Below are 138,590 nucleotides of genomic sequence, written 5' to 3'. Positions count from 1 at the left end.
TGGGTGCTAGTACTAGTGTAAGACAAAGATAGTATGATTCTCTCTGTCTATGTTTGAAATGAGAGAGTCCTTTGACAAACTATATAATTATATTATGTTTTGTAGTCACTGGATTGACAAACTTCTACTTTTTACAGTTACCACATAATTTATGGGTCGGCGGTGTGGCGCCATCTACATCGAATCTGTCTTGGCAGCGGGGCATGCGTGGTCGTACGACGACGTCGCTGCTTCATACTTTTTAGGGTTCCGCGCCAAAAGGGTAAAAACGGGAGCCGATTACTAAGACTCCACTGTCCGTCTGTCACCAGGCTGTATCTCATGAACCGTGATAGCAGAAAGTTGAAATTTTCACAGATGATGTATTTCTGTTGCCGCTATAATAACAAATACTAAAAACAGAATAAAATAAATATTTAAGTGGGGCTCCCATACAGGCCATACAGCATACGTGTTTTTTTGCGTAATGGTACGGAACCCTTCGTGCGCAAGTTCGACTCGCACTTGGCCGGTTTTTTTAATAACAAGCAACTACTATCGAACCGACTCGCACTTGGCCGGTTTTTTTAATAACAAGCAACTACTATCGAACCATTCTCACAAACCCAAACTAATTGAGTTTACGATGTTTGATCAGTTCTGTGAAGTTGGGTTTCCATCATATCAGCTTGATGTCATCATAAAGTCGCATTGTCAATAGTCTTTCATAGGCATAACTTATATCATATTTGACTCTCCATACTAACAAAAAAAAAAAAAAAACTTTGTTGCAACTTTAAATTATTACTTAACATTGGTTCCTGGCTCTCGAAGTAGGTTTCCCTGTGTCTCAAGAGCCAGTTCCTTCCTGATTACAAGCGTGTGGTTACAATGTTAGACATTTTATAATATAATTTAATAACTAACCAAGCATATAATCTTGTAAAAATGGAGCACTACAGGACTAAACGACCACTTTTTGTATTAAATAACAAAATATTAATATATTACCTGTTGCGTGGCCGCGATAGCCTGGCTAGCCGCTGCAGCTATAGCGTTTGTGGCTTGACCCAAGGAATACGAATCGCGACCCAATGCATTCTGTAAACAAAATTGTTATTGAACACAAAAAAAAAATATTAAAAAAAAACACATTATAAGTCATACAATTTTTATTAGATTATGCTTATAAATAACAATAAAACATTAGAAACAGCAGAGCCAGAGCCGTGAGTTCAAGTCTAACCCAAGGCAGTAATTTTTCCACTTTTAAATTTATTCTAAGCTTAATAGCATCGTTCGCAGACTTGTTAAAATTTAAATTAGGTACAGCAGCTTCTAATTTTTTTCTTCTAAGATGATGATTACACCTAAATCACATGATTTATTTTAGAACCAACTAACTATTTACTTGTAAACCTGTTGTAATCGCTAGAAGTAAATATTTACCCAATAGGCCAGGGGTAAGCAATTAGTTTCTTCACGGGTGCGGTTTTTAAAATAAAATGACCATCGCGGTCCGTTTCTACTCAAGTTTATTAAATATATGTATATATTTTTTATGATGAATAGGCAGGCGTTTGACCACGATCCCACCTGATCTACCTATGAGATAAATAATAAAAATAAAAAAATTGGTCGGTAGTCCGGCACCGCAGTGCTGACCGACATTTGGTGACCCCTGGAATATGCATTGGCAAAGATAGATATAACTCCGTAATAGATGGATACAGTCTAACGAAAAAACGTGCCTCGAAAATCACGAAAATTTGATTCTCGATCAGAGGGCGCCACTAGTTTTGGCCTACACTCGTATAGAGGGCGTTGACGGTTTCGTTTGTTATTTATAATTTTAACGCATATCAGTGAAAGAACATGGGTCAAAATCATAAAAATAATTAATGCAAATAAAAAAAATCATTTATCCATATTTAAATACATTTTATCGTATTTTTATAAATCTTCATTTTTAGTTTTAAAGTGTGTCGACAGATGGCAGTGAATTTACTGGGGTTACAAAAATTTACTATGACAGTACCGCTCTAGTATAAGTTACTCTATGGCATTAGTTAAAAGTATAATATAGGTATATACGTACTTGTATAGCGGTGTCGGTCCGGGACAGGCTGTTGCCGGCCGCCACGGCGCGCGACTCGCGCGAGCCCCAGCTTTCGCGGCGCTTCTCGCGGAACCGGTACCTGCCGGATACATTTGTGTCATTAACTCAAATAAATATCATACATATATGAAAGAAAAACTGACCAAGGCCCAGAAGGCCTACCGCGAACACTGCGAATAGGGTGGGCAACTGTCCAAGGTTTGCATAGATGGCGCCATAGCATAGACGCCATATATGGCATAGGTTTGGATAGCTTGCCCCTTTCTCTAGTTGAATTCTATGAGATTTGGCTTAAAGGGCGGGCATCCAAGGCATAAAATTTATATTAAAATAAAAACCGGCCAAGTGCGAGCCGGACTCGCGCACCGAGGGTTCCGTACTTTTTAGTATTTGTTGTTATAGCGGCAACAGAAATACATCTTCTGTGAAAATTTCAACTGTCTAGCTATCACGGTTCATGAGATACAGCCTGGTGACAGACAGACAGACGGACAGCGGAGTCTTAGTAATAGGGTCACGTTTTTACCCCTTGGGTACGGAACCCTAAAAACAAGAATTTGACACAATTCTATAGGGATTGACAGGGCAAGCTATGCTGGCGCCATCTGCTAAATACTTCGACCGGCCAATCCCATTGCGAGCATCTTTCTCTGTCACTCTAATCTAATTACGCCTTTATTGGAGTAAAAGAGAAAGACGCCCGCAATTTGCGAACATTGGTGTTCGCAGTAGCGCTGGAACAAACCAGTGTCTGTATTTAATTTGCGGCAGGCACCGCAACACTTAGGCTCAGATTTGTTCTCTTCTATCAGTTTTGTATTACTATATATGTTTTCTCTTTACAGTATTCCATCTTTATATCCATTATATTATTGACAACAGAAAGCACAGTCTTGGCGATTCCTTGCCAACCCTTAAATTAATGAACAAAGACACTTATCCTCCTAAGGCCCAGCCATACAAATGAAAAATCCACAATTAGTCACTGAAATTTGAATTTGAGATTAAAGTGTAGGAAATAGAGTTGATTTTGCGTTGTTGGAAAATAGAAACGAAACAAAGCAAAAGCGACTCTGTTCCTATTGAATAGGATTTAAATTTCATCGAACTGAAGAAGTACTATAGGTAGGACCTTGGGCCTTAGGAAACCTAAAATGTAACATACACTACCAAAAAAAACTTAAATACTTATTATTATATAAATCTGTATGCCTTTTGTAGGCAAAGGCCTCCCCTAACTCTTTCCATTTATCCCTATCTTTTGTTATTGTAGTCCAGCAAACTCTTTCCATTTATCCCTATCTTTTGTTATTGTAGTCCAGCAACCTCCTGTTGCGCTCTTAATCTCATCATCCCATCTTCTTCTTGGCCTGCCATGCTTCCTCTTTTTGTCTCTAGTAAACCAGTACATTATTGCCTTAGACCACTTTTCTCTACCTCTAATTGTGTGACCTGCCCATTTCCATTTTAACTTCTTAATTGTTGTAGTAATATCTTTTGTTTTAGTACATTTCTTTATATCTATATTTCTAACTTTATCAGATAGATAGATAGATAGATCAGATAGATATATATATACATATATGTTAACAAATTGTACTTACAAAACACTTGTCTGAAATAAAGGCTATTATTATTATATTATATAAATACTTAAATTATTACTTTAAATAAAAAAATAAAAATAAAAATCATTTATTTCGGACCACAGAAATCCATAACAGGTTAGTCGAACATGCAGGAACTTAAAACTATGTTAGATACAATTAATTATTACTTAATTACAATTTACAATTAATTACTTTGACAACAGGGATAGTGTGGTTTATGATAAACCAGAGACTGAAAACAGTAATTTTTTGGAAAAAAAGTCCCTTCTGAAAAATATGTGGAAGTCCCTACTTTAGACTCCTTAACATTTCAATGACCTACCAGCATGAGCACATTTTTAGGGTTCCGTACCCAAAGGGTAAAAACGGGACCCTATTACTAAGATTCTGTTGTCCGTTCGTCTGTCACCAGGCTGTATCTCATGAACCATGATAGCTAGACAGCTGAAATTTTCACAGATGATGTGATGTGTGTGTGTGTGTTTGTTGTTCTGTTGGCGCTATAACAACAAATACTAAAAACAGAATAAAATAAATATTTAAGTGGGGCTCCCATACAACAAACGTGATTTTTTTGCCATTTTTTTTTCGACTTTACTGCAATGCAAGTGCTTTTAACCAATTTACTCTTTATTAATTATCTTTAGTCACCTGCTATCCTTGTAATGGTTGTTGTTGGATGTGCTGGTGTGGTTGGTGTTGACGTCAAGCTCCAGTGACCTCTTCTCCAACAGTTCTGTGATCCCTTTGTTGTCCGCCTCCAGCTCGCACTTGAATTTATGCAGTTCTGTGTCTGTTGATCAAAATTACAGCGTATTAAACAAACAGCAAGTAATAAAACTATGAAAACGGATTATATCGCGTATATTGAATTTATAATACATCCCGATGTTTCGAACCCTTTACAGCGTTCGTGGTCAACGGGTGACTGAGGAAAAACTACAAACACATGAGTAACATGAGTAACTATCGTGGTAACCGAAGACAATATTATAAACAGCAAGTAACTCTAACCTTTCGCTGATGTTCCGGGCACATATTACCGATTTTAGTATGCAAAATTACAAGCGTGTAATTCAATGTGTTAAAACATGCTAAAATTTACAAATGAAATAGGGTAGGATTTATATTATACACACCTAGTCGTCTTAAATAGCGGTCCACTAGTTCTGACATCTGGTTAGCTAATGTAACTTTTTCATCAGCTTCTTCAAGAGTCTTGTTGTAACCTCGCTTTATATCAGAGAACTCTGTGTTGGCCTGTTCGGTGTCTACCTCTCCTCTGCGACAACCACCAAATAAAGTCCGAACCCGTTTTTCCAGAGTATCCATATTGTCTATAATAAAAATGTACCGTGTAAAAATCATAGTCTACATTGTGGTAAAATTTGACTCGAAAAATATTTTTGTCAACTCGCTCGCTCAGAAAACCTCAGCTTATAGCGCGAAATCTGCATGCAAAAGTCTATTTTATCCGCTAGCGTGCAAAAGTCATTTGAATTTCGAACACGATGAATATGTGTGCTTTTCTCTTCTTTATTTTTATTGGATTTGAGTGTTATGTCTTAAATTTGATATGTTAAATAGAGGGCAAAATTAAATATTCAATTCAATACAATATAAATATGTTTGTTTTTATCTTTAGTTTTTTTTTCTTGCATCTCGCATTTTCCTGGCTGTAGTGAGGTGAAAAGTTGTGTGTTCCACACGGCTGCAAAATTATTTGAAAGCCTCGCTACGCTCAGGAATCTATTTTTGAACCATTCGCTTCGCTCGTGGTTCATCTTAGATTCCTTCGCTCGCTCAGCTTTCAATTTCAACACTCACGCCAAATAACCACTTTGCAGCCTTGCATAACAAATAACTATTATCTTCATAAAGTATTTATGTACTTACTTTGCACGGATAAATCCATTTCACGCATTTCTGTAAATCGATCTCTCAATTCTTGAGGAAGATGTTCGATCACTGTAAAATTTTAAAATAACTATAATGCAAAATCATGTATTATAAAGTATTACCAAAGTATTCTATATTGCAAAGCTTTTCTATTTGTGTAGACCATCGTTAAGTATTTAATTAACGTCGTGTATCAACTAAGCATACGTTACTTATACTTATGTTATAAGGTAAGTTAAATAAAAATAATAAAACAATAACGTAAAAAAACTTTGTCTTGCGCGCCAGAGCCATATTTTTTTCCTAACAGTGCTGCCAACCAATGGAAAAGCTTCTGTCATTTTAGGGCGTAAAGAACAAAGGCAACTTACTTTCCAAATAATCTTCTAAATACAGCATTTTGGTGGGATTTGTAAAGATTTAATTAATTAAACAACACACTAGGTAAGTTTTCTTATATTTTAAACTTGTTATAACCGTGGTTAAAAGAAATATGTGCACGATTGACGTGTAACTACAACGACGTCACCGAGTTCGTCATTCAAGATGGCGACCTATTACGCATTTGAAAAGAATAGTGTGGGGAAGTGAAGTGTCGACGTGCCAAATGACTAAAGATTACGTTTAGTATTATATTCTTTAATTACGTTTATTAATTACAATGTGTTTTGTTACTGCATCCATTTTATCTATTTTATATTTGTGTCGCCATATTTTTTTTGATAGCTTCCAATAATTAATAATAATTTCCGCCTTAAATAAGTCTACCTCCGTCATACTTTATTCCCGTAATAAAAAATAATGTCGTACTATAAGAACAGTAAAATATGGACCTGCAACCTACAAGCGTAATGATTCTGAGGTTGATTGGACAATATGTACTTATGTACGGATATGAGGGTTGTACTTTTATTGTTTAAATCTCTAGTCTAGAGGATAACTGCGATTATTTTAGGCCGGCTAGACATATTACTCTCTAACGGGCCTTAAATAAATGATTACAGTGTAATAATTAATATATTGATATCGACATACTAGACTTTTAACATGTATGTACTTCACTAGCGTTTGTGAACCATAGACTATAGACGGCATTAAACAATGCTACCAACACAATGAAACTATTAGTATTGCCATACATAAATATATTTTTAACTTAAGCTGTGCTTGCACTACCGGACCGTTTTATTTTTATCAATCAAACCGGTAGACTCGCGTTTTATAACGCAACAAGTCCTCTCTTTCTAACAACCACATTTGTTAGAAATATAAACATATCTTAATGGTAGTTTAATAAAACGCGATCCTGATAGTTTTATGGGAATAGGTTTAATGGAAATAATTTTATTACACTAAAAGTTAAACCAAGATAAGTGCAACGATTTTGATAGCACAGGCAGTGCTATGGATGGTATAGAAAGGATGCCAATCTCTTATGGCAGAATTGTTGCAAAAGTGACCGCTTTCAGCTTTAAATAATAGTTCCTAATCTCTCCGTTGGCGCTAGTTAGGCTCTGGGACATGAGTATAACATGAACCATATAAAGCAACAAATAACCCGACCAAATTACGTAGGTTGTTTTTGGTAGTATTTCGGTGTATGGTGGCGACGCCTAATTACTGTTTTTTGATGGACACTTTTCATACATAGAGATTTGGCTCCTTTATATTATAGTCTCCATGGCCAGTGCGTTATTTTAAACGTCAAACTTCTATGAAATTATGACGTATATATAGGTATAACACTTGTACTGCGAATGCTGTTGCAGACTCGAGGTCTAACTCTTGGGATATTACTGCAATGTTCTGCCACCAGAGTGCAGCACTAACCTTTATAGTAAACCATAGAGTAACTTATACATACCGGGAAACACAAATCGTTAATTTAGCTATCAGCCTTTTTATCGTTCAAATATGCAAGAGTGACAGAGATGTTAGATAACGAAATTTCGATTTTCTTGTTTCGCGATAGACCCTCATATTGTGGTACTGGCGCCACCTACGCAGAGTTTCGCGTAATATTCTCTATTTCTCGTATGTATAAAATTTCCTTTAGCCCCTATGCACACTCGTGTGTGGAGCGGACTTTTGACGGTTGTGGCATGGAATATCTATCATTGCCATGTAGGTTTCAAACTTGGCTTAGGGACATAATTCACTTCATTCACTAAATTGTGCTAAAAATTATGTCAGATGCCAAATGGAAAATTTTGATGCCAAAGGGTGTGAATTTATGCCAGATCTGGCACCATTTATGCCAAGTTGGCAACACTGGTCAGTTTATTTATTTATTTCAGTTCAACATGATTCGACGACCGTTGACAGAAATTACTTTAAAACTTGACGATTTACAAGAATATGAAACGATGCGACGAGATCAGGGCAGCAGTAACTCTTCAACAGCAGAAATGCAGGAAGACACGACAAAACCTCTTTGTCCGGGAACCAAGACTCAGGAGGAAATCCATAATAGAATCGGCTACGCGCCAAAGAAGAAATCTCGGGGTGTCAGCACGGTTTAGAATAAATAAAAGAATGTGTAATTAATAAAGAATATGTTTAATTTATTTAATACCTATGCTACAAAAAATACGAATAAGTAGATATACTTATGGAACATTAAAGTAATATGTAGATGCCTGCTTTGTTTCGATTTTGAAGATATCTCTTTCTCGCTCTTACTTATGGGTGCGTCACACACGCAACGCTTTTTAAGCTCTCGTGCGAATGGGGCCTAAGTAGTTCACTTTTCCTTCCTAGATAAGGATGATTGGATAATGAGGTTTGCTGTTCCACTGCGGATTATTTACGAGAAGCAATCGAGTTTTTTCTTTGTAAATTAGTCTTTCTTTTAGAAATTCTTGCCGGCAGTATTAACAGTCAACGATTAATATATGCATCTCATTATTCATATTATGGTTACGAGCGTAAAAATATAAACGAACGCAACCCGCCCCGGCTGCGAGCTGCTTCGAAGGTATGACAGAGAACGAAAGAACAATCATATCATAACATTCAACTTGAATTCAGTGTAGCAGTGCACACGCTTTTAAGGTTCAAAATAGTGATAGTGAGTCTCCAATTTCTAATCAATGTAAGGATGTTCCAGTTTGGTCTTGGGTTTATCAGCCACGCGTTTATGAGCTCGCCTTTTCCAAAACAGGCAGATTATCCTGAAAAAGAAAATATTATTGTAGAATGATGCAATCATTAAAAAAAACGGACAAGTGCGAGTCGGACTTGCCCACCGAGGGTTCCGTACTTTTTAGTATTTGTTGTTATAGCGGCAACAGAAATATAAACATCATCTGTGAAAATTTCAACTGTCTATAATAGCTATTATGGCTCATGAGATACAGCCTGGTGACAGACAGACAGGCAGACAGGCGGTGGAGTCTTAGTAATAGGGTCCCGTTTTTACCCTTTGGAATGATCATTTAGACTATACTTAGAACTTTGTCACTGAAATTTAGACATGATATTTTTATTGTTTAAACGTGTCGTTTTCAAGCAAAAGGTATAATTATAGCACATTGTTGCTAACCATAATAAGGACTCTCTACTCTAACAGCCTAACAGGTTACCACGCTAGAGGCAGCACCCGCCAGGGTGTAAGTACTATTGAGAGTTGATGGAATCTAAAATGAAGTAGGTTATTGGGTGAAAGCGATGGACTAAGTAGTAGTAGTAGTAGTAGTAGTAGTAGTAGTAGTAGTAGTAGTAGTAGTAGTAGTAGTAGTAGTAGTAGTAGTAGTAGTAGTAGTACCAGACGCCTGCCTAATAAAACAGTATGCAATTTTATTTCCGGCAAACGGTGACTCGCCCTCACAAGATGGGCCCCTACAAAAAGCGTCATCTAGGATGGCTCAAGGGTAACACCGGTGTGAGCGGCTCAGGGGTGTCGAGAGGTGTGCGCCGCTTTCTACCCAGTGGCTGTTAACAGCCAATGTGACAACTCGCGTGAAGTTGTAGGTAGGTAGCCACTAGCCAAGTAGGTAATTACTAATTATTATAACGACTTTAGCCTACCGTAAACTGAGAAAGTACAGTATCTCAACAACGCTGAGAATGGAGAAACCCATGAACAGCCCGAGCAAGCCGCCGCAGTTGGCGAGGAAGTCCGTGGGGCCGTACAGCTCGGAGCGGCGGGAAGTGATGAACTGCGCCTCTTTGAAGAAGATGAATATGCGTGTCATGTATGTGCTGTAAGAATATAACAATACTGATTATTTTTGGAATTGCTTGTTTATGTAGAGAGTAATGTTGTTGCTAAGAAACTGTTGCTCGCTATGTTGAATATCGGTTTTAATAATGCAATATAGCATTGTATATACGTGCTCTGGTGTATGTGCTAGTCGTCTCTAAAATGAGTAAAATGTGACAAAGAAAATTTTCAACCAACAAAAATTTTTGTACGGACCCCCATAACTTACTAGACTAGCATTGGAGTATTTAGGTAATTAGGTAGTGTTGTTTTCGCGATGTGTTTTCGTGATCATGTTAAATAAGTTAGTTAAGGCTTCCGGGGTGACCTGTGTTGACGGTAGAAGACCTATATATTTATACCTTCCACTGTAAACATAACGAATCATCCACCTCTGACTCATAGACGTAGATTTAGATTAAAGGCGGGTTCTACGATTATCTTTACAAAAAACGTACTCATCTAGTTCCGGCGGTATGTCGGATTTGAAGCTGGTGAATATAGCCCTCCAGTCAAAGTCGGCCTGCGAGGTTTCAGCCTCGTACTCGATGGAGGTGCACGCCGGCATGCACATGCAGCGCATGGCTATATTGCGCGCGTTTTCGTCTATCACGCTGCTGTTGTCTGCCGAATCTCTCTCCAGGCTACTCATGGCGGCTACTGTTACCAGCTCCTCTGTAACCAAGACGTGAATTTTGAAGTATTTCTAGAATTAGTAATGTGGCGTAAGATTAAGTCCTTAAGCCACATTACTGATTCTAGAAATACTAAACTTCAGATGTTCTTTGCAGCCCATGCAGGTGTCTTCATGATTTTTTTTTCACTGGAAACCAACTGGTAAATATCTAACGACCGGAAACTCGAGAAACTTATTGGTACGGTACGGTCGTGTTTGAAGCCAGCCTTCCCGCTCAGCTACCGACGCTTCATACGTAAATTTCATCATCATTCATAGGTATATACTTTGTTGGAACACCATTGGTTTAACTTACTTTGAGCATTTTGCACACATTGGATGCTTCCAGCACTGCATACTGTCATGTTCTCACCGTCTAGAAATAAAGTTTACTTACTATAATTTTATAAGGTTTCTGTAGCAAACAACGAAAAATTAACAAAAGTATAGTTTTAGGTATCTACACATAGGCTCTTGTGAACAGTGCTTACAAAATTATGTAGAATACAACTAGGTACAGGTAGAGTAGACGGACTAGTCTAGTATTTTACCAGAAAATGAGCGCCTGTATGTGGTAACCGCAAGCAAGTCTTATGCTTTTGAGTTGTGTCCATTTGAAATAATCTAATTCATAAAATGACTGTACTCACAAACCATGCCGAAGTGCACGCAGCCGCAGCGCGCGTAGGTGAAGTTGCTGAGACACTCCATCTCGCAGTTGGCCTGCGTGTACACACGGAAGTACCGCAGATAACGCTCGCTCGGGAAATAGCATTTTCGGCTGGAAAATAAACATACTTATCCATATACGTAGACGATGGAGTTAAGTTGATATGGTTGACTAGTTGTGGTTGAAGGTTTGGCTGAGTTTAATAAAATCAAACTATTCTCACCTGTCCAGGGTGTGCAATGGGAAGAAAGGTGTCATTCCTATTTGTACAAACTCAGTCACGTGGGGTGCAGACGGGTGGGAATTCGTACACCGCCATCACAATAGACAATAATAGTATATATAGGTACTGAGTTATACTAGTATAAAGGCCCCAGTAAGTACACAGTGGCTAACGATGGGTCATGTCATGCCAAGCCACTGCCATGGGCAACTGTGTGAATACCTACGCCAAGATTCCTTTAGTGTCATAAAAACCGACAACTTCCCGATTGCGCACCACTATAGACCAGTCGCTAGTCGTCCGCCATTGTATACCTACCATTGCCCCTGTACACAATGGCGATGGCTTTGTCATGGACCATCCTTGACCACTGTGTTTATGTCTTAAATACTTGCATGTTAGGACTGTAGGGCAATAAGCCATCGGACGTCGTCATCATTTTAGGTTTGACCGATACCACGACCTCCTGAGATAACGGGGCCCTGAAGTACTGCACTGACAACCTCGGCAGCTCCGCAGGATTATGCAGAAGAATCTAAAACAAAGCAATCCTTCATCATCATCATTCTCATTAGGCACACTATAGCATTGCCGCTTGCAAAGACGTGCCCCAAGCATGCACGTTGCGAATTCTATTTAGACATATTATACATACAACTAGCGACACGCCCCGGCTTCGCACGGGTGCAATGCTGATGTATTATACATATAAACCTTCCTCATGAATCACTATCTATTTAAAAAAAACGCATTAAAATCAGTTGCATTAGTTGCGTAGTTCTAAGCATACATAGGGACAGACATCCATCCAGACAGCAGGAAGCGACTTTGTTTTATACTATGTAGTGAAGATTCACCGAATTGACAGGTTAATTTTAAGGTACACCTACACCTATCTATAAATGAAAGATGGACCCTCACTGCCTGACATACAACACTACTACATTTGTGTATGTGTTAAGTACCAAGTAAATAGTAACAAGCTACCTATATGTAGGTATACCGTCCCCTTGTCGAACTGGCCGAACTGTGTATTGCAATTTGCAACAGGGATCAAATGATAAAACATAGGTACAGTCGAAGGCAAAAATATCGATCTAGACAAATGGCTCAAAAATATGTGAACACGACTTTATTGTCTAAGGTGTACACATATTTTTGAAACTTTGGGAATGTATATATATTTATGCCCTTGACTGTACGTGGGGCAAACTGAAAGTAAGAGATACCTATTAGCTGTTTATTATTTATTATTGGTTCTTTCTGAAAAACTACTATATATCATTACTATATTAAAATACCTTATTAAGTTCCTATGACTTCGCATAATAAAGAATCGGGTTGGAATCTTGCCGAGCATTTGTATTGCTCATAGGGAATGCAATCAAAAACCACTGAACTATGAGAAGGCACTTGATATGGAATTATTGCCCTACATATTTAATTGTTTTAAAAATTGACATGATGTATATTTATATATTGATTTTTAACATTTTCACGTACCTACACTTATAGGCAAATTCGAGTTTTAGTTATTTGATTTATTTCCGATATGATACTGATCTGCTGTCAGTGTCAAAAGCATGTCAAAAGTGACGTTGTTGGTTGAATAAATGTCACTTTTGACACTGACAGATCAGTATCATATCGGAAACAGATCAAATCTAAAACTCGAATTGGCCTGTTTTATTTATTGAGTATGGTTAATGTGGGTATGAGTGTTGCGTGTCAGTTGAGTGGCAACTCTACGTAAAAGCGAATATAATAAATCCAAAAGTGCGGGTAGTTAGATATACCGGCTCAGCAAGAAGACGAACCATGTTAATAATAGGTACCCGTATTTGCTATCCGGATTGTTACGACCAAAAGGTTAGATAAACTTCTATAAAAACTAAACTCAATTTAGCGCCACTTGCACCATCCCACTAACCTTTTTTTTTTTTTGACGCAGGGGTTGCATTTACTACGCATCTCGCCCCCCGGGCAATGGGGAAGCCCATTGGGGGGTGGTATGTGGGACTCGCTCCTCCCAAGGCTCCCTCTGATAGTCAGAGAGAGAGGAGGAGAATACCCACTAAAATCCCCAGCGGCGTTTCCGTCACCTGCCGTTGACGGGAGGCGCCATGTGATCGCTAGCATTCTAACCACGACGCCTCCCCAACCGTCCCACTAACCTGGGGTTAACCGGTTAAACCTGGAGTTACCATGGTTACCAGTACAAATTGACACTGGATTAACGGTTTAACGGGTCAACCCCGGGTTAGTGGGATGGTGCAAGTGGCCCTAAAAGAGCATTACACATCGTCTTATATACTGTAAGTTATAATATGTACATGATAAAAACCTTAAATCCTTGTACTGGCCCTCTGCAAAGGTAGTCGAGGTCTACTTCTGAAGCCTTTATTATAAAAGTCAGTCCGGCTTTGGCTCCATATCCCTAAAATTTCAAAATAGGGAACATTTATGATCAATACATGAACCTGTACCACACATTCTGTGTTCATTTTATGTTTATGCGTTGGATTCGGTGATTGGTATGGATCTACTTTTGAAATAGTGACGATGGCATAGTGCCATTAAGCGCCACTTGCACCATTCCACAACCCGAGGTAACCCGTTAGTTACCATGGTTACCAGTACAATTTGACAATGGGTTAACGGGTTAGTGGGATGGTGCAAGTGGCCCTAAGTCAATTAGATGAAATGTATCACTTAATATGTGTATGGCAGTTACTCGTAGGTACTTACAGAGCCTCTATGAGGATAAGTGACTATCGGCGTGTCATCAGGGTATCCGTTATCCAAACTCCAAGTTGTTGTATGGTTTGGGTTTCCCTCTTGTAGGTATTCGTAGTCATGATGTAAACTTGAAAATACATAGGTGTGTAGAATTATATATAACACAGAAATTATTAGGGGAGAATTAAATTTGTTGACAGTATACAGTTTTTTTTCAATACCCTTTGCCATATTTTGCGAGGTGAATAAGTATACAGGTTCAAGTCCCGGGCGAGGCAAGTGAGTTTTAGAAAATCTTTGAATACAGTTTTGTTTCTTTTTAAAAATAAAGGAATGTCTCCTTTAAGTAAAATGAGCCAGCTTAAGGATTTAAGGTAGTTTCCCTCCAGGGCCCGACTTACCTTTCCACACTGTATATATATCTGCTTAGGTCACATTGAGCCAGGGGTCGGAAACCGGTATTTGCTCCATACAAAAATACCGGTATTATTACGTTCTTTTTCGTTCTTTTGTTTATAATTTCATTTTTAATGGGACGTTTTAATAATGCAAAATTGTTTTCTAAATACATGATTCAGTCCTACGTAATGAGCATAAAAAAATTCAAAATATTGGGCTATTTCGGGGTTTTTTAAAAATACCGGTTCCGAGCCCTGCATTGAGCAACTTTTACTATGGGATCAACCGCATTTTGGAAGATTATCTAGATCAGATGTCGATGTTTTTTATGGGAGAGCCTAATGTTTACGCGTTTTCGAACTTACTCACCTCCCAAAATATGCCTAAGGGTTGGAAAAACAACCCGAAATGTTACTTACTTATCCAATCGTAACATTTCCTCGGCTCCCAGTGTGTTAAATGTGTAACATATTCCTTCTTCAGTCAAAATAGGCGAGAACAGATCTGAACAATAATCTCTGTTTATATTTTCCCATTTGCATCCAAAAAAGGATTCGGTAATGTTGGGGCACACCTTGACAAAAAGTGGACTCATTTTAGTAAGTAGGTAAGGTAAACAGCTGTATTTTAGAATGCTATTTAGAAATCGGAATGTTATTTGTGAATATCGAAGTGAAACTTAGAGCGACGCTGAGTGCGTGTGTAAACTATAAAACTCGAAAATATATATATATAATAAAATTATGAGATCTGTATTATTATACTATATATACCTAGGTATATCCCTTACTTTACTTAACAAACCGGTATTAAAAACCAAGTTTTGAAGACCGCTTTAGGATCGCCAGTGCCGCTGGCAGTCCACCCGAATTTCATTAATTTAACGATTTTATAAATCGTATACCATATATACCTACCTACTACAGACGCAGCGTGCTAGGTAGGTAGACGAACAACACGCGAACGCGAAGCGAAGGTAGCTAGTGTAAGTTAAACCGCATTACGAATGTTTGAAATCGTAAAAACCTGCAGTAAAAAGTAGAATGACCCATTTACCTCTTTAAGTTTGTCGACTGCGTCTGCACCACTGCCATATTTTCTTCCAGTTGCGGGTGATAGATGTGAATCGCAGACCATGGAGACGTATTCAAAGACAAATTTTCTAAAAATTATGTGCAATTGATAATTGATTATTTATTTGACATTAGTTTCGTATAGATAAAAAACCGGACAAGTGAGATTCGGACTCGCCCTTTGGGTATGGAACCCTAAGAAAGAAGTATACAGGTGGACAGCTAGGCTAACTGAAGACATTCTTACAAGGAGCAATACATTATTGCAGCTAGGTATTACCGGACACTTTCTGCTGTTTTGCTGTTAAGAGGGTCAGTGAAACAAATATATCTACTTTTCTCTGTCTCTGTCTGCAGAAACTGTCCTAAATAAAAAGGAAGAAAGGTAATCTCTTATTGGGTGTTTTCTAAAATAAATATTGAAACCTGATTCGTTCAAATCTGGACATGCTTGGGCTCATTCTACTCAGAATCGACAGCATTCTCCATCCCGCCATTAAAAAAAGACGTCCCAAAATGTCCATTACATTACGTCACGTTTTAGTGTGAAAAAATTGTTCATTTGTATGTGCGTGACGTAGTGGAAATAGTGGAATGTACAATTGTCGTATAGGACAGGAAATAAATGCCCAAAAAAAGGTATAGAGGGAAATGCAAGGAACACAATTTTTAACTTCGTAGCTTTGTTTGGACTAGTTAGGAGATGAACATATCAAAAGTCCCCGGTCATAACCCTGGAGCTGGGGGGGGGGGAAAGGGGTTTTGAAGGTTCCATTTTTCGGTTTTTCGATTATATCTCGGAAACTATGCGTCTGAGCGACTTGGCCACTTATACAAAATGAAAAGAGATTTAATTTGTTACAAGTTTTATTCAGTCAAGTTTTTCGATATCTTGTATAGTTTTTGAGATATCCGCTCTTGAAGGTTTATTTACTAGGTTAGGCTAGGTTTTTACTTCGGAAAGGTGTATTGTTAAAAATGAATTCATCACCCCCGATTTATACGAAAACCTTACCAAACCCGGCCTAGCAGCTTTACTGATGTAGATAATCAAGATAAAAATGAGAGCCCTAAATAAACCTTCAAGAGCGGATATCTCAAAAACTATACAAGATATCGAAAAACTTGACTGAATAAAACTTGTAACAAAATAAATCTCTTTTCATTTTTTATAAGTGGCCAAGTCGCTCAGACGCATAGTTTCCGAGATATAATCGAAAAGCCGAAAAATGGAACCTTCAAAACCCCCTTCCCCCCCAGCACCAGGGTTATGACAGGGACTTTTGATATGTTCATCTCCTAACTAGTCCAAACAAAGCTACGAAGTAAAAAATTGTGTTCCTTGCATTTCCCTCTATACCTTCTTATTGCTTGGCCTAGTACTAATTTGTGGGACATTTTTTTTAACATCAGGATTGAACATGCTAGTAATTCTGAGTTGAAAGAACCCAAAAACACCAGGATCTGTGAAAATCAGGTTTTCAATATTTATTATTATTATAGAAAACGCCCTATTTATTTGCACCAAATCCGTGTGAAACGGGGGTAAAAAATAAGTGGCTTTCAAGTGTCGTTCGAGTCGAAAATTAACTTTAAATAGCAAACCACACGTTTTTATAAATTAATTAGGTCATCCGGGATAAATGCGTCTTTGGAAGATATCTTCGAAACGCAACATATTATAACTACCACTACCTACTATAGCCGTCTGCATTAAAAGTTCAGTTACCACACTTCGAACAGAGAGGGTTGCAATAATTCTAAAATGTTCCGTTTAGAAGAAATCTTTTAAAGACGCATTTATCTCAAGTGACGTATTTACCCCGGTTGACCTTAATAGGATTTACTTACTCTTCATCGGTGAGTTCTGTGGTATTCCCCATCGTATCATTGCCTGTATTGTTGAGGTAAATATGATATATTTCTGTAAAGTTATATTTTGACTGCTGGGCTTTTGTTTCGAAGCACACCGTCACAGCCGGGAAGGGTATCTATTAATACAAGAGTTATTTAGTTTTTAATCTCGGTAATAGGTCATCTAGTGTAGTGTCTTTCCTTCTTCGTGGCGGACTAAAAAAAACCGGCCAAGTGCAATTCGGACTCTACCACCGAGGGTTCCGTACAAATTTAACTTCTATTTATAATTTTTTTAACAAATTTATAGTTTTATAGATTTTTCCCTGTACATATAGGTACATATACTTGTAGTGTATTCTTGCCGAATTTCATAGTTCTAGGTCAACGAGAAGTTCCCTAAACATTTAGATTCCCTTAAGTTGAGTGTCGAAATATACGTTTTTTGCGGCATAAATGGCCGTATATTTTTTTACGTTAACTTCTTTGATTTTTTCACAGCTTCAAGGGGCTGTAGACTCATGTCTATACTCAGGTATATGGTTTCAATTTCAAATTTCAACTCGATACCTCTACGCGTTCCCGAGATAAAGGGTCTTGACGGACAGACGGACGGACGGACGGACGGACAGACGGACGGACGGACAGACAACAAAGTGATCCTATAAGGGTTCCATTTTTCCTTTTGAGGTACGGAACCCTAAAAATGGTTGGAGTAGGTTTCGTTCAATTTCAACCATGTTACTTGCCGTTTAGTCTTACCTACTTCACCTTTTCTAAGAAAGCATAGGAGTGGAAAGGTATACGGATTAGATTACAGTAAGTCTTTCCCGTTTATTAATGTGGATTTTGGGTGATCACCCTATAAGTTCTGACAACAAAATATGTGAGAAATACCTTCTGGTGAAAGTGATCTACTACTGACTAACGTAGTGTACCTATCCCATGATTGCTTTACCTTCCAAACAGGCATCGGATTCTCTGCAAAGCTCACAATGACAGGGCTCTCATTCCACTTGATGTACACCTTCTGTATGAGGCCCGCGCACAGCACCACGCAGCACGTGAACATGAATATCCAGAATACCCTAAAACGGTAATAGGCACTTTAAATTCAAGTCTTTGTGTTAAGAGCACTACAGCAATACATTCGTTGCGGCAATTAGTGTAATATTTTGTATCAGATCTTTCGGCCCGGTGCCGCAGTGATCGTGTTGACTATCGGTATCGGTGCATGGTGTTCAAGAGGATAGGGGACGATCGATTCTCCATACAAACGTAGTCCTCATTTTCCTCCCTGGATATTGACATTTTGTTAAATATTTTAACACAATTTGATGTATTTTAAATTTTAATCATTGCTATGCCCGACCGTTTATTTTTTTTTCTATTTTTACTTTCGTGGTGTGCACTGTACGTTACACACACATAATCTGTCGATATATTCCGTAGGTTAAGGATCATATTTTATAAGGATCTTTATTATAAGTTAGGTTTTAAAATTTTGTATAAAACCTGTTTTTCGCTCCTAACTCTTATAATAATTAAAAAATCAAATGGTTGGGCATAAGTAATGATTAAAATACATCAAATTGAGTAAAAATATCTTCAATAATGTTAATATACAGGGAAAACAGGTTTCGAGGCGGTCCTCCCCTTTCGTCTTAAGACTTTGCATTTGCAATATGGTTATGGATTGTCAGTTATAATGTGGACAATGATGTTTCAAATTGTTTGTTGTTATAATTTGCATGATGCTTGGACTAGGTACTTCCTAAATCTATTTAAAATGGGTAGGCACTTGTAAACGGATTGTTCTAAGCTCAAGGGGTAGTGAAAGTGGAACACATCAGAAATATTCAGCTATATCTATCAGATACATGCTGTCCTTAAGACTACATTTAATGTTAAAGGCCCATTTAGACAGTTCAAGAACTTGCATGCAATATTCGAGTCAATGAATTCAGACGATTCACCAAATACAGCAATGTAACAAAAATCGCATGCAAGCAGTTGAACAGTCTAAATGGGGCTTTAAGGTTCATTGAATATTTTAAAACAGTCACTTACTTTTCCACAAATGTTCTCTCTTTTTCACCGATGTACTTGAGGCCATGTAGATTTGAGTTTGATGTGTAGTCTATAAGGTAGTCTTTTATTATATTATTTTTCCCTCGTTTTGGTTCTTTCTTCGGAGATTCAAGTTTTTTATTGCTCTCTAAATCAGGAGGCAGAGCTTCTCCAACGCTTTCAGCTCTAAGAAAAAAAATATAAATATTAAATTAAACATTTATATTCGATAACGATAACACTTCCATAATTATATGCCCAACCCCCTCTTTTTTAAATTGTTGGGAATAATGGATTTTAATTAAATAAGGTGCAATGAGGAAAAGGAAAAAACGAGGAAATATGAAGATACGAAATAAGAATATTATTCGGCTTTAAAAAAAATTGACTGTCCATACATTTTAACCGGTTGCAATATCTTGCTTAGTCGACCCGTTTAACAATGGACTTTAAATCCTGAATTATTTCCTTCATTTAGAAACACCCTAACATATTGCTAATTTATGCCACTGTTAATTAATATACAAAACATACCTCGTGTGTCTCTTCATGTTGTCGAAATGCAACTACCCAATGGCTGTGGCGCGATGGGCGTAGGCGGCGTAGTTGGCGTTGAATTTCATCATTACAGGTCCCGAAGGAATTGCTAACAATTAGAAAATTGAAATGTTTTCATGGAATTATTTAATCATGCCATTGCGAAAATGTTTGTGTCACCCAACGACTCATACCTAGCCGCAATTTTTTTACTGCGTCTTCAATCTTCATAATTCATATGAAGTAAAAGACGCGAACGCGAAGCGAAGGTTCGCGTTCGCAACGAGATCGCCCACGTAGGACGCTTCTATATTAGGCATAGTTGGTCAAACACAAACTGTCAGTAAATAAAAACAAAAAACCGGCCAAGTGCGAGTCGGACTCGCGCACCGAGGGTTCCGTACTTTTTAGTATTTGTTGTTATAGCGGTAACAGAAATACATCATCTGTGAAAATTTCAATTGTCTAGCTATCACGGTTGATGAGATACAGCCTGGTGACAGACAGACAGACGGACAGAGAGACAGCGGAGTCTTAGTAATAGGGTCCCGTTTTTACCCTTTGAGTACGGAAACCTAAAAAACTATACTCATCCTTTTCTTTTGGGTGCTAGTACTAGTGCTAAGACAAAAGATAGTATGATTTTCTCTGTCTATGTTTGAAATAAGACAGTCCTTTGACAAACTATATCAAAGGATTGATTCACCCCGCGCCGCATCGCTTTGCTTTGCGTTAGCGTGTGTTGTTCGCCTACGTAGTACGCTACGTTAAAAGGGTCAGAAAAGGCAGCTACAGGATCTAATGCCTCTTTTTCACGTGAAAAACCCGGCCGCGAGCATGTCGAGACATGCTATGTACAACTGCAAAAGTGCAGACACATTATGGATGGAATTCATTCATAAATTGGCCATACAAATTTGCAGCTGGTTTTACTTATCGGTACTCGCTTTTACCGCACTCAAAAACGGCTCACCCAATCTATATAAATTTAGGTACTTTCGTGAGTTTTCCATATTTTTACTCACGGTTCAGAAGATAATTTGTATTGTAGTTAATTTTCGGAAGAAGACCCCATATATTATTTTTGAAAAATATGCAATGAATGCAATGATATTCTGTTCACCGTAGGGTTGAAGCGAAAAAAAGTTGTCAGCTCACTTTATTGCATTTGCGATTTATCTTAACCGTGAACCGTCTATACAGCTCATTAGATATAAGTAGAGATATTTTTGTTAGAACTGACAGTTTCAAGCCAGTATGTCTACCATGATACGGTACTGCACATCGAGAGGCTAGCTCAAGCTCAATAATTATATTGTTCAAATTAAGCTATGTGGGTAGGAACAAAGTTGTATCCCACTTATTGAAATTGAAATTGAAATCATTTATTGCATATCACATAGCAGGTACAGGTATTCTTAAATATAAGCTGTTCATGTGACGCCCTGTTAGGGCACGGCAACATAGTTCCACATAGGGAAACATACTTATTTAATCTAAAATTATACATATTATTATTTACATATGTGCCAAATAATTAATTAATTATTTTACATTTAAATAAAATCTGCTACTTATATGTACTCTATCATAAATAATATCATTTTTGTTCATTTTGTTTAATCTTCCAATTTATTACTTAATTAATTATTCGCCCTCGATAATGTAGGTAGGTACACATTTTTTTAAAGATCCCATGGGAATGTCGCGTGGCGTCAGTCAGTTTAGTAATTATATGTAAGTAGTTATTTTAAACATTATCGCATTAGTTTTTTACTTTAATAAATGAAAAAAAAGATTCCTACGAATTGAGAACCTCCGCCGTTTTTTTAAGTCGGTTAAAAATGATGATGATAATGATCCTTCCGGCCGATTTCGGCCATGGCGACCACTTCGATCGTTTTATATCGAGAACAATTCTTATAAAGACATAATAAAAAGAATAGGATAATGACACATGTTGAATAATATATGGAAATAATAAGTACAAAAATACAGGACTTGCAACTTTCAAAATTGAAGTAATTTTTCAACTTCGAAAAAGGAAAAAAAATAAGGGTACCATTCGATTCCTTGCATTTTATCCAAAAAACTATTGTACAGCAACTATATACATAAACGCAATAATTCACCGACAAAAACGTAATTTTCTTATTTTGTCCATACATTCAAAATGGGCTCTCAGTGAACTTGACGTCACGTTCAATGATCGTTTTGTTAGAAGCGTTTTGCGAGTGAAGTACGACTGTCGGGCTTTGACTATCATTTCTGACTTTTTCACCTCAGCAGGTCGAACAAGCCTACTTTCGTCACTCCCTGGACGCACTTCAGCACGCAGTGCGACTTTCCTCACTCCAGGGAGTGAAGCAATGTAGCTTTTTAATTTAGTTAAGGCCATGAACTTCATAGTACGAGAGCAAAGTTATTTTACATCTCGTGTTTTTGAGTCCCTCGCTACGCTCAAGATTCTACCTTAGAATCTTTCGCTTTCTCGGGACTCAAAATAAACACTCGCAAGAAAAACCAACTTTCCTCTCTTGTTGCACAAATTACTATTGTATTGCTTAAATGCAATGGGTCCTATATAGACATGTGATCCTAAAAATAAACCTGATCGACCGTGAAAATTTGTCATCTAGCCTATACAAGAAAAGTGTTACTGGAATACTAGAAAAGCAATTTCAGTGTTTTTCAAAGTTCGTCCCCTAAGGGGTTCAATTGTATCGGGAGCGACATTTTTGAAGTAAGGAATATGAAACTTCGTAATTAGGAGGGGGCGTAAAGTCAGGAAATTAGAAAAAAAGATACGGCGGGCGCCCCGCACAAAACATGCCATAAAAAATTTGGCGATTGCGTGGCTTAACGTTTTAACTCAATAAATCTGAAAGTATACTTCTGATTACAATTTTGCTGGTCATTTTATATACTAGATATTTTCTTCTTATTCTACGTAGCGTTTCGGCCTTTGCCAGGGGCCGCTTTCCTATTAGCCAAGATAATTATGTAGCTTTTTTATACTACAATAATTATACTGCTGCTATAGTATGCAGAGTAACGATATACCTACAATTGAAAATAAATGAAAATTAGAAATGTTGTCATAATTTTTAGGCTTCCGTACCCAAAGGGTAAAATAAGATACTATTACTAAGACTCCGCTGTCCGTTCGTCCGTCTGTCCGTCTGTCACCAGTCTGTATCTCTTGAACCTTGAAGCTGAAATTTTCACAGATGATGTATTTCTGTTGCCGCTATAACAACAAATACTAAAAACAGAATAAAATAAATATTTAAGTGGGGCTCCCATACAACAAACGTGATTTTTTTGTCGTTTTTTGCGTAATGGTACGGAACCCTTCGTGCGCGAGTCCGACTCGCACCTGGCCGGTTTTTTTCTATTGAGCCAACTTACACAGTTTTGCTCGGAGTCTCCCCTCGCAAATATAGTCTAGTTTCCGAGTGATTTCTTTCATGGCATTTTCCCCCTTGATTAATACATGTAAAAATTCAATATAAAAACTGGAACTTTGCGTTAGCCCCCTCTTAAACAAAGAATTAGAAAACAAGATAAATGGTTTCTGCATTTTTGAACCTCATCCCTCAAAGGGGTTATATAGGGATTGAAAGTTTGTATCGGCTACGAATATTTTTTGAGCTTAGGCCAAGCAGTTAAATTTGCATAGAAAGCCTACATCAACAGCGTAACTAATGGCACATGTTTTAATCACATAACATAATATCAAAGCGAGACATCGAGCAATTATAAGTAGTGCGTGCGGCAGCCGATGCCGTCAACTATCGACTATCGAACATCGACATATCGACATGCCGACATGTCGACACGGGTGGATTTATAGCGGGTTGGTCGAGTGTTCTTAGAGGGTGCGCGAGCGCAAGTAAGTTATGTTTAGGGGTGAACTAATATAATGTGATCTACCTTCAAGCCCAAAGTATAGAAAAAATGTAAGTGTGTGTGATTCCTTCCCCACACAAAAATTCGGTTTTTCACTTATATCTTGCAAACTTTGCGTCTTAGCGACATGACTACTTAAACAAAACGAAAGCTGATTAAATTTGCTACAAATTTAATTCAGTCAAATTTTTCGATATCTTGAATAGTTTCAGACAGTGTTGGCCGTAATTGTTAATTTTAATTAACCATTGATCAATTTTATTAACCATTAGTTCCGCCATTAACCAATTGCATTAAAGTTAATTCGGATTAAAGTTAATTCGGATTAAATTTTTGAGACGTTAATGGCCATTGAAGTTAATTCGGATTAACTTTAATTCGGATTAACTTCAATGGGCATGAAAGTCAAATAATTAATCCGAATTACTCTCAATTTGGATTAACGTCTAATAAAATTACATTCGTGATATTTTAAAATGAGAGAGCAAAATGACCCTGACTGAACCCTGGCAGTAGTAGCAGTACCTACCTACTACCTAGTAGAATTCTGGTTTGGTGCAACACAGACATACGCGGTTTTGGTCATTTAAATCGTCTTGATGAGCACTTCGGAGAGCCGTACCCATGATAGAGCTGATGCTGAACCCTGGCAGTACCTAATGGATCTAAGGTTTGGTGCAACATAGGCACAGGCTGTTTTAGTCATCCGACTCGTCTTGATGAGCACTTCGGAGAGCCATACCCATGATAGAGCTGATGCTGAACCCTGGCAGTACCTAATGGATCTAAGGTTTGGTGCAACATAGGCACACGCTGTTTTAGTCATCCGACTCGTCTTGATGAGCACTTATGAGAGCAGTACCCATAATGGAGCTGATGCTGAACCCTGGCAGTACCTAGCGGAACTAAGGTTTGGTGCAACGTAGGCACACGCTGTTTTAGTCATCCGACTCGTCTTGATGAGCACTTAGGAGAGCAGTACCCATGATAGAGCTGATGCTGAACCCTGGCAGTACCTAGTGGATCTAAGGTTTGGTGCATCATAGGGACACGCTGTTTTAGTCACCCGACTCGTCTTGATAAGCACTTAGGAGAGCGGTACCCATGATAGAGCTGATGCTGAACCCTGGCAGTACCTAGTGGATCTAAGGTTTGGTGCAACATAGGCACACGCTGTTTTAGTCACCCGACTCGTCTTGATGAGCACTTAGGAGAGCGGTACCCATAATGGAGCTGATGCTGAACCCTGGCAGTACCTCGCGGAACTAAGGTTTGGTGCAACATAGGCACACGCTGTTTTAGTCATCCGATTCGTCTTGATGAGCACTTAGGAGAGCAGTACCCATGATAGAGCTGATGCTGAACCCTGGAACTACCTAGTGGATCTAAGGTTTGGTGCAACATAGGCACACGCTGTTTTAGTCACCTGACTCGTCTTGATGAGCACTTAGGAGAGCAGTACCCATAATGGAGCTGATGCTGAACCCTGGCAGTACCTAGCGGAACTAAGGTTTGGTGCAACATAGGCACACGCTGTTTTAGTCATCCGACTCGTCTTGATGAGCACTTAGGAGTGCAGTACCCATGATAGAGCTGATGCTGAACCCTGGCAGTACCTAATGGATCTAAGGTTTGGTGCAACATAGGCACACGCTGTTTTAGTCATCCGACTCGTCTTGATGAGCACTTAGGAGAGCAGTACCCATGATAGAGCTGATGCTGAACCCTGGCAGTACCTAATGGATCTAAGGTTTGGTGCAACATAGGCACACGCTGTTTTAGTCATCCGACTCGTCTTGATGAGCACTTATGAGAGCAGTACCCATAATGGAGCTGATGCTGAACCCTGGCAGTACCTAGCGGAACTAAGGTTTGGTGCAACGTAGGCACACGCTGTTTTAGTCATCCGACTCGTCTTGATGAGCACTTAGGAGAGCAGTACCCATGATAGAGCTGATGCTGAACCCTGGCAGTACCTAGTGGATCTAAGGTTTGGTGCAATATAGGCACACGCTGTTTTAGTCACCCGACTCGTCTTGATGAGCACTTAGGAGAGCAGTACTCATAATGTAGCTGATGCTGAACCCTGGCAGTACCTAGCGGAACTAAGGTTTGGTGGAACATAGGCACACGCTGTTTTAGTCATCCGACTCGTCTTGATGAGCACTTGGAAGAGCAGTACCCAAGATAGAGCTGATGCTGGACCCTGGCAGTACCTAATGGATCTAAGGTTTGGTGCAACATAGGCACAGGCTGTTTTAGTCATCCGACTCGTCTTGATGAGCACTTCGGAGAGCCATACCCATGATAGAGCTGATGCTGAACCCTGGCAGTACCTAATGGATCTAAGGTTTGGTGCAACATAGGCACACGCTGTTTTAGTCATCCGACTCGTCTTGATGAGCACTTAGGAGAGCAGTACCCATGATAGAGCTGATGCTGAACCCTGGCAGTACCTAATGGATCTAAGGTTTGGTGCGACATAGGCACACGCTGTTTTAGTCATCCGACTCGTCTTGATGAGCACTTATGAGAGCAGTACCCATAATGGAGCTGATGCTGAACCCTGGCAGTACCTAGCGGAACTAAGGTTTGGTGCAACGTAGGCACACGCTGTTTTAGTCATCCGACTCGTCTTGATGAGCACTTAGGAGAGCAGTACCCATGATAGAGCTGATGCTGAACCCTGGCAGTACCTAGTGGATCTAAGGTTTGGTGCATCATAGGGACACGCTGTTTTAGTCACCCGACTCGTCTTGATAAGCACTTAGGAGAGCGGTACCCATGATAGAGCTGATGCTGAACCCTGGCAGTACCTAGTGGATCTAGGGTTTGGTGCAACATAGGCACACGCTGTTTTAGTCACCCGACTCGTCTTGATGAGCACTTAGGAGAGCAGTACCCATAATGGAGCTGATGCTGAACCCTGGCAGTACATAGTGGATCTAAGGTTTGGTGCAACATAGGCACGCGCTGTTTAGGTCATCCGACTCGTCTTGATGAGCACTTAGAAGAGCAGTACCCATGATAGAGCTGATGCTGAACCCTGGCAGTACCTAGTGGGTCTAAGGTTTGGTGCAACATAGGCACACGCTGTTTTAGTCATCCGACTCGTCTTGATGAGCACTTAGGAGAGCAGTACCCATGATAGAGCTGATGCTGAACCCTGGCAGTACCTAATGGATCTAAGGTTTGGTGCAACATAGGCACACGCTGTTTTAGTCATCCGACTCGTCTTGATGAGCACTTAGGAGAGCAGTACCCATGATAGAGCTGATGCTGAACCCTGGCAGTACCTAATGGATCTAAGGTTTGGTGCGACATAGGCACACGCTGTTTTAGTCATCCGACTCGTCTTGATGAGCACTTATGAGAGCAGTACCCATAATGGAGCTGATGCTGAACCCTGGCAGTACCTAGCGGAACTAAGGTTTGGTGCAACGTAGGCACACGCTGTTTTAGTCATCCGACTCGTCTTGATGAGCACTTAGGAGAGCAGTACCCATGATAGAGCTGATGCTGAACCCTGGCAGTACCTAGTGGATCTAAGGTTTGGTGCATCATAGGGACACGCTGTTTTAGTCACCCGACTCGTCTTGATAAGCACTTAGGAGAGCGGTACCCATGATAGAGCTGATGCTGAACCCTGGCAGTACCTAGTGGATCTAGGGTTTGGTGCAACATAGGCACACGCTGTTTTAGTCACCCGACTCGTCTTGATGAGCACTTAGGAGAGCAGTACCCATAATGGAGCTGATGCTGAACCCTGGCAGTACATAGTGGAACTAAGGTTTGGTGCAACATAGGCACGCGCTGTTTTGGTCATCCGACTCGTCTTGATGAGCACTTAGGAGAGCAGTACCCATGATAGAGCTGATGCTGAACCCTGGCAATACCTAGTGGATCTAAGGTAGGTGGTAAGGCTCTATCATGGGTACCGCTCTCCTAAGTGCTCATCAAGACGAGTCGGGTGACTAAAACAGCGTGTGCCTATGTTGCACCAAACCTTAGATCCACTAGGTACTGCCAGGGTTCAGCATCAGCTCTATCATGGGTACTGCTCTTCTAAGTGCTCATCAAGACGAGTCGGATGACCTAAACAGCGCGTGCCTATGTTGCACCAAACCTTAGATCCACTATGTACTGCCAGGGTTCAGCATCAGCTCCATTATGGGTACTGCTCTCCTAAGTGCTCATCAAGACGAGTCGGGTGACTAAAACAGCGTGTGCCTATGTTGCACCAAACCCTAGATCCACTAGGTACTGCCAGGGTTCAGCATCAGCTCTATCATGGGTACTGCTCTTCTAAGTGCTCATCAAGACGAGTCGGATGACTAAAACAGCGTGTGCCTATGTTGCACTAATCCTTAGTTCCGCTAGGTACTGCCAGGGTTCAGCATCAGCTCTATTATGGGTACTGCTCTCCTAAGTGCTCATCAAGACGAGTCGGGTGACTAAAACAGCGTGTGCCTATGTTGCACCAAACCTTAGATCCACTAGGTAGTGCCAGGGTTCAGCATCAGCTCTATCATGGGTACTGCTCTCCTAAGTGCTCATCAAGACGAGTCGGATGACTAAAACAGCGTGTGCCTATGTTGCACCAAACCTTAGTTCCACTAGGTACTGCCAGGGTTCAGCATCAGCTCCATTATGGGTACTGCTCTCCTAAGTGCTCATCAAGACGAGTCGGGTGACTAAAACAGCGTGTGCCTATGTTGTACCAAACCTTAGATCCACTAGGTACTGCCAGGGTTCAGCATCAGCTCTATCATGGGTACTGCTCTCCTAAGTGCTCATCAAGACGAGTCGGATGACTAAAACAGCGTGTGCCTATGTTGCACCAAACCCTGGATCCACTAGGTACTGCCAGGGTTCAGCATCAGCTCTATCATGGGTACTGCACTCCTAAGTGCTCATCAAGACGAGTCGGATGACTAAAACAGCGTGTGCCTATGTTGCACCAAACCCTAGATCCACTAGGTACTGCCAGGGTTCAGCATCAGCTCTATCATGGTTACTGCTCTTCTAAGTGCTCCTCAAGACGAGTCGGATGACCAAAACAGCGCGTGCCTATGTTGCACCAAACCTTACTTCCACTATGTACTGCCAGGGTTCAGCATCAGCTCTATCATGGGTACCGCTCTACTAAGTGCTCATCAAGACGAGTCAGATGACCAAAACAGCGCGTGCCTATGTTGCACCAAACCTTAGATCCACTAGGTACTGCCAGGGTTCAGCATCAGCTCTATCGTGGGTACCGCTCTCCTAAGTGCTCATCAAGACGAGTCAGATGACCAAAACAGCGCGTGCCTATGTTGCACCAAACCTTAGATCCACTAGGTACTGCCAGGGTGCAGCATCAGCTCTATCATGGGTACTGCTCTCCTAAGTGCTCATCAAGACGAGTCGGACGACCTAAACAGCGTGTGCCTATGTTGCACCAAACCTTAGACCCACTAGGTACTGCCAGGGTTCAGCATCAGCTCTATCATGGGTACTGCTCTTCTAAGTGCTCATCAAGACGAGTCGGATGACCTAAACAGCGCGTGCCTATGTTGCACCAAACCTTAGATCCACTAGGTACTGCCAGGGTGCAGCATCAGCTCTATCATGGGTACCGCTCTCCTAAGTGCTCATCAAGACGAGTCAGATGACGGAAACAGCGCGTGCCTATGTTGCACCAAACCTTAGATCCACTAGGTACTGCCAGGGTTCAGCATCAGCTCTATCATGGGTACCGCTCTCCTAAGTGCTCATCAAGACGAGTCGGGTGACTAAAACAGCGTGTGCCTATGTTGCACCAAACCTTAGATCCACTAGGTACTGCCAGGGTTCAGCATCAGCTCTATCATGGGTACTGCTCTCCTAAGTGCTCATCAAGACGAGTCGGATGACTAAAACAGCGTGTGCCTATGTTGCACCAAACCTTAGATCCACTAGGTAGTGCCAGGGTTCAGCATCAGCTCTATCATGGGTACTGCTCTCCTAAGTGCTCATCAAGACGAGTGGGTGACTAAAACAGCGTGTGCCTATGTTGCACCAAACCTTAGATCCACTAGGTACTGCCAGGGTTCAGCATCAGCTCTATCATGGGTACCGCTCTCCTAAGTGCTCATCAAGACGAGTCGGGTGACTAAAACAGCGTGTGCCTATGTTGCACCAAACCTTAGATCCACTAGGTACTGCCAGGGTTCAGCATCAGCTCTATCATGGGTACTGCTCTCCTAAGTGCTCATCAAGACGAGTCGGGTGACTAAAACAGCGTGTGCCTATGTTGCACCAAACCTTAGATCCACTAGGTACTGCCAGGGTTCAGCATCAGCTCCATTATGGGTACTGCTCTCCTAAGTGCTCATCAAGACGAGTCGGGTGACTAAAACAGCGTGTGCCTATGTTGCACCAAACCTTAGATCCACTAGGTACTGCTAGGGTTCAGCATCAGCTCTATCATGGGTACCGCTCTCCTAAGTGCTCATCAAGACGAGTCGGGTGACTAAAACAGCGTGTGCCTATGTTGCACCAAACCTTAGATCCACTAGGTAGTGCCAGGGTTCAGCATCAGCTCTATCATGGGTACTGCTCTCCTAAGTGCTCATCAAGACGAGTCGGATGACTAAAACAGCGTGTGCCTATGTTGCACCAAACCTTAGTTCCGCTAGGTACTGCCAGGGTTCAGCATCACCTCCATTATGGGTACTGCTCTCCTAAGTGCTCATCAAGACGAGTCGGGTGACTAAAACAGCGTGTGCCTATGTTGCACCAAACCTTAGATCCATTAGGTACTGCCAGGGTTCAGCATCAGCTCTATCATGGGTATGGCTCTCCGAAGTGCTCATCAAGACGAGTCGGATGACTAAAACAGCGTGTGCCTATGTTGCACCAAACCTTAGATCCATTAGGTACTGCCAGGGTTCAGCATCAGCTCTATCGTGGGTACGGCTCTCCGAAGTGCTCATCAAGACGATTTAAATGACCAAAACCGCGTATGTCTGTGTTGCACCAAACCAGAATTCTACTAGGTAGTAGGTAGGTACTGCTACTACTGCCAGGGTTCAGTCAGGGTCATTTTGCTGTCTCATTTTAAAATATCACGAATGTAATTTTATTAGACGTTGATGCAATTGAGAGTAATTCTAATAAATTTTTTGAAACTTTAATGGCCATTGAAGTTAATCCGAATTAAAGTTAATCCGAATTAACTTCAATGGCCATTAATGTCTCAAAAATTTAATCCGAATTAACTTTAATCCGAATTAACTTTAATCCGAATTAAATGGCTAATGGTTAATGGCCATTAACCTTTTTAATTGTTAATTTTTAATGGTTAATGGCATTAGCGTTCGGCCAACACTGGTTTCAGAGATATTCTCTATTGAAAGTTTATTTGGGGCTCTAAATTTTATCTTGATATCTACATTAATGAAGCTACTAGGCCATGTGTGGTATCGTTTCCGTATCAATCGGGAGTGCCAAATTCATTTATAGTATCACATTGACACCATTCCGAAGTAAAAACATAGGTATAAGCTTTAAACAAATACCTTTTTTTTAACTCCTCTTTACACTTAAATCGCTGAACCGATTTAGTTGAAATTTGGTATAGAGATGTTTTCAGTCCCGAGACAGGACATAAGATAGTTTTTATCTCAAAAATCATACTTTGAAGGTGTGAAATTTGGTGTGAGGGGAATTCGCTTCTTCGCCCAAGTTGAATTCCTGAGGTTAATACTGTTTAAGTTTAGGTTTTGCAAACCTTAAGTGGCAGTGGGCGGGGCACATTGCTCGCAGAACTGATGGCCGGTGGGGCCGGAAGGTTCTGGAGTGGCGTCCGCGCCGCGTACCGGAGGACGAACTGCCGGTAGGCCTCCAACGAGATGGAGCGACGACCTGGTGAAGGTCGCGGGAATTCGGTGGTTGCGAGCGGCACAGGATCGGTCGGAGTGGCGAGCCTTGGGGGAGGCCTATGTCCAGCAGTGGACGTCTATCGGCTGAGATGATGATGATGATGAAGTTTAGGTTTGAAGTCATGTTTGGTATTAATTTCAACTAAATCGAACATGTAGACCATCCCAAATATTATTTAAATCGGTTCAGAGCTTATTGATTTCCCATACAAAGTTCCACCCCACTTTTCACACCCTCAAAAGTTGACTGGTTATAAAAACTATCCTATGTACTGTCCCGGGACTCAAACTATCTCTATACCAAATTTCAACGAAATCCGTTCAGCGGTTTAAGCGTGAAGAGTTAGAAAAAATTTTTTTTTAATTTTGTTATTACTTAGGAATGGTGTCAATGTTGATACCATAAATGAATTCAGCACCCCCGATTTATACGAAAACGATACCAATCTCGGGCTAGCAGCTTCACTGATGTAAATAATTAAGATAAAAATGAGAGCTCTAAATAAACCTTGAAGAGCGGATATCTCAAAAACTATACAAGATATCGAAAAACTTGACTGAATAAACCTTGTAACAAATTAAATCGCTTTTCATTTTGTATAAGTGGCCATGTCCCTAAAACGCATAGTTTCCGAGATATAATTGAAAAACCGAAAAATGGAACCTTCAAACCCCCCTCTCCGCCCCGGCACCAGGGTTACGGGCGGGGATTTGATATGTTCACCTTCTAACCTGTCCAAACAAAGCTACGAAGTCAAAAATTGTGTTATATATCCTCTATAACCTTTTTTTAGCTTTCATTTCCTGGCCTATACATTGACAAACAAAATGTAACGTGTTGCACGTCAAATAAAAAAAAAAACTAACTGCTATCTTTTGCTGCACAATGTTCATGCAGATTATATTTATACCAACTAACATAAAAATCTGGCAACTACTTGTACATACATAAAATAAATTATTTTTTAAATAAAAAAAAGCACAAAAAATACCCCCTCCCCCACCTGATCTCCGAAGAAAAAATATTTTTTATACATACTTAACTGAATTGTTTTTTCTGTAGGTAGGTAGCATGGTTAAAGTTTCCACTCTTACCAGTCAACTCTTTACTCCTGACTTTATTTTCAGAGAGAACCCGATTTTTCCCATATGCTAGCATACGTTACATTAAAAAATATACATTATTTCCCTAACCTAAAAACGAATTGCGATATAATAACATCCAGTAAAAGATATTTCAAGAAAGAGCATTAATTTATGAAGTTCAATTTTGAGCCCACCGTACGACGTACTTACATAGTTGCTAAAATCTAGGGCTCGGATGGCGCGAAGCGTCCCCCGCGGCCGCGGAGGGCAGTCGCGACGCGAGCACAGATACGCCGCAGCCGGCCCCGGGCCAGTGCTAGCACGGCCTCCCAAGAGAGCGCAGCCTCACGACCCCGCGACAAACACGCACGCAATACCACGCGATGGCGGCAACCGACGAACTCAGCGGCATACTCTCCCGGAGACAAGAAATAAACGAAAAACTCGAGGAGGGACTCGATATCAAACCCAAATACAGATTTGTCAATGTCTACACGGAATTTCACGAGTTCTCCAGGAAAGAAATAAAACAATACGAGTTGACCTTCAACAAGTAAGTGTTTTGTTGTCCTGACCGGCTCGATTTGCATTTTTCTTAGTTCACATGTATACAATACAGTTTTACTTTTTATTATAAAAGTATTGTAGCTACTAAGGTATTTTAATTAGCTACAGACCTTCCAAAATGGAAGAGATTCTAATTTCAGTGCGTCGTTTTTTTTAATTAAGTACGTAAGTACTTTAGACGTTAACATGAATTAATAAACATTTTTTTTAATACAGTTGCACAAAAAGTGCTACTGTACGTAGCTGTTTAGCGTGCGGAAAGTTGGTTTTCGCGAACTAGTGCTTTTTACTTTTCCAATTTTTTAAAATTTATACTTGTTCCAATTTATGACTACTTATTGATGAGTGTTAATATTAGTTTCCTTTAAACGTCGTAATCAACATAAAAACCTACTGTTAATGTAAGAATACGAAAAATATACATATTTTATTACTTACCTCTTCATCATTATAACAAGTTTATTTTTTAATATTGAATATTGAAAAACCGTTCTTAATAAGTTGTCTGAATGGAACGGAATAGCTATGGAAGGTAGAGGTAGGAATAGCTGCCGAAACGCCTGTCAAAGAAGTGTTTTTTCTTACTTTTACTACCTACTAAGAGGCGTTTTAAGTTTCCAAAGTTTTTATTCCTTACTTGTTGTTTTTATTATTTTTCGCAACTGTATTAAAAAACGTCGTTCGATACACGTGCGGAAATGTCATTCTTCACTCGTCCCGATATCTCGGTACTCGTGAAGTAATGACATACTTTCCGCACTAGCACAGAAATGTACTATTTTGTTTTAATTATTAAATAGAGCTTATTTAAATGATGATTTTTTGTAATACAAAAAATACCTAATCATTTTCGCTACTCCACAATTTAGTGTTGTTTTTTATTTCTATACAATTTAATGTCACTTCTCGATAAAGCATCTCTCGTTTAGCCAGTTACTTTATAGTATATTCTGAGATACAAAGCAGTAGGTACCTATCTTTAGCTTGTTTACCACGATGCTATTGCATGCTTATGAACGATAAGAATTAAGAAGGTACTTAACGAGAAAGATACGATCGTTGGTTAAACGTAGGTAGGCCTATGGAAGAACCGTAAAACCCACATAAGAATTCAAAATAATAGCGAACTCGTCATTGCATTTTAATGTATTTATTTGTGCGCAGGGCATATATATACCCTTGCTCGAAGAATTTTTTTATTCAGGTTAATAATTCTATATAGATTTGTAAGGTTAATAAAAATAAATATATCTCATGAAATAAATATAAGACTCACAATACAGGATGTCCGGTTAGCCATTGGACAAACCCTGAAATCCCACCAGGGTTACTTCTCAGGAATGCTCTAATGTTAATATTTTTTTTAATTAGAACAAAAGATAAAAAATTAAGTTACCTATTTCCAATAATTGACAACAAACAGAAACATGGTGTATTAATCATCTGCAGTGCTTTTGAAAATATTCGAAAATGTGCAGCAATGATGACATTTATTTTGTCAAAAATTAGAATCTTATTAGTGTCATAAATAAAAAAAGATATTCAAAAAGGTCGAAGAAGGTGTCATACTAATTATTACGTCAGGGGCTATACTAACAAATCTAACAATACAGGCTGTTCCAAAGTAAAAAAATCGTAATTTCTTCGTAACCGCTACGCCAGTTGTTATAAATAAAAAATAAAAATAAAAAATAAAAATTATTTATTTTCAGATAGGTGAGATCCATAAATTGTTAGTTACAAGACACTTATAAAACTACATTAGTAAACTACCTATTACATAAAAAACATATAACATATAAATACTTATTTCCTAGGTCGTACGACATGAAGGTCGGTATATCGGCGGAGGATATCCGAGTCCCACCTTTCGGCAATCATTCTCAGGATGCTATTTGATTGATGGATGGATGAAATAAAAATAAAATAAAAATAAAAATAAATGTTATGTATACTGGTTCTAAATAACCTAATGCATATGTATATACATTTCGGCTTTGTCCAATGGCTAGGGACATCCTGTATATCCTCGACTTATACCTACAACCAACTGTTTTTAGTGTTTAGATTTGGGTAATTTAAACTAATAAGTAAGGTGCGTTGGGGTAAGATTGAAAGTGTGTTTAGGGTTCCGTACCCAAACGTAGGCCAATCTCAGGGATGCAATTATTATACGATTAAATCCAATCAAGCTATGTGTACTACATTTCTAGCCAGTCATTTTATTTTAGTACCAGCGTAAGTCAAACTGTCGCTCATCGTGGGAGACAAAAATGAATGAATAGCATTGCTCACTCACGCCGCATGTTTTGTTTACGAGCTGAGCTGAGAATAAATAATTGACTGGCTTTCATTAGCCAACTTATTGCCATCCAGGATTCTCACGGTTATTATTGCAAACTTCACGGCAAATTCTTTCATCCTTCGCTAGACAAGTCAAGATCGCTTACCTTCTTTCTAATGATAAAACAACGAATTATAGGACACTTCCATATGCAACAACGGTTTGTTTCTTCCGCGCCGCGCCGCCCTACGTTCGCGTGTAAACCGCGCCGCATCGCCCCGCGCCGCGTTCGCAACGAGTTCGCCCACATAGGACACTTCTATCTTCTATAGGTATCAAAGGTAGATTTCGCGTGTTGTTCGCCTAGTCGCCTACTTAAGACGCTGCGTATAGACTACAAGTACGGGGAAAAATCTGAAAAATTAATTTGTAAAATAAAGTAAGTTAAATTTGTACGGAATCCTCGGAGGACGGGAGGGTCCGATTTTTTTATCATTAATATTACACTGTTTTTCAAAAAAATACCTGAACAGGACCACTTCAGTCGTTCGCCCCCTCTTCGTTTCTAGCGGAAAATACAGACGGACAAGTTTATTGCTTCCGATTCTTCCGAAGACGGAGTACTATTAAATAATGTTATGCCTACTTCCTGACGTCATTAACTCGGTGATGTATCACCGCTTTAATGACATTTACAACAACTCGGAAATTAGTCATTCAACTTAATCATAACATTCATAACAAATGTCGTATAGTATAGACGCTCTGTTTGCGGTAAAAATGCGTCGAGGGAGACTCAACAATGATTCACTGCTATCGGTCAACTTGTACATTTCGTTATCACTGGACGTAGGTCTACCCATTATTTTTCCTTTTCGTACTAAGTATATATGTAACTACTTTTTAGGGTTCCGTACCTCAAAAGGAAAAAACGGAACCCTTATAGGATCACTCGCGCGTCTGTCTGTCTGTCTGTCCGTCTGTCAAAGCCTGTTTTCTCCGAAACTACTGGATCAATTAAGTTGAAATTTAGTACGCATATGTAAGTTTGTGACTCAAAGATGGCAATGTAACGTAAACAAATGAATTTTAAACATGAGGGCCACTTTTGGGGAAAATGAGAAAATTAAAAAATTTAGTTTTTCAAACTATATTGTGTTACATATCAAATGAAAGAGCTCGTTCTTTACCTATAGATTACAGGAAAACCTATTAGAAATGTGTAGTCAAGCGTGTATCGGACTTAATTACTTAGTTATTGATCCGACCCCTACGGGTTTTTTAAAGACATTCCACTCACATTTTATATAAAATAATACATTGATAAAAATTGTGTAATGGACGGAACCCTTGGAACGTGACTCCGACTCGCACCCTGTCCAATTTCTTGGTCAAATGTCATTGCGTCTCTCTCTCTCAATAAGCAAAATTTGAGAAGCAAATACACATTGGATTGGACCAAGAAACTAAATATTAATATTTATTTCTGAAAATCATAAATAATCATCATCTTAGCGGCACTTGCACCATCTCACTAACCCGGGGTTAACCGGTTAAACCTAAAGTTAACATGGTTACTTACAAGTACATTACTATGTAGGGCACAAATACGAGTAAAGGCCACCGCATTCTGTTGACCTTACTTTCGCACTTCGCTTATAGCCACAATCATTCAATCATCCATACGCTGTCGGCGTTCAATTGATCGAAACGCTCCATTTGTTTGTGGGTAAATTATCAATTCCGCTCAAATTGTGAACTTATACAGTAACGGCAATCGGACTTTACAAATTGATCTTATTTTGACATGACTCAGCGCATTATACCTATACTTGCAATGCATCAACATATTGAGTACGAGCGAGATGCACTGCGACTGCGAGCGAAGTCAAAATAAGAACAATTTGTAAACTTCGAATTCCACTACTGAGCGGAAGCGACCCAATAATAGTTGACATCTCCATGATTCAGTGTGTATTTTAATTTTTATAATATCACTTTATTTTGTAATATCCTGCGTCCGATTACAATAATATTACCATTAATATGTCATTTTAAATTGAAAATATATGTCATATTTACAAGTATATCTATAAGCGACAGGTACGCAGAATTCGTCGACACAATAGCCTTAAGCTACGTAACTAATAATGGCTTCCTATCCGATAAGATTAGCTACCTCGTACTCGTATCGCGCGTTGGGTATCGGGTAAACAAGAAATGTCATTCATGAAATCACGTCATCAACAGTAGGTAACCCATAAATCCCTTTTGTTTTACAAGACTAACGACTCAACGAATCTCTAACAAATAATACCTGCCTCTAGCTAAAATTTTCTATCTGGACCCTTGAACAAAAAGTTGACAGTTCCGAACAACTGACAGGCCGATATCGTCCGGCGGACTGATAATCAGTGGGCCCCTTTAGACAAGTTTTATTTTATTTAGCTATTCAAGGATCCAGACAGAAAATTTTAGCTAGAGGCAGGTATTATTTGTTAGAGATTCGTTGATGGTTGTAACATTGAAATAAAAAAATAGAAAACCACGCATGCGTATGACCATAATAACTACAAATTATTGTAAAGTTGCGATTGTTGAAAAGATCCTTCCGAAGCTAACCCAAACGCATATTTATTTTATGTGAATCTCACTACCTTAAATACGTTATGTGAAAGCCGAATGCCCTTACTTTCACGATTTGTGACTTCCAGTTTACGGGTATTGGCTTGGGGATTCGTAATGTTTTCCGCTTTCCTCTAGTCCCGAGTGTCCGGCAGTCGTGTATCATGATCAGTGTTGGCCGTAATTGTTAATTTTAATTAACCATTGATCAATTTTATTAACCATTAGTTCCGCCATTAACCAATTGCATTAAAGTTAATTCGGATTAAAGTTAATTCGGATTAAATTTTTGAGACGTTAATGGCCATTGAAGTTAATTCGGATTAACTTTAATTCGGATTAACTTCAATGGGCATGAAAGTCAAATAATTAATCCGAATTACTCTCAATTTGGATTAACGTCTAATAAAATTACATTCGTGATATTTTAAAATGAGAGAGCAAAATGACCCTGACTGAACCCTGGCAGTAGTAGCAGTACCTACCTACTGCCTAGTAGAATTCTGGTTTGGTGCAACACAGACATACGCGGTTTTGGTCATTTAAATCGTCTTGATGAGCACTTCGGAGAGCCGTACCCATGATAGAGCTGATGCTGAACCCTGGCAGTACCTAATGGATCTAAGGTTTGGTGCAACATAGGCACAGGCTGTTTTAGTCATCCGACTCGTCTTGATGAGCACTTAGGAGAGCAGTACCCATGATAGAGCTGATGCTGAACCCTGGCAGTACCTAGTGGATCTAAGGTTTGGTGCAACATAGGCACACGCTGTTTTAGTCACCCGACTCGTCTTGATGAGCACTTAGGAGAGCAGTACCCATAATGGAGCTGATGCTGAACCCTGGCAGTACCTCGCGGAACTAAGGTTTGGTGCAACATAGGCACACGCTGTTTTAGTCATCCGATTCGTCTTGATGAGCACTTAGGAGAGCAGTACCCATGATAGAGCTGATGCTGAACCCTGGAACTACCTAGTGGATCTAAGGTTTGGTGCAACATAGGCACACGCTGTTTTAGTCACCTGACTCGTCTTGATGAGCACTTAGGAGAGCAGTACCCATAATGGAGCTGATGCTGAACCCTGGCAGTACCTAGCGGAACTAAGGTTTGGTGCAACATAGGCACACGCTGTTTTAGTCATCCGACTCGTCTTGATGAGCACTTAGGAGTGCAGTACCCATGATAGAGCTGATGCTGAACCCTGGCAGTACCTAATGGATCTAAGGTTTGGTGCAACATAGGCACACGCTGTTTTAGTCATCCGACTCGTCTTGATGAGCACTTATGAGAGCAGTACCCATAATGGAGCTGATGCTGAACCCTGGCAGTACCTAGCGGAACTAAGGTTTGGTGCAACGTAGGCACACGCTGTTTTAGTCATCCGACTCGTCTTGATGAGCACTTAGGAGAGCAGTACCCATGATAGAGCTGATGCTGAACCCTGGCAGTACCTAGTGGATCTAAGGTTTGGTGCAATATAGGCACACGCTGTTTTAGTCACCCGACTCGTCTTGATGAGCACTTAGGAGAGCAGTACTCATAATGTAGCTGATGCTGAACCCTGGCAGTACCTAATGGATCTAAGGTTTGGTGCAACATAGGCACAGGCTGTTTTAGTCATCCGACTCGTCTTGATGAGCACTTCGGAGAGCCATACCCATGATAGAGCTGATGCTGAACCCTGGCAGTACCTAATGGATCTAAGGTTTGGTGCAACATAGGCACACGCTGTTTTAGTCATCCGACTCGTCTTGATGAGCACTTAGGAGAGCAGTACCCATGATAGAGCTGATGCTGAACCCTGGCAGTACCTAATGGATCTAAGGTTTGGTGCGACATAGGCACACGCTGTTTTAGTCATCCGACTCGTCTTGATGAGCACTTATGAGAGCAGTACCCATAATGGAGCTGATGCTGAACCCTGGCAGTACATAGTGGATCTAAGGTTTGGTGCAACATAGGCACGCGCTGTTTAGGTCATCCGACTCGTCTTGATGAGCACTTAGGAGAGCAGTACCCATAATGGAGCTGATGCTGAACCCTGGCAGTACATAGTGGATCTAAGGTTTGGTGCAACATAGGCACGCGCTGTTTAGGTCATCCGACTCGTCTTGATGAGCACTTAGAAGAGCAGTACCCATGATAGAGCTGATGCTGAACCCTGGCAGTACCTAGTGGGTCTAAGGTTTGGTGCAACATAGGCACACGCTGTTTTAGTCATCCGACTCGTCTTGATGAGCACTTAGGAGAGCAGTACCCATGATAGAGCTGATGCTGAACCCTGGCAGTACCTAATGGATCTAAGGTTTGGTGCAACATAGGCACACGCTGTTTTAGTCATCCGACTCGTCTTGATGAGCACTTAGGAGAGCAGTACCCATGATAGAGCTGATGCTGAACCCTGGCAGTACCTAGTGGATCTAAGGTTTGGTGCAACATAGGCACACGCTGTTTTAGTCACCCGACTCGTCTTGATGAGCACTTAGGAGAGCAGTACCCATAATGGAGCTGATGCTGAACCCTGGCAGTACCTCGCGGAACTAAGGTTTGGTGCAACATAGGCACACGCTGTTTTAGTCATCCGATTCGTCTTGATGAGCACTTAGGAGAGCAGTACCCATGATAGAGCTGATGCTGAACCCTGGAACTACCTAGTGGATCTAAGGTTTGGTGCAACATAGGCACACGCTGTTTTAGTCACCTGACTCGTCTTGATGAGCACTTAGGAGAGCAGTACCCATAATGGAGCTGATGCTGAACCCTGGCAGTACCTAGCGGAACTAAGGTTTGGTGCAACATAGGCACACGCTGTTTTAGTCATCCGACTCGTCTTGATGAGCACTTAGGAGTGCAGTACCCATGATAGAGCTGATGCTGAACCCTGGCAGTACCTAATGGATCTAAGGTTTGGTGCAACATAGGCACACGCTGTTTTAGTCATCCGACTCGTCTTGATGAGCACTTATGAGAGCAGTACCCATAATGGAGCTGATGCTGAACCCTGGCAGTACCTAGCGGAACTAAGGTTTGGTGCAACGTAGGCACACGCTGTTTTAGTCATCCGACTCGTCTTGATGAGCACTTAGGAGAGCAGTACCCATGATAGAGCTGATGCTGAACCCTGGCAGTACCTAGTGGATCTAAGGTTTGGTGCAATATAGGCACACGCTGTTTTAGTCACCCGACTCGTCTTGATGAGCACTTAGGAGAGCAGTACTCATAATGTAGCTGATGCTGAACCCTGGCAGTACCTAATGGATCTAAGGTTTGGTGCAACATAGGCACAGGCTGTTTTAGTCATCCGACTCGTCTTGATGAGCACTTCGGAGAGCCATACCCATGATAGAGCTGATGCTGAACCCTGGCAGTACCTAATGGATCTAAGGTTTGGTGCAACATAGGCACACGCTGTTTTAGTCATCCGACTCGTCTTGATGAGCACTTAGGAGAGCAGTACCCATGATAGAGCTGATGCTGAACCCTGGCAGTACCTAATGGATCTAAGGTTTGGTGCGACATAGGCACACGCTGTTTTAGTCATCCGACTCGTCTTGATGAGCACTTATGAGAGCAGTACCCATAATGGAGCTGATGCTGAACCCTGGCAGTACATAGTGGATCTAAGGTTTGGTGCAACATAGGCACGCGCTGTTTAGGTCATCCGACTCGTCTTGATGAGCACTTAGGAGAGCAGTACCCATAATGGAGCTGATGCTGAACCCTGGCAGTACATAGTGGATCTAAGGTTTGGTGCAACATAGGCACGCGCTGTTTAGGTCATCCGACTCGTCTTGATGAGCACTTAGAAGAGCAGTACCCATGATAGAGCTGATGCTGAACCCTGGCAGTACCTAGTGGGTCTAAGGTTTGGTGCAACATAGGCACACGCTGTTTTAGTCATCCGACTCGTCTTGATGAGCACTTAGGAGAGCAGTACCCATGATAGAGCTGATGCTGAACCCTGGCAGTACCTAATGGATCTAAGGTTTGGTGCAACATAGGCACACGCTGTTTTAGTCATCCGACTCGTCTTGATGAGCACTTAGGAGAGCAGTACCCATGATAGAGCTGATGCTGAACCCTGGCAGTACCTAATGGATCTAAGGTTTGGTGCGACATAGGCACACGCTGTTTTAGTCATCCGACTCGTCTTGATGAGCACTTATGAGAGCAGTACCCATAATGGAGCTGATGCTGAACCCTGGCAGTACCTAGCGGAACTAAGGTTTGGTGCAACGTAGGCACACGCTGTTTTAGTCATCCGACTCGTCTTGATGAGCACTTAGGAGAGCAGTACCCATGATAGAGCTGATGCTGAACCCTGGCAGTACCTAGTGGATCTAAGGTTTGGTGCATCATAGGGACACGCTGTTTTAGTCACCCGACTCGTCTTGATAAGCACTTAGGAGAGCGGTACCCATGATAGAGCTGATGCTGAACCCTGGCAGTACCTAGTGGATCTAGGGTTTGGTGCAACATAGGCACACGCTGTTTTAGTCACCCGACTCGTCTTGATGAGCACTTAGGAGAGCAGTACCCATAATGGAGCTGATGCTGAACCCTGGCAGTACATAGTGTGTAGGTACTGCCAGGGTTCAGCATCAGCTCTATCATGGGTACTGCTCTTCTAAGTGCTCATCAAGACGAGTCGGATGACCTAAACAGCGCGTGCCTATGTTGCACCAAACCTTAGATCCACTATGTACTGCCAGGGTTCAGCATCAGCTCCATTATGGGTACTGCTCTCCTAAGTGCTCATCAAGACGAGTCGGGTGACTAAAACAGCGTGTGCCTATGTTGCACCAAACCCTAGATCCACTAGGTACTGCCAGGGTTCAGCATCAGCTCTATCATGGGTACCGCTCTCCTAAGTGCTTATCAAGACGAGTCGGGTGACTAAAACAGCGTGTCCCTATGATGCACCAAACCTTAGATCCACTAGGTACTGCCAGGGTTCAGCATCAGCTCTATCATGGGTACTGCTCTCCTAAGTGCTCATCAAGACGAGTCGGATGACTAAAACAGCGTGTGCCTACGTTGCACCAAACCTTAGTTCCGCTAGGTACTGCCAGGGTTCAGCATCAGCTCCATTATGGGTACTGCTCTCATAAGTGCTCATCAAGACGAGTCGGATGACTAAAACAGCGTGTGCCTATGTCGCACCAAACCTTAGATCCATTAGGTACTGCCAGGGTTCAGCATCAGCTCTATCATGGGTACTGCTCTCCTAAGTGCTCATCAAGACGAGTCGGATGACTAAAACAGCGTGTGCCTATGTTGCACCAAACCTTAGATCCACTAGGTAGTGCCAGGGTTCAGCATCAGCTCTATCATGGGTACTGCTCTCCTAAGTGCTCATCAAGACGAGTCGGATGACTAAAACAGCGTGTGCCTATGTTGCACCAAACCTTAGTTCCGCTAGGTACTGCCAGGGTTCAGCATCAGCTCCATTATGGGTACTGCTCTCCTAAATGCTCATCAAGACGAGTCGGGTGACTAAAACAGCGTGTGCCTATGTTGTACCAAACCTTAGATCCACTAGGTACTGCCAGAGTTCAGCATCAGCTCTATCATGGGTACTGCTCTCCTAAGTGCTCATCAAGACGAGTCGGATGACTAAAACAGCGTGTGCCTATGTTGCACCAAACCCTGGATCCACTAGGTACTGCCAGGGTTCAGCATCAGCTCTATCATGGGTACTGCACTCCTAAGTGGTCATCAAGACGAGTCGGATGACTAAAACAGCGTGTGCCTATGTTGTACCAAACCTTAGAGATCCACTAGGTACTGCCAGGGTTCAGCATCAGCTCTATCATGGGTACTGCTCTCCTAAGTGCTCATCAAGACGAGTCGGATGACTAAAACAGCGTGTGCCTATGTTGCACCAAACCCTGGATCCACTAGGTACTGCCAGGGTTCAGCATCAGCTCTATCATGGGTACTGCTCTCCTAAGTGCTCATCAAGACGAGTCGGATGACTAAAACAGCGTGTGCCTATGTTGCACCAAACCCTAGATCCACTAGGTACTGCCAGGGTTCAGCATCAGCTCTATCATGGTTACTGCTCTTCTAAGTGCTCCTCAAGACGAGTCGGATGACCAAAACAGCGCGTGCCTATGTTGCACCAAACCTTACTTCCACTATGTACTGCCAGGGTTCAGCATCAGCTCTATCATGGGTACCGCTCTACTAAGTGCTCATCAAGACGAGTCAGATGACCAAAACAGCGCGTGCCTATGTTGCACCAAACCTTAGATCCACTAGGTACTGCCAGGGTTCAGCATCAGCTCTATCATGGGTACCGCTCTCCTAAGTGCTCATCAAGACGAGTCGGGTGACTAAAACAGCGTGTGCCTATGTTGCACCAAACCTTAGATCCACTAGGTACTGCCAGGGTGCAGCATCAGCTCTATCATGGGTACTGCTCTCCTAAGTGCTCATCAAGACGAGTCGGACGACCTAAACAGCGCGTGCCTATGTTGCACCAAACCTTAGATCCACTAGGTACTGCCAGGGTTCAGCATCAGCTCTATCATGGGTACTGCTCTCCTAAGTGCTCATCAAGACGAGTCGGATGACTAAAACAGCGTGTGCCTATGTTGCACCAAACCTTAGACCCACTAGGTACTGCCAGGGTTCAGCATCAGCTCTATCATGGGTACTGCTCTTCTAAGTGCTCATCAAGACGAGTCGGATGACCTAAACAGCGCGTGCCTATGTTGCACCAAACCTTAGATCCACTAGGTACTGCCAGGGTGCAGCATCAGCTCTATCATGGGTACCGCTCTCCTAAGTGCTCATCAAGACGAGTCAGATGACGGAAACAGCGCGTGCCTATGTTGCACCAAACCTTAGATCCACTAGGTACTGCCAGGGTTCAGCATCAGCTCTATCATGGGTACCGCTCTCCTAAGTGCTCATCAAGACGAGTCGGGTGACTAAAACAGCGTGTGCCTATGTTGCACCAAACCTTAGATCCACTAGGTACTGCCAGGGTTCAGCATCAGCTCTATCATGGGTACTGCTCTCCTAAGTGCTCATCAAGACGAGTCGGATGACTAAAACAGCGTGTGCCTATGTTGCACCAAACCTTAGATCCACTAGGTAGTGCCAGGGTTCAGCATCAGCTCTATCATGGGTACTGCTCTCCTAAGTGCTCATCAAGACGAGTCGGGTGACTAAAACAGCGTGTGCCTATGTTGCACCAAACCTTAGATCCACTAGGTACTGCCAGGGTTCAGCATCAGCTCTATCATGGGTACCGCTCTCCTAAGTGCTCATCAAGACGAGTCGGGTGACTAAAACAGCGTGTGCCTATGTTGCACCAAACCTTAGATCCACTAGGTACTGCCAGGGTTCAGCATCAGCTCTATCATGGATACTGCTCTCCTAAGTGCTCATTAAGACGAGTCGGGTGACTAAAACAGCGTGTGCCTATGTTGCACCAAACCTTAGATCCACTAGGTACTGCCAGGGTTCAGCATCAGCTCCATTATGGGTACTGCTCTCCTAAGTGCTCATCAAGACGAGTCGGGTGACTAAAACAGCGTGTGCCTATGTTGCACCAAACCTTAGATCCACTAGGTACTGCTAGGGTTCAGCATCAGCTCTATCATGGGTACCGCTCTCCTAAGTGCTCATCAAGACGAGTCGGGTGACTAAAACAGCGTGTGCCTATGTTGCACCAAACCTTAGATCCACTAGGTAGTGCCAGGGTTCAGCATCAGCTCTATCATGGGTACTGCTCTCCTAAGTGCTCATCAAGACGAGTCGGATGACTAAAACAGCGTGTGCCTATGTTGCACCAAACCTTAGTTCCGCTAGGTACTGCCAGGGTTCAGCATCACCTCCATTATGGGTACTGCTCTCCTAAGTGCTCATCAAGACGAGTCGGGTGACTAAAACAGCGTGTGCCTATGTTGCACCAAACCTTAGATCCATTAGGTACTGCCAGGGTTCAGCATCAGCTTTATCATGGGTATGGCTCTCCGAAGTGCTCATCAAGACGAGTCGGATGACTAAAACAGCGTGTGCCTATGTTGCACCAAACCTTAGATCCATTAGGTACTGCCAGGGTTCAGCATCAGCTCTATCGTGGGTACGGCTCTCCGAAGTGCTCATCAAGACGATTTAAATGACCAAAACCGCGTATGTCTGTGTTGCACCAAACCAGAATTCTACTAGGTAGTAGGTAGGTACTGCTACTACTGCCAGGGTTCAGTCAGGGTCATTTTGCTGTCTCATTTTAAAATATCACGAATGTAATTTTATTAGACGTTGATGCAATTGAGAGTAATTCTAATAAATTTTTTGAAACTTTAATGGCCATTGAAGTTAATCCGAATTAAAGTTAATCCGAATTAACTTCAATGGCCATTAATGTCTCAAAAATTTAATCCGAATTAACTTTAATCCGAATTAACTTTAATCCGAATTAAATGGCTAATGGTTAATGGCCATTAACCTTTTTAATTGTTAATTTTTAATGGTTAATGGCATTAGCGTTCGGCCAACACTGATCATGATATCATCATCGATAAACATTCAATGTTTTGCGCACTGCCTCTATAACATAAAATTAACATCTATTAAACACCAAAATCAGGACTTTACGCCACAATGATCCATTGTTTCCTGTTATACTTAACTATTTAATTTATTCTGAACTTCCTCAAAATTGAGTAATACAGTTGCGGTCATTGTTAGTGTACAGTGGCCGGAATCGAAAAACAATTTAAAGGCTTAATTAAATCTAGCCGTCATTGCAGTTTCCAAGTTTGTAAAAAAACCCAGCCAAGGTTCTTAAATAGGAAACAATAAGCATGTTGGTTGGGAAAGCGCTCCGTTTCGCAGGCATTCGCAGACCTATTGTGTCAGTGTTGCAAAATGCAGCGGCAATACTGCACCGGATTGTTATTCCCACCGACTCTGAGCACTTGAACAGTCGCTTAAGTCGCCTTAACTAGTAGAGGTACTTTGATATCCGTAACATTAGAATTTACAACTAAATGTGTGATCGGGGATCACTGGATCACACTTGTACTGGTTCATAGACGCAATGAAAATAAACAGCTGCACGCGTTAATACTTTCCAGGGGCGTTTTCCAACGCTCACAAAGCACAGGCGAATTGAACTTTTAAACGAACCATTCTCTTAGATTTCGCTTAGTCGTAACGGATATTGGGGTCAAATATACACTAGTTTGTTACAAAGATCGATTAGCTTGCGCTCAGTAACCAATGGGTTTATGCAATCACGTAACGTAACACTTAGGAACCCGCGGAATCCAATATGCGACAGACAATATAATACATGACACTATATGTATTTAATCGCCATACAGTGACAAGTAAGCATGCAATACAATTCCATACAACTGTGCTTGATAGCTCAACAAGTATTTCTGCATTAAAGGTTAACGGGTATAAATGACCCCCATCACCCATATGATATTAACTTCGGTACTTTCATTCTAGGTATAGAGTGATAACGAAATTGCCAAGCTTCATAAGATGTGAAGCTATTTTTTGATAATAATTTAGGGAAACATACTCGTAACAGGTATTCAAAAATTCAAAGAATTTATTTGTATAAAACTCAGTTTCAGTTTTATATTTGAAAGACGTATCCTTTGAATTATAAATATATTAAGGAACGACAGGAACTGAAGACCTAGACAATTGGTAGGTTCTTTATCTTTGATAATGCATCGTAAATGTATAATATCTTATTCATACGAGTAAGAATCATAAGATCATAACGTTCACATCTGTAACTGGTATTAACGCAAACAATAATGACTTTTATAAGGATAGGTATATGTATATTTCTGTCATAAAACTTCTATGTGCCACACATATAGTCAATCATCTGGATTAACATATAGGAATGTGTTTCATAAGGGGGTGTAAAAACGTAGATGTTTGTACGGGATTGCAATTAGATACTGCGTCCTCATACGATGAGTCATGAGTCACTTTCAAGCTTTCAGAGCATGAAAAATGAAAATAAATTGAATACCTTATTGCAGCCACTATAACTAACAGTTACAGTAGTTATAGTATACACACACATTTAGTATCGGCAAAGATAGATATAACTCCGTAATAGATGGATACAGTCTAAGGAAAAAACGTGCCTAGAAAATCAAGAAAATTTGATTCTCGATCAGATGGCGCCACTACCTTCGTTCCTTTGGCCTACTCTCGAATAGATGGCGTTGACGGTTTCGGTTATTTAACAATTTTAATATCCTCTTTGGTATCGGTATCTACGTGCTGCCGGGGAGGATGTAGACGCCGTATCGTATCTGCCGCCGCCGCCGCGCCGGTCGGTCGATCCCTGATGAAATTGGACTAAAACTATAACAAAATGCAAAAGGTTTTCCTGCGAGCACAGGGTATAAAAAAATAAACTTGAATAACGAACGAGTGTGCGTTTGAGTTTCTAATTTGTCGCTATACGTGTGACCTTTTCGTATAGCGCTTCGCAAATTCATGCGACATACTTAAAAACCTAAATTATAATAAAATTGTTTATTATGACATTGAATTTGAATATTCATAAATGTATTAGATAACATTATCTAATTTCACTTATATACCTCATTTTATGAATATTTGAGTAAAATGCTGAATTAGTTCGCTAAGTGCTGTCAAGAAACTTGTTGAAGCTGATGGTGTTTATGTAATGATGTAAACTTGAATAAATTATCGCATCTCATTAATTTAACTAGGCAGTAAAAAAAACATTGGTAATAAATTAGTCTCTTTAATATTGCATTTCCGGTTTTTATTTCAATCAGTAATGTAAGGTGCAAATATGCTTCATATGCTTGTGATGTTGCGATAGGTTCGGATTTGGACAAAATACCACTACTGCCGGAGATAACATTATGTGTCCAAACCAGAAACCGATACCTATTCAGTACCTAAAACGTTTAGTTAATCTTCGGCGTTAAGCTCTGCGAGATGCGACTTGATCAGGATGAGTTTTATGAATGATTCCGGTCTAATCTCTAACACTTAACAGGTGGACAAGGTTGCCGAGAATGCTACTATATTTAGCCTGAATGTCTAACGTCTGGTAAATCAGGATAGCAAAATTAGCAAATATGATACGATAGTAGAGAATAGATGAAAAAGCATTCACAAGACGGAACTTTATACAAAACGGACGGAACTACAAAATTATTTAAACTGTTATGTTCTAAGTGGACAGACCACCATAATTTTAGTTTAATTAATATAGCGTTCTGTCATAGAAGCCTGAAGCGTAAATCGAAAATGTAGAGCTTTATTTGATTAGTTTTGACTGTCATAAATTCGAAACTAAACTCGCGTGGAAGGGACAATTTAGTGTGAATTCGGCATCACAAACAGCAAAGACAATGCTGGTGGTTCCTGCCGTTTCTTCAAACATGACCTGATTTGCCACCAGCGGGCGAATTGGATTAACGACGACGGGGCGATGGTGAGGCGTGTCGATGCCGGTTACTGCCACTGACCCGATTCGTCAACAGATGACTACAAATATTATAACGCGTATTCGTGTTCGTCTGTCGATGCCATCGATGGTTTGAAATGAAGTTGAAATTGGAGTCTTGCTCGAAATGTGAGATCGCTTGCTTATGAGACACGCTCCGAAGCTTCTTTCCTACAGCAAGACGTAACTTGACGTAAGTCGATTATATAAAGTTATTTGTAATTACATTAATTATGACTATGATGAAACTTTCACCATACAAAGATTAGAAGGTATTCAGGGAAAAGTTAAAAATCGATTGTATCGGAATGTAAGCTTGGAAAATTGGGATGGTAAATAGTACATTTCGATGCTAGTGCGGAAAGTATGACATTACTTCACGAGCACAGAGATACTCGCCTATGGCTCGTGGCAAGACTCGGGACGAGTGAAGAATGACATTTCCGCACGTGTATCGAACGACGTTTTTTTAATACAGTTGCGAAAAAATAAGAAAAACAAATGTTGCCTTTGGAAACTTAAAACATGCTTGCAGTAAGAAAGAACGCCTCTTCTTTGACAGGCGTTTTGGCAGCTATTCCTACCTCTACCTTCCATAGCTATTCCGTTCCATTCAGACAACTTATTAAGAACGGTTTTTGCAATATTCAATATAAAAAAAATAAACGTGTTATAATGATGAAGAGGTAAGTAATAAAATATGAAATATGTATATTTTTCGTATTCTTACATTAACAGTAGGTTTTTATGTTGATTACGACGTTTAAAGGAAACTAATATTAATACTCATCAATAAGTACCTAGTCATGAATTGGAATTTGGACCAAGTATAAATTTAAAAAAATTGGAAAAGTAAAAAGCACTAGTTCGCGAAAACCACCTTTCCGCATGCTAAACAGCTACGTAAAGTAGCAATTTTTGAGCAACTGTATTAAAAAGGTTTATTGTGAAGAATGATTAATCTTTCGATTATAGTTATATTCGAAAATCAATGCATAGGTATGATTTTTCCAACCAGCATACATTATCAATAGGTACAAACTATCAATGAGCTGAATTGAAGAACGATTGGTTTCAATTTGTCATTGAAAAACTTTTACTATGATACATAGTATTAGCGATTTACGGTTTAGCGATATTCGCCGTTAGTCAAGAAGAATGACGCGAATATTAGTGACTAAGGTGTCACATGTGTCTTTCAAGCAGGAACTGATTCACCGGTTAACACCTTAGCAAGTTTTATAAAATCATAAAATTACCATTTAAAATTACTCGGATGAATCATCTAACTGAGAATGTTAAGAAATGAATGAAACTCTGTTAGAATTTCATTTTCATATTTGTATCGTTAACCCAATAGTTTCAAAGCAATAATTTGAAAATTTGCATGCACGTATACGATCTAGGTTATTTTTAGGGTTCCGTAACCAAAGGGTAAAAACGGTATTACTAAGACTCCACTGTCCGTCTGTCTGCCTGTCACCAGGCTGTATGTATCTCATGAACCGTGATAGCTACTATAGCTAGACAGTTGAAATTTTCACAGATGATGTATTTCTGTTGCCGCTATAACAACAAATAGGTACAAAAAAAAAATTGTATGGAAACGGAACCCTCGGTGGACGAGTCCGACTCGCACTTTGTCCGGTTTTTGATTTGATGATTTTTAGGGTTCCGTACCCAAAGGGTAAAAACGGGACCCTATTACTAAGACTCCGCTGTCCGTCCGTCTGTCTGTCTGTCACCAGGCTGTATCTCATGAACCGTTATAGCTAGAAAGTTGAAATTTTCACAGATGATGTATTTCTGTTGCCGCTATAACAACAAATACTAAAAACAGAATAATATAAATATTTAAATGGGGCTCCGCTCCCATACAATAAACGTGATTTTTTTGCTGTTTTTTTTTCGTAATGGTACGGAACCCTTCGTGCGCGAGTCCGACTCGCAGTTGGCCGGTTTTTTTTCCTTCTGTTGTCATAAATTCCCAAGTTACAAAACGGCAATATGTTTGCCATTGTCTGTCAATGAATGTCATAAACTTCATAAAGTATCCGTTTTCATAGTGCGAATGAAATTTAAATATTTTTTTAAATAAACTTATTAGTTATAAACTTACTTATTTTTAGTTATTTACGATACAAGTGCGAAAAAGAGGAAATTCGAAACGAGTGGCGATAAATTAAAACGCGACCGAAGGGAGTGTTTTAAATCGACACGAGTTGCGAATTACCTATTCGCACGTGTATCGTACAACGTTTTACAGTACATATGGCAGTTTCTATTTTTGACATAGTTACGAAATGTGCTAATTTACGCATTAGTGCAGAAAAGTAGCACCATATGTACAGTAATAGTTATTTACGATACAAGTGCGGAAAAGAGGAAATTCGAAACGAGTGGCGATAAATTAAAACACGACCGCAGGGAGTGTTTTAAATCGACACGAGTTGCGAATTACCTATTCGCACGTTTTACAGTACATATGGCCCTTTAAACTTTCGACATATGCACGAAAAGTGCTCTTTTACGCACTAGTGCGAGAAAGTAGCACCATATGTACTGTAAAATGTTTAAAAGCATTAATGCGACGTTTGAAATAAAATAATTATGATTATCAACAAAATCAAGCGTAAACAATTTTTTTCATAGATATTTTTTTTGTTAAAATGCAATATCAAATTCTAACGTATAAGTTGTCTGACGGCAAATATCTTGCCGTTACCCACTATTAAAGGGTTAATAATAATTATTAAATTTAAGAGGTCCAAGTTACAGTCTTCTGTCATCCTATATTTTAAGGGGCCCAGTGGCCCACTGATTACCAGTCTGCCGGACGGCCTGACGGCTAACACGAAACCGATAGTGTGTGGCCGCTTGACAATTAAGGGGCCCACTGATAATCAGTCCGCCGGATGATATCAGCCTGTCAGAACAAAAATTTGACAGTTCCGAACAACCGACAGGTCGATATCGTCCGGCGGCCTGATAATCAGTATATGGTTAGCGCCCTTTATATGGTTAGCGCCGACAGATATCGGCCGGACAGTCCGCGGTCTGAAATAGAACTGTTAATGTGTGGCCTGTTGCGATTAACAGGCTGATATCGTCCGGCGAACTGTCAATTTGTAGGGCTCTGTCAAACTGATATCAGACTGTGGGAAACTGACGACTCTCAACTCATCGGCTAGTCGCAGAGGTGGTAGCAGGCCATTGCCGGCAAGCAATAATCGCTTATGTGTGTGGACGTTATTGGCCTAAGGCCTAAATAGGACGGCAGGCCGCCCGATAAGGCCAGAGACTGCAGGCGGACTGGTAATCAGTGGGCCCCTTTAAGATGACACGAGCTCCTACAACATATACTATAAGGGTTCCTACCCCTGAAAACCTATACCTTGCAGCAGCTATCTGTTCTTAATATCAGTCAGTATAAAACAAGCTTTCAAATCATAGCAAACTTTTTTCATTAAAAGCTTAGTATTACATTTTAGCAGTCAAAACCTTTGTGACAGAACTTATGACCTGTAATGTTAATTAGTTCGGCGGTGGCAGTGGCATATATGTAGTCTGCTAGTCGCCAATGCATGTACCGGCGCTAACATAAGTCGAATTTGCTTGCTGTCTGATGCAGATATAGCGCAATGCGACAAAATTCATAGCTATTCGCTACTGCAACAGTGCTAGTGCTGTTAACATTGACAATGCAAATTTGTAGTGTCATTTTTCATCCTGAAATTAATAAATCTAAATCTAAATCAATAAATAAGTACTCAATCCCAACTTCCAAGAATCACGTTACAATTTACAATGCAGGTTTACCGGGAACTTGAATCTGAAATAGCGCTCGAACAGAACTGTTAAAAATAACCTTATTTGGTGAGAGATCGGATTTCTGATAAAAGGCAAGAACCCGCCTGAACTTAGGTTTCACTCGATTGGGGTTAAACCGGTGGTTTTAACTACTACCATTGGTGAATATATTGTATAAATATTACAGCGAAGAGAAAAGTCTGCTACTTACTTGAGCATAGTATAATTTTTGATACTCGTACTATGTATAGTGCGATATAAAATAGTAGAAATTAAATAAAATAGAACAAAAAATCCATACTAAATTGTTGCCATGTTTGCTTAATTTTACGTCAAAAATGTGACAGTTACGTAGGAAGTGGCGCCCTCAATAATTGTCTACAATTTCTTGTCGGACTATATTAGGTTAGGGGTATGTAGTATGTAGGTAAGTGCGTATTGAATGATACCTATGCCTGCCCACTACTTCAACTACAGGTACTCAGTTACATTAATAGAAAGCTTGTACAATTTTAACTAGCTTTCTGTCGAGTTGGCAGGGCATGATCGAACAATAAATGGCCAATACCTCGCAACATACGAGTTTAGATGAAAGCTAAGGCGCAATATACACACAACTATCTACACCATAAAACATAACACGATCATCTAAAACTATTAACACATCAAATAGGTATTTCGTGAAGCATTAAGACGATCAGCTCTCGTACATTTAGTTACGCAAAGTTTAAAAAAGATTATAGGTACGTGAAATATATTGAATCGTTTATATTGACAAATTGAATGTCTAAATAATACTAACCGCATACAAACCGAAGTAGTAACACGCGCTAATGCGTAAACAAAAATATCTCCCGCAGCGAATGCCTTCGCTATATTTATAAACATTTTATTCTCTTTGAGGAACTGCGCTAGAGGTATCTATATAAATAAACTGTTTTATTTAAACCACAGCTACTGCTTTCCACACAGTCAACGCAGATTAATTTAAAAAATAAACTTTACAGTACATATGGTGCTACTTTTTCGCACTAGTGCGGGAATGAGCACTTTTCGTGCATATGTCGAAAGTTTAAAGGGCCATATGTACTGTAAAACGTTGTACGATACACGTGCGAAAAAAGGTAATTCGCAACTCGTGTCGATTTAAAACACTCCCTGCGGTCGTGTTTTAATTTATCGCCACTCGTTTCGAATTTCCTCTTTTTCGCACTTGTATCGTAAATAACTATTATAATGCTGATGATAATTATACATTCCATTAAGATTTAAGTAGCGGTGCCTATCTCGTCGCATAATAATTGATTGTCCTAATGAAATGCTCAAAGTTCAAAGTGCTACGTATAAAACTCATTTCGCATAATTGTTGAGCTGAAACAGAAAGTATTTTCGTATCTAAATATTTTGCATAGGTTGTGTAGAATAGAGTATAGGGTAGGTAAGCTTAGGTTTGTTTTATAATTTTTCAGAAATATTAATAGTTTGAGTTTGAGCACAATAACAATTATGCGAAATGAGTTTTATGCGTAACATTGCATTAGGTCATTAGGACAATCAATTATTATACGACCCGATATAGACTCGTTAAGTAGGTATTAAATAATTAAGTATAGGAAGATTAAATAGAGTTTCTAGTAGTTAAACTTAAAGTGCCGTTAGCGTTAAATGAAAATGTTAGATTTGACGTATGATCGATGCAATGCACTTTCCATAGTAATTTACACGTTGGTTGTGTTGATTCTGATAGTAATTTACACGAAGTTAGAAACGTGTCATTTTGAGCTCGATTAAGCTATGCTTCACTACACCTTATAAAACAAAGTCCCCCGCCGCGTTTGTCCGTTTGTATGTAGGTATATATGTTCGCGATAAACTCAAAAACTACTGAATGGATTTTCATGCGGTTTTCACCCATCAATAGAGTGATTCTTGAGGAGAGGTGTGTAATTTGTTAAGGTTTTGTGTAACCCGTGCGAAGCCGGGGCGGGTTCGCTAGTTAAAATATGTAAGCGTCGTTTGTTTGTAGTCTAGGTTGCCGATTTGTAACCATCTATTTTGGTACTCATTTTAACATGTTCGTAATCGTAATTAAGTAGGTATATTATTGTAGATTCTCATACTGTTGATCTTATTATTTACTTAACAGTAAGAAATCCAAGATAATAATTCGCCAAAGAAGATAATAAATACCATACTCCGTTTGTGACAGAGGTGAAGTTGAAAACCAGGAAGATGGAATGTCTTGCAACACATTGCGTAAGTAAGTGGCTGTTTATTTAAAAGTAAAATAAAACCTGCCTAAAACAAATACGCTTTGTCTGGAAACAACGTACAGAATAAACAAACGCGGTAGTATTTTAAACAATCCGCTCGCAATGAATGTTAAGTAATTGTGTTGATTAGCTATTTCGATAATGGTACATCAAAGATATATGAAAACATATGATTTCATGCTATTTGCCGTTAAGACGTTTGGTTAGTTTTAATATACAAGTAAAGTTGATTTTTAAAGTAGGTTAATAATGGTTTGCACATGCACTAATTGCTCTTTCTTAACTAGATGATACGGTACTAATTATTTTCGGGGATTAATTAGGCAGGTACTTTTGAGTCATACAAAACCGAAGAGACATTTTCTCTTTTAATCCTGAAAATAATAGGAAGTATTACTGCGATGTTCTGCCGCCAGAATGCAGCACTCGTGCACATGCTAAACCATAGAGTAACATATACCTACATACTATGCCTTAAACAGTTTTATGACAAGTTTTCACTATGACATTGATGCATCAAGGCGGTTTGTTTACAGGTGACCTACCGCAAAACTCAAAAACCGAAATTTCTTTAAGTATCTGCCTCTCTATCGATCGAATAAGCAAGAGTGATAGAGAGCCAGAAACCTAACTTTACATTAGTTATTCGTGATTCGCGTTCGCGGAAGGCCCTGTGATTGACCTAGTGATGCCCTCTACGCAGAGTTTTGCGTAATATTCCCAATTGAAAATTTAATTTAAATTTTGTTTCTAATAAGTTAAATAGCGTACGTATGTAGGTAGGTACATATTTATATTAGTATTCCTCTGTAAATAGTAGTTATCTAATGATTCTCAATTTTCCTTGATTATCGTCAACAGGAAAGCTCATATACTTAACAGCTAAATAATAATATCCTAGGTAATTTTTACTTTATTTTATTAGGAATTAATAGTTTAAAAAAGGTGCCAATTGGTACTAATTAATTACTGCACTGCACGTATGTTTATTTTATTTTTAGCTTTAAGTTTACTGCTTCCGGATTTGAGTTGAAGTTTTCGTAAAATGTAGTTGTGAAAAAAATATTTTAATTTTGAGTATCTACTTTTTTTTTCAATTTATTCGCTCTGAACTAGGGAATGCCAAACCGGTTTTTATTTATATGAAATTTCGGTTAATAACCGGTTATTAAAAACCGGTTTGCATTCCTTACTCTGAACCTTTAAACTATGCTATTCCGAGCCAATAATGGTATATCTTTTTAGCTAAAGTTTGAATAAAGAGACAATAAATATAGATATACAACTATTATATAATCTGTGGATATACTCCGCAAACCATACAAAATGTAACAATATTTATATGAAAACTTTGAAATGGATCCGGAGGCAAAAAATTAATTCGATGGCAAAATAATTTAAAATACTGTTTATTGGCATTATTACGTCACTTTTTATTATAACTTATAACCATTAATTACCGAAGGATAACTAATACTTTTTTACTCCATACTTAGTATAGTGACCCACCGCGACTGGCTGTTACCTCGTTTCGTTCGACTTTTAATAAAACTGTGTTGTAATACTTATAAGATCGATCGATTTATTAAAGTAGGTTACACGGTTGAACTTCGTGCTCCAAGCATTCCTAAAATTGTAGTTACCCCGCATTTCCTATGACTAGACCTACTTATTTAACCTATTGTGTGTAGTTTGACCTAGGTTATGTAGAACAAAGGCAATTATATAATAATGGTGAAGACTATAACTCATCGTTCGGCAGTCAAATCCATTGATTTCGTGTTTCCATGCACTTATCGGTTAATGCCGATATTGGTATCGGATTAATCCGATAACTTATGCGATAAATAATTGCCTGCCCCTTTTCTCAGAATTATTTATATATTTTTTGAAAAATATTTATGGTTATTAGGAACCATAAACAAAAAGTAATTACCTAATGAAAAGCTTGCAAAAATAACTGGGAGGAGAAAATATTTATATGGTATAGATAGGGTGTAGGTACCTTTTTTTTTCGTTGGAAAAATGCTTACCATACCATACCCCATAGGGTATATGTACCTAACCTAACTAAGGATTTATGTTAGGTTAGTTAAAGTTAATAATTAGTGTAACAAATTAAGATTTAACCGTTAAAATTAAAGATAATTATAATTCATTAGTGAAGACTGTAACGTTTGTAAGGTTCGATTAATTTCAACCTAACTTTTATTACAATTTTTATAATTATTTAACATTTTTACAATTGGTAATACTGACAATATTTTTATTAGTAGTTTGGGGGTTTGAAATAAAAAAAGAATATAGAAAACGGGTAGAGATCGGGCAGTTAGTTCGGGGGTCGTGAAGTGTGTGGTAATGGTAAGAGGACGGAGAAGAAAGAAAATAAATGTTAATTATTGATTATAATTTATACCAGTGCAACTGTCTTTTATTGAGTAAGCTTCTAACACGTTAACGTTAGTTTAGAGCCGTTCCCACACTTGTCGATATCGAGCTCGGATTTTAATCGGATCGGATGTCCTAGTTGTAGACAAATCGGTTTCGTTCAAGTGTGAATAGCTTTTTAGAATGCTCTAGCGCTGGAAGATCCGATTAAAATCCGTATCCCGACATCCGACAAGTAGGATTAATCATGGTAAACAATAGATATATCTCAATAAATGTTAGTGGTTTAAAAAAGTTCCAACTAAAATATATGCAAAATTAAACAGTAGAATTTAAACTGTTGTGAGACATACTAACATATACGTGAAATTATTTAAAATTAAACAGGTTGAAAAAATGACACATTTAGACATTAAAATACCTTTGTTATAGAACGTATAGATTTTATAAAAATAAGCATAGAAGAATTTTGAGACCTGTTTTGCTGGACGTACATCTACAGTGGGGCCAACTGGTGAGCACATAAACGGTAGCCCTCATTGGTTTAACAAACTGCAAGTAGTGCCACTCGGCTTCGCCCTGTTTCAATTGTTTCAAATCGCGAGTTCCAGGAATATCAGGATAACTGTATGATACATAACCAAAGGCAATTACTTCTAACTTCTAATGTAAGCTGCAACACCGGCAAAACTGGTTCGCCTTGGTCTCACCTTGGGTCGTGAGACAAACTGCAACTTTGACCCGACACGACATACCTGCTAATGTTACCTACATTAACATGTGTCGAGTTGCATTGTAGTTATGGTAATTAACACCTATGTGACTACTATAATAGTCAAGTACACTTTGTACTTTCAAAAATGTTTGTAACAATGTCTATGTTATCTATATTTTTATTAGGTTTCCATTATATTGGAACACGCTAATACCTACCTAGAAACGTGCTTGCATTTTTATTAGTAAAGCCACCTGTAGTTTTGTTACATAATTAGCTATGTTAGGTACCTACTAAATTAAAATTTTATTTAATGTAGCTGTGTTGGGACACAGACTAAAAACATGACAACATCTTCAAATCGAATACATCGTTAATTCTGATAGAACCTAAGTATACTAGTTGAACTACTAATTAGTACGAGTAGACACTCAAGCTGTGTTAACTTTGCTTTCACATTATTCTGAAGACTACCCGCCATCAAAATGTCGCGCATCGCATCATTATAGACATAGAGTAAAGCTGGAGGTAACTGTTTTCCTTATGGTTCTAAAGCCAACCTACAACCCTGCGAGAAAGCTTAAAGGTCGAGGGACGAGGTCAAGGGCGGAAAATTGCGATGTTACAGCCAAAGCCGGAAGTTAAAGAAACTTATGTGTTCTCTTGTGTATATTATCTATTCCAGAACCCAGAACGCTAGGCTCCGATCTAACAAGAAAGCGCGTATGTGTAAATATATTCCAAATTCATCCTCATTCAGGTTATTATGTAACAGTGAGCCACATAGTTAGTGATTATCTTTTACGAGTTCAGATGAGGTGAGAGGTGTCTTCTTTTGACTAGCGCAATGTTACATCAATCATTTAGGCTCGGGGATACTATGACAAGTTTTTAAAATGGATTATTCACAGGAGATACGACGTTCGTTGTTTATTGCTAAGGAAATAGGGGACCTGCGCAGTGACCTTTCTGATACGTACTTACTCTCGGGTCATACCGCACACTAAATTATTCAATTTAACTATCTACATTTTATTTATATTTCTTAAATAAGTATAAATACACTAATATATAGCTATAGATTAGAATGCGGGGTACGCCAGGGTGGACTTACTTCTCCGGACCTCTTTAACCTTTACGTCAATGACTTGATGGGGAGGCTGAGGGGCACTGGAGTCGGTTGTCACGTGGGTGACGTCTGTATGAACAGTCTCAGCTACGCTGACGACATAGTACTGCTCAGCCCCTCCATCAAGGGTCTTAGAAAGCTGGTTTCAGTCTGTGAAAATTATGCTCACGGGCTGATTTACAATGTAGCTAAAACAGAACTTATGGTTTTTAAGGCTGGAAGGGGTCCGGATAACATACCAGAAGTCAAACTAAATGGAGAGAAGTTGCGTGTTGTGCAGCGGTTCAAGTATCTTGGCCATATACTGACGGACGACATGAGGGACGACAGTGACATGGAACGAGAGAGAAGAGCGCTGGCTGTTCGTGGCAACATGATGGCCCGTAGGTTTGCCAGGTGTAGCAGGGGAGTCAAATGTACATTATTTAATGCATATTGTCTTTCTTTCTACACCTGTCAACTGTGGGTCAGGTACAGCAGGAAAACGTACAGCGCCATCCGTGTGCAGTATAATAATATATTCCGGACACTGATGGGGCTGCCGCGTTCCTGCAGTGCCTCCACCATGTTCGCGGAAGCCAGAATTCCTGACTTCTTCGCAGTGATACGCACGCGCATTGCTACCTTCTGGGAGGGTATGCGCCGCTCGCAAAACACCATTCTCATGTCGGTGTATCGCAACATTAGTTGCAATATGTTTAGGCACTGGCTTTCCGTGCACCAAAACGGGAACAAAAAATAGTGTCATTTATGCTATTTAAATTGTTCAACTTATTTTATTTTATTTTATTATTAAGTACTACTTCTTTTGGCGCTTTAACTTTTAAATTGTATCTTGATATGGGTGTACGAATGTACTTTTTGCCTGAAATAAAACTTTATTTATTTTTATTTATTTTATTTATTTTAATATGTACAATTTGGTTATTATAAACATACTTAAACCGAAAGTTGTAGCGTATTGCTTTACTAACGATCTCATTTTGCAAGAATTCGGAACCAATTTTGCTTCGGGCGGAAAAACTCAGCATTCATATTACCGGGCGAATGGATACAAAACGGGCCAAAACTCCGTGTTTCGCATATTTATGAGCAAGAGCCAGCCAACTATACCCAATTGTTACGGTACTTGAAACACAAAACTTAAATATGGGTTGGCCGAAAATTCTAGTTTGTCGCGACAGTGCAACCAAGACATTTTGTTAATTGGACCCAACCCTAATTATTGAAATGACAGGGTGTTGTTATCGTCTACAGGGACTTTATGACAAAACACGTAAACATGGCACAAGGTTAATAAAATATTGATGATCATGTTATAGTACAATAAATATAAATATTGCAAGATATAATATTATAGTAAAACCCATGAACAAGGAAAATCCCTTGAATGGAATTTATTTTATGTTCATATCACGTTCAGATATAAATCCGGCTCGTAAGTTAGGGATAGGCAGCTGTTCAAATTATCAATCTAAATTTAACATAAATAAATAAAATACATCCTTATAGGACATAACACCTACCAATCAATCTTAATGATTAAATGAAACAGGGTTGATAGTTAATGAGATTGTGGCAATGGGGGACATAATGCTTGTGTTAAGTAGCTATTAGAAGTTACAGTTACAGTATTTGCAAAGAGAATAGATAGTCGGTATAGAGGGTTATTGTCATAGTAAATTTTGTAGTCACAGTAAATATACTGCCATCTATCGACACATGAATAAAACTAAAAATGAAAATTTATAAAAATATCAAAAAAATTATATTCTTTCTGAGGCCAAAAGAAGGAAAAAATGTAATAAGAGTTTAGGTCAAATTAGCAAGTTTTTTTTTTGGGTTTTTTTTTTAGATTTTTTAAATGTATTTGTACAGTACAGTGTTACGACTTTTTGACATCTATCAGTAAGGATACTTAGACTACGTCCGATAGTGGCAACATTGCCATCAAAAATGCGTTTTGCACTATGTAACAATAAAAACTTGTTTTTTTTTAATTGGTATTAACTGAAACTAGGAAATCTACAGAAAAGTTTTTAGGACATTTTAGTGTCTAAATATGATCAGGGATATGCTGTTAAAATTATTCGGTTTCCTCGTGTTACACCGTGTGAATATGTGAATAAATGTTTTTTTTATATTATCATATTTTTTAGAACGCCATATGACTTTAACCGTGTTCTTTCACGGATATTTGTTAAAACTGTTAAATATCAAACGGTGTTGCCAACGCCATCCACCCAAGTATAGGCCAAAGGTGTGGCGCCATCTATTCGAGTATAACTTTTTCTTGATAAATTCCGAGGCACGTTTTTTCTTTAGACTACTTATCTTAATACGGAGTAACTTATATCTTTGGTATTTCCAATTTTAAAGTAGTGATCTTTTATGATTTTGTATATTAACATGAACAGTTCAAAGACACGTCTAGAAAATGTCAGGTTCACGTGGATCGTGAATTCGTGATGAACCGTGGGAAGTGGGCGAAAGTGTGACGTTATTAGAATAGCCACGTACACAAGCTGCAATATAGAAAATTAGTATTCACGGGACAAAGGCGCTTTCTACAATGACGCTCTTATTAGATAATTACGTAACGGTTTTTCGTTACATTATTAACGGCACTATTGTCGGCTTCGTGATGTTAATGGCTATTATCTTAATGATACAAAATATGGCACCACGACGCCGACGCGAGGGTATTTTAAGGCGTAATTTTGTATTATATAGGAATAGGTAATCATTATTTTCGCTGACATTTATATGTTATTCTAGCTGCAATACTATTGTAGATAATAGTACTAATAGTAGTCTGTTATTTATTGTTTTATTTGTGAAAATCTCTTGCGGGCTTACAGCATTATTAGTTTAGAGTATTTTCTCATGTATGTTTATCTCAGTGGCTAAATAACCGAGTCACGTGCTTTTGTTTGTTTACATTTTCTTAAATACCGAAAAGGACAGAAGTACCTAATCACGTCAAGTATAGGAACAAAGGTAAACTTTCTGTTTTAGTTAAAACTCTGATATAATATTGTCTTCGGTTACCGCGATAGTTGAAAGTATGAAAACGGAACGGAGTCACCCGTTGACCACGTTGAAAAGTCGGGATGTATGATAAATTAATTATACGCGATATAATCCGTTTTCATAGTTTTACTTCATATAAACGTGTAAAATCGGCAGCTGTCAGACCGGCAAGAACGCTACAAACTACTAACTTTCAGCGCTTTAAAGTGCTTCCTTTCTAGTCATTTGATTTCGAACCGTAATTCTTATTAGTTATTGTAGAGATGCGTTTTTGTTTTAAGTATGCTGATGGCAAGATGTTGCCGCTATGGACCTTAAAGGTTAAATATCAGATAGGTATGCCGTCATAAACTAAACATTTCTAAGCAGCTATCTTTTGTTTTACAGGTTCGATGAAGGCCACGACGGTTTCCTGGACCTGACCGAGGTGAAGCGCATGATGGAGCGGCTTGGCGCGCCGCAGACGCACCTCGGGCTCAAGGCCATGATCGCCGAGGTCGACGAGGACCAGGACAGCAGGATCAGCTTCAGGGAGTTCATGCTTATCTACAGGTAATACCTACCTCTACCTACCTTCAACTTCGTTAGACATTCAAGCAACTTTTAATACAGCGATGCCGAGGCCGTACTGGCAGTAGGAAAGGACCTTATTTTTAACCGACTTCAAGATTTCAAAGGAGGAGGTTCTCAATTCGGTTGTTTTTTTTTTTTTTTTTTTTAATGTTTGTTACTCCATAACTCCGTCATTTCTGGACCGATTTTGAAAATTCTTTTTTTGATTGTAAGTATATACATACAGATTGGTCCCGTTTTTGTCAAAAAGCAGTTCTGATGATGGGATCCACGAGGAATCGAGGGAACTCCTCAAATGTTAAAGGCATACATATAGTGATTTTAGTATTTTCATCAACAAATCAAGCACTTACATTTAAAAAAGTGACATCTGATGAAGTGGAACTGCTGATGATGATCAGAACGGAACTCTTCAATGACGCATAGTTCACATTTGGCGATTTGTCCTCTTCGTTATGTTTGTTAAGCAAGTTAGGTTTTCAAGAAACATTTTTGTCAAGCTTGAGTTCTGATGATGGGATCCATGAGGAATCGAGGGAACTCCTCAAATATGAAAGGCATACATATAGTGATTTTTGTATTTTTATAAACAAATCCAGCACTTCCATTTTAAAAAGTGACATTTGATGAAGTGGAACTGCTGATGATGATCAGAACGGAACTCTTCAATGATGCATAGTTCACGTTTGGCGATGTGTCCTCTTCGTTATGTTTGTTAAGCAAGTTAGGTTTTCAAGAAACATTTTTGTCAAGCTCGAGTTCTGATGATGGGATCCATGAGGAATCGAGGGAACTCCTCAAATGTGAAAGGCATACATATAGCGATTTTTGTATTTTTATCAACAAATCCAGCATTTTCATTTTAAAAAGTGACATTTGATGAAGTGGAACTGCTGATGATGATCAGAATGGAACTCTTTAATGACGCATAGTTTACGTTTGGCGATTTGTCCACTTCTTTATGTTTGTTAAGCAACTTAAGTTTTTAAGACATATTTTTGTCAAGCTCGAGTTCTGATGATGAGACCCACGAGGAACCGAGGGAACTCCTCAAATGTGAAAGGCATACATATAGTGATTTTTGTATTTTCATCAACAGATCCAGCACTTACATTTAAAAAGTGACATTTGATGAAGTGGAACTGCTGATGATGATCAGAATGGAACTATTCAATGACACATAGTTCACGTTTGGCGATTTGTTCTCTTCCTTATGGACCCAAACCCAAACTTGGACCCGGACTCGGACCCGGACCCGGGTCTGAACATGGACCCCAACTCGGACCCGGACCCGGACCGAACTCTGACCCAAACCTGGACCCGGACAGCCGGACACGGACCCGGACTCGGATCCGGACCCGGAAATGCTACTAGAAAAGTGGGTTAGGTGGGTCGGTGGGTTTTGAACTGCGATTCTCACAGAACAGAACTGCTATCAGAAAAGTAGGTTAGGTTAGGTTAGAGCTGTGACCCTTACAGAAACGAAATGCTACCAGAAAAGTAGGTTAGGTTAGGTTAGAACTGCGACCCTTACAAAAACGAAATGCTACTAGAAAAGTGGGTCGGTTTACCTCCTTTTCTACATAATTAGGCAAAAGATGCTCTTTTTCATTTCATTGTCTGGAATCTAAGAATGCTTTCAGCGGCATCCCCCATTGAAGTCGGTTTTTTTTTCTTAAAAATTATTCTTAGAGCGTTTCCTGAGTAAACAAATGCACCTACCTAGGCTACTTATCCCTTTTGTCTTACGCGAAGTTCCAACTAGCTAGTTTTTTGGCAATCCAGCGCGCGGTTGTTTTATGCGATGAACGCAGCGTTGAACGGTTGAACGCATGCGATCAACGGAATGTAGGAAAAATGACAATGCACTTACCGCGTAAAACATTATATTATCTGATGTAAAATAGTTGTGCGACAAACGCATCGCGTTTATCGCATAAATAAAACAACCGCGCGCTTCAACCCTCCGATCAATTTAAAAATGTATGTACCTATGTACAACTGGGCTATTTGCTATATATATTAGAACACAGTTTGTCATAGTTCAGAATCTGAACTATGACATACTGTGTTCTAATATATACTATGGAACTGAATCTGAACTTCAGATTCAGTTCCTCAGTAAACTTGACCTGAATAAGACCCAAGATGTTACGTTAAGCAGGTCACAGATAACAGCGCATATCGCTCACGTAACGGTGACATTTAGTTGTATTTTAGTATGCGTGCTACAAGCTGGCTGTCATTCAAACGCACTATCACTTACCTATATACTTGACAGGGAAACTTGTAACGAATAAATAACAGGTATCGGTATCGCCTATTTAAAGTACCCATTTACGTCATGGTGGCTGACCAAACTTATGTACCTATAGTCTTCATCTTCTCAAACGACTTTTTCGTCTAAGACGGTAATCTGTTAAACAAAAGCCATTGTCTCTTTTGTGCGAGCGGTTGGCCATTGTGTGCAATTGTGTGTGAGCGCCGCACGCGCCAACACACAATGGCACACAAAGGCCGACTGGCCGACAGCTCGCACAAAAGAAACAATGGCTTTTGTCTAACAGTTTACCGTCTTAGACGAAAAAGTCATTTGAGATGATGCAGACTATAGTTACTTGGCCAATCTAGTACTGCAACTTGTTGGTATTACTAGGGGTGCGAACTGCGAACTCTTCCTTTCGGGCATTCTCGGCTCCGTTCGGCTCAGCATTGCTCCGAGCAATTATTAGGGTTGGCACAACTTGACGTCCCTTTGCGTGTTCGACCACAGATAATGACCTGAATTTTGACAACAAAATAGCCGAAAGGGATAGTACCATACATAAGAAATGGACAGCATTGGTTTTGTAGGAAGTTTCTTTTCTGTACGGTAGTACTATTACTTATTCTGTGGTATTACGTTTGTTTCATACCTTATTGCTATAGGTGGTATGATTAAGTTCTGAATCTGAATAAGGATTTCAGGACTTAATCATATTACTTATATTTAGGTACATACCTACGTATAAAAACTTGGGCATTTGATTAAAAGTTCTTTTAGCCATCTCATCTCCTGCCCAATTTTTGATGCGACTTTGCGAGATCGTATGTAAAGTCAGCATCAAAAGTAGCGGATCGAATCAGACTACGCGTTAAAAGTAACTACCACACAAAGCAACTATGTACAACTATTAGTGTGTAATTATTGATGCTGACTGTACAGTCAGCAGCAGAAATTGCTAAGCGGGCGAGGTGTTCAAAATTATCTTGACGCGACTTTATTGTTATGAGAATAAGAGCGTGTCAAGGTAATTTTGAACATCTCGTCCGCTTAGCAACTTCTGCTGCTGACTGTACCATTGTCAATTGGCCTTTTAAGTAAATAGTATGTAAATTAGATAAAGCAATGCGATACTTCGTAGATGACATACCTACTAAAACCTAAGTTTAGCACCTACCTACCTTATAGGCATTAAAAGATTTAAAATTAATATGGTGTTTCAGGAAAGCGCGAGCGGGTGAGCTTGAGAACAACTCCGGGCTGGAGGCGCTCGCGCGGCTCACAGAGATCGACGTCGACCAGGTCGGCGTTAACGGCGCCAAGAACTTCTTCGAGGCCAAGATCGAGGAGCTCGCCAAGACCAACAAGTTCCACGACGAAATCATCCAAGAGCAGGAAGAAAAACGAAGAGAGGCAGAAGAAAAAGCCGCCCGGAGACTCAAATTCAAGGAAAAAGCGGCCTTATTTCAACACTAACAAAACACCAAATTACTGAGCAATGTCTAGTCCGTAAGCTGTTACCATGGCTTATAACTTTGAAGATCTACAAACTATTTACTAAGTCTTGTTTAGATGAATTTTAGATTATATTGTATCTACACTTCTGTTGCTTTTTCAAGGTTTATGTAACTTTACTATTTACATACAAATTGATGGTAATTAATGATCAATTAATAGTTAGTCTTAAATTATTTATGTATTAAGAGCTGCAGAAAAATCAATGCCTATGCCTAATGCCTAATTAAGTTAATGTTCTGTAGTAAAAATATATATAAAATGTTTTGATGAAAAGTATATTTATAATGTGGTACGTGTCTGCATGTTGCCTTGGATGTTTACATTAGCATAGAGGATTTTTTATACTTAACTTACTTATTGATGGTTGAAAGTGATGTATATGAATTATGTGTTAAGGTTGTTTGAATAAAACTTATTAAGTATTATTGGCTCATTTATTTGTATTGCTCATCCTACAATGCATGCTTAATCATTTTTTTTAATTGCTTTTATTTATCGTCTTCCATAGTGGAGTTATTCCTAAACGTGTCATGTTCCTCATAAGATTGGTTTTGATTTGATGGGTGGTTCAGGTCTATTTGCAATCGTGCAACAGGTGGTAGTTTGTCTAAATCAATATGAAGCATATTGGCCAGTTGTTTTGTTAGGGCGGTGTTCTGAAAGGCAAGTACAAGATAATAAATGTTACAGAGTAATTTATATTTCGTGTTACATATTCTGTTATAATAGGTACTTATAATATAATTACTGCTGTCCTCAAACTAAAAATTAGTTTAAGACTATTCTGGAAGACTATAGCTTTTAGTTTGAGGATGGCAAATTATCCTCCACCCTCAAATTCATATAAGAATAATAGTGAACATTTCCATTTAGGGGCTAAATCCCTTTTCAATGAAGCTTTACTACATTGTTTTACATCAACATTAAGCAACGTAACTGTTTTATATATCAATGGATATTTTGGCCAAAAGGCACAAAACACAATTAACCTCTTGTGTGCCAGGATTTTTTTAAATAGTTTCGTTGTACGTGAATCCTAGTTCCGGCATACAAGGGCTTAAAACTTAAAAAGTTTGTATCTATTCATACATTATTTTGAAAAAATATTAGGCCTACATCCTAAAAGTAGGTAATAAATACTATGTCATATACCTGTAACAGGTTTGTCTGTCTATAATTAACCAAAAAGGCTGTGTTAGTCCATAATGTTTAGTGTTTATTTTATACAAAATAGTCACCTTAATCAACAGACACTCGACTGTTAAGGTTTGTTAAAAAACCAAAATAACACTAGTGCCTACAAATAAGAAATTAGCTATTCTATGATTATGATTCTCTTACTTGTGAAGTATTTCATCCACAGAACAATTTTTACCCGAAAAAGTTGTAATTGAATTAAATTAAGCATTAAGCACATATGTAAGTGCTGCATGACATAATAAGCCTTAAATAAAGCAAATTATTTACAACTATCACTTACCTTAGCAACATTTGATTCCAATTCTCCACCAGGTCTTGTTAATTGTTTGAATTCTTGTAATTCTTCAGAGCTAGAAAAGATATCATAATAATCATGATATGGCTTTTACCGACTTATGCCTTAGCGCTTAGTTACTTAAATGGGGCATTTTCTATGAAAAGGGACCTTATTGTCGATGGCGCTTACGCCGCACAGCGTCGCGCGGCATTGTATTTAAATTGGAGCATCGTTAATAATGGCGTAAGCGCCATCGACATTGGGTCCCTTTTTATAGAAAATACCACAAATGCAAAATAAATGGTTTCACTGAAAGTACTAGAGTAGAGAGGACGTCAGCATTGTCAGTAGAATTCAAACAGAGAAAATAATATTTTCGTTACACGATGAAGAAATAAGCTAAACAAACAATATGCAGACAGCGACTTACATTAATTGCAGAAGATGATTTGTTGTTACCAACTCATTCAGCAGATCTTGCTGCAACTTATTTGTTAGTGCATCAGCAGACTTTAATGACATTGTAAGGATCGATTTGTTTTAATTTTATTCAATCAATAACCTGATAATCGATTGCTTATATAAATAAAATAACAATAAACGAACCAAACAACAATACAAAAACGCTAATCTAATGGATGGATGGAAATATTGTGATATCGTTTGTTTTGAATTTGATTATTTGACATTTGATCTTTTGACTTTGACATTATGCGTTCTACCCATAGAGCAAGTTACTTACTGTTATTGCGAGGTCAATTTTCATAAACCCTCTAAATAATAGCGTTATAAAAAATGTGGACGACATCAAATAATTCTTGTTCGTGATTCGTGATAACATACTATGGCTAGATTAATTGTTCAAATATGTGTACATACAAGCCATTTTTCAAAACAAGGGATAGGGATTACTTCTTTCAGGGTTGAGAAAACACGAAATAATTTTATTCAAACTAAACGATTTGTATTTGTGCTAATCGACATATATAATTATAGTATTCATAATTAAGAATTTGCCTTTATAGGAAATATACAAGTACTGTTATAAAATAATACCTAATTTAACGCATATGTTGTACGCATTTGTTAAAACGTAGTGGTTATATACTCTTTGTGTTGTACTGTAGCAACATTATCATAGACAAGAAAATATTTATTTTTATCGCAGTTCCAGCCAGTGAATTTTATAGACGGACGTATCGGACCGTGACCTGCCTTGGTACGGTCCGAGGCCGGTTCGATCGGTGATAGGTGTTTCACCGTATGTCAGTTCAGGACGCAGCTATGAGTGAGAGCGAATCATAGATATGTGGAGCGGGCCAACATTGTGGTTCGGTACGTCCGTCTATAAATTATAAATACTTTTACATAGTATAAACAAAGAATTTTAGAAATATGTCTCAAACACGCCAAGAAAAGATACCTCAGAATAATAACTAAACTTTGCTGGCAATATGGCCTATGGTCTTAGCCTATCCAGAAGGACGAATAAAAAAAAACTAAACTGCTGTCAGCTCATGTCAGCTGTCAGCTGCAGCCTCTGCAGCTGTCAATCAATTCACGTCATTGTCAATTTGTCATTTATTATTAACAACACAAAAATGGATGAAGCTGTTTATCTAAAATACGATGGGAAAAATATTGATATCAAACAAGAAAAGCAGGACACTGCCGACAGTTACAAATACGAATTTGATTCCGGAAGCCAAGACAGTAGCAAGAGCGATAGCGGAGGATACCAGAGATGGGCACCTAATTTGAATGGAATTAGAAAAAGTGCATTTACGCCGTACAAATCCGTTCAGTGCACTGCCTTGACTAATTTGCAACGAGGTACCTTTATTTCCTTTATATCTGTAAGTTTACATAGTTTTTCTGGACGTTTCTAATGTTTACGTGGTGCGAGCAGGCAATACGCAGGCGCGGGTGACTGAGCTGCCCCAGCCGGACAGCAGCTTCCACGCGAAGGCCGGGCGCGGCGAGATCACCCGGGAGGACGTGAAGCTGGAGCCGTACGTGGACATCACGGACGAGCACGGGCTCACGGCGCTGCACTGGGCCGCGAGCTATGGCCAGCTCAACAGCTGTCAAGACCTAGTTTGGTAAGTCTTTGTCTACATGTCCTTTGTTTGTTTCATTTGACTTAATTAAATTTTTAGGTAATATCAATTTGTTGTTTGGCAAATGTAGAAATTGTGTAAATAATAAGTATACATTGATGCAATAACATATTATTAGATATACAAGCATAGTTTTTAGAAACAAAGAAATTTTTTGGCAGGTTATTGAAAAGTACATAATTAATTTTTTATTTGATTTTTCTGTATTTAGTATATATGAAATAAAATCACCATACTAAATATACGCCTAGCTATTTGGGTTTCCGTCTGCCTGTGGTTGAAAACTAAACACTTTATAAAATTGGTATGTTAGTTCTCGTCCACTAAATCGTCCACAAAAATCTGATTTTCATAATAACACCTTACATGATCAGTGCAAATAATTTAAAATCATTACAAGGGAATGGATAACACACACACATACTCAGTGAGAATTACCAACTCAAACTATTATTTAACTAAAATGTATTGCAGGAGCGGGGCCAATGTCAACATGCGCGGGCCCGAAGGGGAGACAGCACTACATTTGGCCGCCGCCGGGGGACACCATGAAATTGCTAAATTTCTGTTGAATGAGGGAGCAGATGCTGATGTCCAAGATGACGTAAGTAGTTAACAATGTACTTACTCAAACAGATATTTCAAAAGAGTTATTTACAATTTATTTACTTATCTTTTACTGATATGTTATTAATGATCTATCTGTATTTCTTTATACATAGACCAATCTTGAAATGCTTTAATTTTGATTTGCAAATTGAGTCCTGTACAGTCAAGTCAACACCTTAGACAATAAAGTCGTGTTCACATATTTTTGAGCCATTTGTCTGGATCGATATTTTTGCCTTCGACTGTACAGCTTAATGAGTAAAATATATTTTGGGCCCAGTGTATTAAATGAGAGTTAAAAAATATGAAGTAGTAAGTAGTGAATAACGTTTTTTTCGACGGTTAAAAATAGTAAGTAGTGAAGTTAAAAAGTATGAAAACTTTGTATTGACTTTGGTAAGCGACACAATCTTTTAATCTGAATTTAGTTGTTAAATGAGTTACCTATAATATTTTGTATTCCATAGTCTACACAGCTATCTTGTAAACGTTATTGCAAAGACCCAAGGCCACATATTGGAATCTGGGCTATAACCGCGAAAATCGAAGTGCGCAAATTGCGGGCATTTTTCTCTGTCACGCTAATTACGCCTTCATTGGAGTAAAAGAGAAAGATCCCCGCAATTTGCGAATTTCGGTTTTCGCGGTAGGCCCCCTGGACGCACGTATCGACAGCGAAGTCCAGTCCAGTCCGCGAAGAGATTGTTATTTTATTCTGAAAGATATTTTATTTTTTATTTTTTTATTTTATTAATTCAAAAAATTTACACAGCATTACAGCGAACTAATACACTGAGAAATTTATATTATTTGTTTACGTTCAGATTAAAAATCGTTACAATAGGGACCGTGCGCGTTGGAGGGTCTGCCATCTTGTGGCCTGAATCGGAACCATAAACATGTACATCATATGTACATTGACACTTCACGCCAAAGCAAGTGCTGCCATCTAGTGGGCTACTTTTGAAGCATAAACTACACATTTACGCCTCGCGCCAAAAATCTGACGTCTCCTGTGCTGCCCCCTACAGTTTATGCACGCTCCCTATAGGGATGATGACACATAGCTTTTCAAGTGGCATACGTCATTTTTGAGTTGCTGAAATTTGGATTTTATTTTAATTAAGGTGGTTCGATTTTCATACAAAATTCAATCTGCTTTAATTAAGGCACTACACACTATTACTACACAAATATTTGCTCATTTATCTACTTTCGAATATTCGTTTGCGCTAAATTAATAGAAAAACTTTGTTTCATACAGAAATCATACATAAATCAACGTAATTTTTTCATCAATTTTACGTATGTGTGTGTCACAAATGTCGTGTACAAATACGTTGCGTGCGGCGTTGCCACTCTATGACGTTGGCGACGTTGCCTGGCCGACCTGGCAGGATTTGCAGTGCCGTCATGTTTATAGACCTGTACCAATAACTTCTGAGGTTATAAGAATATTAATGTTGCTTATTTTTTATATATAGTTTCCAGACCATATACTAAACCTAAAAATAATATTTTGTGTCATCCTAGGTATTTGCTTAGGTAGAAATTTAGGTATTTCTTTTTTCAATCAGCATTCTGTAAAAAAAATATTCGAGACGAAATTCTTTGTTTCCCTGTAAAGGCAAAGTGGCTTCGGACGTACACACGCATTTTGTGTCATTTTCATCCACGGGTATAATGGCATTTAATAAATACCTAATATTGATCCTAAAACGCCTAAAAAAATATTAGAGTCGGTAAGTGAAGTGTTGTACTTTACAGAACATTGTTATATGTTATTCAAACAAATCTGTGTCAAATTCATCCACCGCTTTTATTTAAAAAAAAAATTTTTCTAATTAACACCCTGTATCTGCCACAAAAAAAAATTCATATTATTAAGTTTACGTCTACAATATTATAATACCACATTGAGACATCATTCATAATTTGGGTCATTTTGATCCACGGTTTTTTTACTATCTGGCAAAATAAAACTCGATTGAGCAAGAAGGGCGTGCGCGGGGAAGGGTACCTACGCGGGTGGGGTGCTTATTATACTTGCCGCAATATCAGCTGGCGACTGAGATCTTAATACTATCTCCTTTACCCTTGTTAAGACCAACCAAGAGATGGCATTATGAGCTGTCTCGCCACTTAGTTTTGCGATACAGTGTATTTATTTCATTCGGAGGCATAATTACATTGTCTTATCAATCTTACCGTAGTAGGTATATAAATATAATTAAAAATAAACTGTAGGCTGCACTCCTCATACTGACCAACATTTGTGACGTTCCTAATCAAAAGGTACCACTTTCTCTGACAGGTTATTTGTATAAAGATATAATCAAATTTCGTCTTGATGGTAAACGACAAAGTGGTACCTACCTTTTGATTGAGAATGTCACAACAGCGACTTAAAAATTACTTTTGTTTCGATTTTTAGTAGACTTTTTAAGTTTATTTTAAGACGCAATTTATTGTGATTTTTGTTATGTTTAAGCGTGGCAAGCAACATTAATTACATTGATGATGATGTTCATTAAATACAATATTTTTTCATACTATACTGAACTGTCACCCTATACATGAGAATGAACAGCGCCCTCTTGACAATGATCATATATTACTGGTCAGGCTTTAATATGTGTCATAATTTAGTAGTCCCCTTTGTGGATTCTAAGTTTCCGAGTTACAGCAGTTTAGTGAAAGCGTTTTTTTTTAAATATAAATTAAGGGTTGAATAAAGAGGAAAGAAAATTTGATTATTTTTGCGCTACGACGCACGGTTTAGGAGATACAGCCCTATAAAGTTTTTTTATTGTTTTTTTCTTTTTTTCTTTTTTACATTGTGTTTTTTGTATATTACTTTGGGGTTTCATAAAGGGGAACGAAAATTTAATTATTTTTGCGCTACGACGCATGGTTTAGGAGATCAAGCCCTATAAAAAAAAACTTTTTTTTGCGTTTTTTTTGTGTATAAATTAATGGTTACATAAAGGGGACCGAAAAGTTGATTATTTTTGCGCTACGACGCACGGTTTAGGAGATACAGCCCTATATAGATTTTTTTCTTTTTCTTTTTTACGTTTCTAAATCTTAATTAAGGGCTTCTTAAGGGAAACGAAAATTTGATTATTTTTCGCTACCATGCACGGTTTAGGAGATACATCCCTAAAGTTTTTTTTGTTGTTTTTTTTTTTTGTCATTGCGTTTTTTGTTATTACTTTGGGGTTTCATAAAAGGGAACGAAAATCTTATTATTTTTGCGCTACGACGCACGGTTTAGGAGATACAGCCCTAAAATGATTTTTTACTCTTTTTCTTTTTTGCGTTTTTAAATCTTAATTAGGGGCTTCTTAAAGGGGAACGGATATTGATTATTTTTGCGCTACGATGCACGGTTTAGGAGATACAGCCCTATAAAGTTTTTTTGTTATTATTTTTTTCTTGTGTTTTTGTATATTATTTTGGGGCTTCATAAAGGGGAACGAAAATTTTATTATTTTTGCGCTACGACGCATGGTTTAGGAGATACAGCCCTATAAAGTTTTTTTTTTAATTTTGCGTTTTTTTTTTATATAAATTATGGGTTGCATAAAGGGGAACGAAAATTTTATTGTTTTTGCGGTACCACGCACGGTTTAGGACATACCGCTCTATAAAGTTTTTTTTCCTGTTTTTTTTTTTTGTTTTTTTTAAAGTATTAATTACGGGTTTCTTAAAGGGGTTTTTTAAATTATTTTTGCGATACGACGCATGGTTTAAGAGATACAGCCCTATAAAGATTTTTTTATTGTTTTTTTTTCTTTTTTTCTTTTTTACATTGTGTTTTTTGTATATTACTTTGGGGTTTCATAAAGGGGAACGAAAATTTTATTATTTTTGCGGTACCACGCACGGTTTAGGAGATACAGCTCTATAAAGTTTTATTTCCTGGTTTTTTTTTTAGTTTTTTTTTTTAAGTATTAATTACGGGTTTCTTAAAGGGGTTTTTTTAAATTATTTTTGCGCTACGACGCATGGTTTAAGAGATACAGCCCTATAATGTTTTTTTTTAATTTTGCGTTTTTTTTTTAATATAAATTATGGGTTGCATAAAGGGGAAAGAAAATTTTATTATTTTTGCGCTACGACGCATGGTTTAGGAGATACAGCCCTATAAAGATTTTTTTTTAAATTTTGCGGTTTTTTTTAATATAAATTATGGGTTGCATAAAGGGGAACGAAAATTTTATTGTTTTTCGGTACCACGCACGGTTTAGGAGATACAGCTCTATAAAGTTTTTTTCCTGTTTTTTTTTGTTTTTTTTTTTTTAAGTATTAATTACGGGTTTCTTAAAGGGGTTTTTTTAAATTATTTTTGCGCTACGACGCATGGTTTAAGAGATACAGCCCTATAATGTTTTTTTTTTTAAATTTTGCGTTTTTTTTTTAAATATAAATTATGGGTTGCATAAAGGGGAACGAAAATTTTATTATTTTTGCGCCACCACGCACGGTTTAGGAGATATTATATCTATATATATAGCTATAATAGCTCTATAAAGTTTTTTTTCCTGGTTTTTTTAAAGTTTTAATTAAGGGTTTCTTAAAGGGGAACGAAAATTTGATTATTTTTGTGCTACGATGCACGGTTTAGGAGATGCAGCCCTATAAAGAGTTTTTTTGTTTTTTTTTCATTGTGTTTTTTGTATATTATTTTGGGGTTCCGTAAAGGGGAACGAAAATTTTGTTCTTTTTGCGCTACCACGCACGGTTTAGGAGATATAGCTCTATAAAGATTTTTTCCTGTTTTTTTTTGTTTTTTTTTTTAAGTATTAATTAAGGGATCCTTAAAGGGGAACGAAAATTTGATTATTTTTGCGCTACGATGCACGATTTAGGATATGCAGCCCTATAAAGATTTTTTTTTGTTTTTTTTTTTCATTGTGTTTTTTGTATATTAGTTTGAGGTTCCACAAAGGGGTACGAAATTTTGATTATTTTTGCGCTACGACGGTTTAGGAGATACAGCCCTATAAAGTTTTTTTTGTTTTTTTTTTTTCATTGTGTTTTTTGTATATTACTTTGGGGTTCCGTAAAGGGGAACGAAAATTTTATTATTTTTGCGCTACGACGCACGGTTTAGGAGATACAGCCCTAAAATGATTTTTTTTCCACTTTTTCTTTTTTGCGTTTTTCAATCTTAATTAGGGGTTTCTTAAAGGGATTTTTTAAATTATTTTTGCGCTACGATGCACGGTGTAGGAGATACAGCCCTATAATTTTTTTTGTTATTTTTTTCTTTTTTTTTCATTGTGTTTTTAGTATATTACTTTGGGGCTTCATAAAGGGGAACGAAATTTTTATTATTTTTGCGCCACCACGCACGGTTTAGGAGATATTATATCTATATATATATAGCTATAATAGCTCTATAAAGTTTTTTTCCTGGTTTTTTTTTAAAGTTTTAATTAAGGGTTTCTTAAGGGGAACGAAAATTTGATTATTTTTGTGCTACGATGCACGGTTTAGGAGATGCAGCCCTATAAAGATTTTTTCCTCTTTTTTTTCTTTTTTGCGTTTTTAAATCTTAATTAGGGGCTTCTTAAAGGGGAGCGAAAATTTGATTATTTTTGCGCTACGATGCACGATATAGGAGATACAGCTAATACAGCCCTATAAAGATTCTGTTTCTTTTTTTTTCATTGTATTTTTCATGTATTACTTTTGGGTTACATAAAGGGGAACGAAAATTTTATTATTTTTGCGCTACGACGCATGGTTTAGGAGATACAGTCCTATATATTTTTTTACAATGCATGTGCTCGAAAAGTGCGTTTCCTACGGAGCCATATCGTGCGGAAAGTACTGCTTTTCCGCACTAGTGCTTTTTGTTTTCAATTTTTTTTTACAGTACATATGGTGCTACTTTCTCGCACTAGTGCGGAAAAGAGCACTTACCGTGCATATGTCGAAAGTTTAAAGGTCCATATGTACTGTAAAACGTACGATACACGTGCGAATAGGTAATTCGCAACTCGTGTCGATTTAAAACACTCCTTTTAATAATTAAACTTATTTGCCATGACATGTTTTTTTATTTACTCGCACAATGCATAGTAAAACATTGTATGATACACGTGCGTAAAGATGATTTCCGCACTTGTTGCATAAATAGCAATTTTTTTTATCAAAGAATGAAAGAAAGTCACGGTATTATTAACCAAATTTTACTTTAGTGGTACCAAAGATAGATATAACTCCGTAATAGATGGATACAGTCTAAGGAAAAAACGTGCCTCGAAAATCACGAAAATTTGATTCTCGATCAGATGGCGCCACAAGTTTTGGCCTACACTCGTATAGAGGGCGTTGACTGTTTCGTTTGTTATTTATAATTTTAACGCATACCAGTGAAAGAACATGGGTCAAAATCATATAAAAATAATTATTGCAAATAAAAAAATCATTTATCCATATTTAAATACATTTTATCGTATTTTTATAAATATTTATTTTTAGTTTTAAAGTGTGTCGACAGATGGCAGTGAATTTACTGGGGTTACAAAATTTACTATGACAGTACCGCTCTATCATAAGTTACTCTATGGTGGTACCTTTTCCCTATCACTGTCACAAATGTATGTGGCGTTCACGTAAACGCGATATTTTTAAGATTTCCCTGCGCAATGTTGCCAGCTCGCTCGCAAATCAAACATGTACTTACAGTTCTTTTGCATAATGGTGACATTGTACAATATCTATGAGTTTTAAATAGGTAAAAGATAATTCGACGCATTCTTTGCTTGCTTGTTGCTTGTTGTTGTGTTGTTTGCGTAACTTCTTTGAATAAGTTGCGTTAATTTGGCGCACAGGCGAAGTAAACATGCGTTGCGTACGGCAAGGTCACGCCGCGGCCCCACCCTGCACGGCCTCCGTTGCCCATTCAGACCGCCCGCTAGCTTCGTTTGAACGCAAATAATATTTTTGTAATATTTGTTTATGCAGTGGATGCAAGTGACACAAATTCATACATCTTATTTATCCCGCATTTCAAATTAATAAGATGTAAACTCTAATATCTTTAATATTCTTTTGTAACGGTGACAGCCTGTAACAACAAAATCATCAAATATCTTATGAAGCTATGCCTTAATAAGACACAAAATCATGTAATGGACCTATTTAAACGATTAAATTCGACCTAAGTAATTTTTTTTAACTCTAATTTTTTTTTGTGTCATTTAGAATATTATGACATAGTATCAGATTGCAGTGGACGTAATTGACACAAACTATGTTTTTACACTAAAAACACTATCCTAAATGCAACACAGTTACATGTTTTCTCTCGAATATTTTTTTCTCCAAGATAATTCAAAATAAAAAATAATTACCACAAAATAACAAATTACTAGAAAAGCAAATTATATATATGACACAAAACAAAATGTAAGATTTACATCTTAACAAAGTATTCATAAGCGAAAACAGAATTGACTTTAATATTTTTATAACCTAGGGGTCAAAATATAGCCAGCGGTACAGGTCTATTAGTCATTGTTTAGTGCATTTTTATTTGACAGTGTTGACACTGACACATAGGGTCATGTTCATTGTGACATCGATTTGTTTGTATAAATTGAAAATGATAGCATCGCAAAGAGTATAATAATATATGTAGCAACGTCTAAATCAAGTTACAAAAATCATCGGTGTTCTGGTCCGCGAAAATCCAGAAAAATTCAGACTCAATTGAAGCGGAATTCATGATGGTGAAGTTTCGTAAGGTAGGTACAGTTTCATTCCTTCATTGTACATTGTAATTTTCTCGTGCCGATCTTTTCAGAAAATAATTCTCACTTCTTCCGTAATGGTAGATATAAGCAGTGAACAATACCTATATAATGTAATTATTACTGTTTTGGTTGCCGAATAGTCAATGTGTCACTAACTCTAGGTTTTTTTTAGGTATTGTGCAAAACGAAGAGGCATTCTTGAAAATAAAATGTTTTCCTTCATTAGCCAGAAAAAATCAGGACATCCTCACTGCAATAAAGTAAAATAAAACATTTCCTGGGGATGAAAATTATGGAATTTTGTCTATGAATGAAAAACACAATTATTACTAGGTAAGTAAATGATAACTTTATTAGAATCCATATTGTTGCTTCATCTTTCTTCCATTAACACACACACACACATTTCTCACATTAGAGATTTTGTGCTATCATTATATTATTTTTCTTTCAGGTACAGGGACAACTACGGATAACAAATATGAAAAAATGTTATTTCATTTGTTGTGTGAATCCATCTACACCAACAAGACATCCACTGCTGGACATAGGCCTCCCCAGGGATCTCCACAACGACTGGTCTTGCAAGACCGGCCAAAATATCGAGAAATAAATAATATAAATAAACATGATAAATATCCCGTTTTCTATAATAGTTATAATTAGAAGGCCATGCAATGTTGTTACTCACTGTACCTACTTGAATAAAAAAAAAATATATAAAAAAAGTTTTAATTTTATTTTACAATCACTACTTTATTATTAGTACATTACGATACAAGTGCGAAAAGTAGTAAATTGGCAACGAGTGGCGATAAATTGAAACACGACCGAAGGAAGTGTTTTAATCGACACGAGTTGCGAATTACCTTTTCGCACGTGTATTGTACAACGTTTTACAGTACATAATTATGGCCCTTTACATTTTCGACATATGCACGTATTGTACTAATTACCGCACTAGGGCGGTAACGTATATGTAGCACCATATGTACTAAAAAGTATTTTACAGTACATATGGTGCAACTTTCTCGCCCTAGTGCGTACAGAGCACTTTTCATGCATATGTCGAAAGTTTAAAGGGCCATATGTACTGTAAAACGTTGTACGATACACGTGCGAATAGGTAATTCGCAACTCGTGTCGATTTAAAACACTCTCTGCGGTCGTGTTTTAATCTGTCGCCACTCGTTTCGAATTTTCTCTTTTCCGCACTTGTATCGTAAATAACTATTTCAAACTGCAAGGGTACGATGATAGATCTCAATTCAATATAATTTTGCAACATTTGGCATTATTAGGTTATACATTGTATGGAGATGAAATCTATCATCGTACCCTTCCAGTTTGAAAAATACTATAGAGGCTGGGCAGTAAGGGATTGCTTTACTTGTAGAACTATATTTAGCGCTTTAAAAAAAAACTGATACCTGATACTTACAAACCTGGACTTCCTTGGGCTAGTGCTACTAAGAATCGTCAGTATTCTCCACCCTTTCTGAGTTGGAAGAACCCAAAGAGGTGAGATTTGTGAAAGTCAGGTTTTCAATATATGTGGCGTTTTCAACCAAACTATTTCCATAAAGCTTCAAAATGAAATCAACCTAATCGACAACCGACAATGTGGTACCTTTTAGTTCAAAACGTCACATATTTTTATAAAATGTTATAAACTAATTTATTAATAATAATGAATATCTGGGAGAAAAAGAAAACATAAGTAAAAACTCAAAAATGCTCGTTTTCCCAGAGATAAGACCTAGCTAGATCGAACCCCTTACAGCAAATTTCATCGAAATCGTTAGAGCCGTTTCCGATATCACTGAAATATATTTCGGTTATATCGGAATCGGACAAGAATTCAAAGAATAAAAGGTATAAGAAACATAAGATAACACAAAAAGGACAAAAAAAAGTACCCCTGACGTACCAGTCTCGAACCCGAATCCTTTCGGACGTATTTCCACGAACATACCGCAACGCCATTGCAGCATACTTACACTGCATGAAATTGTCTACTACAAGCAATCACGGAAACACTGTTTGCATGTGTGAGTAATAGTAGGAAATAGCATGACAGAAACACTCTGTCGACTTTAAAAGTGTTTTTTACACTAATGAAGTATTCAATGTTTATTATAATAGTTCAATATTTATGTAAAGAGTGCGCTAAACATACTTTTAAGTATACAGATACCAACACTATTCCACAAAAAAATAAAACCTGGAAATTTGCGAAAGTGACGCCATCTAGCGGAGTTTAAACTTTGGGTAACCTAGTCGAACCACCTTAATCAAATTTAAATGACGTAAATTGTCCGGGAGCCGGTTCCTGCCACTTGAAAGTAAAATAGATAGCAAATGAGCAATTTATCACAATAATGTGGATATTAAAATAATTATATCTGGAAGACCGAGCTTTGCTCGGAGAAGATTTAAAACGCGTTTTCCCAGGGATAAGACCTAGCTAAATCGATTTTTCGCCCCCGAAAACCCCCATATAGCAAATTTCATCGAATTCGTTAGAGCCGTTTCCGAGATCCCCGAAATATATAAATGAATAAATATATGTATATACAAGAATTGCTCGTTTTAAGGATAAAAAAATACAGAACTTGAAAGTAAAATATATTTTTTTGGTTTTTTTTGTAAAGGTAAAAGTAATGGTACGAGTACCATTCGACTTTCTTGTTTTCCATACTAAGATGGGTTCTCAGTTGGACCGTGACGTCATGTTCACTTATCGTTTTGTTAGGAGCGTTTCGCGAGTGATGTACGACTGTCGGACTTCGACTATCATTTGACATTTCTGACTTTTTTCTTGCTTTAATGCAATGGGTCCCATATAGACATTTGATCCTAAAAACAAACCTGATCGACTAATACTATTAACATATTCGACGCCGTGTCAAACACAAAAGCTGTCACTCGGACGCCACGTCATCGAAGAGTCAAAACTGAAATTGAACTTTATGCACATGCACGTAGGTCTATGTTGCTCTATGGTCTATGACGGATTAGTCGGTCCTTGGCGTTGGACCTGCGGTGCCGATTTATCAGTCATTGGCGTCCAAAAGGTTAATAAAAATTTGCCATCAAGCCCATTGTTCTGTATTCTGTAATCAAACTCGTGTATTTTCAGTCTGGCAGCACTGCTCTGATGTATGCCGCAGCGGCAGACTTCCCCTACACCTGCAACGAGCTCCTGATCCACGGGGCCGACCTTTCTCTCACTAACGATTACGACCAAGATGCATATACCCTCAGCACCACTAACAATAGTAAACTGGGTAACTCACTTTCATCTTTGAAATTGCATTTTTTCTACTGCCCAATGATGATAACAACTACTATTTATTTAATCGTATGACGTAAAGCCTGACCAGGAATATATGACCACGCGCCATGTTGCGGAATTTCACTAAAACAATTTTTTTATACTATACTGAATTGTCACCCTATACACGAGAATAACAGCGCCCTCTTGACAATGATCATATATTAAGCAGTTATATTATATATCTCAAAACGATGTATTGTATTGAATTGTTATACTCATGCAAATCTAACAATATTTTCTTTTGTTTCAGCACAAACTGTGATAGAAAACTTTTTAATTGGTTGTCTCAGCAAAATGTGAAGATACCAACCAGACCAAATTATGTTGGAATATCCACACAATTCATTTGCTTTAACAGTTGAATGAAGAAATACAGGGTTTTAGTTTGTAACATAAATAATGTATCTATTTACTTCATTATATATATACAGATCACGTTTTATGAAATAAAAGATTTTAAATTACATTTGAAATATGATTTATTACGTCATGAATATTATACAATTACAGATAGAAAGTACCTGGGAGACCGAGCTTTGCTCGTAAAACATATAAAAACTCAAAAATGCGCGTTTTCCCTGTAACTTTACCTTACCTTCGCTAGATCGATTTTTCGCCCCCGAAAACCCCATTATTATTTCAACGATTCATCGAAATCGTTAGAGCCGTTTCCGAGATCCCCGAAATATATTTTCATCACACTCGCTCAGTAAATGTGGAATTGCACGCCGGCTTAACGGGAACTATAGAAAAAGCGTTTTCCCTAGGGAGTAATGAAGTTTCTAGTATTTATAATTGTCAGTTTTTTGTCTTTATACTTCATTTTTGTATCGCAAGTGTGATGAAAAACATTGTGTGTATCTAGTGGCGTAATAATATCGCAGACTCGAGTCTATAAATCGCTCCGACAAGCCGTCGCGATTTAACTATACTCTCGTTTGCAATATTTAACTTACGCCCCATGTTGCACCATGTAGTACATTTAGATACAGATGTAGTGTATTTGACTTGTAAAATTGTATTTTATGAATAAAGTATTGAATTGAATTGTATAATTGTTTGCCATCGGTGTTTTTTATATTTTATTTTATTTTCACGGAAACGCACGAACGTGTTATGCTATTTCAGTAAGTCTCAGAATAAGTACTGAGGTTGACAGAAGTAGCATAACAAACGCACTACATCCGTATATATAAGAATTGCTCGTAAAGGTATAAGATATAATAGAAGCCAAATTTTGTCAGTCTCCACTTGTTTTTGTTAGATGCTGCAAATTAATGAAACTGTTTCTATAGGAGCGTAGAAATTACGGCTTTTGACTAAACAAATAAACGCAGCTACGGGTGTTCTTAACATAATTAAATATACATTGCACCATTGTTCTTATCCTTAAACAAAAATAATATACATAATTTACAACCACCTTTTTAACAGTGTTAAGCAACTCTAATTGTGACTTACATTGCACTGTACAGTATAAAATTGTATCAAAATGCCTTATCTCAGTATGTGATTCTAAAGTACAATATTAAAATAATTTTCTGATTTCAATATTTAATTCTAATATCCAACCCAGATATTACATAAATCGTACATTCAATTGGATAAGTATAAATAATGTTTTCACCATGCTTGCGAATAAATAGCTATCAAAGATTCATTGATCGTACTAGATGTCTTAAGAAAAATTTGCGAAACTCGGCGGGCAACTGGGCAAGATTTTTTCAGAGACGTTACGTTATATTACACAATTAATGCGTCTTTGTATCTATTTTAGCTGGTAGGTTAGATATCAGTCTTCCAAATTGATAACCCTGTGAACGTCAAGGACTAAAGGCGTAAGAAGTCGTGCCCGTGGAGCCAAGAACGCTTATAATAAGAGACTATGGCGTACGTTGTGTAAGTAACCTTCAACGTTTCCAGTACGGTTTATTTTATAATTTGTTAGCTTATGCCAGAGATTATGGCGTGTATGACGTTCTTGGGTTTGACAGATGGAGTTCAAAGGGTAGATCAAGGGTAAACGTTTACAGTTTAGACTCAGTGAGCCAGTTGAAGGCCTGCGGTTTCCTGCTGCTGGCTGGGTTGATAAGTATGTTGATGATGCTGGGCCGGTCGGTGACGGCCACGGCGGCCTTGATGGCTTGCTGGATCTCCGGCACGGTCCGGCACAGGTGGCCCGTCTCGCCGAACATCTCCATCATCTTCTCGTAGCGGACTTGCACGCTGAGCGCGGTCGGCGGTGTGCTGGAATAACAAGTAGATAACATGTTTCATGATCTATATCCAGATTGTGGATATTTTTCGTATAAACAATCCTCTTTTGAAGATGGTTAAAAATGTAATGACACGCGGACCATGACCATTTTTTATCATGTCGCGCATACATACTCGAGTAAAGCCATAAAATATTACTTATAAGGAGTTTGACTCACGAAAAAAAACACCAATTGCAAAATTCCGCTGTCAATATATATGTTACCTATATGACATGTTGTGTGCGTGACCTTAACTCTGGTGCCGATATTTAGATACCTATTACATAAGGGATTTCATTTTTGATTGGCTAAAATAAATTTCTACAAACCTCTTGCGTGGCATTACAATACTTAGCGTGGTCAAACTGCGTGCGTACTGTACAGCTCGTGGCACATTACACGTGGGGAGATTTTTGAGCTCTATTCAGGCTTCTATAGTTGTCTAGTTCGTTGGTAGGAACTTACGTCTGCGCGGGGTCGCCGCCGGACTGTATGTCGGCCATGACCTCTTTGTCGAAGCCGCTGTAGATGCCGTTGTTGTTCACGATGATGATGATCACGGGCAGCTTGTAGCGGAACATCGTCTCGATTTCCATTCCTGCACAATATTAAATAAATCTGTAAGACCCAGTGTAATATCTCAATAAGGTATTTGCAGGGGCGTAGCTAGAGGATATGGCGCCCGGGGCAGTCACCAAATTTGCGCCCCCTGACGACTGACTAGTTTCCCTAATGTTGCCTGTTGCCCATTTTGCCCCCCCCCCCCCCCCCTTGGATGGCGCCCGGGGCACTTGCCCCCCTCTGCCCCCCCCCCTCTAGTTACGCCACTGGGTTTGACTACTAGTTTTTTTCGAACTGTCAAAACGATTTTGCTACTATGGAATTTATATGAAACACTAGCATGTGACGTCACAATCAAATTACCTACTCTTTATAGTTTTATACGGGTTTCCAAAAAATTCAATTGTGTCTAACAATAACTGCTGTCTACGTTTCACTATTAATCTTCTGGTGCTTTATTTCTTGCATGGTGTAAAATATAAATTTATTTTAAATACAGTCAAATACTCTTTTACCTAACTCCTTCGACCTGTATGTTAGCTACAAAAAGATTGGCGTGGGTGGGTGCCGTACCCAAAGGGTAAAAACGGGACCCTATTACTAAGACTGCGCTGTCCGTCTGTCCATCTGTCACCAGGCTGTATCTCATGAACCGTCATAGCTAGACAGTTGAAATTTTTACAGATGATGTATTTCTGTTGCCGCTATAACAACAAATACTAAAAAGTACGGAACCTTCGGTGCGCGAGTCCGACTCGCTCTTGGCCGGTTTTTTTTTGTATGTAGGAAAGTCGCCACTGCTGCCTTAAAATAAGGCTGAAGGGGCCAAGGGCGCGAGTTCGAATCGTACTGCAAAATAATTTTAGGAATTTTCAAAAATCTGTTGCTGGTTGACAATGACATATACATATATAGTTTACCCATAGGTATAACACAATTTCAACAAACAATAAACGTACGTGTTTAGGCGCCATTAATTTATTACGTAAGACGACTTGCCAGATTTAGACCCGAGTGGGGGGGGGGGGGGGGCTTCCCTGTAAAAAAAAGGATAGGCCCACCCCACCCCCCTTTTAATATTTATTACGTAAGAATCTGAAGGAAAAATTATTACACATCGGGTTTGTTTTTATTTCGATTTTCAAAGAAACAATTTTAGGAACTTGTTTTGTACCTGCAAGTACAAAAAAATATTTTTTTTGGCAATAATTAACTTTGGCTTTATTTTATAGTTTTTCTTTGTCGGCACTGACACGGATGCGCGCGCTTTTTCGAAGAATCTTTGCTTGCGCATTTTTGCGATCTTACGTAAGAACTACCTATCAAGTCCCTCCCACTCCCCCATAAGAAAAAAAATAGGACACGGTCGACCCCCCCCCTCCCCCTCCCTAAATTGCCTTACATAATAAATGAATGGCGCCTGACGACTTATTCGTATGTGATGTTGGTTAGTATCTATTCTAGGTGCACTAGTATACGGAAAGCGTCTGACCCGAGAAGCCGAAGGCGGAGTCCCCCTCGACGCAGACGACGCGCTTGCCGGGCGCGCGCTCGCGGCACCACTGCGCCGCCGCCACCGCGAACCCGGGGCCCACCTGACATACACATATCATTCCATTATTGAAGGCATCTCTATCACTATTACCATAGAGTAACTTATACTAGAGCGGTACTGTCATAGTAAATTTTGTAACCCCAGTAAATTCACTACCATCTGTCGACACACTTTAAAACTAAAAATGAAGATTTATAAAAATACGATAAATTGTATTTAAATATGGATAAATGATTTTTTATTTGCTTTCACTGGTATGCGTTAAAATTATAAATAACAAACGAAACAGTCGACGCCCTCTATACGAGTGTAGGCCAAAACTAGTGGCGCCATCTGATCGAGAATCAAATTTTCGTGATTTTCGAGGCACGTTTTTTCCTTAGACTGTATCCGTCCGTACCTATTACGTATCTATTACGGAATTATATCTATCTTTGGTATTACCAGGGATCAAGAAATAAGAAAAGCAGATCAAAATAAAAGAAGATGATGAAAGAATTTTGGTTGATGTACCCCCATGGTGCCGAAGGTGCCGGCATCGAGACGATGCCGCGGTAAGTCGTTGAGCAGCAGGCCTCGCCCGATGTCCATCGTATTGGCGCCCTCGCTGACGATGATGGAGTCCTTGGGAATGGCTTCTTGTACCGCCTTGAATACCGCGAAGTAGTTTAGTGGAGTTGACACGTCGTTGGCTTGAGCCTGAGAAAAATATTAATGTTTAAGCCGCTTTACTGGGATACTACAAGTGTAGAAAGTTGCGTTGCGTGAATAAAGTTATAGAATGACCTATTTCTGGTTTATGAAAGGGTTGTTTAATTTTTTTATCAAACCTATGTTGCAAATTTGTATGATGTATTGCGAATTTACCTAATAATACTAATAGTAACACGTTACAAATGGAACCATGCTGATAATGCGATGTTAATGGTCGTGCACATACCATCAAGGTGAGCGATGGTCGAGACTGTAGAAGATCGTAGGAATTTTGTTATAGGTACATAGATATTATTCAAGTAAGAATTTTCTTGTAATAAAGTTATATTAGTTCCTGTAAAAAAATAACTAATCTTTGTAATGTCGTAAAGAACTGAATAAAATAACTAAAGATTTTAAAAATAATAGCTTCCGTAGTTGTTTTACAAAATTTTCACATTATTTTGCAAGCATTATCCTCCTGCATACATGGCGAGTTCACACACCTTATCACTATCAGGCGTACTTGACTGCCCGGGTGATCCCACTCGCGGGAATGACGCATAGCACGATGACCTCATTTGCAATATTTTCTAGCTAAAAGGCCATATCTCAATACCAATTCCATGTGACTCTAAACCTTAACACTATAAGCTATTAGGTCTCAATTTCGAACAAATACATGTTTTCTGATATAGAAGATTGTTAGTTTATTTTTAGCGCTTTATATGCTGGTCTATCAATGTATTGCAAGTCTGGGCGCAGCGAAAATTGTAAACAGTCTCAGTTTAAACAATGACATCAAACGCTACGTACGTATTCATGGACTTAGGGACAGTCAACGATCCCAAAAATAAAAATATAAAATATATAACGGAATTAAGCATGGCAGCGGTCAGAAGAGACAACCTCATAGATTCTGGAGAATTTTACGAGTTTTTGGACGAAGATGACGAATTTAATGGACATCAAAACACGCCTCCTGTTCCAAGAGTCCAACTCAAACTTACGCTCTGCTTCAACCCAGGCCTAGAAGAGCTACTCAATGGAGGTTTCTCAATAACTGAATTGAAACCAGAAAAATCTTTTGACGAATGTTTCGAGTTAATAGACAACTTTCTTGGCATTTTAACGGAGCCTGTGTATTTAGTCGCTCATAATGGGTTCGACTTTGATTTTCCGATATTAAAAAGACATCTAAAGGGCAAGAAATTTTCAAAAGATGTTATGTGTGCTGATACTTTTTATGGCTTCTATGACATATTAGAAAAACAATCAGGAGGTATTGATGCGGGCATAGAAAATACCACAGTCCAACTTGCTAATTCAAATTTAGATGATTCGCCAGAAGGAAGTAAAAAACGCTTGGAAAACCTAAGACAGGCGAATGCTGATAGAGTAAAGAAAAATAACGGATTTCCATGGGGTAAAAAGAAAAATAGACCTGCAAAAAGCTACAAATTGACCGACATATACGAAAGAGTGCTGAAATGTAAGCCTGAAGACGCACACAAAGGGGATATCGACTGTCAACTGATGATACGCATTGCTGTGAAATTGTCTAAGGAGTTTGTGGAGTGGGTGGGGAAGAATCATTCGTCATTTGGGGATCATGTGGAACCTGTTTCGGAGGAAAAATAAATTTTGGAAAAGGTTAAGGCGACTGCAAACGTTGGAACTTGAGTAAGCCACAAGGCATATCTAGTTATCTTTTTGTCTGAGACTAAGAGACTACCTAAAGCTCTAATCAAAGGGTTCAACGGCAAAACTGCTAAGGAGCTTCTAAGGCTCAAAAGATATAAAACCTGCGCAGTGACTAGAATATTGACTGGACACTGTAAGTTGAACAAACACATGTTCCGAATTGGGAAGAAACAGGATGCGACATGCAGGTTCTGCCAGGAATCAGAGGAGACTGCAATGCACATTCTCTGTTCCTGTGGACCACTAATGTCAAAAAGAACCACTTAGGGCGGCACATACTGCAACCCTATGAGGTACAGAACATTACGGCCCAAAGAATCTGGAATTTTCTGGACTCAACGGGCATTAGTAACGAACTTTAAAGGGCCGTCACAATAGATCACTGCTTGGTCGACGTGACACTCACAGGCCCACAACACCCCAACAATAAATAATAATAAAAGAGACTACCTAATTATAAATAGCTTAATCATATTTATACAATAGACATAAATATATTTTTATGACGATTATTTGTTTTATTTTAATACCCTAATGGGGCAATAACATTGAGCACACATCGCTCAGTGTTCATACAGTAACCGTAAGCGGCTACCGCAAATATCGAAATTTCGGTACCTATCTGCTAAGCAATATATTATATTATCTCGAATAAGCAAGAGTGAGAGGGGGCGTTCAAATAAGGTACAAGAATACGATACGGCGCGTTACGGGGGGGGGGGGGGGGCAAAAATAGGAACAGACGGGTCAATGTCCGAAATTATTCGTGGTTAGCGTCCTTTCTTAATACCACCCGACTACTTCTGATTTCACACTATTACGGAATTCTACTGCCCACTTCAATCCTTACCGCTACGAACTCCGTGTTAGCCTTTTGCTTCTGCGCAAGAGCCTGCCACCAGGCGTGCGAGGGAGACAGCGAGAACTTCTTCTCTTTCAGTTTTGTCGACAGCGCTTCAACGAACGGCTGGATGTCCGAGTGTACTGCCACTTCTGATTTCACGCTGTTGTGGAACTCTTCAGGGCTGATGTCCACCTAAAAGTATATGGGTGAATTAGTTGAGAATCATTGCAGATGTCATGAATTTTAATGTGAAAAATTAAGAAAAATAGACCAATGCCACTGAGTAACATCAACATCGTATTCTTATTTTTACACTTGCTCGTAAAAGGTGTTATTTTGTTACTCGTAGCTCGTAGGCGATGCGAACAGTAAATTCAAAATTTCGAGTTAGGGGCTGTAATTTATTTTTTCATTACACTTGCTAGGCGATGCAGTCCGTAAATCCTAAATTTCTACTAGGGATGTAATGTATGTCCGAATTTAGACAGGTTTTTTTTCGTCACAAGTGTGATGAAATAGTAGATTGTGTCACAAGGGAGCAAAATGACATATTTACGGCGAGATCCTAAACGAAGTGAAGGATTCTATAATAGAATCCTGAGCGTAGCGAGGGATTCTAACATAGAATCCTGAGCGTAGTGAGGGATTCAAGTGTTAACGCCCAAGGTGAAAATTATTTTGCTACCATGTGACACATACTGCTTTTCACATCACCTATGAGGAAATTACATACATATATTAGGTTTCAAAAAATTATTATTTTAAGCAAAGATCGCTACGGACAAAGTGCCAAAAATATGTATACACGACCTTAATATAAATTAAATTAAATAATCATTTATTTTCAGGCATGGCCCATAGAAGTGTATAGGTACATACTTCTGGCACTTTGTCCGTATCGATATTTTCAGACGTGACTGTACTGACAAATTAAAAGTACCTACAGCTCATAATTATATACCTAATATATTTTCAAAGACAAAGCAGCAAACACCTAAAATGATACAATGAAAATCAGGTACATTATTTTTGTAGATTTTTCTGGTAACAAATTAGCTCTTACCCCTTTGAACCAAATCTTCGGAAGAACACTATGAAGACTGATATAACTTATATTTATTATTATAAAGTTATTGATTTAAACTAAGTATTAACAAATTTATACACAATACAAAACCGCATAATTATGCTTTGTGAAATATTTGTACAAAACTTTTTAAATTGCATAGACAAGTATGGCTGCGTTTAAGGAGACCTAAAATGTCAAAATAAAAATTAAATTAATGTTTTTTACGTTTCTTTGTAAATATTACGCTAATTAATTAATTTACTTAATTAAAATATGCTATTAATTAATTTAAAATACGCTAATTACATTTATTGTTTACAATTACAACAAAATATTATTTAAGTTAGAAAAATTGTATGCACGTAATCGATTATAAAGAAATTGTAATCGATTATATGCATATATATACTAATTTCATGTCTTTGTGTCAATATTTCATACTGGCAACAAAATGTTCTTGAACAGAAAAGTGCCACTTTGATCCCACCTAGCAGGGAAGAAAAGTTCCCTTTTCGAATAGGTGATGTTAAAAACATTGAGTGTGCCACGGACGGTACAGGAATTACGAACTCGTGTTAATTAAGTTCTCGTCTTCGGGCTTCAATTCACACTCGTTCGTGAATTCAATTACTTATCGTATGTTCGCAAAATAAATTCCAAATTTAAATTGATTTTCTAATGTCTGTTGCAGCTCTCGTGGCGGGACCGTGTTGCTGTTAGTACCTGAATGATTTTGACTTTGGGATCGAAGCGTGGAGTCTGACCAAAGTGTAGCATCCAGTTGAGGCGCGCACCGAGCAGTAGAATGACGTCAGCTTTGAGAAGAGCTTGCGTGCGAGCGGTGGACACGCATTGCATGGAGGTGTCCGGCACTACACCTTTACCTGGGAATTAGTTAATGAACGTTAAAATCTAACATAAACACATTGTTGGTCACGATTGGTGTAACGTCCACTGTTACCATGAGGTGGGCTTGCTTAAATAAAACACAATGTGGTATTTACGTCCACGAGCGGTACGTCTGCTATCCACGCCGTCTACGCTCGTACTGCCGAGAGCGGGCAGACCCGGACCGCCGTGCACATTTATTTATGTATACATTACAATTGGCATTGGACATTCCCACTGAGACCCCCATGAGTATATAAACTTGGACAAGGTTGCTTTTGTCAAAAATGTCACCTAGTTTAAGTTCAATGTCCAAAGGTCACTCAGCTTCAGTGAGGAACTTGGTCAACCTTACAGATTTGCAGTAGTTTCCAGAAAGTTGTAAATATATATCCTCGCAAAATTCATAAAAAATTCACAAGTAGTAAACAAAATGTTTTTTTTTATGGATAGTCCCCACTACTCCTTGTCAACTAGTCCTTGGGATTAGTTGTCAATTAAGCGGACCCCAGGCTTCCATGAGCCGTGGATAAAGCCCGGATAACGCAAAAGAAGACGAGCCCCATAGAAAATTCTACATAGGAAAGGTAACCTAATCAGCAACATCGAGCTACCAGTCCCGCTAACTCCACTATAATTTATTGACTATTACCGTCTTATAACCATATAAATAGGCAAAAAGGGTAATTTATTTATTTATTTACTCTTTATTGTGGATAGATGGGTGGTGGTGGGTGGATAAGGCGAAAAAAATCTACTAGACTACTATCCCAGATCCCAGCCAACTTTACTACTGGTAAGTCTTTGTGACTTACCCATGGGAGTGGGCAGGAAGGGTAACCCAGTACCGGCTACAAGTTTCCGCAGCACGTCCTCAGCTCGGGTGTAGGCAACCTCCTTGCCTACAATGACTAGAGGTCGCTTATCTTTGGCGTTTCTTTCAGTCGAGCGACTAGCCCAGCTAACTTCACTAGTGACTTACCCATGGGAGTAGGCAGGAAGGGTAGCCCAGTGTCGGCCACAAGTTTCCGTAGTGCGTTCTCAGCTTGGGCGTAGGCAGCTCCCTTGCCTACGATGACTAGAGGTCGCTCAGCTTTAGCCAGTAGTTCGGCCGCGCGAGTTACTAACGCTGGGTCGGGGTGGGCTAGCTTCACGGTTTCTGCGTTGTAGAGTTCGGGTACTTTTTCTTCTTCGACTTCGCTCTGAAAGTAAAAGTGATTATGAAAGATTATGTATGACTTATCCTTTTGTTAAAGAAATGGTACGCAGAAGTTCCAGGGTTGGATGTTGGCCGTCTCCACGTAGACAGTACAGGCGAGTCCACCTGACACATGTACACTCACCAGCAGCAGCGTGCCGGGCATGTCGAGGTAGGCGGCGCCGGGCCGGCCGGCACACGCGAGACGCACGGCCTTCTCCACGTGGACGGATCATACGTACTGGCAGTACAGGCGAGTCCACCTGACACATGTACACTCACCAGCAGCAGCGTGCCGGGCATGTCGAGGTAGGCGGCGCCGGGCCGGCCGGCACACGCGAGACGCACGGCCTTCTCCACGTGGACGGATCATACGTACTGGCAGTACAGGCGAGTCCACCTGACACATGTACACTCACCAGCAGCAGCGTGCCGGGCATGTCGAGGTAGGCGGCGCCGGGCCGGCCGGCACACGCGAGACGCACGGCCTTCTCCACGTGGACGGATCATACGTACTGGCAGTACAGGCGAGTCCACCTGACACATGTACACTCACCAGCAGCAGCGTGCCGGGCATGTCGAGGTAGGCGGCGCCGGGCCGGCCGGCACACGCGAGACGCACGGCCTTCTCCACGTGGACGGATCATACGTACTGGCAGTACAGGCGAGTCCACCTGACACATGTACACTCACCAGCAGCAGCGTGCCGGGCATGTCGAGGTAGGCGGCGCCGGGCCGGCCGGCACACGCGAGACGCACGGCCTTCTCCACGTGGACGGATCATACGTACTGGCAGTACAGGCGAGTCCACCTGACACATGTACACTCACCAGCAGCAGCGTGCCGGGCATGTCGAGGTAGGCGGCGCCGGGCCGGCCGGCACACGCGAGACGCACGGCCTTCTCCACGTGCAGCGGGATCAGGCGCGCCGACGGTGGCCGCGCTACGTACTTGCAGTACAGCCGCGACGAGTCTACCTGAGGTACCATAAACTAAGTGAAAACACCTTTGTAGATGCAGTATCAGTACTCATACACCTAGGCTCCCGCTACGTTAAGAGATTGCAATAAAAATGGAGCGAGTGTAAGTTACACAAGTAAAACTTCTACACGCAATTTTCAGCAAAAAAAAATATTAACCAACTTTAAACTAACTTTAATGTTAATGCCCAGTTTCATGTTATTTCAGCAAGTCATTTTAATGTTGTCTTCGGTTACCGCGATAGTTACACATCAAAATAAAACTATGAAAACGCGTTATAATTCCATAGCTTTATTTCAAGTAATTTTAAAATAAGAGCGTAACTTTGATTGTACGGCGGCGGCTAAGTTCTTGTGACTCTTAAATCAGCATTGAAAAGTGGTGCCAACAAACTGTCTTGCAGTTTGGCAGAATAAGTAAATGTAAAATAGGGTTTATTTCGCCAGAATAAATGTTTTTTTTTAATAATATATTTCACTGCAAAACACAAATAGACATTGATGTTCATGTATCAGATTTAAGCTGCCTGGGCATTCACATATAAATATCTGGCCATCTGGGAGACCGAGCTTCGCTCGGAAAACATGTAAAAACTCAAAAATGCGCGTTTTCACCTAGTTATATCGATTTTTCGCCCCCGAAAACCCCCACATAGCAAATTTCATCGAAATCGTTAGAGCAGTTTCCGAGATCCCCGAAATATATATAGAAGAATTGCTCGTTTAAAGGTATAAGATATAATAATTAACAACAGACTTAACTTACAAGCACTTGTAAGAAAAGTTCTTTATAAGGCATAAGGGTGTCAGAAATTATGCGAATTTGTACTCTATCACTTTGAAATAAAGTTCAAAATCAGGTGGAAAATGATTCCCTCTACTTATAAAGGTTATTTAAGTTAGATTATCAGTTTGCATGCCTAAACCTATACCTTGCAATTTAAAATACGAAATATATTCCCTACATGGCTTATTTGTACATTCATTGTGTAATATCTCTATTAGATAACACTAATCTGAATCAATAACTATAGATTAAGATACTTTATCATATCTGTCCTTCTGGTTACCACCTAAAGACAAAATTAGCATTCTGTTTAAAGGTCAATTTACAAATCAACTAAATTTGATATGCATATTGATAGGTACTGTATTTTTTTAAGAAAATGTTTATAGTGATACACAGTGTATCACTCACATAAATATTTTCTTTCAAATACAGTATTTACTACATACTACATTTTGATACCTGTGGCCACTCTTGGAATCCTCCAATGCCCTCATGGTCCTCTGCACAGGAACCAGCAATGACCAGCAATGGCCACGCATTCACCTGTGCGTTGGCCATGCCACCAACACAGTGCAGCAGTCCTGGACCAGACACCGCCAGACATACTCCTGGCTTTCCTGTAGATTGCAGGGTAATTCATATTTAAACAGACATTCCATTAAAATTAACTGTAGTTTTCAAAAGGTATTCTTATCATCCAATAAGGCAGGGTTTCTTTTCGCAGGCACGGACCATTTTCACAATTTTAACAATTCCACAGACCATGGACATGGATGGAAAATAATTTTTTTTTGTTTAAAAAAAAAAATTAAAGTTCAATTATTGTTCACTCATTTTCATCTTTTTATTTTGCCACAAATAAATAGTTTATATTCTAATGAGCAGACACAACCTAACTAAAATTTCATAGTTAAATCAATCAATGGCAATTTTTAATTATCATGAATAATTATGATAACTTTGAAATTCTTACATAGATAAGGTTAAAAAACTAAAAACCGGACAACTGCGAATCGGACTCGCCCACTGAGGGATCCATACTTTTTAGTATTTGCTGTTATAGCGGCAACAGAAATATATCACCTGTCTGTGAAAATTTCAACTGTCTGGCTATCACGGTTCATGACTTTCATGAGATACAGCCTAGTGACAGACAAACGGACAGACAGACAGACAGAGGAGTCTTAGTAATAGGGTCCCATTTTTACCCTTTGGGTACGGAACTCTAAAAATCACATTCAAGATTCAAGATATTTATTCATAAACAATGTCAATTGTGTTTGAATACATACAGTAGAAGCAGAATTCAATCAAAATTAAGTACCTGTGAGGTATCCAATAGCCTGTGCAGCATAAGCAGCAGCCTGTTCATTACGCATTCCAATATACTTGAGCCCCGCCATTTGGAACGCCATTGCGGTCTCTATTACGGGTATACCCACAATACCAAATACATATTCTACACCCTGAAATTACATAGACACAGCATTAATTGCTTCCTCGGTAGGTTTTATACTAGTTCTCAGTCTTTGCAATGGAATTAAAACAAATTGCTGTAGGTTTCCCCAGAAGTAGCTTTAAATACAGTTATTTGTCACATTCACCAGTAATGCTTTCAAAGGAACTGATTATACTTATAGATGATGGAATACTACACTAGATTCATTTTTAAATCTGCGTAATAACTAACTTAAATAACAAAGTATAGAGTAGGAACTTACATCAAAAAATACATTGATTTCATGTTTTGAATGTGAAAGAACACTTTTTTATTACATGGAGTTAATACTTCTTGATAACAAGAATGACTACCTAGTAACAAGTAACGACTTTTTTATGATTATGGACAAAGTTCACTGTTAAGACAAAACTAACCTTACTTTAAGAAGATTTCCTTATAAGTTATAGCTTAGTAAAATAACACATTAATAGTAAAAAAAATAATTGTATCTTACCTGTTTCTTTAAACTTTCGGCTAATATAGTATTCCCGTCGGTCACCATACTTCTGCTTAATTTTGGGCAAACTTGAACCGATTTTCTTAAAGTAACTTGTGCTAAACGACCTAAAAACATGTTTACAGAAACTAACTAAAAAATCCAAGGAGCGGTGCAAAAACACACAATATATTGATCCCAAAATGAAATGAGTAATGACACTGTACTCGTGAAACTCTGAATAAACGTGTAAAGGTATATTATCAATTTATCACAGTTTAATCATGTCATAACAAACTTACTTTTGACAGCGCTAGCGATATATGGTTTACAAGTTTACAAATCGTTCGGCGTATCAGACAACTAATAAACTCTGCGTAGAGAGATTAGTATTATTTGTTATCACAACATTATCATGCTAAGAATTTAATCAAAATTTAACTTTAGAGTTTGTTAAACGCGTAAATTTTGCTTATCACCAGTGTCGGCAAGTTGTTGGTGTTATCATATCATATCTGTCACTTTGACACTTTGACAGCAGTGGACTTACCGCGAAAAACGAAATCGAAATTTCTTTATAAATAAGCATTCGTGTGAAAGAGAGGCAGAAACAGGTATGTAGATAATGTATTTCGATTTTCGTTTTACGCGATAGGGCCAAGCATAGACATAGTATAGTAGTTATATACATGAAACCGAGCGACCAGGGGTAAGAGAAAGAAATATTCATGTATTGACAGCTTAATGTATGGCAGCATAATCCTTTTTCTCTTTCATTCTTATAAATTTCGGTATTTCGCCATCGCCTCCTACCTATGCTGCCATAACCCGACCATGAAAAAAAAACCCGGTCGGTGATAAGGACAAAGCATGGCACTATTTTCTCTTTCCTCTTATAGGAATCGCAATAAGACTATCTTTCTCTATCAAAGAGTGTCAGGCCCTTGGAGCCAAGCCACATATTTTGACTAAGGGCTAGGTGTAGAGTTTGTGAAGTTTAGGGCTTGCAGAGTTGAAGCTTGGCTCTACAAGAGATCTGATAACTTTTTGACAGTGCGAGCCTTATGGTTTCGTCTTGGCAATATTTTACATGAAAATGTTTTTGGTGGGATTTCACTTCTTTTTGTAAGTTGCTTATGACAGTCTTCCATCCCCTAATTTAAAGGGTTAGGGGTGATTTACAATCTGCTTTATACTGATTCCTCAAATACAAACTTCAACCCCCTATTCCCCGCTAACTCCCTTTTCTACCCCCTTTTACGGGGTAAGGGTTTACGGGGTGATTTTTGGGTTGAAAACTATTCTATATCCTCATAACAAAAATAATTATCTCGACACCAAATTTCAACTAAATCGGTTCAGCGGTTATTGATTCCCCATACAAAATTTCACCCCCCTTGTAACACCCTTAGAGGCTAAAAATTTCAAGTTTTAGAGTTTTTTTGTTCTTTGTGTACTAATATACTATCTTACATACCAAATTTCAGCTTCCTAGGACTTCAGGAAGTACCCTAAGGGTTTTGATGATCATCAGTCAGTGACGAAATCGGGTTTTTTTTAGATATGAATAAAATCTAAAGTATAAGATGGTATAAGAGCTATGCAATTGAAAACATTCAAAAAACGACGAAGTGCTCCGAGAAAAGGTAGGTAGTGCCCCCAGAATTTTAAAAATATAATAAGGCTAAGGTGATCTACAAATTTTCTGTGTTTAGCCCGATCCACACTCGTGCGCGATTCGCGGCGGCGGGGCAGATCTGGGCAGATCTCTGCGAAATCGACTCCTCGCGTTCGCGGTTTCGCGCCGCGATTCGCGCATGAGTGTGGAGGGCCCTTTACGAAAAACTATAGTATACTCTGGTAAACCCACTTTATTGTCAGTAGAAAAAGGCGCAAAATTCAAATTTTCAATGGGAGGCAACACTTCCCGCCTACATTTCTATTAGGTAGGTAAGTACGTAATTTGGGTAACAACCAAATCCCTCTAAGTTAGTGTGTCTTACTATTATTATTTATTACTGGATCCGGAAAGGTGCAGCTATTCATTGGCGGACTTCAGAGTGGAAGATCAGCTGAGCAACAGTATACTTACGCATGATTAAACAGTATGACGTCACGCGATGGTTCGAGTTCAGTTCAAGCACGTTCTTTGGCGTGCGTCATATAAAACTGCCAAGTGCGTGTCAGAACACGCATAATGGAGGGTTCCCTACTTTCATACAATAAAAAAAGCCTAGGCATATGGTACGGGCGTAAGAACGAACATGATCGGTTATTATATTTTTTTTTAATTTCTTCATAATTTAGAAACCTTTAAGTTATTTCGAAAGACATCGGATGATGGGCCACACATTGATTATTATTCTTGTTTTTAGGGTTCCATACCCAAAGGGTAAAAACGGGACCCTATTACTAAGACTCCGCTGTCCGCCTGTCACCAGGCTATATCTCATGAACCGTGATAGCTAGACAGTTGAAATTTTCACAGATGATGTATTTCTGTTGCCGCTATAACAACAAATACTAAAAAGTACGGAACCCTCGGTGCGCGAGTCCGACTCGCACTTGGCCGGTTTTTGTTTTCACTTTTAGCTACCTACACGTATGGAGTGCCACGGACACGGACAGACGAACACGAGGAAACTCTGGGTTCCGTTTTAGCCAGGTTGGCTGTGGAATCCTAAAACATCGCATACTCTTACATGTGGGGTGGGTTCGCTTATTTGCGCACAAATGGACAAATGACAATGAGAGGCGTAAAATCAAGGTCTAGGCGATTATCATACGGGGTGCCGCATCCGGAAACCACATCAGTGTGATAAGTTGATAGCCGCCTTAACGTTATTTTTAGCATGATTAGAAAAATAAGAAATTTATTTATGATATATATATGGTAAACGATTTCCGTCGTCCATAGATAACCGCAACACCAGAAGGTTTGTAAGTGCGCTGCGGCATTTAAGATAGGAGTACGCACTTTTCTTGAAGGTTTAAAAAATGAAAAAAAGAAGGGAGGGAAGAAGGAAAATCAATAATATTATCGCACATTGCTAAATTCAAATAACAGAAGAGAGTAGAAATCCCAGAATATGAATCTACTAGAATATGACGATCTTATTATCCGTGAGTCATGCTCATTTCCTTTTTATAATTGTATGCGTTATTTAATCATTAAAACAAAAGACTAAACGTAAAAAGCCGTAGAAAGTCATTAGATAATGGACAAGGCCATTATAATTTTATATAAGAAGGTCAGTTAAAAATAATCTAGACAAGGCTAAGCGAAAGTGGCAGGCGGGAGTAGCAAAAGCTAGGATTAGGGACTGTTGCTACTGCGGGCTTGGCCTAACCAGTGAGGCTACATTTTAAATTAATAGATAACCACTTTTACTGATGAAACCCGAATAAACAAATAATTAATTATTTTCTATTGCTATTTTATAAGGGCAACATAGGTAGTAAGTAGATGGAAATGACCAGTTTACCCTGAGACCCTGACCTATTGAAGTGAGGACGATGCAAATAGTCAATAAAGGGAAATAAGAAAATAATTGATAGGTCAACTTGTGTGATGGCTCTTGGTAGGGTGGAAGCCTGCGGTTTACCGGTAGCGAAGTTGACTTCGTGGTTTGTAATCTAGTTGCACTGCGCAACGCAATAATAAACCTTATCCACTATTAGCTTCGGCATAACAAAATTAAAGATAAAAAATGTGTTCGATCAAATTAAAGTTTGAAGATCCCATTTTTCGGTTTTTTACATAAATATTTAAAACTTTGCGTCTTAGCGAGATGACAACTTAAACAAAGCGGATTAAAGCTACAAGTTTCATTTAGTCAGGTTTTTCGATATCTTGTATATTTTTCGGGATATCCTCTCTTGAAAGTTTATTTGGGGCTCTTAATTTTATCTTCATATCTACATCAGTGAAGCTATTAGGCCATGTTTGGTATCGTTTCCCCCCCCCCTTTCCATTTTCCTCTAACCTCTAAACCCCCTCTCTCTGCCGGGGACTTTGGGTGCCCTATACCTCCCGTGTCAGTTTGATGCGGTATTTTTTTGGCATCCTGTATATTTATTTTGTAGGAAATTTTATGTAGATTATTTACGTACAAGACTATGTTTTGCTATGGGCTACCGTTTACGAGTTATTTACGAAAACAAAAAAAAAAACACGCATTTAACTGATTTGCAAGACCGAAGTGATCCTAAAACGACCTTAGAACAAATTGTAAGTTAACTATCCCACTTGTATATATTTTAAAATATTGATCCTAGCAAAAAAGCGTACTAAATCTTTTTGTAGAAAAATTTATGTAGATTACTTATGTAGTAGAACATTTTTTGCTACGGGCCACCAATTACGAGTTATTTACGCATATAAATTTGGCATATAAAGCCTTCTCTTTTTGAAGTAGGTTTTTTTAAATGATATATATTATTATACACACCTGTTTACATTCTCCTCCTTTATGGTATGTTTTCTGTAAGTTAGTTAATATTTTAGTCATACATATTAATTTTTATTTAAGTTTTAGGTTTGTATTTTAATATTAATTGATTTTTTTATGTTTTAAAGCTTTTATGAGCCATGTTGTTGCGTGAATTAAATGAATACAATACAATAAACTTAAAAACCGGCCAAGTGCGAGTCGGACTCGCGCAGGAAGGGTTCCATACCATTACGCAAAAAATCACGTTTGTTGCATGGGACTTAAATATTTATATTATTCTGTTTTTAGTATTTGTTTTTATAGCGGCAACAGAAATACATCATCTGTGTCTGTCTAGCTATCACGGTTCATGAGATCCAGCCTGGTGAGAGACGAACAGACAGACAGACAGACAGCGGAGTCTAAGTAATAGGGTCCCCTTTTTACCCGGCCTGGGTACGGAACCCTAAAAATAAATGTTTACATCTTAACTTGGTAAGTCGTTAGTCGGCGTCGTTTTCACTACACCATTTTCGAAAGGCTCTCTTTCTTCTTCAAAAACGATTTGATTGAAAAATAGTTATTTACGATACAAGTGCGGAAAAGAGGAAATTCGAAACGAGTGGCGATAAATTAAAACACGACCGCAGGGAGTGTTTTAAATCGACACGAGTTGCGAATTACCTATTCGCACGTGTATCGTACAACGTTTTACAGTACAAATGGCCCTTTAAACTTTCGACATATGCACGAAGTGCTATTTGACGCACTAGTGCGAGAAAGTAGCACCATATGTACTGTAAATTATTTTTGCCCACAAGTGTGGCAATGAGATATACACATTTTGTGTTGTTTCCTCACGTCGGCTTATGGGATGGAATTTTAAGTGATAATTTTGAATGATAAATATTTAATCTAGTATTTTCCTCGCGTTGGTATGGTGATAAATTTTGTGTTTCGTTCGGTAGCAGTGTTTGTTTAACCCTCTGAAACCCTCGCAGCGCTCAAGATCCCACGTTTTCCATTTTGGAATGTTTCGCTTGTTCGGGTGTCAGGTAAGCTCATAAGCACTTATCATTATCATCGTCATCATCATCATATCAGTCTTCCATCGCCCACTGCTGAGCATAGGCCTCTCTTCGAGTACGCCACTTATCCCGGTCCTGAGCCAATCTCATCCAGAAGTGACCTGCAGTCTTCCGAATGTCGTCCACCCAACGAGCCAACGGACGGCAGGCACTCCTTTCGTCTGAAAGCGGCCACCATTCCGTTAACATTTTGGCCCACCTGCCATCACTCTGTCTGGCAACATGTCCCGCCCAGCTCCATTTAAGTTTGGTAATGACGTATCCGACGTCTTGCACCTTTGTGCGGCGTCGGATCTCGACATTCCTCACTCGGTCTTGAAGTTTGATGCCGAGCATGGCGCGCTCCATGGCTCTCTGTGCCACTCGGATTTTATGCACAGCCTCCTTAGTGAGCGTCCATGTCTCGGCACCGTAGGCCATGGTGGGCAGGACAAATGGGTTAAAAAGGCGAGTTTTCTGGCATTGTGGAATGTTAACGGGTTTGAGGATGTCCGCTAGTTTATTGAATGTCGCCCAACCCAGCTGGATTCTCCTAGAGATCTCCTTCTTCTGATTTGTTTTGTCAAATGATATAAGCACTGTAAGCTTATTAGCACAAACCAAAAACCTTGTGCCTATTTATACAATGTGAAAAATTATAATTACTCTTCTATTCTATTCAGAGATTTCTGCTGATATGTAAAAAGATTGAGCCCTGACTAATACTCATAGCAATCATTAAAAATACATTATAACAATCTGTGATAGGCACATACTACCTTACCTCCATACATCTTCCCTTCGCAACATTAGTAATAATAATAACTAACAAGTTATTATTATTACTATAGAAACTGTCGTAACAAACAATGAAATTGTCGCAATCACCTGTACCCCACGGCCAACTCGTCATAAGCGCCGTAAACTTCATGGCGCTTACGCGTTTAGGTCGCGAGATTCATGATCCGCTTCTTTGGTTTGATGCCAAAACGGCAGCAACTCATGGCGCAAAATACTGGTTTTCTGTGCCGTTTCTATACGTTAGTTAATAATAGTTCAATGCTTCGCAATTGTCATTGAACTTAAACTTCACCATCATTTGGATGATAAATACATACTTATATCTAATGCGCAATTACTCATAATAGTCACAATCTACACACACGGAAGTGCTTACCTATAGATACCAGTCTACGTATGTAATTGCAAGAATTTGGATCTTGGTAATTATTGAACAAATCTCATTGACTTTTGACAACATGACGTCAACAAACTGATCACAAAAAGGTGCGTTTAGTAAAATTATTAGTTAACATACGTCTTTTTATTACTAAACCTCTTCACAGACACACCTCCTAACTTATTTACAAAGATTGTGTGGACTGCGAGCTTGTTTGTTTTTATAACTTGACATCAAGAATCTTAAAAATTATGTGTGAACGTCGACCACAAAATAGTGGTCGAGTTTCGTAAGCGGTGAGTGCTCTGTAAGCGGTTTGAATCAGCCCTCGCAGAGGCGCACCTCGCAGTGGTTGTCGCTAAGCTAAACATCACTGTTGCGTTCGCGCAGACTCTTTGAGCGCTCGCATTCTATCGCTAACTCCGCGCCGGCGCGGCGTCTACCTACAAACTGCTTAACAAATCGTGAAATGAACATGGTATTGTAAAAATAAAAAGTGAATTAGTAAATTGAACTTTGATAGTTATTTGACAACGAAATGGCTATTTTAACTTTTGAAAAGTTTACGGGTGAGTTTTCATTATTATTACTTTTTTTTTATAGGTGATGTTTTTGTTATTTAATTCAACTCTTTTTACATTACCGGTATTTTCGTCTAGCTTATAATTATAGTTTATAACTATGTCTTGTAAAAACTTAAAAAAATATAAAAACTGTATATTTGGGCGTCTATCTACATAAGTGTTTCCAAACTTTTGTAAGTACTTCTAATAGTTAAAACTCCTTTAAAAATAATAAGTATAAAAGCATTTAGGTACCTACCCAAGTTAGTAGGGCCTTATGAATCCTTTGGGTTATTATTTTATGTATTATATTATCGTCTTTGTGATAATGCGCCGTTAAAAACCAATTGCATTTCTAAAAATGCGTGAAAATGGATTTGCAAGATTTGCTGCACGGGTAACACTGAATAAAAGTTTATTCAACCGTTCATTCATAAGGCTGCAAGTGGGACAAAACATAAAGTAAATAAAATTTAATAAAAAAACCACTTGATTTTATTTGAGGTTCTAGAAGCACTAGAAATAATAAACAGGTTATCTATCTTGATACATACAATACCAAACTCGCCCGGGATGTAAAGGTATATGTAACAAAATTGAAAATTTTCCGCCATCTGTTTTCCTTCGGCAATGTATCACATTCGAAATCACGAAGATAATTTTGCAATCACTTTTAGGGTTCCGTAATTTAAATATATAGGTAATATTATAAATGCGAAAGTCTATCGGTCCATCTGTCTGTCTGTCTGTGTGTTACCTCTTCACGCTTAAACCGTTGAACCGATTTAGTTGAAATTTGGCATAGAGATAGTTTGTGTCCCGGGGAAGGACATTTTTTATGTCGGAAATCATCCCTAAAGAGAGTGAAAAGGGGGGTGATATTGAGGGATTTAATGAACTGCCTGATAATTGATGTCAAGCAATTAAGCTTATGCTCAAATGTTGTTTATTTAATACTTTTATTTCTATTATAAATATACGAGACCTTCTAGACTATTTATCAATTAGTGATTCATATGTTGCCAATAAATAAGTATCTCTCTTATTGTACAGAATTTTCCCCAAACATTGCAATATACATAGTTACACTGAATGTTTTACGTTACTAATTTACAAACGGTTAATTATAATCATCATCAAATGAATCATGCTCAAATTGAATGATTGCTACCTATTACACTTTATCCAGGCGCTAAACTTACTCTTAACTGCTGTTACTGATTCCACGCAGACGAAGTCGCGGGCAAAAGCTATTGAAAAATAAAACAGAACCTAATAAGATCACTCGTGTGTCTGTCTGCCAGTTTGTCACAGTCAATTTGGTCCAACACTACTGGACCGATAGAATTGAAGTTTGGTACACATATGTAACGTAAATAAATGAATTTTATCCTGGCGGCCAATTTTGGAGTGGCTAGAATAAGAAAACAAAAATTTGCAAACTATATCGTGTGACATATTAATTATTATTATATTAAGTATAATTTTAACTTTAAGTTTGGTAATATTCAAGCTATTTAATAAATAATAACAGAATACGCATACGCATTTCATTTCATTTCATTTTTTTAGGCGAAACTACTAGACCTAAAATTTAAAAATAATACAGAAAACAATACACTCCTTTTTTGGGCAGTCGTGTAATAAATCATTATCATTATTATTCAACAACGACGGGACTTAATCGCGTAAAATAAGTTTTAAATTTACCTCCGACGTTTCGAGGACGGCGTTGTCCCCGTGGTCTCGGAGAAGACTGGCTAAAGTTGACATCAACATCTTCTAGGCGCGCGAGTTTTTCGAACTACCCGCACTTGGTCTTGTTTATTAACTTGAACGTTTTGCGCACTAGGGATGTCACCGGGTCGACACACAACACTCACAATATTTGATTTTTCAACTTTCGATATTTGTTTTCGCTTACACTTACTAATGACTGGGTTCCATGTGGATGAGATCTTAAAACCTTCGTCTCGATTGAAATTTCTATGTTTTTTGATTTCAATGGCTTCACGGATTTTTCTACTATAAAACCCACGATCTGTAGAAAGTATTCTAGGGTTGTGAAGCTCAATCCAGTGGTTTGGCCCTGACTCTAGTAAATGCTCAGCAACGGCAGACTTGTTCACCTGACGGTTCTTGACAGCTGCGATATGCTCCTTAACTCGCTCCGCAATGGTACGTTTCGTTTCCCCGATGTAACTTATTTTACGCGATTAAGTCCCGTCGTTGTTGAATAATAATACGTAAAAAAAAAACGTGAAAGTTTAAATCAGTGAAATCATTATCATTACCCATAGATTACAGAAAAATCAAACAAACAACAAAAAAAAAAAAAACAAAACAAAGAACAAGCATAGCATAGGTCGAACTCAAGAAAAATAAAAACCGGCCAAGTGCGAGTCGGACTCGCGCACCGAGGGTTCCGTACTTTTTAGTATTTGTTGCTATAGCGGCAACAGAAATACATCATCTGTGAAAATTTCAACTGCCTAGCTATCACGCCACGTATGAGATTCAGCCTGGTGACAGACAGACGGACAGAGGAGTCTTAGTAATAGGGTTCCTTTTTTACTTTGGGTACGGAGCCCTAAAAATTGAAAATAATGTGTTGTGTGATTACTGAACCCTTGGGGCATGAGTTCAACTCGCAATTAGCCGTTGTTTTATTGATTTCCCTTATTTATAAAATATACGATGTGAACAAAATAAAACTTCTGTGCAATTTGTGCGTTCCTGACCCATTACTTAAGCCGGACTATATCAGGCGACTTAAAAGAGCTGATGTGCTGGATATCTAAGGGAAAGTAAGGCAATGGCCCTATCATTCCGGAATCGTCTTATATACTTCCCTGAACCAATCTGATTATAGTCTTGCGACTGACTGCAGATATTAAATAAGGGAAAAAAAAAATTGTGCGTTTGCCGCACAATGCAATACGCAATCCCTACTAATTATAGTAAATCTGTCTGTCTGACTGACTGTCTGTTACCTCTTCACGCTAACCGCTAAATCGATTTAGATAAAATTTGGTATGGTGATAGTTTGAGGCCCGGGAAAGGATATTAGGGTAAATTTTATCAATCATCATCATAATTACACGTAGACATGTAGAATATAAGTCGTGACTTTTGCTATCAATAATTTTATTTATATTATTCTAATTGCATCGCTCCAATATTTTACACATATTTCAATGTGTAAGTAGTTGGTAGACTTGGTAGGCTTTCTCACTTTGTTAGAATTTTAGATTTTAAGTAGGTAAAAATAAGTGATGCTTAGCAGCACACTGCATGTATAATTTGCACATCTGCATGCAAGTTGAATATGTGGAACTATTGTATTTTTAAGACCTTTTATTGTAACCATGTTCTTACGAATAAAAAATTATGATTTATGATATGATTTATGATTTATAAATCAGTTTTAATTTGCGACTTTATTGTTGATTCATTATTTATTTTTATGTCATTCATAAGAATGATAACTGAGGACGTTTAGAACTTCTTGTCGAATTCATTAAATATATGGATTACATTTATGTTATTTTCTATGAAGCAAAACATCAATTACATAAAAAAAACTGATCATATAAAAGGAATTACAATCACATGCAAAGTATCGCATTTCGAATGATTTATTAAATAAAGCGGTTGCAAATAGAATAAAAACTAGGTAGAGTTAGACCAAGAAAAGTCTGCAGGGATTTTGATACAACACGCAGTGCCAGTGTTATTTATATCTCATAATTTCACAGAAGTTTGACGTTTAAAATAACACCTGCACTGCGTGTGCTGTCAAAATCTCTGCAGACTTTTCTTGGTCTAACTCTAGTTAGTAAATTCCTTGTCTTCAAAGGTTCCTAGTTGGATTAGATATAGATAGTTTTTCTTTGAAGTACTTATTATGTCGATGCCATAAGTCATTGATCGGACAGTTATTATATAATACTTAACAAAACCATAGCTTTCACATTTAGGTCTAAGGGCCCTTTTACATCATCCGTCACTATTACAGGTTGTGTTTTTAGTCACCTGCAATAATTTACGGGGTGAATATAATATATACTAATATATAGGTCGTACTGAGCAACTTTTACTATGGAACAGACTCCGAAATCGCGAAAAAAAATTTTGCCTGTTTCATACATTTTGGTCTGATGTTGATATTTTGTATGGAATAGAATAGAAATAATTTATTCGTTAGCACACACAAATAGAAAATTATACAAAACAGAGAAACATAAAAAAAGAAAAGGTGCTACGAAATGGTTTCACCTCAGCATGTTGCTGGCGACTTCCAGCGCTGATCTTTCGGTGAGACCATCCGGTGAAACAATCACGACAGGTAAGAAGAAAAACAACAAAATTAATATATAACATACAAAAGACAAAAACAGAAATAAACGAAATAAGTTAAAAATACATATTACAATAAACGGCAGTATTACGTACAGCTTTTATATCGGGCCAAACTCAACTTGGCCGTACATTACGTTACGCCTAAGATTATAACTATGGGAGAGTCGATTATTTTCGCGATTTCATGGTTGGTTGGTCAGTATGACCTATAATATATTCACCCCGTAAATTATTGCAGGCAACTAAAAACACACTAGGTACAGGAGGTATATCGGTATCGGAGTTGAGATCCGAAGTCTCAAATAGTTATCATTATTACGTGTTTCCGATATTGTTGGCTCGTTCGTTATCTTAATGACATGCTTAAATTAAACATTTACGTAACATAGGTATCTAAGTTTTGTATGTAAAACTTCTACTCGCTCTAATTTCTTTCTATTCTAATTTCTAGGAACAAAAACTAGTATGTACCCACCAAAAAGGTAAAATGTTTAGTACTTGAATATTCATATAAAATTTCGTGTTATTTGAGAATGTAGTTTTAAGATGAGAGCGTGACTCCGATTACCCATATGGCGGCAGCTAGGTTCTTGTGACTCTTAGAGCGTTTTCACATTGCCCGATCCGATATCGCCGCTATACTTACTCAACCTCGTATCTGCAACACTCATTTGATGACAAAAACACCCGTATTCCGAATGAAAGAAAAGCGACATTTCCATCAAATGATTGTTGCAGATATGAGGTTGCGTAAGTATAGCGACGATATCGGATGTTGGATGAAAGTAAAATGTGAAACACATGTGTTTTTCTGTATTTACTTATTCATTTTATAAATCATTATTACTAAAAACGATAGATAATGCAAAAAAGGCGGACTTGATGCCATATGGCACTCAATTGCAGCTGTTTTTCTCATAAGCGCCTTCCGTTCCGACATCCGATATCGGAAGGGCGCCTTCGATAATTTTAGCCATGTCGGAGGCACGCCAGCTGTCGGACCGATAATATTTGTTTGTGTGCGTATGTGTATGCAAAATGTTTGTTGTAGTGTGCGTGACCCCTAAAGCCGGCATCCGCGTCCCCGCGGCCTGACTATCTACGCGGATGTAGGATGCTACATCTGATATCGGATCGGACAATGGGAAAACGCTCTTAATGTGGACCTTTTAATTCGTAGTGTATTGTTTAAAAAACATTAATTTCAAACTAAATTCGATTTGTGTCGAAAAAAGTTTTATATCTAATAACGTGCCGATATTATCCCAGAAACACAAATGGGACGTGCGGCAACGGCAAAGCACTTCTTTTGTCCTTTTGTATTCGTAACCAACGAAGACGCCTTGTCTGTATATAATTTGCTGTACAAAAATGTCTGCCAATTTTTGCGGGGGAGGGGAACGTCAAATGTATACGTAACATCGAAATAGCCATGTCAGATAAACGTCAGTTCATACATTGTGTATGACCATTGGCCGACTATTTTCGACAGAGAGGGAACGCCTGATATTGACTACCTACTCCGTTTGGTTATATTCTCTAAGATTCGTTATGATAAAGTTTTATGACAAATCGGTGGAAATAATATTATTTCGTTTATAACGCGATGTCGCTGCCCTGCTCGCCGTAACTGCATTTAACGAACGGGTTTGCATGTAACGAGTTCTACACATCGTTATTTTTAGAAACAGCACTTGCATACAGCCTTTGTTAACGTACCTAAAAGAGAAAATGTATGGAATAAATACGGGTAAATTTCCTTAACGATAATGAGGTAACATGCAGGCAAATTTTCTGAGAATGCCTGACCACTCTCCAAACAGATAAATTACGGTAAACGAATGTTAATGATAAACAAATTACATAAATTCGGTTAACACGGATTATCAGTTATTTGTTTTGGTGTATTGAAAGTAAATAGGGTTTTATTTAATCAGCATTAAGTATTCGCGGAACTCCTTTTCTAATAAGTGAAATTAGAAAGGGAGTTCTGCTAGTAATATTATTAGTTGTAGGTTATTATGCAACACGGCCCTGGTGTGCTGAAAAAAAATTTTTACAAGTTCAATTTCCATTCATTTGGCGCCTTATCAATAGCTTCTTAGTAAATAACATTATCTATCTGACTTAATAAAATAACTCCTACGTTTTATTCGGTTTATCTTTACAAACCGCATACCTACCACCGCCCACACTGTTAACTGGCAGTTCGTAAGCCTTATTACAAAACGCATAAGGTCCACCGATGGACAGTTAAGAGTGTGGCTGTTTGCACCTATCTTAATACAAAAGTCAACAACGAAATGAATTAGGATATGTAGGATTATGTTATTTTACATTTAAATACGTCACACAGTTAAGTGTTGCTGTTTGCTACCTATCTTAATACAAAAGTCAACAAGGAAATTAATTAGGATTATATTATTTTACATTTAAATACGTCACATATAATGACATGAACAAACAAGGAAAGCTATATAAAAAGTATTTTTCTCCTCACTAGCTCGGAAAGCCGTCTTTTATCCTTTAAAACAAGCGGGTAAAAACTCATTTTATCCACTAGTGGGGAAAGTAATTTGGCCTCGGATGGAGCGTGTTTAAGTAGCTTTTGACAGATAACAAAACGTAAAACGCTCATAAAATGGTTCGTTCGATATTAATTATCATAAATAAATGATTTGAGGATTTAATAAATAATATTGTCTTCGGTTACCGCGATAGTTACTCATGATATAATCCGTTTTAATAGTTTTGTTAATAAAAAATACCAAATTTAGCTTTACTTTGATAGCTTTATATGATTTTAAGTCATAAACCTTAAAATTCCATAAGAAACATTTGTTTTTTTATAATGATGTTGAATATAATTCTGAAAGCACAAGTTGAGTCAATGCAATTTCAAAACGCATCGTCACTCGTCAGAAATGTCAACATTGTGAACAAACATTACTTTAAAACTTTTCTCAGTGACTCCGACTCACGTAAAAATACACAACTTCCAGAGTTTTCTGTTATAATATCTTAAAAAAACCGGCCAAGTGCGAGTTGGACTCGCGTTCCAAGGGTTCCGTACACATTACACAATTTAAACAATGTATTTTTTATGTGAAACGTGAGTGAAATGTCTTTAAAAAACCCGTGGGGGTCGGATCAAAAACTAAGTAATTAAGTCCGACTCAAGCTTGACTGCACATTTCTAATAGGTTTTCCTGTGTTCTATAGGTAAAGATCTATTTTGTGTATTTTTTTCAAAATTTAGACCCAGTAGTTTCGGAGATGGTTATTTTTTGCCTATTTTCTTGAATAACTTCTAAACTGTTTAACCTAAAATTATAAAAAATATATATTTAAGATTCTTATAATGAGCTCTTTCATTTGATATGTATCACGATGTAGTTCGAAAAACTTTATTTTTTAATTTTCTGATTTACCCCCCAAAAGTTTAAAATTCATTTGTTTACGTTACATGTCCGTCTTTGGGTCATAAACTTACATATGTGTACCAAATTTCAACTTAATTAGTCCAGTAGTTTCGGAGAAAATAGGCTGTGACAGACGGACAGACAGACGCACGAGTGGTCCTATAAGGATTCCGTTTTTTCCTTTTGAGGTACGGAACCCTAAAAATGAGTGATTCCAGTGATGAAGTTGATCTAACGCCTGTGGATGTTGCACTTTCCTCGCTCGCTCGATAGTGAGGGGAAAAGTTTTGTGTTACACAAAGGTGCAAATATATACTTCTCGTTTCAATTCCACACTCGCGGGTAAAATACAGCTTTGCACCTTTGTATAACAAATAACTATGTTCTCTGTCTTCTTACAAAGGAACGCTTTGACAGTTTGAATTCCTGAGTACCAAACTCAAAATAGCACCTTTAAAAAACATTAGGGGTCGCTGACCTGTTCCAGTAAATTGAGGTAGTGTGCGTGAACTGTGTTTGTGTGTGTAATGGGGTAATTTTACAGAATCTGAAAATTACCCTCCTCTACCCCCTCTTAAGTATATTGGATACCTCGTGTTACCCCATACTCGTGTAACTACAAACAATAAGGATTAAAACTGTCAATTGGCGAGTATATTTAAGGTCATCACAAAACAAGAGTAAACATCGTATATTGCCACATGCGTGACATCATCTTACTTACCTATTGTGCAGATATTTTGTACAGAAGCTGGTAGTGTTATGCCATTGGAAATTGATTCTGGAAGCTGTTCGCTTGGTTTGCCCTGGCTTTCACTTCGGCAGTATTTTATGCGGTATATTCCAGAACCAAGTTCAAGCGCAGGCTTACGTAAATATTGCGCTATGCTATACCCGACACCCGTTTAGAAGACCGAATACCCGGCATAAACCTAGAACCTAGAACGTAGCTGTACTTGGCACGAACAACCAACGGTGTAAATAGAAATAAATATAGGTAGCACTTGAAATTATGGTGACAATGGCATTGTAGGTACCTATAGGTATTTATGGGTCCTTATAATTTATTGTTTAGTTAAGTGATTCAGTTACCTATGCTCCAACTCCATATTAGAAAACAAGCATTTGCCTGAGTGGGATTATGTGGATTATGTATTTTATGGATTTAGCTAAATAAATAAATAAAAAGAGGTTTCTAATTCTAACTTCTGAATAATTAACAGCCATTAAAAAGGGATAGATTTTCAAATTATTTATGTACCTACTCTATTTTATAATTATTTTCTGATTACTTTTATGCAAAAGATGGAACTTCTAAATGGTTCCAATAATTTGTCAGACCTAATAGTGGACGAGACACAATAAATAAGAATTACATAATTTTTAAGTCATGACAGGACTATTGACAATGTGGCGATTTAAATTTTAGGTATCTACGTACTTTATCACAACTGCCAAAAATCAGCCTTAAGTTGTTATACTTCAAATAATTTTTCTCCTCACTAGCTCGAAAAGACGTCTTTTATCCTTTAAAACAAGAGGGTAAAAACGCATTTTATCCACTAGTGGGGAAAGTAATTTCACCTTGGATCGAGCGTGTTTAAGCAGCTTTTGGCAGATAACAAAACGTAAAACGCTCATAATAATGGTTCGTTCGATATTAATTATCAATTTATCATTAAATAAATAGTTAGACATTTAATAAAAATTACCAAATACTAGACTTATATTGACCGGAATATAGGATATAGACCGTGATTACCTTTTGTATTGTTTTTGAGCTCCCGATATTTCGACGCCTCACGGGAGCTCAAAAACAATACAAAAGGTAATCACGGTCTATTGTCCCGGTCAATATAAGTCTAGTGAAACTAACCATGAATCATTTTAAACTGAAATACCAAATAAGTATAGCTTTATTTAATTATTTTAAGTCATAAACCTTAAAATTCCATAAGAAATGTTTGTTTTTTTTATAATGATGTTGCATATAACTGAACGCACAAGTTGAGACAATGCAATTTCAAAACGCATCGTCAGAAATGTCAACATTGTCAAGTGTCAACAAAAATTTTACTTTAAAACTTTTCTCACCGACTCCGACTTACGTAAAAATACACAACTTCCAGAGCTTTCTGTTATAATATCGTAAAAAAATAAGTGATTCCAGTGATGAAGATGATCTTACGCCTGTGGATGTTGCACTTCACTCGCTATAGTGAGGCGAAAACGAGTGCAAATGTATTTTACTTCTCCTGTGTTGAAACAATCGCTACGCTCAGGATTCTATTTTAGAACCACTTGCTTCGCTCGTGTTTAAATTCAATACTCGCGGGTAAAATACAACTTTGCATCCTTGTATAACAAATAACTATTTCGTCGTAAACAATTTTTACTAAACGCTACATTCGTCATTTTTTACCTATCGTTGTCCGGATATGTCATAACATAACATTCAATGAATGGTGTTGTGAGTTTCGAGTAGACCTAAGCCGGTTCTTGAACGTCAACAGTTTTGCCTCTGTGCTCTTCCATGTTATCAAATACTGGCAAATGTTGACGCTTGTAAGAACCGCTGACGATAAAAGAATTTCCCTCGAATAACGAACGTGATTTTATTGGATTCTTATCCGTTTCGATACGATAGAGTTATGTTATGTGTGGCTAACATCGATACTTACGCTTTAAGTAGTTGTAGTACGAGTAGGTACTACTATACTATACTAAGTAGTTATGTTATGGTCGAATAGGATTACAATAATACTATCATAGCTACTAATAAATATAAGCCTGACAATACAAATGATATACTTGTTAACTTGTCATTCACATAATTAGTATTTGTTTGGGTTTATTTGAGAGATTTACCTACAGTAATTCTAGGTTACATTGCAGCAGTTGCCACTCGCACTAGTATTTTAATGTATCATTCAATCCATCCACAACGCGAAACTCTGCGTAAGGGGCGCCACTACCACACTCTGAGGGTCTATCGCGAAACACCTTGTATATTCGAGCGATAAAGAGGCAGATAGCGAAATTTGGGATTTGCGTTTCCCGGTAGATCCTCTGTAAATAAACCGCCTTGATGCCTCAATGTCATATTTTATTATCTTTGAAAACTTGTCAAAAACCTGTTAAAGGTACAGTATGTATAAGTTACTCTATAGTTTACTAAAAAGGCTAGTGCTGCACTGGTGGCAGAACATTGCAGTAATACCCCTATTAGCACAATCCTCGCTTGCCTAGGCGCGACTAAAGTCAACTTGTACAATTTGTACAACTGCTTAAAGTTTGGAACGCCTAGCTATATTAGATACCTACAGTGCGATTACCTTAAGAGGGGACTAACGCAATATTGTAGTTTTTAAATTGAATTATTTACACGTTTAAGGGCTACTTGCGCGTTCCAGGGTTAGCGTCGGTTAAACTCGGAGTTAACAGTACAGTTTAATTGGTTTAATCCTGTATAAACGACTCGAACGAAACTATAAACGAAACTCCGACTTAATTGGCTAACCCTGGAACGTGCAAGTGGCCATTAATCAAGGGCAAATGCCATGAAAATTATTCACTTATTATTAATCACACGAAAACTGGACTATGTTATCAAGTGCCGACTTCAACCATAATATACCTTACTAGATTAAAGTTAAACCGACAGGAAACAATCAAGAAAACATGTCAAATTTTTCATTTATTTTCAATTGTATGTTATGTCTTGTGTATTATGTAGGTATGTATATATCGTTTCCCTGCATTCCAGATGATTCCACAGCAGTAAAATTTTACGTCCCCCGGTTAAACAAATGAAAATATAGTGGGAAATAAACTATGCGAGTGGTAAAAAACCGGCCAAGTGCGAGCCGGACTCGCGCATGAAGGGTTCCTTACCATTACGCAAAAACGGCAAAAAATCACGTTTGTTGTATGGGAGCTCCAATTAAATATTTATTTTATTCTGTTTTTAGTATTTGTTGTTATAGCGGCAACAGAAATACATCATCTGTGAACATTTCAACTGTCTAGCTGTCACGGTTCATGAGATACAGCCTGGTGGCAGATGGACAGACGGACGGACGGACAGACAGACGGAAGCGTCCCGTTTTTACCCTTTGGGTACGGAACCCTAAAAACTGCGAATGGCAGAAATCGCAACTTCGGATTCGGAAAACACGATTTCCGGATAATACAGGCAGAGTATACACACTCAATAACTACTTCAAATTATGTAAAGTAACTTCATAAATGGTATGTACTCACTGACGAATTTTTCATCTATATGAAAATGAAAATGAAAAAATGAAAAAATTGTTTATTTTTTGGTTACAACATTTCACAATTTACACTTTAGTTATGCTTGGAATCTCCTTGTAAGTATTGTAAATACTTGTGAATATATATATATATATATAGTTAGAAGAATGTATGCATACATAGATGTAACATGCACTATGTAAATACCGAGCGTTGCTGATTAAAGGCTGGCGTCCACTAGTCTCGCCGAGGCGGATCGCAATAATTCGCCTTCTATACATTTACTATGAAACTGCGTCTGTTGACGAAGAGCCGCGGCGCGTCGAATCGAATTTACCATTCATAGTAAATGTATAGAAGGCGAATTATTGCGATTCGATTCGATTCGCCTCGGCGAGTCTAGTGGACGCCAGCCTTAAATCTGAGATGCCAAAAGAGGAAACATTAGTGGCAAGCGTGCTCGACATTTTCCTCTCTGGATTTTGGCCCTAAATGAATAATTCTTTTACACGAGTCCAATATTACCATTAGCTGTGTGTGTTCGTTTTGCTTTTTTTGATATTCTGGTTTTTATAAGAACTAATAAGTGACTTCAAACAGCGCTAAAACGGCCAATAAATATATATACGCCGTAAACATTGCAGACGCATACCTACAACAGAACAGAACCACCTAGCATACAAAATCGGCAACAATAAACGCAAAAAATCAAAACGGTAAGCTAAGACAGATAATTTCTTTACCATTGCGTTCCCAAAATTTCGTTACGATTGGTTAAGTTTTGGAGGTGGAAAATGTCGAGAACGAAGCCTCGATTTCTGAGATTTTTACGCAGGGTTTTCCGCCTAAGCTGCAGTTGTCCTTAACGCATTTTAGGAGCCGTCCCCGTCAGCGCGACGGAGATATTTACCTAAAATCTCAAATCTAAGAATCAGCTGTTATTTCCTCTTAAGGTCATTACTCATTAGGGTGCCACTCTTGAAGGGTGCCACTCGTTGTTTTGGGCCATAAAATAAACGATTAATTTGTATAGCCACTTTAACAGACTTAAATTTCAAACAAAATACTATTTAGCTATGAATTTCATACCTAATTACAAAAGTGGCTCCCGTGTTCAAAGACTTTACATTGACCTGTCACTTGATACAAGTCCCGTCTCTATCACTCGATCAAGGAGCAAGTTTTTCAGTGAGCCTGCCCATTGGCCGTTGAAGTGATCGGATTTCAGCGATGTGCAGGTAACTTGCCTTATCCAGGGTAAACTACCTCAACAATGCTTCAAGCTTTTAGCATATATTTGCTACATTAACTTACTTTAATTTTAGAAATACCTACCTACCTACATACCTAATACTCTTATGGGGCCCACTGACTATCAGTGCGCCGGACGATATCGGCCTGTCAGTTAGAACAAAAATTTGACAGTTCTGAACAACTGACAGGCCGATATCGTCCGGCGGACTGATAATCAGTGGGCCCCTTTAAGATTTGCATTTGCTTTAGATCAGTGGTAGCTGGTTAAACCTACAATGCGATCATTCCTAGGTAGGTATTTCGGGAAAAACAGTCTTAGTTCAAATATTGTTATGTATTAATAAATGCACGCTTAACATTATTTTTATTAGCTCTGTAAGTTACTAACACATATGGGTGTATTATGCCTGAAATAAATGATAATTTAGTTTAATTTGTTACAATGTAATGTACCTTTTATATACTTTTTTGCCAATTAATAGAGACCATTTTACATTAATTATGATGATGGAACTTCTTCATACTTATCTAACATTCATTTGGTAAATATCAACTCTGTAGATGCCCAGTCCAGGATATTTAATGTTTTCTTTTACCCGAGAGCTATCTTTCAATTTTAGGGTCAATTACCATGAGAAGCAGGTCGGATACTCTTAAAAAGGCGGTTAATTAAATAATGACATGAATACCTATTGTAATTATAGGTAGATGTAAGAAGTAAAAAACTGGGTAATTCCTGGTCTGTCCATTTAAACGGTATTAGTAGTAAAGTGACCATGTCTAGGATGCCGGCGGATCTAGTAAAACAAGTTCCAATCCGGTAAGGTCTCTCATATTTTGTGTGATGATTCCGATACCGAATTTTTTGTTGACTGTTAAAAAAGAGATACTTAGGAGGGAACATTGTGACGTTGATATCACAAAAAAATACGGCTGGTAAATTAGGTGTAGGTATCATAAAATATTCCCAAATGAGTCCGATTCCGAGTGGTATATTTGGGAGGTGTAGGTATTATATGTATTCATTCAAAAGAATAGGTACATTTTTACGTTAGAGGGCACACAATACCCGTGACATTGAACTGGTGCGATTTGTTACACTGAATGCTTCCAGGTAACGTAACGGAAACACACATTATAATAGCCATAACAACACTATCAATGAAAACGGAATAATGATGGTTTTATTTGGTCTGTAACTGCTTGCTAATCCTAGCTTACCAACACATGTGTAATACCTAGTGATAGATGATGTAGTTCTGTTGCCGCTATAACATCAAATACTAAAAACAGAATAAAATAAATACGTGATTTCTTTACCGTTTTTTTGGGTAATGGTAAGGAGCCCGACTCGCACTTGGCCTTTTTTTCTATTCAAACTGTAAACTAATAACAGTAATAATAACTCTCTATCCTCGTCAGTTAAATGGTATCACAATTTTAGATTGACACTATTTATTAAGGTATATGAAATATGCCAAATTTTAGCTCAATCACAATCTGACACAACATATGGTCAAAAAAATATTGTTGATCAAATTTAGTACCTAAACACAACAAAATTCTACACCGTATACAAACAAACAAACAAATTTCTATGCCCCTGCATATGTCACTTAACTCTGCAGCTTACTATATAATTGCAGTAGATGTATAAGGTATCTTACTACAAAGATTAAAAATGAAATACGTAAGAGCTTGTAAACGTAATTATAATTTAATGATGTTTCAAGGTCATTGTTTTCATATTTGGAGAATATTCAATATTTCTTCTGTATAAACTATAGTAAAGTTGACGCTTGTCATCGATACAAAGGTCGTATGAAACCTGTTCAAACATAATTTAAATTGCAATAAATCAAATGTAACCGCGCGATATCAAGAAAAAAAAATGCTTGTGATACTTCTCACCGCTATTTGCCATATACATACATACAAATACATCACACTTGCAGTGCCAACACTGCCAACATCCGTACTACTTGCATGCAGTTAGTATATGAAATCTAGAAACTCGCAGTCGTAGTAACCACTAATCACAAAGGGTAAACAGGCCATAAAGTTATTTTGACAGTGTAGGTGCCTACCACAAACTATATAGAGATACTACATATGTGCTTACGTTATATGTTATGGTCGGGGAGCCCAAGAGGGGATTTTTGGAGTCACTCGAGCGCGTCAGATTAAAATATGGGGGATACCTTGCATCCTGCTGAGTACCTCCACCAAGTACCTATATGCGTCCTTGACACCGAGCAGGGAGTCGACAGCTCGTCAGAATAGTAAAAAAAAACCGCCACCTTAAAATACTCGAGCGCGTCAGATTAAGATACGGTGGATTAATTACTTGTTAAGTAGTGCGCATGCCCCATTTTAGCGATCCGTAAGCGAGTGGCAGGGGCCGCAGCGGTAACTTACGGGTGTTTTATTTTTATTTTTTATTAAATAAGGAAACAAATTACAGTTATACAGTTTATTAGATTATTACAAGACCCATCGTAGGCAAAACCTTATGGAGGTTTGTGTGCCGATGGGGAGTTCGAGAATAATATAAAAAAAGTATATTATATCTTATCACAAGTATGATTCTTAGTATACATAGCTTGTGTCGTTAGTTTTTAATTTTTTATTAATTATTTTAATAATACGCTTTAAACGATATAATTAAACAATGTTAATAACAGGGGAGCCCAAGATGCTACATTTGAAGTAACTCGAGCTTAAAAAATTCGTTGTTAACCAACATTTATTTAGAAATGTTCAAACTGTGATATCTCGTGAACCCCTTGGTCGATTTTGATCTACTTAGCGGCATTCTGCTTAGTTTTATAGGTACGCAAAAGTTTACAAATAAAATAAATACATACGTCAGGATTTTTTAAAATTATCTTGAAAAATAAAAAATTTTTTTTTTTCAAATCCATATTATGAAAGTCATGTGACAAGAAAGGTATTAAGAATGAATGTGGAGGGAAGTACGAGGAGAGGAAAACCGAGGAAAAGGTGGATGGACTGTGTGAAAGATGATATGAAACTAACGCAAGTGAATGATGAGATGACGGGTGACAGAGATGTATGGAAGAAAAAGACATGCTGCGCCGACCCCAAGTGAATGGGACAAGGGCAAGCGAATGATGATTATCGCCAGATTAAGGTTTTACATAACCGGAATATCAATCTGAACCTGTCTGTTTAATAATCTGACACGCTCGAGTATTTCAAGATGGCGGTTTTTTTGCAACTTTGTGACTCTGCCATTTGCTTACTGCTCGCTGAAATCGTCAGATTATTGAAATATGTAGACACTTTTGTAGGGTCCATTTAACAACCCCTTTGAATATCTGACGCGCTCGAGTAAATTATTTTTTTTCAAATTTTCTACCCTTCCGTATGACCACCTTGCCTATGTAAACCGGCAGATTAACATACCCTTGTTATCAGAGACATGTTGCGCGACTGACACTACCAATATCTAACGCGCTCGAGTAACTATTACACATGGTGGTTTTTCAAAACAAACGAAACCGTTAACGACATCTAAACGAGAATAGGCCAAAGGTTGGTATTGGTGGTAGCGCCATCTGTGCGAGAATAAAATTTTCTTGATTTCCGAGGCATGTTTCTTCCTTACAGTTTATTCATCTTATACGGAGTTATCTTTGCCTATACTAATATTATAAATGGGAGTAACTCTGCCTGTCTCTTACCTCTTTACCGTTAAACCGCTGAACCGACTTAGATGAAATTTGGTATGGAGATAATTTGAGGGAGATAGGATTGTTTTTATCAATCATCATTATCGTCATCATTCCGTGCAGAAAAAAACGCGGGCAGAACCTAGTAATTGATATACCTATTAGGTATCACATTTGTCGATAAGATCATCAGCATGTATCTAATAATGTGTTATTATTAATGTGCAATTGACTTGTCAAACAAACCTAAACACTTTACGTATTGTAGGTACGTAATACAATAAATATAAACTGACACAAACACAACAAAGCAAAGAGGTATTTTTCGTCCGTGGCACCAATAATGAAATATTAACCAGAAACCCTGTAAAATTTAATAAGTTTTTAACATTGATTTTTAAACACTGACAACATTTTGATATAAACAAGAGTCATAGAGCTGCCCGTTTGACGTTTCATTAATTTTGGTTTGTTTTAAAAGAAGTGCGAGTCGGACTCGCGCACAAAGGGTTCCGTACCATTACGTAACGTTTTTTGCAAAAAACGGCAAAAAAATCACGTTTGTTGTATGGGAGCCCCACTTAAATATTTATTTTATTCTGTTTTTAGTATTATTGTTATAGAGGCAACAGAAATACATCATCTGTGAAAATTTCAACTGTCTAGCTTGCTATCACGGTACATGAGATACAGCCTGGTGTCTGACGGACAGACAGTCAGACAGTCGGCCAGCGGAGTCTTAGTAATAGGGTCCTGTTTTTACCCTTTGGGTACGGAACCCTAAAAACAGGTAAGTAACATATGTAGTTTTAATGTGTTAAGTATGTTGAATGAGACCAATTGCAGTATCTTTCATTTATTTAATACGTCGAAAACATAAAAGACGAAAAGGACATTCAACTTTAGACGCGTAAATCGGTAAATTTTTTACAATCTACATATTAGTAAAATATTTAAATATATTCAAAATTTTCTCTTAAACGTTTTCTGAGTACCTTTACTATACTCGCAGTTATACTCGTAGTTAGGATAGACAATAATTACGTTTAGTAACGTCGTCACGTCGCCTATGTAGGTAGTACCTAGTAGAGGTACCTGTTAGAAAGTTAGACTTTTGTGGTTTAGCGTCAAGGAGTCTTGTGGTTTTAAATTTTAAACGCTTATATAGTATAGTGCTTAAGATTGTTAAATACTACGATCACAATTATAAACTGAAATAAATGTCATATATAAAGAAAAAGTGAAGAAGCCCTCCAGTGGTGAAGGCCGGATTCGAACCGATCTTTCTTTAATATGTGAAATCTATTTCAGTTTATAATTTAGTTTAGTTTAGTTTTATAGTTTTGACTGAACCTTTTTAGGGTTCCGTGCCCAAAGGGTAAAAGGGACTCCGCTGTCCGTCCGTCTGTCTGTCCGTCTGTCACCAGGCTGTATCTCATGAACAGTTGAAATTTTTACAGAAGATGTATTTCTGTTGCCGCTATAACAACAAATACTAAAAACAGAATAAAATAAATATTTAAGTGGGGCTGATTTTTTTGCCGTTTTTTACGTAATGGTACGGAACCCTTCGTGCGTGAGTCCGATTTCCACTTGGTCGGTTTTTTAACCCCTGACGCATAATGAGGATGCCGCTACGTGTGTGTGTGTTTGTGTGTGTCTATCTGTGGCACCATAGCTCTTAAATGGGTGGACCAATTTGGATGCCATTTTTAGGGTTCCGTACCCAACGGGTAAAAACGGAAACCTATTACTAAGATTCCGCTGTCCGTCCGTCCGTCTGTCACCAGGCTGTATCTCATGAACCGCAGTTGAAAATTTCACAGATGATGTATTTCTGTTGCCGCTATATCAACAAATACTAAAAACAGAATAAAATAAATATTTAAAGGATTACTGAGCAACTTTGACTATAGGACCAACCCCGAAATCGCGAAAAAAAAATTGTCTGTTTCATACATTCTGGCTGGTCCATTTTCTATGAGAGGGTAAATTCTTTTTCTCGATTTCGTGGTTGGTCCCATAGTAAAAGTTGCTCAGTATAATCCCAAAACCTCCCTGGCAACGGGAATACACTTATTTTTTAGCCACCCTGTATATTCTCTTTGTATTTACTAAGCTTTATTTTCTTGATTTTGTCTAAAGATTTTGCATGGCCGGTCCAAAAGTTAGACTGTTAATCGTCGTATTCCACATAGGTACAGAATTATTGCAGGGGTGGTCGATGATCTCTATCTCTAGAACTAACCTACTTAATACCTTCTGATTACTGCTGTAGGCATAACTGTGCCACTGTGCAATGTGCATACCTCTTTGATATTCTGTATTGCTGACATGCAATACTTATTCTTAAAATTTTCCGAAACAAAAAAATTGAAAACCACATAGGAGCATTTCATGAAATTCTCTACCGTTGTCCCGTACGATCGCGAATTTTCTGAAGATCTGCAGGTATAAGAGTTTCCTTTTTTATGACAAATGGTCAAAAATATGCACAGAATAATAATCGCCTCTGCTTTAAATGCCTAAAAAAAGGTTTGAACACAGGAAATAAAATGCGTCTGTAGTCTGTACGGGACAGCCCGTGGAATGCTCCATAAAGGAAAGGTACTTATATACTTACTGTAAAAATTTGATAATGCTAATACGCAAATTATTTTCGCATACCATGATACCATGATACCATCATCATTGTTTCACGCACGTTAGGTCACGTTTGAACGACAATTTTGTTTTAAAATTATTTCATCTTTATATCCGTAAAGGCTGTAACAAATGGAAACAAAAGAGTTTAACCTCGTTCACGCAATGGTAAACCCGAAAGCGCTGTAACTGATGGTAGCCGTACTGGTTGGCAAATTACATATGTCGTTTTGGCAAGAAAGTCACGTAACCACGTAAGGCAACGTATATTAAGCCATTAGGGGCACCTGCATCATTAAACCTGGAGTTACCATGGTTACCAGTACAATTTGACACCGGGTTAACGGTTTATCCGATTAACCCGGGTTAGTGGGATGGTGCAAAAGGCGCTGTGTTTTATCTTATTTAACTTCATATATGATACTCTGACATTATTATACTCTTACTCGCGCGGAGTTCGCAATTTAACACAATACATAAAAACAGAGGTAAACAACAGGCTGCCTTATCGCTAAAGAGCGATCTCTTCCAGACAACCTTCAGGTAGTGGAGAAATGAAACTAATAATTTAACTAACAACATAGTGCTTATGAAGCACTTGGGTATTTATCTATACTGAGACAATCTTCTTAGAGTACAGGAGACTGAATTTATAAATAGGTATATAAATCATAATTATTTGCATAATTAAATAATATTTGCTTAATTTAATTACACTCAGCGTGAGTGTAATTAAATCATTACTAAAAAAAATCACAACAACCTGACCATCCTTACCCATTAAATAAATACAAAAAAAATGTTATTATTAGTAATGCTATAGCTGTTGTTTTGTAAATCTGTTTAAAAAGTAACAAGCCTGTTTTAGTTTTGTACTTTATGCCCAGTTTGATTTGGCTACTAGCTGGAGTTATATTTAAGTTTAAATTAAAATTGTAGGTACCTAATAAGTACTTATTTACCCGCGTTTGCTTGGCACCAACAACCATCAATTCAGTCCGGGTGCCAATTTCGGTGCGTCCATTTCACATCCATATGAGTGATGAGTGTAAGCGGAACGTACTGAGGCTGTAAGGAAATTATATAAAAATTGGGTATGCGTCAAGACAAACTGACGGCAACAAAAACTACTTTGGCGTTTTTACATGTTTTTATGGTTTTTCCCAGACACGGTAATTGATACCCATGCGACGAGTCTTACTTACCCATGACGGTGATAATAGTAATCGACTTTTTATAACACAAAAGGTACCACAAGTGGTTACCTAGTTACTAAAATTGAAGAAAACAAAATGGTCGGAAATATTATAATTTCCAGCCCCCCCCCCCACGCTTTTGTACACTGATAAGTCAAGTGCGTGTCACTAGGGCGGTACCTAGCGTGGTGGTGGGGTGGTTGATTTTCACCATTGGGTAAGTCAAGGGGACGCTTATCTGAATTTTAGGCACTTATCAGTCTAACCTGAAGATTATTCGAAAAAAGTTTGTAGTGTACTTTAAATCAATATTTGCATGTTTTGGAATAAAATTGCTTAGATGTTTTTTAGTCTTAATCACGGTCACAGAAAAAAAGAGAAGTTATTGCGTGCTGTGAAAATGATCTACCTGCTAAGTTTCCAGTAGACAGGCATTATAATAATTGCAAATCCAAGCCAGAGACATGATGCTGCACACCATTAGGTACGGTTGGGTGATCGACATAATTTCATGTCACATAATTCTCAAGGTGGATCTAAACATGTTTGTCGCAGAGGTGTCCTGTTCATTAATTAGGATGAAAACACTCCTTTTCGGCACTCAGTTTGTTACCTAAAATGTTGTTGTGTTTTGATGTTTTCGCGTTTTTTTTTGACATAACTGACACCGAAAATAGACAGGCCAGTCAAAACGTTACTTTGACGATGTTTTGACGTCATTAGTTGCGTTTAGTAAAATAAAGTAGCTATGAACCGTAAACTGCAAGTGGCTTCCCAAAAAAAATACTCGGAAAGTGGGTTTACTTAAAACAGTCTCCACTTTGTATTTTACAAAAAATATACGGTATCACTTTGAGCCCCCGAAGTTCCTGGATCCGAAATCTTAACGAACTCAGAACATTTACAAATTTTCTCCATATGACTACTAAAAAAAAATTATTTTTGAGTTAAATAGAATAATGGCTACAGTTATTTTTATTGTATACCTATATATTGATAATACAACGCAAAAGATTTTACAATAATACGTCCTTAAAACTTATGTAGCTGTACAAGAGTTTCTTGGTAAATAAACTTACGGAACTCCACTTTTCTTATTAGTACCTAATTTATTTTGACCCTGATAAAATGTGATGATTTGTATCGATTTTGTTGATAATAGACGTATTATTGTAAAAAAAAAAATTTGGCCGGGGAATTGTTCCCAGTAACTATGGGAAAATTCCCAGGAAATATGGAAAATTTCCTGGGAGTACATAGGGAATTTACTTAGATGGATGAGATGCGGTTATTAATGTTTGAAAAAAAGTTAAGATGCCAAGTGTTGACTGAATTTTTGATAATAAAATAGTATATCTATGCACAATTTCAAAATTCCCCTACTTTCCCTTCATATAGGAAATTTCTCGGGAACGTTTGCGGGAATAATCTCACCTAGGGAATTTTGCGCTGGCAATATTTTGAGCCCTATGTTTCAAGAATATTAAGGTACAATACTTCACTAGCCAACTAGAATATTCTTTTAGGATTACTATCAGGCATTTATTATATGTTAGTATTTCCGTGGAATAAAATTACACAAAATCCGTAGGTTGGCGGCCACTTAGTTATTACAGCTAATAAAAGAATTTCGTCTAATTATTTTGTAAGTGAAAACTGATTAAAAAAAGAAATACCTAAGTAAATACCTAGGACGACACAAATTTTTATTTTTAGGTTTGATATATGGTCTGGAAACTATGTACTTATGTGTAAAATATTAAAAAAAATTATTATTCTTGAAACCTCAGAAGCTCAGAAGTTATCGCTACATGCTACATCTAATATGCTCTGGCAAGTCTGGCAGAAATCAACGTTTTTAAATAGTTTTTAACCAAAACTACAACTAAAACCTTTTTTGAAGAGAATCTAAAAGTTACTCCAGTGTCAAATTACTGTCACATGTCATTAAGTATGACATATTTATGTAGGTACATGTTTAGTACTGAATTAGTTTTGTATTACATATATTTTAATATTTCGACACTACATATATAAAATGAAATTTATGAAGTCTGTTGAAGTGAATAATAAGAAAGCAACATTATTTGTTATTGGTATGTTTAATACTTAACGTAGGTATCAAAATATGTATATAGGTATAAATATAAGTATTATCCATTGAATGTAATGAATAATCGTCTTCAACGTCTTACCTATATGCATGACGAGTAAAAAAATAAGTATCTGCGTTTTTTTACGGCAGGTTTTTCCGCAGTAGGTGGTGCAGAATCCACAAAGTTTAAAATGATAATTGTATTGATAAAGTACCTAGTACCTACATTATTTAAAGATAATAACTGTGCCTTACAAAAAATCGAGTTCTTGGTTTGCCGTTGGTAGATTGTAAATAGAATTATATATATGACTAGCTGTTGCCCGCGACTTCGTACGCGTGGATTTATATGTTGGTGGACCACCAACATAGTCATATTGGTGGTTATATATTTTACATGAGCATAGAACATTATGCAGCAAAAGATATCAGTAGGGACGGTTAATCATTTGTTAATAATTATACAACGCATGAAATTTGTCTTTCACAAACTACGAAGTTTCAAGCTCTTAACTAAAAAAAATGTTCTCGATATAATCCCTCTTAACCCTCTTAGAAAGATTTTCAAGTCCACTACTTATTTAAAAAAAATGTTCGCTCCCGATGCGGACTGTGAAATAAATTTCGTCTATTTCAATATAATGCGCTTTTACCAAGTTTCAAGTTCCTAGCTTAAAAGAAAACTTAATATACCACATATACTCTTACATCCCCTTTTTAAAGGGGGTTAAATGAAATCAAATAAAATGAATGAGTGTTGAAATGTTTTCTTGTATTCTAATAATATGCCTTTATACAAATATTCAAGCCCCGGCACTAAAAAAAAAGTTTGACCATACAAACTGTCAAACCCTGTTTCACCACCTTAAGGGATGAATTTTAGAAAACGCTGAAATCAGTTTTCTTCTATTTTTCAACCCATATGAATTTTTAAAACAGCCGAAATTACTTTTCATGTATTCTAATAATTGACCTTATGCAAGATTTCAAGTCCCGCAGTCAAAAAAATATTTGATCTCCATACAAATTTTCAACCCCTTCTTCACCACCTTGAGGGATGAATTTTTCAAAACGCTGAAATTGGTTTTCTTGTTTTTTAATATATCACCTTATTGCTAAGTTTCAAGTTCCTAGCTTAAATTGTATTGTATATACTAATATAGACTAAGGCATTGTTACTAACAACATTTTTATGGGCCCCAGGCCTGAAATAAACTAATATTTAATTTAATTTAAAATAAAATTTGAACCTCAAGACAAACTTTTATCCCCTTTATAACCCCCTTAAGGGTTGAATTTCCATAAACGCCGAAACCACTTTTCTTGTACTCGAGGATAATAATGGCGTTCAGTGGAGACAACTTTTGGTTTATGAAGCTCAAGTAGCTCAACCCAGTGATTTGCGCCGGATTGTAAGAAAATGTTTGGCGATCGCGGATTTGTGTACTTGGCGATTTTTACGGCACTATAACCCAAAACTGATTAGGAAAGAAAATTAAACGAATAAAAACGATTATCGTTTCAAAAACTTGTTATTTAACTGTACAGCGAATTTTCGGTTACTGATGAAGTGAAGGGTTAAAGTGACGTCACAAAGTTCGCTCGTGTTCTTTCACCCTCTCTTGCACACTTCGTTTGCTTTGACCAATGTACACACTTCCGCAAATAAATACATCTATTTTGTAAACGCCCGGATTTTGGTACGGAATAACATCTTTTGGACTGCGTAAAAGATCTGCTACTTTAGATAACGGCTTGATGGAGAATTTCTTAAGTATACTGCTCCTATTTTGTCCGTTGTCCCTTTCACATATGGTAAGAACGCTGGAGGTTGTCTGTCTGAACGCGGGAAAGGAATGAAAATAAATGTAAGCAAGACGAAAGTATTGGTATCTGAAAAGGGAAAAAATAGGTACCTATGACAAACGGATTGGTCAAGAAAGAGTAGAACAAGTGAAAGAGTTTGTGTATCTGGGAACCTTGTTCACTAGGGAATGATAAAGACATTGAAAGTAGAGTGAATGCTGGAAATCGTGTGAATGGGGCACTTAATGCTTTTATGATCAGCCAGAAGGTGTCGCAAAAAGCAGTAGCAAAAGGTAGCGAAAGTTGTGTACTGTATTTTCCGAAAATATTTTTTCCAAGTTGCGATTTGTGCCATTTGATGGCCATTCGCAATTATTACTACTTCATTTTTTCTCAATAGCTTTCCGCAAGCATTTCTAACCATTCGCATATTTTCGCATTATATTTATTTTTCAATAACTTATTTTCCTGAACCTCTCATCTGTTAAAGCAAAAGCGTTATTTTTTTAAAACCGTTTTCTTTAACAGGGGTAGTTCCCGTGCGGTTTAACGTATGGGTAATGCTGTTCACGAGCTGCTGGGTAGCTTACATGCTGAGGGTCAACATGAGTCTCAACATCATCGCAATGGTGCCACAAGTCGAGAGCAATACCACGTAAGTTAAGGGCTAATTAGATCCACACTTGCGAACGGGCCCGATTTTCGGGCCCGAGTAAGAGTCGTTTTCTGTTTCTCCAAATATCAGCACATCAAAAATTTATTTATATAAAATGTAAAAAATGTAAAAAAATAGTCAAATGCTAAACTATCAAACAGAACATTTTTGGCAATTAGTGACAAAGTATTTTTACATATAGCAGTCAAATGGGTCAAACACTACCCGACCGCGATCGAGGCCTATTCGATCGTGCTGTACTGTACGTGTTTAGGTGGTCCGCCGTTCGTCCGTTAAGTACGCAGCTATAAGTGAAAGGGAGAAAGAGATATTTTGACCGGACCAAGGTAGCTCTCCAGTACGCCCGTCTGTTACGATTAAGTTTCTGAAAATATAGGCCTTTACAGACCATGCCATAAACCGCATGCGATTTTAGATAAATTGCCACTTAGGCCGCAGGTGTAATGAATTCAATCAAATGCTGCAATGTAACACAAATTAATGCAGTTATCGGTGGTTTGTAGGGGCCCTTTGTCACAGTTCGAGTTCTACATAGAGTTAGACCAAGCTAAGTTACCAGCCATACGTGCAAGTGTTATTTAAATGTCATAATACATAAAAGATGTCATAGTAACCTAAGCGTAATCGAAGTTAATGATTCGTAATATTTCTTACTGGGATTGTGTTTACACTCGCATGAAAAACCTTAGTTCCTCATAATTAATGTGAAGTAGGTAGATATTTTTCATAATTAGGTACTGGTATTTATTTAATGCTACAAGGTGTGATGTGATTTTCTACACCCGTATGAATGAACAATTTGTATAAATCATCATGTTCACTTGCCCGCATATGCTTAATTATATGTATGACACAGTTCATAATGCCTTCTTACGAATGTATAGGTACTATTAGGTACATACTTACTACTTAGTTGCGAGACGTGGTAAACGGCATTATCAAACAAAAAGAAAGCGACCAAGAGCAGTAGGGAGTCGCAGGGTTTTGTACATATTTTTACTGAGAAGAGAAGACTTTTTGCGATTACTCAAAAACGGCTTCACTGATCATGTTCGCTATAGTTTTAATTATAAATAATATAGTTATATTGCTTGAGAGCAGCAGCAGCAGTGGGATGTATATAGGCTAGATTGTTCTTATAATGTTAATTCTTTCTATTTAAAATTTTAATAAACGGATTTTATTACATTTCCAGGTCACATTCTCAGTGTAACGCTAAAGATGATCCAATAAGGAACGAAACTTTAAGGCACGCTGACATTGCCGACGTTAGGCAGGCTCCGAGACAGGTAAAATACGGACGTATCTGTGTCCAATATATGTATATACCTACTTTAGCATTTATCATTCCATTTTTCAAGTCTACCTTTAATCTTTTTTGTCCTTTTTGCTAGGCTTGTTATGTGCTCAAAATGAATAAAGTTTTTTTTTAAATGATGTCATGTCATGTCATACTTAAAGTAAAGTTTGAAGTTTTTATAATACGAGTAAAAAACGGTCCACTTAAAAAAATGAACTACTGGTTCCTCTTCCACCCATTTACCTTTTTAACTATTATGTGGTTATCAAACTGGATGCGATTCGCACACCGCTATAAACAAATTGTAACAATACATCGGTAAGAAGGTAAATGGGTGGAAGATAAGGAACCAGTAGGTATATAATCTTGTTACATTACGTCATATTATATTTTCAAAGGGTTATCGGTGCAGCACCAGCAGCACTTACAATACTGTGTCATTTAAATAATGGAGATTACCAAGTGTTAAGACCATGCGGTAACCCATATTACCCACTTGCGGTTTGTATTGCTAATAGAATAATACTTTAGTCACACTTTAATTATAAGTAAAATTTTCACGTAAACATTGATGACTCAAAACATTATTCCAAACGTATAAATATTCCTTGCGTTGGAATTTAATTTAAAGACTAATAAAACGAGTTTCCATAATCGGTTTATCGAATCCGCATACTTTTTAATATATTTTTATTTATTGTTGTATTGATAGGTATAGGTAAGTAATATCGCTGATAGTTTTGAGTTTTACATTGTAGATTAATCGTTAAACCATGAAAGATGATTATGTTATTTGCTCGTAATTTTCGTTTAATTTTATTGTAAAAGGCCTAAGATAAGGCGGTTCCCTGAGCCAGAAGGCGAAAAATCTCCTTATATGATCATGTTTTTCTAAGAGGCGTTGATATTCGTATACGTGAAAAAAATATAATGTAGTTCTTGACTATATTATCTTCAATAACATAGCTTCCGATACACGAATTTTGACACTTCGCTCGATACAATTAATTCCCAAAGTAACCTCTAACTCGGACTTTTAATCAAACTTTACTCGGTTATTTATTATGTGACACTATAAACAAAAAAAGAAGAAAAACAATCTTAACTTAGATAGTAATTTCATAGCTTTCGAATTTCGATATTGTAAGGTAACGTTTTTAAAAAAAATAAAAATCGACAAAATTCGATCAAAATTGACACTTGGCGCGCATGCACTTTCCCGTTCTTTCTTGCGAAATGTGACAGTGACAGCGGCAAACCGATGCCCATTCAAAAGGTGCACATTGAAATAAACATTAGTGTATTTTGAAGAAAAACACCTTAAGATACATAATCAATCATCATCTATGTAACTTCCAACGGGAACATAGTTAAAATGCGTTTCAAACTTCTTTTAACTTTTTCTAAAAAACGCGGCAGGTTTGTCCATGGAACGTCACATATATGATAAGAATCGTGATGTAGAGACGAGTTAGTCATGCATGCATCCAAGGTATATTCTACCTAAACGTGTGTCTCTCTTGTTTTGCTCGTTTTTCCATATCTTTATTTAATATTTTAGACGGTCAGAGTATAGCAAAAGGGGCCCCATTTTAGGACAGAAATTTTTCATAAAAAAAATTTTTTTCTCATTTTTGCAACTTTTTTGATTAGAACTTTAAAGAACACATTAAAATAAGCATCTTTTATTGATTACAATTTTTTGATTAACTTGCCCGTTTAAGAACTACAGCGGTCCAAAGGGGGCGCAACTGGACTTAGAAAATTTACTCAAATGGATTATTCCTAGCCACGGTTGGCAAATGTTTTGTACCTAACTGTCTACAAAATGGGAATTACACTAAATCAGTAGGTAGGTTAGGTTCGTTAGGTAGCTTTAAATGCCCGAAGGGCAAACCGCCCAGAAATAGGAGCCCCGCGAAGCGGGGCTTCGTCTAGTTAGCTGGAGTTCGTCGGACTATTTCTTTAAAAAAAATTTACTTCACAACGCAACTAGACGTATATACGTATACGTCCTATTTCTGGGCGGTTTGCCCTTCGGGCATTTGAAGCTACCTAACGAACCTAACCTACCTACCTATTGATTTAATGTAATTTTGGATTCCCATTTTGTAGCCAGTTACAAAACTTATTTACCAAACAATTCCACTCTGGCCCAATTCGTAACTGGCTACATACAAGGAATTTTATAAAAAAATGATATGATCAAGTTTATAAAAAAACTTCTCTCAATAAAAGAGGCTTATTTTAATGATTACTTGAAAATAAAAAAATAAAAAGGAGCAAAAATGATAAAAAAAATTTTGCTCGTAAATTTTCTAAGTCCTAAAATCGGGCCCCTTTTGCTATACCCCAACCTTTTAGACACCTGGCGCCGGGTCTTTCGACTGGAGCCCTGAGCAACAAGCCCTGATCCTCGGTTCGTACTTCTGGTGCTACCCCGTGACGTCATTAGTGGGCGGCATGGCGGCAGAGCGCTGGGGCCCGCGCTACGTCGTGCTGACAACGTCACTGCTGAGCGGACTGTTGACCATTTTAAGTCCCGCTGCGGCCCGCCTGCATTATGTCGCTATTGTCGTCGTGCGGTTTTTACTCGGCATTGCTGGCGTAAGTACTACCTCTTCTCTTATTTGTACTCGTAGCTGCAGTATAAGACAGCATAGGGGTTGATTTACTCTTTCTTGTAGTTTATTTGTCCCGTCCCGTTGGGCAGGAGACAACACTACAGTTTATTAAAAAATGTAATACATACTACTGACATGCGCACTAAATGGCTTATCCCATATTGGAATAGGAAAAACAGTGACTTTTAAGGGTGAACCAGGAGACATCATCATTGCAAGAAAATGTTGTTGAAACGTTATTGTTGTGAAAGCAGTCCCGATCTACCCTAAAGTAGATCGCAAAAAGAAGAAGAATACCTACCTAGGTACTACTTGTATGTAAGTAGGTACTAGGTACTCTTCTTCTTTTTGCTGCCAAATTAGGACGTAATATTTCTACATCACTTAAAACTATATAACATTTTACCGTTACAGGGATTCATCTACCCGGCGCTCCACGCTTTAATCGCAAGATGGGCGCCACCAACAGAAAAGGGAAAATTCGTCAGCGCAATGATGGGAGGAACCATGGGTACTGTGATGACTTGGTCTGTCACTGGTCCTTTAGTGGAGAAATTCGGATGGGCCTCAGCTTTCTACGTACCAGGCGCGTTGACTTTGATCTGGTGTGCAGCGTGGTGGTACATTGTAGCCGATTCGCCGGCAGAACATCCAAGAATCAGTGATAAAGAAAGAAAGTACATTCAGGATGCTCTGGGAGACAAAGTCAAGAAATCAAAGGTGAGGCATTAATACTATAACTCCCAGAAAATAATGAGTATCATGACATAATATCCCAGATGCATAATAATCTTGTTATTTTAGTATTTTTAGTACAGATAAATTCATCGGATTCTGTTTTTTTTCCTTTTAATAACTTAGCTTAGAGAACTGCCAATTATGATACTCAGGAAGTCATTTAATTTTCTAGTATCTAACTGCTGTGATGAGCACGAGGCACGATAGCTTTTTTAAGTAATGAACGATCTAACCCTCGCGCACATTAAATCCGCATTTTACGTGACGTATTGCATTGACCTACTTACATTATCGAACCTTCAAAGAGATGTACAAGTAAAAGAAATTGCAGCATTAATCGAGGTCATTTGATAAGTTTCATTAACTTACGTGAGACATCTTTTTTTGGAGATGTTCCAAAATGTGTTGTAATATTATAAATTTCAATTTCAGGGTCTCCCGCCGTTCAAGAGCATTGTGACATCATTTCCTTTCCTGGCCATGGTGATATTGCACTACGGAAATCTTTGGGGCTTGTACTTTATAATGACAGTGGGGCCAAAGTTCGTGTCAAGCGTACTAGGCTTCCAGCTCTCAGCCGCCGGTGTCATATCAGCTCTGCCGTATTTGGCCAGATTATTCCTATCTGCGATATTTGGAGTGCTAGGGGACTGTATTTTGGCGAGAAATCTTATGACGACGACACACATTAGGAAATTCTTTTGTTTGTTCTCGCATATAATCCCTGGGCTGTTGTTGATATTGCTGGTGTACGCGGGATGCTCGACGGCATTGTCCGTTGCCTTGATTACTCTGTCGATGGGGGCCAACGGCGCCGCAACGCTCACCAACCTACAGAACCACCAGGACCTCGCACCGAATTACGCCGGGAGCTTGTATGGCATTGCCAATGCCATTGGAAGCACTGCCGGGTTCTTCACCCCGATGATTACAGCCTACTTTACAAGGAATGGGGTAAGCTCACTAACCCATTCAATGTTTCATGTCTATATTGTATTTTTATAAAATGAATTGCAATCACCATCAGAATGAAATGAAAATAAAATGAAATTGTTTAATTCCAGAACACATTTACCTTATAATAGAGTTTTTTTTCCTATTTAAGAGCTATTTGGTCTGACAAACTGAATGGTTCAAAGTAGAAACCTTCAATTTAATTCTAAGATCTACGTTTAATCAATCTTGTTACCTATTTCATATAATTACTAGGTAATAAAAACAGAGTAAGTATGTATAATATGATACACTTAGTACTTATTAATAATAAATTATGTTTTTTTTTATTATATTAGGTGTCATCAAGGAGTTATTGATGGTAGAAAAGATGTAAAGTCTGACAAGAAATCATACTCCTTCCTGGGTATAATGAAGTGAAATATATTGATTCTTGTTTGGTCTTATTTCAGAATGGCTTTGAGCAGTGGCGGCCAATATTTTTCGTCGGAGCCTCGGTATACATAGTGTCAGCCATCTTCTTTATATTCTTTGGAACTGGAGAGACTCAGGACTGGAACTTTCCTAAAGAGAAGGAGGAGGAGTCAGATGGCAAATCAAAGAAGATCGATCTCAAAGATGCGAAAGACACTCCACTTAGTGTAATTAGTTCTTAGTAATATTTAGAACAAAATGTTTATTTAATTTAGCTTTATTTATAGGACCTTTAACTATGATAATGGTATGATCTGAGTATAAACCGATTTCAAGAATCGACTTTAATCATAAGGTTAGGTATCAGTTAGTAGAGGAATGTTTCATTTATGATGCCTTTGAATCTTAAAGAAGTTCAGCCATAATTTGCCATTTGACCTGTTTTCACCAAAAGTGGATAACTATGGAATTTGTTCGATTTTTTCCTACTAAAGTAGCTGAACCCATTGTTATATTTATTTTTCGAAAAATAGAATTACAATTATTTTTTATTTGATTTGTGTCTATAACTCAGTTTAAGAAGATTAGCAGCATTTATAAACAAGTAAAATACAAATTATGCATATTACCTGTAGTCTGTATTTAGATTTAGAATTGTCTTTGACTTAGGTACCTGTAGAAGTTTATAAAAGATTGGAATGTATAAATGATGTATAAATGTTGATAGTATTTGACAAAATAATAATTTATTCATATACGAGTATAAAATTTAACAGACTGTGATTGTATTTATTTTATAATTTACCAAATCGTGACCAAATGGAATGTGATGTAGTTTTAAGTTTATTTAGTACCGATTGGTCATTCCCGTGACTCGTGGCTCAAATCTCAGCACTAATTCTAGGCAACTGCCAAATTATCTACACCTTTCTCAAAAAATCTAATGGACAATAGAAAAAAAAACTGTTGCAAGTTATTTTTAGGTAGAGAATCTCTGTAATGTAAAATTGTTGTAAAATCTTAATAAACTTTTGTATCGATGTAAGATAACGAGGGCCGGTGCAGATGCTGAGAATTAAGCCCCTGTTTAGATTATTGTAAGTAACCCAGCGAATATAAAAAAAAAGCTGTGGCAGCCACAGCATTTTTTTTAACCATACCTATTTTTCTGTCTAGTGTGATCATTTATATTAAGCAAATTACTGTAAGAGCTTGACATTTCTCTATTATCGTATTCTTAGACTACAAACGGGGTGAAATGTTTTAGGCGATACAAGATTTATGAACGCGACTGTACAGATTTCTATCATCATTTATTTGTTACAAAAGCAACCATGAAATCTCCAAAAAACATTACGTTTTCTACAGTTCAATTCGATACCATGTATGGAGACTAGGATATTTGTAATGTGATTTTAGAGTTACTGCAATAGTACCTAAAAGTTGATTATAGAAATGAGTACAAATCTTGTATCACCTATAAAATGTCACCCAATAAGTATTATTCGTTCCGATTTGATTTAAGTAGTTCAATGCTATATACGAAATATTTTACAGCAATAGCAATAGGTATTTACGTTATTGTTAAAGCTGATACACATGCGATTGCACATATATCAATATATGTGGACGATTTACAGTTCAATACAAGACACGTGTATGCCATCGGCACGTCTGATGTATTTATATTCCATTGTTGCGGATATTACCTAAGATATTACGTTATGTGACGTTAACATCTGCTGTGTTGACCGTTTGTGACCCAATTTAGTCAAAATTTAATGTGACTTACTCGTAAAATAATTGGAAGTAACGTAAAATATATGTATGTACTTTTTTTTAAAATAAATGCGGAAATATGATCGGTATTAATAAGCTTTTTTATCTGTTTTATCTCTATTGATGAAAATTGAAATTTGAATAAACTCGATATGACAAGTTTAAGGGGTTTCATTTCATAAACAGGTATACCTAATAGGTATAGCCACGGTATCACCTATCCTTAAGGGCCCTCCACACTCTTGCGCGAATCGCGACGCGAAGCCGCCGCGAACGCGGGGGTGGGGTCTAGTTCGCTAATCAGCGAAATCGACTCCACAAGTCCACACTCGCGTTCGCGGCTTCGCGCCGCGTAGTCTGGAGCGAGCTTTAAATCACTCAATTATTTTTAATAATATGTAGTCAAAATCAAGTTCAGTGCATAGAGTAACTTATATATACGTTCAGTGAAGGAATGTCATAGACTACGGACACTTGTAGGGTTCCAAGATAAGAGACGGAACCATTAAAACCTGAGTGTTTTTATCCTCAATACATGGTAAAAAAAATTCATTTCTCATACTCTGAAAGAGGGTCATTGTTGTTCTAAAAGGTGTGCAGAAAATGATACGTGTCTGCACTAGAGCATTTTACGTTCGAATTACGATGTTTTGAATTTTTTTAATATAAGCAATTGAAATTTGAGTTTAAATGGATTTGTTATATAATTTCCATTCTGA

General features: G+C 38.0%; 8 protein-coding genes across 10 annotated transcripts in view; 4 read left to right on the top strand and 4 right to left on the bottom strand.

Annotated features, from left to right (window-relative positions):
- The window catches only part of LOC134746607 (inhibitor of growth protein 3), a 12,594-nt gene extending 6,414 nt beyond the window's left edge, over window positions 1–6,180 (bottom strand). Inside the window, exons 1-6 of the mRNA XM_063681035.1 lie at window positions 5,979–6,180; window positions 5,605–5,676; window positions 4,848–5,045; window positions 4,360–4,501; window positions 2,078–2,177; window positions 991–1,080 (exon numbers count right to left, since the gene is read on the bottom strand). Coding sequence (XP_063537105.1) covers window positions 991–1,080; window positions 2,078–2,177; window positions 4,360–4,501; window positions 4,848–5,045; window positions 5,605–5,676; window positions 5,979–6,006 — 630 coding nt within the window. The 5' untranslated portion in view covers window positions 6,007–6,180. The remainder of the gene's footprint in view (window positions 1–990; window positions 1,081–2,077; window positions 2,178–4,359; window positions 4,502–4,847; window positions 5,046–5,604; window positions 5,677–5,978) is intronic.
- A 2,051-nt stretch (window positions 6,181–8,231) lies between these two features.
- Window positions 8,232–20,207, bottom strand: LOC134746606 (pickpocket protein 28). Its single transcript, XM_063681034.1, has 14 exons — window positions 20,050–20,207; window positions 19,516–19,701; window positions 18,404–18,533; window positions 17,443–17,582; window positions 15,575–15,680; window positions 14,938–15,092; window positions 14,129–14,246; window positions 13,725–13,817; window positions 11,776–11,915; window positions 11,138–11,268; window positions 10,804–10,863; window positions 10,270–10,486; window positions 9,637–9,810; window positions 8,232–8,780 (listed from the first exon to the last, which is right to left on the bottom strand). The coding sequence occupies exons 1-14, from the start codon at window positions 20,064–20,066 to the stop codon at window positions 8,693–8,695; spliced, it is 1,755 nt and encodes a 584-aa protein (XP_063537104.1). The 5' UTR covers window positions 20,067–20,207; the 3' UTR covers window positions 8,232–8,692.
- A 13,045-nt stretch (window positions 20,208–33,252) lies between these two features.
- LOC134746690 (EF-hand domain-containing protein D2 homolog) lies at window positions 33,253–68,043 on the top strand. The gene is made up of 3 exons (XM_063681214.1): window positions 33,253–33,507; window positions 63,652–63,816; window positions 67,324–68,043. Exons 1-3 carry the CDS (start codon window positions 33,338–33,340, stop codon window positions 67,574–67,576), a joined length of 588 nt encoding a protein of 195 aa, XP_063537284.1. The 5' UTR covers window positions 33,253–33,337; the 3' UTR covers window positions 67,577–68,043.
- Window position 68,044: 1 nt separating this feature from the next.
- LOC134746701 (uncharacterized) lies at window positions 68,045–69,762 on the bottom strand. Its single transcript, XM_063681224.1, has 3 exons — window positions 69,526–69,762; window positions 69,099–69,168; window positions 68,045–68,274 (listed from the first exon to the last, which is right to left on the bottom strand). Exons 1-3 carry the CDS (start codon window positions 69,615–69,617, stop codon window positions 68,107–68,109), a joined length of 330 nt encoding a protein of 109 aa, XP_063537294.1. The 5' UTR covers window positions 69,618–69,762; the 3' UTR covers window positions 68,045–68,106.
- Window positions 69,763–70,657: 895 nt separating this feature from the next.
- LOC134746604 (DNA-binding protein RFXANK-like) lies at window positions 70,658–83,402 on the top strand. Its single transcript, XM_063681031.1, has 5 exons — window positions 70,658–70,928; window positions 71,005–71,197; window positions 71,690–71,819; window positions 82,739–82,886; window positions 83,187–83,402. Exons 1-5 carry the CDS (start codon window positions 70,697–70,699, stop codon window positions 83,234–83,236), a joined length of 753 nt encoding a protein of 250 aa, XP_063537101.1. The 5' UTR covers window positions 70,658–70,696; the 3' UTR covers window positions 83,237–83,402.
- Window positions 83,403–83,436: 34 nt separating this feature from the next.
- Window positions 83,437–97,905, bottom strand: LOC134746602 (2-hydroxyacyl-CoA lyase 1). 2 transcript variants are annotated; one of them, XM_063681030.1, is made up of 12 exons: window positions 97,716–97,905; window positions 97,432–97,541; window positions 96,801–96,942; window positions 95,936–96,093; window positions 94,537–94,683; window positions 93,491–93,710; window positions 92,344–92,504; window positions 90,558–90,743; window positions 87,824–88,009; window positions 87,248–87,350; window positions 85,660–85,792; window positions 83,437–85,183 (listed from the first exon to the last, which is right to left on the bottom strand). In XM_063681030.1, the coding sequence occupies exons 2-12, from the start codon at window positions 97,477–97,479 to the stop codon at window positions 84,964–84,966; spliced, it is 1,704 nt and encodes a 567-aa protein (XP_063537100.1). In that variant the 5' UTR covers window positions 97,480–97,541; window positions 97,716–97,905; the 3' UTR covers window positions 83,437–84,963. The 2 variants fall into 2 exon arrangements, with proteins under 2 accessions (XP_063537100.1, XP_063537099.1); XM_063681029.1 differs by lacking the exon at window positions 97,716–97,905 and having other exon boundaries at window positions 97,432–97,598.
- Window positions 88,794–90,123, top strand: LOC134746605 (three prime repair exonuclease 2-like). Its single transcript, XM_063681032.1, has one exon. It carries the CDS (start codon window positions 88,799–88,801, stop codon window positions 89,642–89,644), a length of 846 nt encoding a protein of 281 aa, XP_063537102.1. The 5' UTR covers window positions 88,794–88,798; the 3' UTR covers window positions 89,645–90,123.
- A 6,552-nt stretch (window positions 97,906–104,457) lies between the features above and the next one.
- Window positions 104,458–138,032, top strand: LOC134746663 (putative inorganic phosphate cotransporter). 2 transcript variants are annotated; one of them, XM_063681169.1, is made up of 7 exons: window positions 104,458–104,662; window positions 129,915–130,041; window positions 131,258–131,351; window positions 133,727–133,969; window positions 134,401–134,706; window positions 135,157–135,678; window positions 136,131–138,032. In XM_063681169.1, exons 1-7 carry the CDS (start codon window positions 104,632–104,634, stop codon window positions 136,332–136,334), a joined length of 1,527 nt encoding a protein of 508 aa, XP_063537239.1. In that variant the 5' UTR covers window positions 104,458–104,631; the 3' UTR covers window positions 136,335–138,032. The 2 variants fall into 2 exon arrangements, with proteins under 2 accessions (XP_063537239.1, XP_063537238.1); XM_063681168.1 differs by lacking the exon at window positions 104,458–104,662 and adding an exon at window positions 127,465–127,581.
- Window positions 138,033–138,590: the final 558 nt, after the last annotated feature.

The sequence above is a fragment of the Cydia strobilella genome, chromosome 13, assembly GCF_947568885.1.
Source record: "Cydia strobilella chromosome 13, ilCydStro3.1, whole genome shotgun sequence".
NCBI lineage: Eukaryota > Metazoa > Arthropoda > Insecta > Lepidoptera > Tortricidae > Cydia > Cydia strobilella.
The sequence above is the reverse complement of the archived record's forward strand: the minus strand, read 5'-3'. Positions and strand labels throughout refer to the sequence as shown.

Coding starts and splice junctions, on each gene's coding strand:
- LOC134746690 (XM_063681214.1), top strand. CDS start 33,338: ATGGCGGCAACCGACGAACTCAGCGGCATACTCTCCCGGAGACAAGAA. Junction 33,508..63,651: donor TACGAGTTGACCTTCAACAA/GTAAGTGTTTTG, acceptor TTTGTTTTACAG/GTTCGATGAAGGCCACGACG. Junction 63,817..67,323: donor GAGTTCATGCTTATCTACAG/GTAATACCTACC, acceptor ATGGTGTTTCAG/GAAAGCGCGAGCGGGTGAGC.
- LOC134746701 (XM_063681224.1), bottom strand. CDS start 69,617: ATGTCATTAAAGTCTGCTGATGCACTAACAAATAAGTTGCAGCAAGAT. Junction 69,169..69,525: donor AATCATCTTCTGCAATTAAT/GTAAGTCGCTGT, acceptor TATCTTTTCTAG/CTCTGAAGAATTACAAGAAT. Junction 68,275..69,098: donor TGGAATCAAATGTTGCTAAG/GTAAGTGATAGT, acceptor CTTGCCTTTCAG/AACACCGCCCTAACAAAACA.
- LOC134746606 (XM_063681034.1), bottom strand. Junction 18,534..19,515: donor GAGAGAACATTTGTGGAAAA/GTAAGTGACTGT, acceptor TTACCGTTTTAG/GGTATTCTGGATATTCATGT. Junction 17,583..18,403: donor ATCCGATGCCTGTTTGGAAG/GTAAAGCAATCA, acceptor TTGTATTAATAG/ATACCCTTCCCGGCTGTGAC.
- LOC134746604 (XM_063681031.1), top strand. CDS start 70,697: ATGGATGAAGCTGTTTATCTAAAATACGATGGGAAAAATATTGATATC. Junction 71,198..71,689: donor AGCTGTCAAGACCTAGTTTG/GTAAGTCTTTGT, acceptor AATGTATTGCAG/GAGCGGGGCCAATGTCAACA. Junction 82,887..83,186: donor CACTAACAATAGTAAACTGG/GTAACTCACTTT, acceptor CTTTTGTTTCAG/CACAAACTGTGATAGAAAAC.
- LOC134746663 (XM_063681168.1), top strand. CDS start 127,524: ATGAAATTTATGAAGTCTGTTGAAGTGAATAATAAGAAAGCAACATTA. Junction 130,042..131,257: donor CAAGTCGAGAGCAATACCAC/GTAAGTTAAGGG, acceptor TTACATTTCCAG/GTCACATTCTCAGTGTAACG. Junction 135,679..136,130: donor CCTACTTTACAAGGAATGGG/GTAAGCTCACTA, acceptor GTCTTATTTCAG/AATGGCTTTGAGCAGTGGCG.
- LOC134746605 (XM_063681032.1), top strand. CDS start 88,799: ATGACATCAAACGCTACGTACGTATTCATGGACTTAGGGACAGTCAAC.
- LOC134746602 (XM_063681029.1), bottom strand. CDS start 97,551: ATGTTTTTAGGTCGTTTAGCACAAGTTACTTTAAGAAAATCGGTTCAA. Junction 88,010..90,557: donor CTAACACGGAGTTCGTAGCG/GTAAGGATTGAA, acceptor TATTTTTCTCAG/GCTCAAGCCAACGACGTGTC. Junction 85,793..87,247: donor CTCCGCCTTCGGCTTCTCGG/GTCAGACGCTTT, acceptor AATATTGTGCAG/GAATGGAAATCGAGACGATG.